A 122,569-nucleotide genomic window follows, 5' to 3' on the forward strand; every position below is an offset into this window, starting at 1 on the left:
TTAGGGTGTTTTTAACCAGAAAGCCCTGAGTTCCAAGAACACAGCAGCTGCGAAGGACCATCCAAGTAGAGTACAAAAGTACCACAACATGCCTGCGTCCACAGCTTTGTCCTTGGGAACATCCCTAATTCCTGGCTGATTTGCCTTTCTCGTCTTAGGTTTGGGGTTCAGCCTAAGGCTAGGATTTGTAAAATCAGGTAGCCCAGACCTCCAGGCACACTGGAGCTGTGAAAGGCATCCAAAAGTGAGTACAAAAGTGCCACAACATAGCTGCTGTCACGGCTTTTTCCTTGGGAAGAAGCAAAACACCAGCCTGATTTACCTTCCTAGGGTAAGTGCTAGGCTTAGGCCTAGGGCTAGGATTTTTTAAACCGGGAAGCCCTGTGCTGCAAGCACACTGCAGCTGTGAAAGGCATCCCAAGGGGAGCGCAAAAGTGCCACAACATGGCTGTCTCCACAGCTTTTTCCTTGGGATAATTCCTAATCCCAGGCTGATTTAAATGACCACTGTTAGGGTTAGGGTTAGGGTTACGCCTAGGTGTAGAGCTTTTTAAACCAGCAAGCTCTGGGCTCCAGGCACACGGCAGCTGCGAAAGGCATCCCAAGGGGAGTACAAAAGTGCAACAACATGGCAGCTTTCACAGCTTTTTCCTTGGCACCATCCCTATACCTAGGCTGATTTATCTGGCTAGGGTTAGGGTTAGGGTTCAGCCTAGGGCTAGGATTTTTTTAACCAGGAAGCCCAGAGTTCCACGCTTACTGCAGCTGCCAAAGGCATCCCAGGGGGAGCGCAAAAGTGACACAACATGGCTGCTTTCACGGCTTTTTCCTTGGGAAGAAGCATAACACCAGGCTGATTTACCTTCCTAGAGTAAGTGCTAGGCTTAGGCCTAGGGCTAGGATTTTTAATATGAGGAAGCCCTGTGCTGCAAGCACACTTCAGCTGTGAAAGGCATCCCAAGGGGAGTGCAAAAGTGACACAACTTGGCTGCCTCTGCTGCTATTTCCATGAGACCATCCCGAACCATAGGCTGATTTTCTTCCTAGGGTTAGGGTTAGAGTTACGCCTCGGGTTAGGGTTATTTTACCCAGAAAGCCCTGAGTTCCAAGAACACAGCAGCTGCAAAGGACTTCCCAAGAAGAGCGCAAAAGTACCACAACATGCCTGCCTCCACAGCTTTTTCCTTGGGGACATCCCTAATTCCTGGCTGATTTGCCTTTCTCGTCTTAGTGTTGGGGTTCAGCCTAGCGCTAGGATTTTTAAAATCAGGTTGCGCAAACCTCCAGGCACACTGGAGCTGTGAAAGGCATCCAAAAGTGAGTACACAAGTGCCACAACATGGCTGCTTTCATGGCTTTTTCCTTGGGAGGAAGCATAACACCAGGCTGATTTACCTTCCCAGGGTAAGTGCTAGGCTTAGGCCTAGGGCTAGGATTTTTTAAACCAGGAAGCCCTGTGCTCCAAGCACACTGCAACTGTGAAAGGCATCCCAAGGGGAGCGCAAAAGTGCCACAACATGGCTGTCTCCACAGCGTTTCCTTGGGATAATTCCTAATCCCAGGCTGATTTAAATTACCAGTGTTAGGGTTAGGGTTAGGGTTACGCCTACGGTTAGGGTTTTTTAACCAGAAAGCCCTGAGTTCCAAGAACACAGCAGCTGCGAAGGACTTCCCAAGAAGAGCGCAAAAGTACCACAACATCCTGCCTCCAGCGCTTTTTCCTTGGGACCATCATGGACCCTAGGCTGATTTACTTGCCTCCAGTTGTAGCAATGGTCACGCCAAGGGATAGGGTTTTTAAATCAGTAAACCCTGAGCTCCAGACCCAGTGCAGCTGCGAAAGGCTTCCCAAGGGCAGCCAAAAATTGCCTCAACATGCTCCCTCCAGTGCTTTTTTCCTTGGGAACATCCCTATACCTCGGCTGATTTATCTGCCTAGGGTTAGGGTTCAGCCTAGGGATAGGATTTTTTCAAACAGGAAGCCCTGAGTTTCAGGAGCACTGCAGCTGCCAAAGGCATCCCAAGGGAAAAGCAAATGTGCCACAACTTGGCTGTGTCCAGAGCTTTTTCCTTGGGACCATCCCGAAACGAAGGTTGATCTAGAAGCCTCCAGTTATGCCGAAAGTCATGGTTTTTTAAACCAGGAAGCCCTGTGCTCCAAGCACACTGCAGCTGTGAAAGGCATCCCAAGGGGAGCGCAAAAGTGCCACAACATGGCTGTCTCCACAGCTTTTTCCTTGGGATAATTCGTAAACCCAGGCTGATTTAAATGACCAGTGTTAGGGTTAGGGTTAGAGTTACGCCTAGGTGTAAAGCGTTTAAACCAGCAAGCTCTGAGCTCCAGGCACACGGCAGATGCGAAAGGCATCCGAAGGGGAGTACAAAAGTGCCACAACATGCCTACGTCCACAGCTTTTTCCTTGGGGACATCCCTAATTCCTGACTGATTTGCCTTTCTCGTCTTAGTGTTGGGGTTAGGCCTAGGGCTAGGATTTGTAAAATCAGGTAGCCGAGACCTCCAGGCACACTGGAGCTGTGAAAGGCATCCAAAAGTGAGTACAAAAGTGCCACAACATAGCTGCTGTCACGGCTTTTTCCTTGGGAAGAAGCAAAACACCAGCCTGATTTACCTTCCTAGGGTAAGTGCTAGGCTTAGGCCTAGGGCTAGGATTTTTTAAACCGGGAAGCCCTGTGCTGCAAGCACACTGCAGCTGTGAAAGGCATCCCAAGGGGAGCGCAAAAGTGCCACAACATGGCTGTCTCCACAGCTTTTTCCTTGGGATAATTCCTAAACCCAGGCTGATTTAAATGACCAGTGTTAGGGTTAGGGTTACGCCTAGGTGTAGAGCTTTTTAAACCAGCAAGCTCTGAGCTCCAGGCACACGGCAGCTGCCAAAGGCATCCCAAGGGGAGTACAAAAGTGCAACAACATGGCTGCTTTCACAGCTTTTTCCTTGGCACCATCCCTATACCTAGGCTGATTTATCTGCCTAGGGTTAGGGTTAGGGTTCAGCCTAGGGCTAGGATTTTTTAACCAGGAAGCCCTGAGTTCCAGGCTTACTGCAGCTGACAAAGGCATCCCAAAGGGAGCGCAGAAGTGCCACAACATGGCTGCTTTCACGGCTTTTTCCTTAGGAAGAACCCTAATACCCGGCTGATTTACCTTCCTAGGGTTACTGTTAGGCTTAGTCTTAGGACTTTGAAAACCAGGAAGCCCTGTGCTCCAGGCACACTGCAGCTGTTCAAGGCATCCCAAGGGGAGTGCAAAAGGGACACAACTTGGCTGCCTCTGCTGCTATTTCCATGAGACCATCCCGAGCCATAGGCTGATTTTCTTCCTAGGGTTAGGGTTAGAGTTACGCCTTGGATTAGGGTTAGGTTAATCAGAAAGCCCTGAGTTCCAAGAACACAGCAGCTGCAAAGGACTACCCAAGAAGAGCGCAAAAGTACCACAACATGCCTGCCTCCACAGCTTTTTCCTTGGGGACATCCCTAATTCCTGGCTGATTTGCCTTTCTCGTCTTAGGGTTGGGGTTCAGCCTAGCGCTAGGATTTTTAAAATCAGGTTGCGCAAACCTCCAGGCACACTGGAGCTGTGAAAGGCATCCAAAAGTGAGTACAGAAGTTCCACAACATGGCTGCTTTCACGGCTTTTTCCTTGGGAGGAAGCATAACACGAGGCTGATTTACCTTCCCAGGGTAAGTGCTAGGCTTAGGCCTAGGGCTAGGATTTTTTAAACCAGGAAGCCCTGTGCTCCAAGCACACTGCAGCTGTGAAAGGCATCCCAAGGGGAGCCCAAAAGTGCCACAACATGGCTGTCTCCACAGCTTTTTCCTTGGGATAATTCCTAAACCCAGGCTGATTTAAATGACCAGTGTTAGGGTTAGGGTTACGCCTAGGTGTAGAGCTTTTTAAACCAGCAAGCTCTGAGCTCCAGGCACACGGCAGCTGCCAAAGGCATCCCAAGGGGAGTACAAAAGTGCAACAACATGGCTGCTTTCACAGCTTTTTCCTTGGCACCATCCCTATACCTAGGCTGATTTATCTGCCTAGGGTTAGGGTTAGGGTTCAGCCTAGGGCTAGGATTTTTTAACCAGGAAGCCCTGTGCTCCAAGCACACTGCAGCTGTGAAAGGCATCCCAAGGGGAGCGCAAAAGTGCCACAACATGGCTGTTTCCACAGCTTTTTCCTTGGGATAATTCTTAATCCCAGGCTGATTTAAATGACCAGTGTTAGGGTTAGGGTTAGAGTTACGCCTAGGTGTAAAGCGTTTAAACCAGCAAGCTCTGAGCTCCAGGCACACGGCAGATGCGAAAGGCATCCGAAGGGGAGTACAAAAGTGCCACAACATGCCTACGTCCACAGCTTTTTCCTTGGGGACATCCCTAATTCCTGACTGATTTGCCTTTCTCGTCTTAGTGTTGGGGTTAGGCCTAGGGCTAGGATTTGTAAAATCAGGTAGCCGAGACCTCCAGGCACACTGAAGTTGTGAAAGGCATCCAAAAGTCAGTACAAAAGTGCCACAACATGGCTGCTTTCACGGCTTTTTCCTTTGGAAGAAACATAACACCAGGCTGATTTACCTTCCTGGGGTAAGTGCTAGGCTTAGGCCTAGGGCTCGGATTTTTAAACCTAGGAAGCCCTGTGCTCCAGGCACACTGCAGCTGTTCAAGGCATCCCAAGGAGAGTGCAAAAGTGACACAACCTGGCTGCCTCTGCTGCTATTTCCATGAGACCATCCCGAACCATAGGCTGATTTTCCTTCCTAGGGTTAGGGTTGGAGTTAGGCGTAGGGTTAGGGTGTTTTTAACCAGAAAGCCCTGAGTTCCAAGAACACAGCAGCTGCGAAGGACCATCCAAGTAGAGTACAAAAGTACCACAACATGCCTGCGTCCACAGCTTTGTCCTTGGGAACATCCCTAATTCCTGGCTGATTTGCCTTTCTCGTCTTAGGTTTGGGGTTCAGCCTAAGGCTAGGATTTGTAAAATCAGGTAGCCCAGACCTCCAGGCACACTGGAGCTGTGAAAGGCATCCAAAAGTGAGTACAAAAGTGCCACAACATAGCTGCTGTCACGGCTTTTTCCTTGGGAAGAAGCAAAACACCAGCCTGATTTACCTTCCTAGGGTAAGTGCTAGGCTTAGGCCTAGGGCTAGGATTTTTTAAACCGGGAAGCCCTGTGCTGCAAGCACACTGCAGCTGTGAAAGGCATCCCAAGGGGAGCGCAAAAGTGCCACAACATGGCTGTCTCCACAGCTTTTTCCTTGGGATAATTCCTAATCCCAGGCTGATTTAAATGACCACTGTTAGGGTTAGGGTTAGGGTTACGCCTAGGTGTAGAGCTTTTTAAACCAGCAAGCTCTGGGCTCCAGGCACACGGCAGCTGCGAAAGGCATCCCAAGGGGAGTACAAAAGTGCAACAACATGGCAGCTTTCACAGCTTTTTCCTTGGCACCATCCCTATACCTAGGCTGATTTATCTGGCTAGGGTTAGGGTTAGGGTTCAGCCTAGGGCTAGGATTTTTTTAACCAGGAAGCCCAGAGTTCCACGCTTACTGCAGCTGCCAAAGGCATCCCAGGGGGAGCGCAAAAGTGACACAACATGGCTGCTTTCACGGCTTTTTCCTTGGGAAGAAGCATAACACCAGGCTGATTTACCTTCCTAGAGTAAGTGCTAGGCTTAGGCCTAGGGCTAGGATTTTTAATATGAGGAAGCCCTGTGCTGCAAGCACACTTCAGCTGTGAAAGGCATCCCAAGGGGAGTGCAAAAGTGACACAACTTGGCTGCCTCTGCTGCTATTTCCATGAGACCATCCCGAACCATAGGCTGATTTTCTTCCTAGGGTTAGGGTTAGAGTTACGCCTCGGGTTAGGGTTATTTTACCCAGAAAGCCCTGAGTTCCAAGAACACAGCAGCTGCAAAGGACTTCCCAAGAAGAGCGCAAAAGTAGCACAACATGCCTGCCTCCACAGCTTTTTCCTTGGGGACATCCCTAATTCCTGGCTGATTTGCCTTTCTCGTCTTAGTGTTGGGGTTCAGCCTAGCGCTAGGATTTTTAAAATCAGGTTGCGCAAACCTCCAGGCACACTGGAGCTGTGAAAGGCATCCAAAAGTGAGTACACAAGTGCCACAACATGGCTGCTTTCATGGCTTTTTCCTTGGGAGGAAGCATAACACCAGGCTGATTTACCTTCCCAGGGTAAGTGCTAGGCTTAGGCCTAGGGCTAGGATTTTTTAAACCAGGAAGCCCTGTGCTCCAAGCACACTGCAACTGTGAAAGGCATCCCAAGGGGAGCGCAAAAGTGCCACAACATGGCTGTCTCCACAGCGTTTCCTTGGGATAATTCCTAATCCCAGGCTGATTTAAATTACCAGTGTTAGGGTTAGGGTTAGGGTTACGCCTACGGTTAGGGTTTTTTAACCAGAAAGCCCTGAGTTCCAAGAACACAGCAGCTGCGAAGGACTTCCCAAGAAGAGCGCAAAAGTACCACAACATCCTGCCTCCAGCGCTTTTTCCTTGGGACCATCATGGACCCTAGGCTGATTTACTTGCCTCCAGTTGTAGCAATGGTCACGCCAAGGGATAGGGTTTTTAAATCAGTAAACCCTGAGCTCCAGACCCAGTGCAGCTGCGAAAGGCTTCCCAAGGGCAGCCAAAAATTGCCTCAACATGCTCCCTCCAGTGCTTTTTTCCTTGGGAACATCCCTATACCTCGGCTGATTTATCTGCCTAGGGTTAGGGTTCAGCCTAGGGATAGGATTTTTTCAAACAGGAAGCCCTGAGTTTCAGGAGCACTGCAGCTGCCAAAGGCATCCCAAGGGAAAAGCAAATGTGCCACAACTTGGCTGTGTCCAGAGCTTTTTCCTTGGGACCATCCCGAAACGAAGGTTGATCTAGAAGCCTCCAGTTATGCCGAAAGTCATGGTTTTTTAACCAGGAAGCCCTGTGCTCCAAGCACACTGCAGCTGTGAAAGGCATCCCAAGGGGAGCGCAAAAGTGCCACAACATGGCTGTCTCCACAGCTTTTTCCTTGGGATAATTCCTAAACCCAGGCTGATTTAAATGACCAGTGTTAGGGTTAGGGTTAGGGTTACGCCTAGGTGTAGAGCTTTTTAAACCAGCAAGCTCTGAGCTCCAGGCACACGGCAGCTGCGAAAGGCATCCCAAGGGGAGTACAAAAGTGCAATAACATGGCAGCTTTCACAGCTTTTTCCTTGGCACCATCCCTATACCTAGGATGATTTATCTGCCTAGGGTTAGGTTTAGGGTTCAGCCTAGGGCTAGGATTTTTTTAACCAGGAAGCCCTGAGTTCCAGGCTTACTGCAGCTGCCAAAGGCATCCAAAGGGAGCGCAGAAGTGCCACAACATGGCTACTTTCACGGCTTTTTCCTCAGGAAGAACCCTAATACCCGGCTGATTTACCTTCCTAGGGTTACTGTTAGGCTTAGGCTTAGGACTTTGAAAACCAGGAAGCCCTGTGCTCCAGGCACACTGCAGCTGTTCAAGGCATCCCAAGGGGAGTGCAAAAGTGCCACAACATGGCTGTTTCCACAGCTTTTTCCTTGGGATAATTCTTAATCCCAGGCTGATTTAAATGACCAGTGTTAGGGTTAGGGTTAGAGTTACGCCTAGGTGTAAAGCGTTTAAACCAGCAAGCTCTGAGCTCCAGGCACACGGCAGATGCGAAAGGCATCCGAAGGGGAGTACAAAAGTGCCACAACATGCCTACGTCCACAGCTTTTTCCTTGGGGACATCCCTAATTCCTGACTGATTTGCCTTTCTCGTCTTAGTGTTGGGGTTAGGCCTAGGGCTAGGATTTGTAAAATCAGGTAGCCGAGACCTCCAGGCACACTGGAGCTGTGAAAGGCATCCAAAAGTGAGTACAAAAGTGCCACAACATAGCTGCTGTCACGGCTTTTTCCTTGGGAAGAAGCAAAACACCAGCCTGATTTACCTTCCTAGGGTAAGTGCTAGGCTTAGGCCTAGGGCTAGGATTTTTTAAACCGGGAAGCCCTGTGCTGCAAGCACACTGCAGCTGTGAAAGGCATCCCAAGGGGAGCGCAAAAGTGCCACAACATGGCTGTCTCCACAGCTTTTTCCTTGGGATAATTCCTAAACCCAGGCTGATTTAAATGACCAGTGTTAGGGTTAGGGTTACGCCTAGGTGTAGAGCTTTTTAAACCAGCAAGCTCTGAGCTCCAGGCACACGGCAGCTGCCAAAGGCATCCCAAGGGGAGTACAAAAGTGCAACAACATGGCTGCTTTCACAGCTTTTTCCTTGGCACCATCCCTATACCTAGGCTGATTTATCTGCCTAGGGTTAGGGTTAGGGTTCAGCCTAGGGCTAGGATTTTTTAACCAGGAAGCCCTGAGTTCCAGGCTTACTGCAGCTGACAAAGGCATCCCAAAGGGAGCGCAGAAGTGCCACAACATGGCTGCTTTCACGGCTTTTTCCTTAGGAAGAACCCTAATACCCGGCTGATTTACCTTCCTAGGGTTACTGTTAGGCTTAGTCTTAGGACTTTGAAAACCAGGAAGCCCTGTGCTCCAGGCACACTGCAGCTGTTCAAGGCATCCCAAGGGGAGTGCAAAAGGGACACAACTTGGCTGCCTCTGCTGCTATTTCCATGAGACCATCCCGAGCCATAGGCTGATTTTCTTCCTAGGGTTAGGGTTAGAGTTACGCCTTGGATTAGGGTTAGGTTAATCAGAAAGCCCTGAGTTCCAAGAACACAGCAGCTGCAAAGGACTACCCAAGAAGAGCGCAAAAGTACCACAACATGCCTGCCTCCACAGCTTTTTCCTTGGGGACATCCCTAATTCCTGGCTGATTTGCCTTTCTCGTCTTAGGGTTGGGGTTCAGCCTAGCGCTAGGATTTTTAAAATCAGGTTGCGCAAACCTCCAGGCACACTGGAGCTGTGAAAGGCATCCAAAAGTGAGTACAGAAGTTCCACAACATGGCTGCTTTCACGGCTTTTTCCTTGGGAGGAAGCATAACACGAGGCTGATTTACCTTCCCAGGGTAAGTGCTAGGCTTAGGCCTAGGGCTAGGATTTTTTAAACCAGGAAGCCCTGTGCTCCAAGCACACTGCAGCTGTGAAAGGCATCCCAAGGGGAGCCCAAAAGTGCCACAACATGGCTGTCTCCACAGCTTTTTCCTTGGGATAATTCCTAAACCCAGGCTGATTTAAATGACCAGTGTTAGGGTTAGGGTTACGCCTAGGTGTAGAGCTTTTTAAACCAGCAAGCTCTGAGCTCCAGGCACACGGCAGCTGCCAAAGGCATCCCAAGGGGAGTACAAAAGTGCAACAACATGGCTGCTTTCACAGCTTTTTCCTTGGCACCATCCCTATACCTAGGCTGATTTATCTGCCTAGGGTTAGGGTTAGGGTTCAGCCTAGGGCTAGGATTTTTTAACCAGGAAGCCCTGTGCTCCAAGCACACTGCAGCTGTGAAAGGCATCCCAAGGGGAGCGCAAAAGTGCCACAACATGGCTGTTTCCACAGCTTTTTCCTTGGGATAATTCTTAATCCCAGGCTGATTTAAATGACCAGTGTTAGGGTTAGGGTTAGAGTTACGCCTAGGTGTAAAGCGTTTAAACCAGCAAGCTCTGAGCTCCAGGCACACGGCAGATGCGAAAGGCATCCGAAGGGGAGTACAAAAGTGCCACAACATGCCTACGTCCACAGCTTTTTCCTTGGGGACATCCCTAATTCCTGACTGATTTGCCTTTCTCGTCTTAGTGTTGGGGTTAGGCCTAGGGCTAGGATTTGTAAAATCAGGTAGCCGAGACCTCCAGGCACACTGAAGTTGTGAAAGGCATCCAAAAGTGAGTACAAAAGTGCCACAACATGGCTGCTTTCACGGCTTTTTCCTTTGGAAGAAACATAACACCAGGCTGATTTACCTTCCTGGGGTAAGTGCTAGGCTTAGGCCTAGGGCTCGGATTTTTAAACCTAGGAAGCCCTGTGCTCCAGGCACACTGCAGCTGTTCAAGGCATCCCAAGGAGAGTGCAAAAGTGACACAACCTGGCTGCCTCTGCTGCTATTTCCATGAGACCATCCCGAACCATAGGCTGATTTTCCTTCCTAGGGTTAGGGTTGGAGTTAGGCGTAGGGTTAGGGTGTTTTTAACCAGAAAGCCCTGAGTTCCAAGAACACAGCAGCTGCGAAGGACCATCCAAGTAGAGTACAAAAGTACCACAACATGCCTGCGTCCACAGCTTTGTCCTTGGGAACATCCCTAATTCCTGGCTGATTTGCCTTTCTCGTCTTAGGTTTGGGGTTCAGCCTAAGGCTAGGATTTGTAAAATCAGGTAGCCCAGACCTCCAGGCACACTGGAGCTGTGAAAGGCATCCAAAAGTGAGTACAAAAGTGCCACAACATAGCTGCTGTCACGGCTTTTTCCTTGGGAAGAAGCAAAACACCAGCCTGATTTACCTTCCTAGGGTAAGTGCTAGGCTTAGGCCTAGGGCTAGGATTTTTTAAACCGGGAAGCCCTGTGCTGCAAGCACACTGCAGCTGTGAAAGGCATCCCAAGGGGAGCGCAAAAGTGCCACAACATGGCTGTCTCCACAGCTTTTTCCTTGGGATAATTCCTAATCCCAGGCTGATTTAAATGACCACTGTTAGGGTTAGGGTTAGGGTTACGCCTAGGTGTAGAGCTTTTTAAACCAGCAAGCTCTGGGCTCCAGGCACACGGCAGCTGCGAAAGGCATCCCAAGGGGAGTACAAAAGTGCAACAACATGGCAGCTTTCACAGCTTTTTCCTTGGCACCATCCCTATACCTAGGCTGATTTATCTGGCTAGGGTTAGGGTTAGGGTTCAGCCTAGGGCTAGGATTTTTTTAACCAGGAAGCCCAGAGTTCCACGCTTACTGCAGCTGCCAAAGGCATCCCAGGGGGAGCGCAAAAGTGACACAACATGGCTGCTTTCACGGCTTTTTCCTTGGGAAGAAGCATAACACCAGGCTGATTTACCTTCCTAGAGTAAGTGCTAGGCTTAGGCCTAGGGCTAGGATTTTTAATATGAGGAAGCCCTGTGCTGCAAGCACACTTCAGCTGTGAAAGGCATCCCAAGGGGAGTGCAAAAGTGACACAACTTGGCTGCCTCTGCTGCTATTTCCATGAGACCATCCCGAACCATAGGCTGATTTTCTTCCTAGGGTTAGGGTTAGAGTTACGCCTCGGGTTAGGGTTATTTTACCCAGAAAGCCCTGAGTTCCAAGAACACAGCAGCTGCAAAGGACTTCCCAAGAAGAGCGCAAAAGTACCACAACATGCCTGCCTCCACAGCTTTTTCCTTGGGGACATCCCTAATTCCTGGCTGATTTGCCTTTCTCGTCTTAGTGTTGGGGTTCAGCCTAGCGCTAGGATTTTTAAAATCAGGTTGCGCAAACCTCCAGGCACACTGGAGCTGTGAAAGGCATCCAAAAGTGAGTACACAAGTGCCACAACATGGCTGCTTTCATGGCTTTTTCCTTGGGAGGAAGCATAACACCAGGCTGATTTACCTTCCCAGGGTAAGTGCTAGGCTTAGGCCTAGGGCTAGGATTTTTTAAACCAGGAAGCCCTGTGCTCCAAGCACACTGCAACTGTGAAAGGCATCCCAAGGGGAGCGCAAAAGTGCCACAACATGGCTGTCTCCACAGCGTTTCCTTGGGATAATTCCTAATCCCAGGCTGATTTAAATTACCAGTGTTAGGGTTAGGGTTAGGGTTACGCCTACGGTTAGGGTTTTTTAACCAGAAAGCCCTGAGTTCCAAGAACACAGCAGCTGCGAAGGACTTCCCAAGAAGAGCGCAAAAGTACCACAACATCCTGCCTCCAGCGCTTTTTCCTTGGGACCATCATGGACCCTAGGCTGATTTACTTGCCTCCAGTTGTAGCAATGGTCACGCCAAGGGATAGGGTTTTTAAATCAGTAAACCCTGAGCTCCAGACCCAGTGCAGCTGCGAAAGGCTTCCCAAGGGCAGCCAAAAATTGCCTCAACATGCTCCCTCCAGTGCTTTTTTCCTTGGGAACATCCCTATACCTCGGCTGATTTATCTGCCTAGGGTTAGGGTTCAGCCTAGGGATAGGATTTTTTCAAACAGGAAGCCCTGAGTTTCAGGAGCACTGCAGCTGCCAAAGGCATCCCAAGGGAAAAGCAAATGTGCCACAACTTGGCTGTGTCCAGAGCTTTTTCCTTGGGACCATCCCGAAACGAAGGTTGATCTAGAAGCCTCCAGTTATGCCGAAAGTCATGGTTTTTTAACCAGGAAGCCCTGTGCTCCAAGCACACTGCAGCTGTGAAAGGCATCCCAAGGGGAGCGCAAAAGTGCCACAACATGGCTGTCTCCACAGCTTTTTCCTTGGGATAATTCCTAAACCCAGGCTGATTTAAATGACCAGTGTTAGGGTTAGGGTTAGGGTTACGCCTAGGTGTAGAGCTTTTTAAACCAGCAAGCTCTGAGCTCCAGGCACACGGCAGCTGCGAAAGGCATCCCAAGGGGAGTACAAAAGTGCAATAACATGGCAGCTTTCACAGCTTTTTCCTTGGCACCATCCCTATACCTAGGATGATTTATCTGCCTAGGGTTAGGTTTAGGGTTCAGCCTAGGGCTAGGATTTTTTTAACCAGGAAGCCCTGAGTTCCAGGCTTACTGCAGCTGCCAAAGGCATCCAAAGGGAGCGCAGAAGTGCCACAACATGGCTACTTTCACGGCTTTTTCCTCAGGAAGAACCCTAATACCCGGCTGATTTACCTTCCTAGGGTTACTGTTAGGCTTAGGCTTAGGACTTTGAAAACCAGGAAGCCCTGTGCTCCAGGCACACTGCAGCTGTTCAAGGCATCCCAAGGGGAGTGCAAAAGGGACACAACTTGGCTGCCTCTGCTGCTATTTCCATGAGACCATCCCGAACCATAGGCTGATTTTCCTTCCTAGGGTTAGGGTTAGAGTTACGCCTCGGCTTAGGGTTATTTTACCCAGAAAGCCCTGAGCTCCAAGAACACAGCCGCTGCAAAGGACTACCCAAGAAGAGCGCAAAAGTACCACAACATGCCTGCCTCCACAGCTTTTTCCTTGGGAACATCCCTAATTCCTGGCTGATTTGCCTTTCTCGTCTTAGTGTTGGGGTTCAGCCTAGCGCTAGGATTTTTAAAATCAGGTTGCGCAATCTTCCAGGCACACTGCAGCTGTTCAAGGCATCCCAAGGGGTGTGCAAATGTGACACAACTTGGCTGCCTCTGCTGCAACTTCCATGAGACCATCCCGAACCATAGGCGGATTTTCTTCCTAGGGTTAGGGTTAGAGTTACGCCTAGGCTTAGGGTTTTTTTAACCAGAAAGCCCTGAGTTCCAAGAACACAGCAGCTGCGAAGGACTACCCAAGAGGAGCGCAAAAGTGCCACAACATGGCTGCCTCTAGCGCTTTTTCCTTTGGGACATCCCTAATTCCTGGCTGATTTGCCTTTCTCGTCTTAGGCTTGGGGTTAGGCCTAGGGCTAGGATTTGTAAAATCAGGAAGCCCAGACCTCCAGGCACACTGGAGCTGTGAAAGGCATCCAAAAGTGAGTACAAAAGTGCCACAACATGGCTGCTTTCACGGCTTTTTCCTTTGGATGGAGCATAACACCAGTCTGATTTACCATCCTATGTTAAGTGCTAGGCTTAGGCCTAGGGCTAGGATTTTTTAAACCAGGAAGCCCTGTGCTCCAAGCACACTGCAGCTGTGAAAGGCATCCCAAGGGGAGCGCAAAAGTGCCACAACATGGCTGTCTCCACAGCTTTTTCCATGGGATAATTCCTAAACCCAGGCTGATTTAAATGACCAGTGTTAGGGTTAGGGTTACGCCTAGGTGTAGAGCTTTTTAAACCAGCAAGCTCTGAGCTCCAGGCACACGGCAGCTGCCAAAGGCATCCCAAGGGGAGTACAAAAGTGCAACAACATGGCTGCTTTCACAGCTTTTTCCTTGGCACCATCCCTATACCTAGGCTGATTTATCTGCCTAGGGTTAGGGTTAGGGTTCAGCCTAGGGCTAGGATTTTTTAACCAGGAAGCCCTGAGTTCCAGGCTTACTGCAGCTGCCAAAGGCATCCCAAAGGGAGCGCAGAAGTGCCACAACATGGCTGCTTTCACGGCTTTTTCCTTAGGAAGAACCCTAATACCCGGCTGATTTACCTTCCTAGGGTTACTCTTAGGCTTAGGCTTAGGACTTTGAAAACCAGGAAGCCCTGTGCTCCAGGCACACTGCAGCTGTTCAAGGCATCCCAAGGGGAGTGCAAAAGTGACACAAGTTGGCTGCCTCTGCTGCTATTTCCATGAGACCATCCCGAACCATAGGCTGATTTTCTTCCTAGGGTTGAGGTTAGAGTTACGCCTTGGATTAGGGTTAGGTTAATCAGAAAGCCCTGAGTTCCAAGAACACAGCAGCTGCAAAGGACTTCCCAAGAAGAGCGCAAAAGTGCCACAACATGCCTGCGTCCACAGCTTTTTCCTTGGGGACATCCCTAATTCCTGGCTGATTTTCCTTTCTCGTCTTAGTGTTGGGGTTAGGCCTAGGGCTAGGATTTGTAAAATCAGGAAGCCCAGACCTCCAGGCACACTGGAGCTGTGAAAGGCATCCAAAAGTGAGTACACAAGTGCCACAACATGGCTGCTTTCACGGCTTTTTCCTTAGGAAGAAGCCTTACACCAGGCTGATTTACCTTCCTAGAATAAGTGCTAGGCTTAGGCCTAGGGGTAGGATTTTTTAAACCAGGAAGCCCTGTGTGGTAGCTAGGGAAGAGGCGCTGCGGAAGATTGCAGCGATGTCACGGAAAGCCAGGACCCTCTGTTTCCCATAGATAAGACCCTTAGTTACTCATAGATAAGAAACTAACAATAGGAACGTGGCCCCACTAACAATAGGAGTGCTGCCCCACTAACTGTAAAGTCAGCAACTCTTTACTCCTTACTCATTACTTTTCCCTTCCCTACTAACCATAGATAAGGAAGACAAACCCCTTTTGACGTAGAGACCCCTAAGACTATACGACCCCATGAGAAGAAGTAATAAACGCCTTTTGACCGTCCACCACATTGGTGTCTGCGTGTGTCATTGGCCCGAACGGCCCTGGAGAGTGGGCTGTCGAGCTGTACCTCAGAACCAGGTCGCCTGCCTTGATATAGAAGGCAACAGGGATGGGATAATGGGATGATGGGAATGATGGGAACAATGGGATGGGATAATGGGATGGGATAATGGGATAAGGGTTTGGGAATGATGGGATGATGGGAACGATGGGATGGGGCCCATGGGATGGGATAAGGGGATGATGGGAACGATGGGAATGATGGGATGATGGGAACGATGGGATGGGATAATGGGATGGGATGATGGGATGGGACCCATGGGATGGGATAATGGGATGATGGGAACGATGGGATGGGATAATGGGATGGGGTGGGATGGAAATGATGGGATGATGGGATGGGATGATGGGATGGGATGATGGGATGATGGGATGATGGGAACGATGGGATGGGATAATGGGATGGGATAATGGGATAAGGGTTTGGGAATGATGGGATGATGGGAACGATGGGATGGGATAATGGGATAATGGGATGATGGGAACAGTGGGAATGATGGGAACGATGGGATGGGATAATGGGATGGGGTGGGATGGAAATGATGGGATGATGGGATGGGATGATGGGATGGGATGATGGGATGATGGGAACGATGGGATGGGATAATGGGATAAGGGTTTGGGAATGATGGGATGATGGGAACGATGGGATGGGATAATGGGATAATGGGATGATGGGAACAGTGGGAATGATGGGAACGATGGGATGGGATAATGGGATAAGGGGATGGGATAATGGGATGATGGGAACGATGGGATGGGGCCCATGGGATGGGATAATGGGATGATGGGATAATGGGATGATGGGATAATGGGATGATGGGAACAATGGGAATGAAGGGAACGATGGGATGGGATAATGGGATGATGGGAACGATGGGAACAATGGGAATGATGGGAACGATGGGATGGGGCCCAGCCTGGTCCAGGGCTCCCAGGTGATCCCAAACCCTTCAGGACCGAGTCCAATCCCAGGGTCTGAAGGAACCCAAGGGCAAGGTTGGGATTTTACCCAAATTCTGTAAATTTAACCCAAACTCAGTGAACCTCACCCAAATCCCAGAGCATTTAACCCAAATTTCATTATTTAACCCAATTTTTGTTCTCTTTAGCCCAGTTTTCAGTGGTTTAACCCAAATTTTATTAATTTTCCCCTGTTTAAGCCACAACTCCAAGCCAAGTTTAACCACTTTTTATTTTTCCACTTAAATATTCTCTTTAAATACAGCATCGTCCCGGGAAACTGCAGAAAAGCAGGAAAAATGAATAATAGTGGGGAGAAGCTTTGGATTCACTTGGTGGCATTAAACGTGGAGTTAAAATGGAAATTAAAAAACCAAAAAAATGAAATTAAAATGGAATAGAAGAAAGGAAAGAGAAAAAAAAATAAAGGAAGTTAAAAGGGAAATCAAAAAGGAAATAAATTGAATTTAAAAAAGAAAGAAGTGCAAGTAAAAATTTAATAAAGAAATAAAAAGGTAATAAAAACAGAGAAAGGAAATAAAAACAAAATTCAAAAAAATTAAAATTTAAAAGGGAAGGAAAACAGAATTAAAAATTAAAGGAGTAAAAAAAAGAAGTAGAAAAAGGGGGAATAAAAAATAAAGAAAGAGATCAAAATGAGATTAAAAGTTCTGAAGCTGCTTTGGGCACCCCGGGGGGAGGTTTGGGGGTCCCCAGGAGTTTTGGGGGGCAGTAGCACCAGCAGGGGCAGATCCATGGAAGCCAGACTGGATCAAATCCAACCAGGGGAAAAGGGGAAAACCCCCCCTGAGCCCACGGGTTTGGGAAAATGGGGGAAATGTGGAAATTCTGGGGTGAAATGGGGGAAATCTGGGAATTCTGGGGTGAAATGGGTGAAATCTGGGAATTCTGGGGTGAAACCTGGGGATTCTGGGGTGAAATGGGAGAAATCTGGGAATTCTGGAGTGAGATCTGGGAATTCTGGGGTGAAATCCAGGAATTCTGAGGGGTTTGGGGTGCAATGGGATAAATCTGGGAATTCTGGGGTGCAATAGGATAAATCCAGGATTCCATGGTTTGAGTTGAAATGGGATAAATCCAGAAATTCTGGTGTGGTTTGGGATAAATCTAGGAATTCTGAGGTTTGGGGTGCAATGGGATAAATCTGGAATTCTGAGGTTTGGGGTGCAATGGGATAAATGTGGGAATTCTGGGGGGTTTGGGGTGCAATGGGATAAATGTGGGAATTCTGGTGTGGTTTGGGGTGCAATGGGATAAATGTGGGAATTCTGGGGGGTTTTGGGGTGCAATGGGATAAATGTGGGAATTCTGGGGGTTTTGGGGTGCAACGGGATAAATCTGGAATTCTGGTGTGGTTTGGGGTGCAATGGGATAAATGTGGGAATTCTGGTGTGGTTTGGGGTGCAATGGGATAAATGTGGGAATTCTGAGGTTTGGGGTGCAATGGGATAAATGTGGGAATTCTGGGGGGTTTGGGGTGCAATGGGATAAATGTGGGAATTCTGAGGTTTGGGGTGCAATGGGATGAATGTGGGATTTCCGTGGTTTGGGGAGCCCCAGCTCGGGGGGTCCAGGGCAGGATTTGGGGTCCCCTGCCCCTCTCAGGGGATTTGGGGCCGTTCCTGTGGGATTTGGGCACCTCCATTTGGGCTCCTGGGGGGGTTTGGGGGTCACTGAGGCCTCTCCCCACCCCAAACCCCCTCTGACCCCCCTGCAGCCCCTCTGGGCTCCCCCAAACCCTTTGGAACCCCCCTGAACCCCTCAATGCCCCCTAAGTGCCCTTGAGATGTTCTGAACCCCCTCTGAGCCCCCCAAAAGAACCCCTGGGACCCCTTAAACCCCCCTGGCTATGCCAAACCCCTGAAATCTCCTCTGAAACCCTAAAAAGCCTCTCCACACCATGAAACCCCTGCCTGAACCCCTGAAACCCCCTCTGAACCCCCTTTTTAACCCCTTACAGCCCTCCTTTGAACCCCCCTCAACAACCTCAACCCCTCTGAACCCATTCAAGGCCCCTGAATTCCCTTTTAAACCCCCTTAAATCCCCTTTGAGCCCCTAAATAAACCAACTCAAACCCCATCTGAGCCCTTTTAGACTCCTCTGAACCCCCTAAAACCCTTCTTAACCCCCATTTTAAACCTCCCTTCAAAAGCCTAAAAAATCCCCTTGACGCCCTCAAACCCCACTGAACTCCCCTGAATCTCCCCTCAAATTCCTTTTAAAGCTCCTTAAACCCCTCTGAACCCCCTTGATCTCCTAAAAAACCCCTTTAACTCTCTTTATAAACGCCTTTGGATCCAACTGAACCCCCTTTAGCCCCCCTTAAACCTCTCTGAACCCCTAAATCCCATAAAAACCCCTCTAAACCCCTTTCAACACCAAAAAAACCCCTCAATGCCCCCATAACCCCTAAAAACCCCACTTTAAACCTCCCTGTACACCCCTAAAAACCCCTCTGAGCCACCTTAAACCCATTTTTAAACGCTCCTGAACCCCTAAATCCCATAAAAACCCCTCTGAACCCCTTTCAAGCCCAAAAAAAACCCCTAAATTAGCTCAAAACCCCTAAAACCCCATTTTGAACCTCCCTGAACCCCCTGTACAGCCCTAAAACCCCACTCTGAGCCCCCTTAAACCCCTTTTTAAACACTCCTGAACCCCTAAATCCCATAAAAACCCCTCTGAACCTCTTTCAACATCAAAAACCCCCTCAATGCCCCCATAACCCCTAAAAACCCCACTCTGAGCCTCCTTAAATCCCTCAAATTCCTTTTAAAGCTCCTTGAACCCCTCTGAACCCCCTGGATCTCCTAAAAAACCCCTTTAACTCTCTTTATAAACCCCTTTAGATCCAACTGAACCCCCTTTAGCCCCCCTTAAACCTCTCTGAACCCCTAAATCCCATAAAAACCCCTCTGAACCCCTTTCAACACCAAAAAAACCCCAATGCCCCCATAACCCCACTTTAAACCTCCCTGTACAGCCCTAAAAACCCCTCTGAGCCCCCTTAAACCCATTTTTAAACGCTCCTGAACCCCTAAATCCCATAAAAACCCCTCTGAACCCCTTTCAAGCCCCCAAAAAAACCCTAAATTAGCTCAAAACCCCTAAAACCCCATTTTGAACCTCCCTGAACCCCCTGTAGAGCCCTAAAACCCCACTCTGAGCCCCCTTAAACCCCCTCAAACTCCCTTTAAAGCTCCTCAAACCCCTCTGAACCCCTAAAAACCATAAAAACCCCTCTGAGCCCCTAAAACCCATGAAAACCCCTTTCAACCCCAAAAATAGCCTCAATGTCCCCATAACCCCTAAAAACCCCATTTGAACCTCCCTGAACCCCCTGTACACCCCTAAAAACCCCTCTGAGCCCCCTTAAATCCCTTTTTAAATGCTCCTGAACCCCTAAATCCCATAAAAACCCCTCTGAACCTCTTTCAAGCCCAAAAAAACCCCCTCAATGCCCTCACAACCCCTGAAACCCCACTCTGAGCCCCCTAAAACCCCCCCACGGGGCACAGGTGACCCCCAGGAGCACCAGGGGACCCCCAAAGCTGGTGAGGGGCAGAGCCCAGAGTGGGAAATCTGCTGGAGAAGCCGATGGGGAAACCAAAAATTCAGGAAAAGAATTGGGAGGGGGGGCAGCAGCTGGGTTGGGGGGTTTGGGGGTCTGGAGAGTCCAGGTGGGCACGGCCTGGGGGCACAGGGCCCACAAGGTGAGCAGGTCCAGGTGAGCAGGTCCTACAAGGTGAGCAGGTCCAGGCACACAGGTCCCACAAGGTGAGAAGGTCCTGGGAGTGCTCAGGTTAGCAGGTCCCACAAGGTGAGCAGATCCAGGTGAGCAGGTCCCACAAGGTGAGCAGATCCAGGTGAGCAGGTCCAGAGGCACAGATCCCACAAGGTGTGAGCAGGTCACGGTGAGCAGGTCCCACAAGATGAGCAGGTCCTGGGAGTGCTCAGGTGAGCAGGTCCAGGTGAGCAGGTCCCACAAGGTGAGCAGGTCCAGGCACACAGGTCCCACAAGGTGTGAGCAGGTCCAGGTGAGCAGGTCCCACAAGGTGAGGAGGTCCCGGTGAGCAGATCCAGGGACACAGATCCAGGTGAGCAGGTCCAGGGAGTGCTCAATTGAGTAAATCCAGGTGAGCAGATCCCACAACATGAGCAGGTCCAGGTGAGCAGATCCAGGTGAGCAGATCCCACAGTCTGCAGGGTCTGTGTGAGCAGATCCAGGTGAGCAGATCCAGGTGAGCAGATCCCGCAGTCTGCAGGGTCCAGGTGAGCAGATCCAGGTGAGCAGATCCTGCAGTCTGCAGGGTCCAGGTGAGCAGATCCAGGTGAGCAGATCCCGCAGTCTGCAGGCTCCAGGTGAGCAGATCCCACAGTCTGCAAGGTCCAGGTGAGCAGATCCCACAGTCTGCAGGGTCCAGGTGAGCAGATCCAGGTGAGCAGATCCCACAGTCTGCAGGGTCCAGGTGAGCAGATCCCGCAGTCTGCAGGGTCCAGGTGAGCAGATCCCACAGTCTGCAAGGTCCAGGTGAGCAGATCCAGGTGAGCAGATCCAGGTGAGCAGATCCCACAGTCTGCAGGGTCCAGGTGAGCAGAATGCAGTTTTGGGGCACAGTCCCAAGCAGGTGAGCAGATCCCAGAATCCAGGAGCGTCCAGGTGAGCCAATCCCCAGGGCAGAGCCAGCAGAGCAGGCAGCCCCACCCCACGTCCCAATTTCCCTCTCCTGCCCCTTCCCAGGTTGATCTCACCTGGCTGAGGCCATGAAAGAGGGAAAAGCCCCAGAAATGGGAAGTTTCACCCCAAGACAGATCCCAGGACGGTCTGGAGGGTGTCCCATGAATCCCAGCCCAAGGAAGGGCTGGAAGGCCCAGGTGAGTCAGGGGAATCCACACCTCGAGAACCTGAATCCATCCCAGTCTGACCAGTTTGATGCCAGGGGAGATGCCTGGAGCCAGAGGGAGCAGGAGCACCTGAGGAGGGAGTTGCAGGTGCTCTGGGAATTCAGGAACAGCAGGAGCTGCACACCTGGGCACACCTGCAGGAGCTGCACACCTGGGCACACCTTCAGGGCTCTGCTGGCACCATGGGATGGATCCTGAGGGCAGGAACAGTTCTTTGGGAAACACAGCCAGGTGAGGTCACCTGCACGGATGGATGGCTGGAGCTCACCTGGGATGGGCAGGAGCCAGCTGAGAGCTCAGGGGTCAGGCAGGTGCCACTGCATCCATGGCACACCTGGGCACACCTGCAGGGCTCTGGTCCTGCTGGAACTGCTCCAGGAGCACCTGGACACCCAGAGCCCACCTGCAGCAGGCCAGGATCACAGGTAGGGACAGGGACACTCCTGCACCCTCACATCCCAAATCTGGTCCCTGCAGGGGCAGCTCCAACCCCTCAGCAGCTGCTGGAGGCACCTCCCCGCAGGGAATGAACGTTCCAGAAGGTTCCCACAGGTACAGGTGAGCAGTTCCAGGTGATGGAGGAGCCAACGAGGAGGTGAAGTTGGTTCAACCCCCCAGAATTTCCAGGTGGGTTTGGGGACTCCAGCCTTGGGTCTCTTGTGCCAGTTCCAGGTGTTTCCCAGCTGCAGGTGAGTGGGAGCATCACCTGCACGAGGTGGCCCAGGTGAGACATTCATTAAACAAACAGCAATTAGGGAAAAATGGATTTTCCCTTAAAAACACGGAAGGTGGAGGCAGCCAGGGGGGACAGAGCTGCTGTGGGATCCAGGAGGCTCCAGCTCAGGTGAGTCCTGGCACAGGTGAGCTCTGCCAGGTGGGATGGACAACAGGAAGGATCCCAGAGGCTGCAGCTCAGGTGAGTCCTGGAGACCCCAACCAGGTGAGAGAAGGACTCCTGGCCCTGGGCCAGGTGAATCCTCTGTCCAGAGCAGCCCCCACCAATTAAATAATCAATCCATGGAATAAATAATGGAGCCACAGGGCCTGAGGCCACTCATATGGGCAGGTGGGGCTGCTCCAGGTGCTCTGGGAGGTTTTGGGGCGCTCCTTCCTTGCTCGCAGGGACAGGTGGGACCCCCAGCTCCTTCCCGGGGGGGCTGGAGGCCGGAGCCGGATGCTCCACGTGCCCGCTGCCCCCCTTGGCAGGTGCCCGTGGCTCCAGCTGGCACAAGAGCCCAGGGGCATCGGGCAGGTAGGGCTGGGAGCCCACCTGGCCCTGGGGGTAGCACAGCACAGGGGGCTCCAGCGGGAACTGCGCGGGGATGAGGAGGGCGGAGCCGAGCCCGGGGCACGGGGCAGCCTTCACCTGCCAGGCGTCATCCAGGGGCTCCCCCAGCACGCAGAGCCCGCCCCCCTCTGCCCCAGAGCCGCTTCCGGAGTCTTCCTCAGCCTTCAGCCTCTCCAGCTCCTCGGCCGTCTGCAGGTGCAGCACCGCCCGCTCGTTCTCGGCCAGGTACTCCTGGAAGTCCTGAGTCTCGGGGGGCTGGGGGGGCGGCCAGCTGGGGCCCGCAGCTCCTTCCTCCTCCTCCTCCTCGCCCTGGCGCCGGCTCTCCAGCTCCAGCTTCATCAGCGTGTGCAGGAAGTGCGTGCGCACCCGCAGCGGGTTGAACTCGATGCGCCCGGCCACGTTCCCACAGCCGTCCCGCGAGCAGCCGCAGGGGAACGAGGTGCGATCCACCTGGGGACAGGGATGGGGACAGGGACAGGTGAGAGCCTGCAGGGTCCAAATCCCACCCCAATGACGGGTGAGAGCCTGCAGGGACCCTGCCAGCCTGACCCCACCCCAAACATCCTGGTGGGGCCGCACAGGAATGACGTGCGATCCACCTGGGGACAGGGATGGGGACAGGTGAGACCCTGCAGGGTCCAAATCCCACCCCAGTGGCGGGTGAGACCCTGCAGGGACCCTGCCAGCCTGACCCCACCCCAAACATCCTGGTGGGGCTGCGTGGGAACGAGGTGCGATCCACCTGGGAACAGGGACAGGTGAGAGCCTGCAGGGACCTCCCAGACTGACCCCACCCCAAACATCCTGGTGGGGCCGCACGGGAATGACGTGCGATCCACCTGGGGACAGGACAGGGACAGGTGAGACCCTGCAGGGTCCAAATCCCACCCCAGTGATGGGTGAGATCCTGCAGGAGCCCTTCCACCCTAAATCCCATCCCAGTGATGGGTGAGACCCTGCAGGAGCCCTTCCACCCTAAATCCCACCCCAAACATCCCACGAGCAGCCGCATGGGAACGACGTGCGATCCACCTGGGGACAGGACAGGGACAGGTGAGAGCCTGCAGGGACCCTGCCAGCCTGACCCCACCCCAAACATCCCAGGAGCATGGGAGGAGCACAGGAATGACGTGCAATCCATCTGGGGACAGGGAGAGGTGAGACCCTGCAGGGTCCTAATCCCACCCCAATGATGGGTGAGACCCTGCAGGAGCCCTGCCACCCTAAATCCCACCCCAAACATCCTGGTGGGGCTTTGTCTTGGGAGCAGCCACATAGGAGCAATGTACGATCCACCTGGGGACAGGGACAGGTGAGAGCCTGCAGCGTCCAAATCCCACCCCAATGATGGGTGAGACCCTGCAGGAGCCCTCCAGGGTCCAAATCCCACCCCAAACATCATGGTGGGGTTTTATCCCAGCCAGGTGTCTCCATTGGGAGGATGTGAACAGGTGCAGGATCCCACAGGATCCCATCTGGATTGCACCCTCCATTCCCCCAGAGCCTGAATCCCACCTGGACAGCAGGAATTTGGGGTGGGGAGGAGTTGATGCATTCCAGGTATGGCCCAAACACACCTGGAGCTGCTCCTGGAGGAACCAGAGCTCTCCAGCACCTGTTGGACCCCAGGTGCCCCAGCTCACCTGGCACTGGGTGCCCTCACCTGGCTCTCCCCACTCCTCAGGAGGCACACAAGGACCACCCCAACCCCCTCCCAGGTCTAACCTGGCACTGGATGCCATCACCTGGCACACAATGACCAGCCTGACCCCCCCGTGTCTCACCTGGCACTAGATGCCCTCACCTGGCACACAATGACCACCCCAGACCCCTCCCCAGCTTCACCTGGCACTGGATACCCACCTGGCCCCCTCCCCAGCCTCAGCTGGCACTGGATGCCCGCCTGGCTGCAGGCACAGGTGCGCGGCTCGCAGGTGAGGTGGCAGTGGCACCCACACTGCTCCCGGGACTGGATGCCCTCCCCTGGCACTGGATGCCCTCCCCTGGCAGACAATGACCGGCCTGACACCTCCATGTCTCACCTGGCACTGGATGCCATCACCTGGCACACAATGACCAGCCTCACCTGGCACTGGATGCCCTCCCCTGGCACACAATGACCAGGCTGACCCCCCCATGTTTCACCTGGCACTGGATGCCCGCCTGGCCCCCTGCCCAGCCTCACCTGGCACTGGATGCCCGCCTGGCTGCAGGCGCAGGTGCGCGGCTCGCAGGTGAGGTGGCAGTGGCACCCACACTGCTCCCGGGACTGGATGCCCTCCCCTGGCACACAATGACCACCCCAGACCCCTCCCATGTCTCACCTGGCACTGGATGCCCGCCTGGCTGCAGGCGCAGGTGCGCGGCTCGCAGGTGAGGCGGCAGTGGCACCCGCACTGCTCCTGGCACTGGATGCCCTCCCCTGGCACACAATGACCACCCCAGACCCCTGCCCAGCCTCACCTGGCACTGGATGCCCGCCTGGCTGCAGGCGCAGGTGCGCGGCTCGCAGGTGAGGCGGCAGTGGCACCCGCACTGCTCCCGGGACAGGCGCAGCGCCCGCAGCTCCTGGCGCTCCTCGGCGTCGATCCTGCGCACGCCCGAGGCGCGCAGCAGCGCCCGGCGCCGCTTGGTGGGCAGCGGCTGCAGGTAGAAATAATCGCCCACCTCCACCTGCCCCACGTCCAGGTCGTCGTCAGACACGTCCGCCAGGGTCAGCCCCGCGGCCTCGGCCGACGGCACCGTCCCGTTCTGGGTCAGCTGGGAGGGAGAAGGGTTGAAAATCTGAGCGGGGTCAGCACGAAACCACCCCCAAAATTACATTAATTTACCCGTTTTCCCCTCTGTTTTCCTCCAAAATCTAAAATCCCCGTTATTACCCTGTGATTCTCCCCTGCAAATGCTCAGGATTTCCTTCTGAACTCATCCTGTCAAAACTCCCACAAAATCCCTCCCCAGTTCCTAAAAAATTTCCTAAAATTCAAAGGAAATTCATGCTGGGCAAAGCACTGCAGGATTGACAGGGCTGTGGGCACAGTGGGAGTCAGCACAAAACCATCCTCAAAATTACATTAAATTCACCTATTTTCCCCTCTATTTTACTCCAAAATTTAAAATTACCCTGTAATTCCCCCCTGCAAATACTCAGAATTCCCCTCCAGGTTCCCTCCAAACTCACCCCATCAAAACTCTCCTAAAATCCCTCCCCAGTTTCTCTAAAATTCCCCAGAATTCAAAGGAAATTCATGCTGGGCAAAGTAATAGAGGGTGACCTGGACCTGGGATAGATGGGGCTGCAGGCACAGCACAGGTCAGCACAAAATCACCCCCAAAACGACATTAAATTCACCCATTTTCCTTCTATTTCCCTACAAAATTTAAAATCATCCCATAATTTTAAATTTTCGTCCCTGCAAATGCTCAGAATTCCCCTCCAGGTTCCCTACAAAATCACCCCACCAAAACTCCCCAAAATAGAAAATTTGGTGAGTTAGAAAGGAATTAAAGCTTGGTAAACCCTGGGAAATGTTAAAGGTGGGCCCTAGGAAATGTCAGGCCTTGTGTTTGCTGGATCAGGTGAAACTGCACCTGGGTAATCAGTGTATTATAAATAATTATTAGATATAATTATTGTTTAATTGTAAGAAGAATCATGAGAAACTATGTCAGAGGTTTGAGGGGATCACAAGAAATCCATGCTTGGATGAAATCAATGTATACAACAGAATAATCTAAGTTTAATAATTAATATGTAAATTATATAATTATAGAATATAAAACATGTTCAGCTTGAAACCATGGTGGGTCAGATTTGGGTCTGTACCCCTGACACCCAGAGCTCCTCAATAAAAGTACTGCAGGCGCTGCATAATCATAATCCATAATCATAATTAATCATAATCAATCAACCTATAATGATTCTCTAATTTTGTGTTCCTGGACGCTGACAGAGGGACACATGTGGGGGTGAGGGACCACAGGGGTCACCTGGCCAGGTGTCCTTCCCTCCACCCAAACTGAGCCTTGTCCCTCCCAGGGCTTGCCCACCCAAAGGAAAAGTGATTTTTCTGTTGGGGTTTTTCAGAAAGGCACTGCCAGATTCACCCAAAACCAAAGGAAAAGCTTTGGTTTTCACCCAAAAATGGGATTTTGGGATTGATTCGGAATGGAATTCACCCTAAACCAAAGGAAAAGTGTTTTTTCTGTTGGATTTTTTTCAGAAAGGCACTGCCAGATTGACCCCAGAACCCCTGATCACCCCCAGGTGCCACCCAGGTGTTTCCCACACTGATTTTCCCCTGTACCTCCTAAGATCCCCCCAAAGTGTTTCCCACCTGGATTCCCCCCAGTTTGCCCCTCTTCCAACCTCACCCAGGCATTTTTCACTTCCCTCCCCAAGGGCTTTCCCACCTGCCCACCACCAAACCCATCCAGCTATTCCCCACCTGGATTCTGCTCTCCCTCCCCAGGTATTCTCCACCCAGACACCCTCTGTCACCCCAAATCCCCTCCAGGTGTTCTCCACCTGGGTCCCCCACTGCTGCCCCTCCACCCTCCTTCTCCAGCTAATTCCCACCTGGGTTCCCCCTCCCTCCCCAGCTATTTCCCACCTGCATTCTGCCCTCCCTCCCCAGGTATTCCCCACCTAGCTTCCCCCTCCCTCTCCAGGTATCTCCCACCTGGATTCCCCCCTCCCTTTCCATCTATTCCCCACCTGGATTCTGCCCTCCATCTCCAGGTATTCACCACCTGGATTCCCCTCCCTCTCCAGGTATCTCCCACCTAGATTCCCTTTCCCTCCCTCTCCAGCTATTTCTCACCTGTATTCCACCCTCCTTCTCCAAGTATTTCCCACCTGGATTCCCCCCTCCCTTTCCAGCTATTTCCCACCTGCATTCTGCCCTCCCTCCCCAGCTATTTCCCACCTAGCTTCCTCCTCCCTCCCCATGTATTTCCCACCTGGATTCCCTTCTCCCTTATTCCCCAGGTATTTCTCACCTGTATTCCACCTTCCCTCCCCAGGTATTCCCCACCTAGCTTCCCCCTCCCTCCCCAGGTATTCCCCACCTAGCTTCCCCCTCCCTCCCTAGGTATTTCTCACCTGGATTCCCCCCCTCCCTCCCTCCCTCTCCAGCTATTTCTCACCTGTATTCCACCCTCCTTCTCCAAGTATTCCCCACCTGGATTCCATCCCCCCCTTCCCTCTCCAGGTATTCCCCACCTGGATTCCCCCCTCCCTTTCCAGCTATTCCCCACCTGGATTCTGCCCTCCCTCCCCAGGTATTCCCCACCTGGATCCTGCCCTCCTCCTCCAGCTATTTCGAACCTGGATGCTGCCCTCCATCTCCAGGTATTCCCCACCTGGATGCTGCCCTCCATCTCCAGGTATTCCCCCAACTGGATTCTGCCTTCCCTCCCCAAGTATTCCCCACCTGGATCCCCCGCCCTCCCCATGTATTTCCCACTTGGATTCTGCCCTCCTTCTCCAAGTATTTCCCACCCGGATTCCCCTTCTCTCCCAGCTGTTCCCCACCTGAATTCCCCCTCCCTCCCCAGGGATTCCCCAGCTGCATCCCACTCTCTCCCCAAGTACTTCCCACCTGGATCCCCCTTCCTCCCTCCCCAGGTATCCCCCCCTTCCCTCCCAGTCCCTCTCACCTCTCTCCTCCTGGCGCGCAGTTTCTCCCGCCGCAGGTGCTGCCGCAGGTGCTGCCGGTGGCTCACCTGGCGCAGGTGAGCAAACTGGCTGAGGCTGTACCTGCGGGCACGGTGGTGCCGCGGGGCCATGCCCAGGGAGCTGCCCCCGGCGCTGGGCACGCAGGTGAAGCCCTGGCGGCGGGCAAAGTAATAAACGGTGACCTGGGCAAAGCGCACGCGCTTCCCACCCCGGCGCGCCCGGGAGCGCCGCAGGATGGACGGGGCTGCGGGCACAGAGGGGCCACAATGAAAACACACCCAAAATTACACAAAATTCACCCATTTCCCCTCCAACATTTAAAATTACCCCATAATACCCCAATGCAAATGCTCAAAATTCGCCTCCAGGTTCCCTACAAACTCACCCTATCAAAACTCCCTCAAAATCCCCCCCCAGCACCTCTAAAATGTCCCAAAATTCAAAGGAAATTCGTGCTGGGCAAAGTGCCACAGGATGGACAGGGCTGTGGGCACAGAGAGGGGCAGCAAAAAACCACCCCCAAAATTACACAAAATTCACCCATTTCCCTCCAACATTTAAAATTATCCCATAATACCCCAATGCAAATGGTCAGAAATCCACTCCAGGTTCCCTACAAACTCACCCCATCAAAACTCCCTCAAAATCCCTCCCCAGCACCTCTAAAATGTCCCAAAATTCAAAGGAAATTCATGCTAGGCAAAGTGCCACAGGCCGGACAGGGCTGTGGGCACAGAGAGGGGCAGCAAAAAACCACCCCCAAAATTACACAAAATTCACCCATTTTTCCTCTATTTCCCTCCAAAATTCAAAAATCCCCTTTGTTTCTTGTGGAGAGTTTAGTTCAGGCATGGCTTGAAGAAAAAGGCCATGAAGCCATGCAATTGAGAGAAAAGTAACAGGTAGCTGTGAAGCAGTTCCCAGCCTGACTTCTATAAACAATTAGACTCTTTCAGGCATCATTGTATAAGCAATAAAGTTCTCAGGCAGTCTTCTCATAACAAGTGTAACACTCTCTCTGGGAAAAGATGGCACCCTGAGAACAGATGTGGAAGTTTTGGGAACCGTTCGTATCACAGTGAGAACACTGGTTTTGTTTTGTGTAAACAATCAACGGTGTAGTAAAACAAAAGGAGTGGTTAGTTTTCTCTGTTAGCCTATCATAAACCTGTATTTCGGAATATGCATGAAGTTCGTTAACACTATTATTTAAGCTGACTGATCGATCAATAAACCGAGTTCGATGCATCAAAGGATTGGTCGTTCTCCCCTAACTTCAACAAATGGTGACCACCCGGACGTGATAGCGGACACGACAATCGCGACCACCACGGGAATTGCGAACACCACGAGAAGTGAGGACTGGTTCGAGCTCCGAAGCAGCGGGAGCGGCAAATAAGCGCGAAACCAAAGCGGAGGAAAAAAAGCCGCCGATACGCGCCGTGCCCTGGCGACCATATAGATGGGACCAGTCGATACGTGTGGCCGAAGCCTTGGAAAACGCTGCTAGGTAAAAGTGTGCACTTAAAAAGAGGTATAGAAAGGCAAGCCACATATGAACTTTCTATTACTTTTTTGCAAAAAAGGCAAATTAAGGGAATAGATTTACAGAAGGAATTGCACGGTCTTTTGGCTTATGGTCTGGAACGGGGAGTCTTTGTGAACCCCCACACGATTCACGAGTTGTCGGAGTGGCGTAAATTTGGTGATATATTATGGCAGGCTACGTTAGACGATGATAAAACTGCTAGGAAAATGGGTAAATTATGGCAGGTCATTAACACCGAACTGTTGCAGTTTCAGGCGGAAAAGAGGGCTGCCCATCAGGCTACTGCCGCTCACGATCGTAATAAAGAATACGATCGAGACAGGGAGTTTGATAAAGAGTCGGGGACCCCTCTCGGCCCCGCAATGAGGACGGTTTTATTACCAGCCTCGCCACCTCCCTCGGCAAGCCCGGCTGCGAGCCAGGTTCTGAGCCAGGCTGCGAGCCAGGCGCCAAGCCAGGCGCCGAGCCAGGCCGTGAGCCATGCGCGGAGCCAGGCTCCGGGCCAGGTTCCGAGCCAGGCTGTGAGCCCGGCTACAAGCCAGGCTCCGAGCCAAGCTCCACAGGGCGCTTTACTACCCGCCGCGCCGCTTCCAGCGCCGCTTCCACCATCTCCTTTAACAAACCAGCCCCCCCTAACGAGCCAAGCTCCGCAGGGTGCTTCGCAGGGTGCTTTATTGCCCGCTTTGCCACAGGCTATCCGTAGCACTTCTGAGTCTCCCGTATCGCTCGCATCGCAGCAGCCAGAGCCAAAAACGTGTGTTCCGTTCCCGAAAAGTAATCAGAGCCCTGGGTTGGAAAACGATCGAGCGGCGATTATTGCATGGGAAGGACGGGATGCGTGGGCAGCTCTGGCCAAAGATGCAGTGGAAAAGGGACACCAGGAGTTGATAAGCTTAGCAAGCGAACTGGCTTGTCCGGTTATTTTCACCCCTCAGGCTGGTGGAGGCATGCAAGCGACAATTAGCGCTTTAGACTGGAAGATGTTATCTCAGTTTCGAGCCACTGTTAGTCAGTTTGGCTTTAAAAGCGAACCAGCCAAGCAAATGCTCGACTATATTTTTGACACCAGTATTCTTCTTATTAATGATTGTCGTGGCATAGTCAAATTAATCTTTACCCAACATCAGCAATTGCTTTTTAACACCCATTGGCAAGCTTTAGTAAATGAGTGCGTGGCAGTACAAAGACAGCAGGGTGACCCCCTCCATGGCGTCACTGTTAATGAGCTTATGGGTCTGGGACCTTTCCTTCGCACAGAGGCACAAGCTTTAATAGGTCAGGAGAAGTGCCGGGAGGCAATGAGGTTAGTCAGACTTGGAATAGAAAGGGTAAAGGAACCAGGAGGGATACCAGTATATATGGGAATTAAGCAAGGCAGAGAGGAATCATTTGGCACTTTTATTGATAGAGCTGCGGCTGCAATTGAGAGGGCTGGAGTAGCCGAATTTATGTGCGGGGCCCTTCTCAAGCAGTGTGCGATCCAAAATTGTAATTCTGCCACTAGAAACATACTTAATACCTTAGGAGCAAATTGGACTATAGAGGAGGCATTAGAGAGGATGGCTCTTGTGCCAACCGGGCAGCAGGCTTTAGTGGTAGACGCAATTAAACAGCTAGGAGTAGGATTGCAAGAACAGGCAAAATCTTCTCAGAGTCAGGTTTTAGCCGCGCTTGCACCTCTTCAAGCGTCAGCCGCATTTGCAGCATCAAGTAAAAACAGCCGCATAAAATGTTTTCGCGGCGGAGGCTTTGGCCATACGCGCCAGGAGTGCCAGGCTACTGGAGTCTGGTGCCAGAAATGCCGTATGGATAATCATCATACAAGCGCTTGTAAGCGGAGGTCGGGAAACTTCTCCAGGAGCGCGTATTCCCGCAGCAGCCGCGCCCAGACACAAGTTGCCGCTGCAGAGATAACACCCCCCCGCGCCTTCAACCCTCCACAGCAGGGAGCCTCCAACCCTCCACAGCAGGCAGTCTCCAACCCGCCGCAGCCGGGAGTCTCCAACCCACCACAGCAGGGAGCCTCGGCATGGACCTGGCAGCCGCAGTAGACGTAACGCTGATGACTCCGCACTCGCAAAAAGTCCCTACGGGGGTTCAAGGACCTATTATTATACAAAACAAAGCGATGGGTGCGCTACTATTTGGGAGATCTTCCGCATCTATGTTAGGACTGTTTGTTTTACCTGGCGTTATTGACGCGGATTACATGGGAGAAATTATGGTCATGGTTTATACTCCTTTTCCTCCTCTCCAAATTAACAAAGGACAAAGGATTGCTCAGCTGGTACCGCTTGAGCAAATGACGAAAGGAATACAACCCATTAAAACCCAAGAGAGGAGAGACAGCGCTTTTGGTTCTACAGGAGGACTTACTTTGTTAACTTTAAATCTTACCGAGAGACCGAAGAAAAAAGTTGAGATAGAATATAACGGACAGAAAAGGTCATTTTCAGGTCTGCTGGATACTGGAGCAGATTCCAGCATTATTAGTCCTAGCTGCTGGCCTCATCACTGGCCCTTACAGCCGGCAGCCACTGCAGTATCCGGGGTAGGAGGATTTACCTTGGCAAGCCGTTCACCCCTCCTTCAAGTTCACATCGACGGCAAGCAGCTGACGGCGACTTTCTCAGTAGTGCAGTTACCACCTACTGTTCAATGCCTTATAGGCCGGGACATTATGGCTCAGCTAGGGGTTGTTCTAACAAATGAACATCCTTTGGAGTAAAAGCCATTGCTTGGACTTTCCCAATTCCCATCACCTGGGTCGATGACACCCCGGTATGGGTTAAGCAATGGCTTTTGAAAGGGGAAAGTTTGCAACACGCACATCAGCTCGTTTCAGAACAGTTTCAACAGGGACATTTGCGTTTGTCTACCAGCCCCTGGAATACTCCAATTTTTGTAATTAAAAAGAAATCAGGGAAATACAGACTGCTCCATGACTTGCGTGCTGTGAATGATCAGATGGAACCTATGGGCTCATTACAACCTGGATTACCTAACCCAGCCATGATCCCGATGGATTGGCCTTTGCTGATTATTGATCTCAAGGACTGCTTTTTTACTATCGCCCTTCACCCGCAGGATATGCGACGATTTGCCTTTCCATTACCTGCGATTAATAAAGAAGCACCCGATCAGAGGTTTCAATGGACAGTTTTCCGCAGGGCATGCGCAACAGCCCCACCTTGTGTCAGCTTTATGTCAGTGCAGCTTTGCAACCTCTCAGAAAGCAATGGCCTAATACAGTGATATATCATTACATGGATGATGTATTGTTTGCTCAGCCGATGCCTTTCACACAACAACAAGTCCAGGAAATAAGAACAACACTGGCACAATATTCTTTAGTAGTAGCTCCTGAGAAAATTCCAACAACTGCTCCTTGGAAATATCTGGGATGGTCTATGACAGAACAAATTGTTAAACCTCAAAAGCTGCAATTAAAAACAAAAATAACTACCTTAAATGAAGCTCAGAGATTCTTAGGTGATTTACAGTGGTTAAAACCGATGGTGGGAATACCTAATGAACTGCTTGATGAGCTGCGTCCACTGTTAAAAGGAACTGATCCAGCTCATCCGGTGTGCATCACTGATAAGCAACAGCAGGCCATTCAGCAAATTATGGACTGTGTTATGCATGGACATGTTCATCGAAGGGATCCAGAAGTACCCATAGATCTTACCATCTGGAAAGGCCCACAATATCTTTTGGGAGCACTTACACAATGTAAAAAAGAAACAGGGGAAACACAGATATTAGAATGGATCTCCCCCCCCCTACAGCAAAGCAAGACTCTTCTTCAAAAAATTGAAATGTTAGCGAATTTAATAAAGAAGGGCAGAGAAAGGATGTTGCAGGTAGCTGGGTCAGAACCAGCTGCCATCAAGATACCAATGAAGAAGGATACCTTGGACTGGTATTTGACTAATTCAGAGGAAATGCAGGAAGCCCTTTTGGGTGCATGCTGCCCTATTGAAACACACCAGCTTCGACCAGCGTCCATTCAATGGATAGGGGACTGGGACTGGATAACTCGTCCAAAGTGAGAGAATTCTCCTATCTCAGGTGCTATTACTGCATTTACAGACGCTGGCAGGAAATCAAGAACTGTTGCAATAACCTGGCAAGAAAAGGGAGTATGGAAGCATCATATTCTGCAAGCAGAAGCAGTGGACAGCCTACAAACCATGGAACTGTTAGCAGTGGTATGGGCAATGGTACAATTTAAGGAACCTTTGAATGTTGTTACGGACTCTCTGTATGTAGCAGGAGTTGTAGCAAGAATTGAAGATGCTTCCATAAAAGAGGTGCAAAATCAAAGACTATATGAACTACTATTGCAGCTAAAGAGAGCTACAAGATCCAGGGAACATGCTTATGCTGTAATACATATTAGAAGTCATAAATGGAAGGTTGGTTTAGGTGAAGGAAATGATAGGGCAGATAGATTGGTTACTATTACCCAAAGTACACCTCTGTCAAGTCACCAATTGGCTCGAGAAGCTCACTCAATGTTTCACCAGAATGCAAAAGGCTTAAGCAGAGAATTTAAGATAACTCTCTCAGAAGCTAAAGCCATTGTGAGGGCTTGCCCTATTTGTAGTCATCATAATGGGGGAAGTGGTTTAGGCCTAGGAGTAAATCCACGAGGCCTGCAAACAAATGAATTATGGCAAATGGACGTTACACATGTCCCTAGTTTTGGCAACCTAAAGTATGTACATGTGTCCGTTGATACTTATAGCAAATATATATGGGCAACAGCTCAGTCAGGAGAAAAAGCTATACATGTAGAAAGACATCTGTACAGTTGCTTTGCAGTGATGGGTACACCAAAAAGAATTAAAACAGATAATGGTTCTGCCTATACTAGTCATAGAATAGGGAAATTCTTTAGAAATTGGGGGATTGAACATGTTACAGGTATACCTAATTCCCCAACAGGGCAGGCCATCATTGAAAGGGCACATGGTACCTTAAAGAAGTATTTAGCCAAACAGGAAGAGGTAACTGACCCCCACTCCAGATTACTAAAAAGCTTATTTGTGATCAATCATTTGTGTGTGTTTGGTGATGTAGGGCAGCCTCCAGCAGAACTACACTATAAGCCACCAGAAACTGGTGAGCAGGAAAAAGAGGTATGGGTAAAATACCGAGATCCCAAGACAGGGCTATGGAAGGATCCTGCTAAGGTCCTGTTCTGGGGAAGGGGATATGTTTGTATTTCCACCCCTACAGGAGCATTGTGGGTACCTGCCAAGTGGACTAAACCTGTTCTTGATGCAGCGCCTGGTGGATCAACTCACGGAAGAGGACAAGGACCGTCTGGAGAAGAAGCTGTTCCTGATCCTGAGACCACTACTGCTTCAACTGAAGGGACACTCGAAGGCGATCGACAGGGCCATAACACGCCGTTGCCGGACGACCAGGGAACTGATTGACATTATTGAATCATTATCATCTTTCCATATAAAAGGACCGGCAAAAGAGAACTGCCTTGAATGTCACAGCCCAAATTGTGCCGCTTGGGTTGCACTGTGTTGTGGGGGTTGTGACAGGACCTTTTGGGTGGATCAGTTGTCACTTTTTTATTTATGGTGTAATACCTGTAATTATAGACATAACCGGGAACATAATTGGGAGTGGGCACTACGGAATGAAACAGGACTAAACACTGCCTCAGCTTTAGGTCTTTATGAGTCACATGAGCAGAAAATCTTGGCTTATTATCGGTGGGAGGTACAGTGTATTTTGAAAAGGGTTAAAGCTCAAAGTGCATCATATATTACCTCTGTAAGGTGTAGAAAACTGGTGCCTTTAACACAACATTCTGTTGTAGGGCCTATAAAAGGAGATCCCAATCAGGCATTAGACAACTGTATTAGAAGGTTACAAAGGTGTGGTCTTCAGGTCTCGGGGACAGTAAGGTTGAAAACTGGTAAGAAGAAGAAGGTCAAAGTAAAACCCGAAAAATGAGGTTTCTTTTTATTATATTACTTGGTGTAGTGGTAGCTGAAGAATTAAAGGTAACACATTTTAGTCAATCTAGAGATAATGTATGGCTAACACTTGCTAGGCAGATTAATCAGTCATCGCTTTGTCTCAGCATTGGAGGAGTTACTAACCCCTTTCGAACATGTTTGGTAGGACTTCCAGTATGGTCTCCTCAAGAATTCTGCAGTTTTATTAATAACCGTGCCTTATGTATGCGCAGTATGGTAAATATCAAATTGCCTAAAGGGTATACTGCCAGTCAAAGTGACGGCTACCGTCAATGCCTGTTAATTCAATCACTTAATATTCCTTTGCATTCTCCACCTGAGGAATTGGAGCTTTTCGGGAGTGCAAATGCTAGCATGACCAGCACTTCCGACGGTGGGTGGTTTAGCTTTGATTATTCTAATCCTCAAAGGATAAATCAACATAAACAAACATGGGCTACCCTGGATTCTGCTCTAAAGCCAAACATAGTGTCTAAACAACTCTACAATCATTGTAAAGGCTCTAGCATCATAACACCTAAGAAATTACCTACGGGTATATTTCTAATTTGCGGAGATAGAGCCTGGAATGGTATACCTGCCCAGCCTCAGGGTGGACCTTGTTATTTAGGCAAGTTATCACTATTCCACCCTAATATATCTGTGCTAATGCAATTAAGCCATAAGATAAGCAGGCAAAAGTGTAGCTTACATAATTTAGACTGTAGTCAAATAGGAGATCCATGGTTCTGGAGTAAATTTAAGCAAGTGATGGTTTCAGCTTTCCTACCATGGGGTGCTGCAAGCAAAGCATTGACTCTAGCAAAACAAATAGGGTGTTGGGCTAAGGGTGAACTGAATAAAACTTCACAGATATTAGATATGTTAACTTCAGATGTACAAAGTGTTAATCACGCTGTTCTACAAAATAGAGCTGCTATAGATTTCTTATTATTAGCACAAGGCCATGGGTGTGAAGAGTTTGAAGGGATGTGTTGCATGAACTTATCTGATCATTCTGTATCTGTTCATGCTAAGTTAAAAGAGCTACGGCTAGGTTTTAACAAACTTAAGGAAGAAGAAGGATTGGGTATTGATGAGTGGCTGAAAAGTTTCGGATTGGGACCCTGGCTAAGAAACCTTATAACATATGCTATAGGGATATTAGGGGTACTCTTATTGCTTTTACTTATATTACCTTGTTTCTGTAGCTGTACCCAAAAGATGGTTAGTAGGATGATAGAGAATACCTGGCAAACTAACCTCCTTTCTCTTAAAGAAAAAAGCGGGGGAAATGTGGAGAGTTTAGTTCAGGCATGGCTTGAAGAAAAAGGCCATGAAGCCATGCAATTGAGAGAAAAGTAACAGGTAGCTGTGAAGCAGTTCCCAGCCTGACTTCTATAAACAATTAGACTCTTTCAGGCATCATTGTATAAACAATAAAGTTCTCAGGCAGTCTTCTCATAACAAGTGTAACACTCTCTCTGGGAAAAGATGGCACCCTGAGAACAGATGTGGAAGTTTTGGGAACCGTTCGTATCACAGTGAGAACACTGGTTTTGTTTTGTGTAAACAATCAACGGTGTAGTAAAACAAAAGGTGTGGTTAGAGTTTTCTCTGTTAGCCTATCATAAACCTATATTTCGGAATATGCATGAAGTTTGTTAACACTATTATTTAAGCTGACTGATCGATCAATAAATCGAGTTCGATGCATCAAAGGATTGGTCGTTCTCCCCTCACTTCAACAGTTTCTCCTTCACTCCTCCCTGCAAATGCTCAAAATTCGCCTCCAGGTTCCCTACAAACTCACCCCATCAAAACTCCCTCAAAATCCCTCCCCAGCTCCTCTAAAATTTCCCAGAACTCAAAGGAAATTCTGGGCAAAGCACAGCAGGATGGATGGGGCAGCGGGCACAGAGAAGTCACAATGAAACCACAGCCAAAATTATACAAAATTCACCCATGTTCCCTCCGTAATTTAAAATTATCCCGTAATTCCCTCCTGCAAATGGTCAGAATTCTCCTCCAGGTTCCCCCAAAATCCTTTCTCAACTTCTCCGAAGTTTCCCAATTTTCAAAGGAAATTCAAGTGCGATGAACTACCCAAATAATTCTCCATGAATGCCCCAATCCCCCAAAGTTTCAAAAAATCCAAGAAATTCCCCCAAGCCCCCAAAAAGTAAAAAAATTCCTCTGAATTTCCCTGAAATATAAAAAAAATCTCAGGGTTGTCCCTCAAATTCTAAAGATTCATCAGAAATTAAAAAAAAAAAAAAATCACCAAATTAAAAAAAATAAAAACCCCAAATTCCCTGAAATTAAAAATCCCCAAACTCCTCAAAATTAAAAATACCCAAATCCAATTAAAAAATCCCCAAAGCCAAAACTACTATTTTGTAAAACTGAAAACCCAAAAGTTCTCCACCCAAAAATTGCTACGAGATTCCCCCACAATTCCAATACATTCCACACCATTCCCTAACACTCCCCAAAAAATCCCCCACACCACTCAAATTCCCGAAACCCATTAAAAAAAAAAAAAAACAAAAAAAAAAAAAACAGAATTCCCAAAAATAAATGAAAAATTCTCCCAGAACCCCGCCCACAGCCGGCCCCGGCTCACGGGCAGCGCTGCCGGTGCTGCCGCCGCTGTCGCAGCTGTCGCCGCTGTCGCTCGTGGCGATCTCGTCGTCCGAGGCGACCGATCCCGATCCTGATCCCGGTCCCGCATCCTCCTGTTTGCGCTTGATCGCGGCGCTCGGGACCGCGGCCATCGGGGCTCGGCTCGCATGGAGAGCCCGGCGGGAGCGGACGGGCCCGGAGCGGCCTGCGGAGAGCGGCGGGACACGGTGGGTCAGAGCCCGGGCTGATCCCCGGGTAAATCCCCCGGTCCCAGCCGGAGCTGCGGGTCCAGCCCTGGTGTTTGTGTTTCGTGAGTCCTTCTGGCTCGGGATGGGCAGGAGATGCTCGGGGTTCTCCGAGGGTTCTGCTCTGCCCATCCCGGAGAATTGCCGGGCCCACTGGAGCTCCCTCCCCGTGCCAGCCCATGAGTGGGATGTCCACACAAATTCACCCCAGCTTCTCCACACAAACATTCACCCCAGCTTCTCCACACAAACACTCACCCCAGCTTCTCCACACATTCACCCCAGCTTTTCCACACATTCACCCCAGCTTCTCCACACAAACATTCAGCCCAGCTTCTCCACACAAACATTCAGCCCAGCTTCTCCACACAAACATTCACCCCAGCTTCTCCACACAAATTCACCCCAGCTTCTCCACACAAACATTCACCCCAGCTTCTCCACACAAACACTCACCCCAGCTTCTCCACACAAACACTCACCCCAGCTTCTCCACACAAACACTCACCCCAGCTTCTCCACACAAACATTCACCCCAGCTTCTCCACACAAACATTCACCCCAGCTTCTCCACACAAACATTCACCCCAGCTTCTCCACACAAATTCACGCCAGCTTCTCCACACAAACATTCACGCCAGCTTCTCCACACAAACATTCACCCCAGCTTCTCCACACAAACATTCACCCCAGCTTCTCCACACAAACATGCACCCCAGCTTCTCCACACAAACATTCACCCCAGCTTCTCCACACACTCACCCCAGCTTCTCCACACAAACACCCCAGCTTCTCCACACAAACACCCCAGCTTCTCCACACAAACATGCACCCCAGTTTGCTCCATCCCAGCTTTTCCACCCAGGATGTCCACACAAACATTTCACCCCAGGTTCATCCATCCCAGCTTTTCCACTTGGGATTGATTTGGGATGGAATTCACTCAAAACTAAAGGAAAATTGATTTTTGTTGGTTTTTTTTTGAAGAGGCACTGCCAGATTCACCCCTGGAACATCCTGATCACCCCTAAAATCCCCTCAAGATCTCCACACAAACATTCACCTCAGCTTCAAGAATTCCTGTGTGCATTCCCATTCAGGATTGATTTGGGATGGAATTCCCCCAAAATCAAAGACAAACTGATTTTTGTTGGTTTTTTTTTTTGTAAAGGCACTGCCAGATTCACCCCTGGAACATCCTGATCACCCCCTAAAATCCGCTAAAGATCTCCACACAAATATTCCACCCAGGTTCCTCCATCCCAGCTTCTCCATTCAGGATCGATTTGGGATGGAATTCACTCCAAACCAAAGGAAAAGTGATTTTTGTTGGGTTTTTTTTTTGAAGAGGCACTGCCAGATCCACTCCTGGAACATCCTGATCACCTCCTAAAATCCCCTCAAGATCTCCATACAAACATTCACCTCAGCTTCAAGAATTCCTGTGTGCATTCCCACTCAGGATTGATTTGGGATGGAATTCCCCCAAAATCAAAGACAAACTGATTTTTGTTGGGTTTTTTTTTTTTGTAAAGGCACTGCCAGATTCACCCCTGGAACATCCTGATCACCTCCTAAAACACCCTAAAGATCTCCACACAAACATTCCACCCAAGTTCCTCTATCCCAGCTTCTCCACTTGGGATTGATTTGGGGTGGAATTCACTCAAAACCAAAGGAAAAGCTTTGGTTTTCACCCAAAAAATGGGATTTCAGGATTGATTTGGGGTGGAATTCGCCCCAAACCAAAGGAAAAGCGATTTTTGTTGGGTTTCTGTTTGGAAAGGCACTGCCAGATTCACTCAAAACCAAAGGAAAAGCTTTGGTTTTCACCCAAAAAATGGGATTTCAGGATTGATTTGGGGTGGAATTCACCCCAAACCAAAGGAAAAGCGATTTTTTTGTTGGGGTTTTTTTTCCAGATCCGCCCCTGGAACATCCTGATCACTCCTAAAATCTCCTAAAGTTCAGAAAAACCCCCGGATGCTCCAACAATTCCCAGCCCATCACAGATTGGGAATGAGCCTCTCTGGGATTTTCCTGCCCCACACCCCTTAATCCCAAAAGCCTCAAAAAAAAAAAAAAATCCCAAATAACACATGGCCATATTTGGGATTTGGGGAAATTTCCAGCTCTGGGTTGGAAAAGGGAATTTTTGGACCCGATTCCCATTGGGAAGGTTCCAGGATGAATTTGGGAGCCCTTTGGGGTTGGGTTTTGGGTGGGATTTGTCAGATCTGGATCCAGCCCTGTCCCCTCCAGAAGGGAATGTTGGGGTCCCAAAGGAAAAACAAAAATTCCCAACCCATGCACCAGTTCAGGGTGAAATTCTGGTTTTTTGGGGTTTTTTTGGGGGAGGAAAAGTGGGGAATCCTGGTGGCAGAGGGGGGAAAGAGGAAGGAAATGATCAATCCAAATCCCAGGAGGAGCAGAGGTGGAAAACATCACCCCCCCACCATTTCCAGCTGCCTAAAATTGCTGAAAATCCTCAAATTATTCCCTAAAACTGCATTTCCATAGAAAATCAGAGCTGGAGTCTGGGTGGGATCCCACCTGATGGATCTGGCAGGATGGGATTCTCATTCCTCACATAAAAACCCAAATTATTCCAAATTATCCTTTCTATGATGTAGAAAAACTCCTGGAAGGGTCAGAATGAATGAGGAAAAAAACCCAAACAAATGAAAATATTAAGGTTCCATTTTTACACATTTTTAAATTGGGAGGAATTTGAAATGAGGAAGAAAAAATGGGTTCAAAAGCTGAGGAATTGGGAAATTTTAATGATTAAACCTCATCAGAAGGAGTTAAATTAAAAATACAAATTTTTCTCATGTTCTGGAATCACTTTAGGAGCAGGGGAGGGATCAGGAGAGTTTGGGATTCCTGGAACACAGGAGCTGATCCCAGCAGGGTGGAGAAGCTGGGACCAGCAGGAATTGTCCATCCCACCTGGCCAGGTGAGCACCAAACCCTTTTACCTGCAGCCATCCCAAGAAATTGGGAATGATTTTCTGATTTTCCAATCCTCTGAGCATCCTGTGCGTGCTGGGATGGCTCCCAAATCCCCCCTGGATCAGGGGGATCCTCAAGAATTCCTGCTTGCACTCCCAAAATTATATAAAACTTCCAGTACCCATTCTTCTGCTCAGGATAACAGGATTCCCATATAAAATCCATAAAAATCCACATAAAATTCCCATAAAAATCCATATAAAATTCCCATAAAAATCCAGTGCCAAAAATGGATTCTCTGGATGGATTTGAGGGATCCAGGATATTCCAGGGTGAAATTGGGAGTGATCCATGAGCAGCTCTGGTGGAACCCACCCAGAAAGGCTCTGGGAACACCAATTAACCCAATCCAGGTGTTGTTCCAGCCAAAAATTGGGATTTTTGGGATGATCATCAGGAAGATTTGGGCAGTCTGGATCTGTAAGGAATGGGTGAAGTTTCCCAATGTTTTCCCCAAGAAATGGGTGAAGTTTCCCAATTCTTGGCCAAGAAATGGGTTTCCCAGGGATCTGAGCCCATCCCAGGTTCACTGCTGACATTCCCAGCTCTGGGTTTTGGGGATGAAATATGGGAAATTTGGGTTCCTCAGGGAAATCAGCTCCCCACAGAGCTTCCAGCATTTCTGCAAGCACCATCCCAAGGAGGATCCATTTGGGGTGAGGAAGGAAAAATGGGCTCAAATCCTGGGGGAGGAGCCACGGGAATGGGGAATTTCAGGGATTAAACTTCACCAAAAGGAGTTAAATAAATTAAAAATATTATTTTTTCCCCATGTTCTGGAATCACTTTAGGAGCAGGGAAGGGATCAGGAGAGTTTGGGATTCCTGGAGCTGATCTGGGAAACCTCCTGGCTGAAAGAGCCTGGGAAGGAGGGCCAGGTGTCCCCAGGTGTTGGGGGACAGAAAGGTGACCCCCAAAAACCCCTCCTTGGGTCCCTGTCCATCACTGGAACGGGGAGATCCAGGGGGGGTCCATCGACACCTGGATCCAGAGGCCCAGGAGGGCAAGGAGACCCCCAAAGGTGCTCCATGAGTACCTGGGGTGGATGGAAAAGGTGATCCCACAAAACTCCCTGGGGCGGCAGCCAAGGGATGGAGGTGGAGGAGAGCCCAGAACAGCTGCACACAGAGAGCAGCCCTGGACAGGTGAGGGTTGGGCAGCAGGAGCCCCTCCCAGGGTGTCTCACCTGTCCCCAGGGTCACCTGGCACCCCAAAATCGTCTTGGGGGGGGAAGGTGAGGCCTGGAGAGGAACACCAGAACAGCCCTCCCCCACCTCTGGGGACACCTGACCTGCCAGGTGTCACCTCCCCATCACCATCATCATCACCATCCTGAGGAGCCCCAACACAACCCCAGTGCCCCCGTGAGGTCCCCAAGGGCACCCTGAGCACCTCCAGTGCCCCCCCATGGTACACAGAGGGGAGGCCCCACCTGGCAGGACCCCCAAAAGCCCCTCCCCAAATGCAATGGGGGGGGCTGTAAGGATCCCCCACACCCTCTACAGGAGCCCAGCCCCTATAGGCACCCCCAGATGTTTCCAGCAGGGGCAGCCCCACATTTCATACAGCCCCCCCATTTCCCATGGATCCATGGTTATAAGGACCGCCCCTCACCCCCCATACCTTCTAGAGGCTCCCATCTCCTACAGACTCTTGTAAAAGGCCCCCCCATATCCCCTACAGCCCTCCCACATCCCCTACAAGCCCCCCAGCTGTAGGGCACCCCCTTGTCCCAACACATCCCCCATGGCTCCCCCTGCCCTACAGCCCCCCCACATCCCCTTTGCCTGCCCCCGCTGTGAAGCCCCCAGACCCCTTCACCCCCATCCCTGATAGCGCTGGAATGGCCCCCAGCCCCTACAGCCCCCCCATTCCTCAGTACACCCGAATTCCTTGGAACCCGCCCTCCCTCACAGCCCACCCAGTCCCTCACAGCTCCCGTATCCCTTGGAACCCCAAATTCCTCATAGTCCCCCATCCTCTACAGCCCCCCCCCACCCCTTGGAACCCAAAATCCCTCCCAGCCCCCTCCCCCCACCGCAATCCCCCACAGCCCCCCATCCCTCGGAACACCCCCAATGGTCGGAACCCCTCCAACCCCCACAGCCCCCCATCTCTTGGAACCCCCCTATCCCTTACAGGTCTGCATCCCTTGGAACCCCCAATCCCTCACAGCCCACCCCCCATCCCCTACAGCTCCCCAGTCCCTCACGGTCTCCCATATCCTCTGGAACCCCCAATCCATTTGAACTCCAAATCCCTCACAGCCCCCCCCATCTCTCACAGCCTCCATAACCACTGGAACCCCAAATTTCTCACAGCCCTCCATCCCCTACAGCCCTCCATCCCTTGGAATCTCAAATCCCTCACAGTCCCCATATCCCCTGGACCCCCCATCCCTCACAGCCCCCCCATCCCTCGGAACTCCCAATCCCTCCCAGCCCCCCCCCCCCCCCCCCCATCCCTCAGAGCCCTCCCCGCCCCCCGCAGGCGGGGCCGCCCCCCCACGCTCCCTCCAGCCCTGCCGCTGCCGCCGTTCCCCGCACTCACCGGTGCCCGAGGGGGGTTTTGGGGGCCGGCTGGGGGCGGGGGGCGCTGGGGGGGGGGCCCCGGGGCCGCTCCCGGAGGGGTCCGGGGCCGCTCCCGCCCCGCCGCGCGCGCCGACAACAATGGGGCCGCGGCCGCTGCGCCGCCGCTTTTATACCGCCCCGCGTCACGTGATCCCCGCGCCGCCGCTGCGCCGCCGCGAGGCACTGTGGGAAAGCGAGTTCCCTGGGGACTCCCCGCAGGGCAGCGCTGGCGCGGGGTGTGATGGGAAATGGAGTCCGGAAGTGCGGAAGATGGAGGGCTGAGGGAGATCGTGGGCTCAGGAAGGGTTTGGGGTGGAAAGGACCTCAAAGATCGTCCTGTGCCACCCCTGCCATGGCAGGGACACCTCCCTGTGCCCCAGTGTGCTGCAAACCCTGCCCAGCCTCCCTCGGGCACTGCCAGGGACGGGGCACCCACAGCTCCCAGGGAAATCCAGCCCAGGGCCTGCCCGCCCTCACAGCCAGGAATCCCTGCCCAATGTCAAAAACGACAATCACTTCTTTTTACAATTTTAAAAGTTTAATAGTAATAAAATGGTTATAAAAATAGTCATAAAATCAGGGTAATAAAAATGTGGACAATTGGGAGTAGGACAATATGAGACAATAAAAACAAAGAGTTACAGACAGTCCGGGTACCTTTTCTGGGCAAAATACGCCCAGAAAGGACCCACATTAGCAGAGAATTAACCCTTAGCAGCAACAGCCTGTTGCATACTCATACACCTCATCCATGATGCATAAATTCCATTCAAACACAGGATTGTGTCTGGGCAGTGTCAGCTTCTTCCTCTGAATCCTGATGGTCAAGGTGGGAAGAACTTGAGAAGAGAGCAATAAATTCTCTTTCTCCGAAAGATTTCAGTGTCCTGTGCTATCTCAGTGCAAGTACCTCATTCCTCTCTAAAAACATATCTTAATCAGCACAGTTTCTATCTTAACATTATGTTATAACCTAAACTCTATTTAACATACTACTTAAGAAAATGATTACAGCATCACTTTCTAACACAACACATATAATATTCATTTTAATATTTGCAAAAAGCCAATCATAAAAGACACATTTTTCACAAGAAGAAATCCAAGAGCAGAGTGGGTCACTCAGTGAGGGATGAGGAGGAAGTAGGGCCCTCCCAAGCCCAAGATCCAGGCTCTGGAAGGTTCTCTGCATCAATTCCTGTGGGTCTGGGTGGAACCCAGGATCTGGAAGTTTCTCTCTCAAGCAGTTCCCAGGGTGGATCTTAGGATCCAGCCTCTGGAAGGTTCTCTGGAGCAGTTCCCAGGATGGAGCCCAGGATCCAGGCTCTGGAAGCTTCTCTGAAGCATCTCTTTGGTTGGAGCCCAGGATCCAGGCTCTGGAAGGTTCTCTGGAGCAGTTCCCAGGATGGAGCCCAGGATCCAGGCTCTGGAAGCTTCTCTGGAGCATCTCTTTGGTTGGAGCCCAGGATCCAGGCTCTGGAAGGTTCTCTGGAGCAGTTCCCAGGATGGAGCCCAGGATCCAGGCTCTGGAAGCTTCTCTGGAGCAGTTCCGTGGGTGGAGCCCAGGTTCTGGAAGTTTCCAGAGCTCTGTCACCCTGCCCCAGCTCCCTGTCAGTGGTGCCAATGGAGGCAGCAGAGCAGACACTGCCTCAGGTGAGTCCCCAGCCCTGGCACCACGGGGACCATCCTTGTTCCTCCCCACTGACCTCGGCTGTGAAGGACACTCCAAGACCTTGGGCAGAGTCAAAAGTCTCACCCAGATTAGGAAATGTCCCCTGTCCCTCCAGCATGGGCCAGTCTCTGCTGTTGGGAGCAGCTCCAGAGAGAGGGGACACCCCAGAGTCCCCCCAGAGGTCACCTGTGGTGTCACCTGTGGTGTCACCTGTGGTGTTACCTGTGGTGTCGCCTGTGGTGTCACCTGGATGGCACAGAGAGGGCTGGAGGGACTGAGACCTTGGCTGGTGCTCACAGAAGTGTCTCAGGTGCTCAATTCCCATCTGTCAGAGGTGGGGCAGTTATCTTCTGTTCATGGGGCAGTTTTCTTTATGTCTGCCACAACGAATCGTCCCTCGAGGAGATATCTCCTGTTCATGGGCCATTAATTATTAATTATCTTCTGTTCATGGGCCACTGAGTGTCCCTGCATGGCTGATAAAATTCCATCATCCCACTGGGAGATGTGAGCACAGAAGGAGGAGCCAAACATTCCTACCTGGATACAATCTGAGATTTCAAACATTCCTACCCAGATACAATCTGAGATTTCAAACATTCCTACCCAGATACAATCTGAGATTTCAAACATTCCTACCTGGATACAATCTGAGATTTCAAACATTCCTACCCGGATACGATCTGAGGTTTCAAACATTGCTACCCAGATATAATCTGGAGGTTCTGGAACACCAGCACGGCTTCTCCACTGGATTTCCCAGAGGAGCAGCAGCTGCCTCTTCTTCCACTGGATCTTCAGAGGGAGGGATTGCACCTTTCTACAGGATCCCTGCTCCAGCAGAACCACCACTGACACTGCAGGAGGGCTGAGCCACAATTCCAATGGGACTGCCGCCAACAGCCTGACCCACAGGGTGTCAGGTTGAGTTCTGACTCTGTCAGTGTTGTTTTAGTTCACTGTGCATTGTTTATTTTATCGTTTTTTTTTTTCTTTTCCCTGTTAAAGAACTATTATTCCCTGGTCCCGTATTTTTTTTGCCTGAGAGCCCCTTAATTTAAAATTTATAGCAATTCAGAGGGATGGGGAGGGTTTACATTCTCCATTTCAGGGGAGGCTCCTGCCTTGCTTAGCAGGCACCTGTCTTTCCAAACCGAGAGAAATTAATTGGCCTTCTGATAAGATGGAGTTCTCCTCATCCTCTTTGTCCCCTTTGTCAGGGTTGCTTGGATTTCTGACACTGCTGGCTGGGGGTGACCCTGCTGTGAGGATGAGGATGAGGATGAGGATGAGGATGGGCAGCTCCAGCTGGGAGCTCTGGGCACAGCAGCCCTTTTGTGGATGGACACGCGGACAGCCAGGACTGACTGACCTCAACGCACACCGGGGACTGAAGAGATGGAGCTCCTGCTGTGTGTGAAATGTGGGTACAGCTGGAATGTGGTGGAACCTGGGCAGGGGTGGGTGGTGCAGGAAATGGGTGAGGACGAGGTTTGGGATGAGGAATGGTGTGGATGGAGCAAAATAAAGGGTAAATGCCAAGGTTTGGGATGAGGAATGGTGTGGATGGAGCAAAATAAAGGGTAAATGCAAAGTTTGGGATAAGGAATGGAATGGATGGTGTAAAATAAATGGTAAATGCCAAGGTTTGGGAGGAGGAATGGTGTGGGTGGTGTAAAGATGAGTGCAAGGTGTAGGATAAGGAATGGTATAGATGGTGTAAAATAAAGAGTAAATGCAAAGTTTAGGATAAGGAATGGTGTGGATGGAGAAAAGATGAGTGCAAGGTGTGGGAGGAGTAAAAAAAAGGGTAAATGCAAGGTTTAGGATAAGAGACGGCGTGGATCGTGTAAAGGGTGAGCACAAGGTATGGGATAAGGAATGACACGGTGCAGAATGAAGGGTAAATGCAAGGTGTGAGACAAGGGATGGTGCAGAGTAAAGGGTGAGTGCAAGGTTTGGGATAAGGAATTACATGGATGGTGTAGAATAAAGGATGAGTGCAAGGTGTGGGATAAGGAATGGTGTGAATGGTGTAAAGATGAGTGCAAGGTGTGATATAAGGGATGGTGAGGATGGTGTAAAATAAAGAGTAAATGCAAGCTGTGGGATAAGGAATGGTGTGGATGGAGTAAAGGATGAGTGCAAGGGATAAGGAATAGTGTGGGTGGTGCAGAATAAAGGGTGAGTGCAAGGTGTGAGATAAGGAATTATGTGAATGGTGCAGAATAAAGGATGAGTGCAAAGTTTGGGATAAGGAATGGTGTAGATGGTGTAAAAATGAGTGCTAGGTGTGATATAAGGGATGGTGTGGATGGTGTAGAATAAAGGGTAAATGCCAAGGTTTGGGATAAGGAATGGTGTGGATGGTACAGAATAAAGGGCGAGTGCAAGGTATGGGATAAGGAACGGTGTAGATGGAGTAAAATAAAGGGTAAATGCAAGATGTGGGATAAGGGATGGTGGGAACAGTGTAGACTAAAGGGTGAGTGCAAGGTGTGGGATAAGGAATGACATGGATGGTGTAAAGATGAGTGCAAAGTTTGGGATAAGGAATGGTGTGGATGGTGTAAAGGATGAGTCCAAGGTGTAAGATAAGGAATGATGTGGCTGGTTGTCCTAGGGTGACCTTATGATGCTTATATCCCCATTCCTGTGTTCTGTTCATGCTGGATATCATGTTCTGTGCCTTCACAGACTGGCTCTGAAGAGCGAATGGTTTGTTTTGGTTTTGCTCTCAGCCACTGCCCCACGGCTGGCAGGGCACAGAGACAGGACAGTACATGAGTGCTGCTTTTGCTTTTTGCTTTGCTCCTGCTTTGCTCTTGCTTCTGCTTTGCTCCTGCTTTGCTCTTGCTTTTTGCTTCTGCTCATTAGTTAGTTTAGCTAAGCAGTCCAAATTCTTCCTGGACTGTTTCTCCTTTCCCTTTTTTGGACCTACTCAAACCTGCTCTGGACTGGGACCTGGGAAACACCGAGAGTTTGCACCTTGCGGCTGCAGCAGCTACCCCAGCACAGGAGGCACTGATTACAGAGCGACCACCCCAGGAGAGACTTTCTGAATTTGTCATCTTTTTCAGAGTGGTGACAGAGCGGTGTCACCTGGTTGTCGCAGACATTTTTCCATAGAAATCCTTTCTTTGGGATTTGTTCATCTTCTGGGAAGCTGAGGCCCCAGAAGAAGAATGTAAACAATTGTTATTGGCTGGTGTGGAATGCAACAGGTGCAGTGGTGATTGGTCTTCTGTGAGTGTTTGGATTTGCTGACCACTCACAGAAGAGTTTTGTCCTTGCTTTCTGCTGGACACAGAACTTTGTTATTCTTTCTTTACTATGCTATTCTTAGCTTAGCAGCCTCTGCAACTTCTCTCCTTATTCTTTTTAGTGTAGTTATAATGTGTTATATATCATATATCAATAAATCCAGCCTTCTGATCATGAACTAAGATTCTTGTCCACTTCCCTCACCCTGAGACCTCATCAGGTCGCTGTAATACCTGGTATTGCTCATTTTGTGTGCTGGGGGTGCTGTGCCTGTTAAATAAAAAGGTTCTGTGTGCTGGGGGGTGTTTTACCTGTTAAATAAACAGGTTCTTTCAACTTCTCTCCAGGGAATCCTTCCCAAACTCGTTGGGGAGAGGGGCTGTGTGGGTTTGCTTGCTGGAGGGGCCCCTTTTGGAGGTTTTATCCCAAATCTGCCCTAAACCAGGGCAATGGTGCAGAATAAAGGACCAGTGCAAGGTGTGGGATGAGGAATTACATGGATAGTGTAAAGGGTGAGTGCAAGGTTTGGGATAAGGAATTATATGGATGGTGCAGAATAAAAGGTAAATGCAAGGTGTGGAACTAGGAATGGTGCAGAAAAAGGGACCAGTGCAAGGTGTAGGATAAGGAATTAAGTGGATGGTGTAAAGATGAGAACAAAGTTTGGGATAAGGAATGGTGTGGATGGTGCAGAAAAAAGGATGAGTGCAAGGTATGGGATAAGAAGTGGTGCGGACAGTGTAGAATAAAGACTAAATGCAAGGTGTGCAGAAAAATAAAATAAATGCAAGGTGCAGAAAAAATGACCAGTGCAAGGTGTGGGATAATGAGTGGTGCAGAAAAAAGGGTGAGTGCAAGGAATTATGTGGATGGAGTAAAGGATGAGTGCAAGGTTTGGGTTAAGGAATGACATGGGTGGTGCAGAACACAGAACCAGTGCAAGGTTTGGGATAAGGAATGGTGTGGTTGGAGTAAGCATGAGTGGAAGGGATAAGGAATGGTGTAGAATAAAGGATGAGTGCAAGATGTGGGATCAGAAATTACATGGGTGGTGTAAAGGGTGAGTGCAAGGTTTAGGATAAGGAATGACACAGATGGTGCAGAATAAAGGGTGAATACAAGGTGAGAGATAAGGGATGGTGCAGAGTAAAGGGTGAGTACAAGGTTTAGGGTAAGGAAAGTTGTGGATGGTGTAAAGATGAATGCAAGGTGTGGGATAAAGAATATTGTGGATGGTTTAGAATAAAGGGTGAGTGCAAGGTGAGGGATAAGGAGTTGTGTGGGTGGTGTAAAGATGAGTCAAAGTCTGGGATAAGGAATGGTGTGGGTGGTGTAAACGAGTGCAAGGTGGGGACATGGATTGGGTAAAGGGTGAGTGCAAGGTTTAGGATAAGGAATGTGGGTGGATGGAGTAAAATAAAGGATAAATGCAAGGTGTGAGATAAGGAATAACATAGATGGTGTGGAATAAAGGGCGAGTGCAAGCTGTGGGATAAGGAATTAATGTGGACAGTGTAGAATAAAGGGTAAGTGCAAGGTTTGGGATAAGAAATGACATGGATGGTGTAAAGGGCAAATGCAAGGTGTGAGATAAGGGATGGTGCAGAATAAAGGGTGAGTGCAAGCTGTGGGATAAGGAATGATGTGGATGGTGCAGAGAAAAGGATGAGTGGAAGGTTTAGGATGTGGAATGATGTGGACAGTGTGGAATAAAAGGTGAGTTCAAGGTGTGGGATAATGAATGGTCCAGAAAAAAGGGTGAGTGCAAGGTTTAGGCTAAGGAATGAAATGGATGGTGTACAATAAGGAGTGAGTGCAAGGTGTGGGATAAGGAATTATGTGGATGGAGTAAAGGGTGAGTGCAAGGTTTGTGTTAAGGAATGACGTGGATGGTGCAGAATAAAGAACCAGTGCAAGGTTTGGGATAAGGAATGGTGTGGACAGTGTAGAATAAAGAGTAAATGCAAGGTGTAGGATAAAGAATTTGGACAGCGTAGAATAAAGGGTGAGTGCAAGGTTTAGGATAAGGAATGTGGGTGGATGGAGTAAAATAAAGGATAAATGCAAGGTGTGAGATAAGGAATAACATAGATGGTGTGGAATAAAGGGCGAGTGCAAGCTGTGGGATAAGGAATTAATGTGGACAGTGTAGAATAAAGGGTAAGTGCAAGGTTTGGGATAAGAAATGACATGGATTGTGTAAAGGGCAAATGCAAGGTGTGAGATAAGGGATGGTGCAGAATAGAGGGTGAGTGCAAGCTGTGGGATAAGGAATGATGTGGATTGACTGCAGTAAGGGGTGGGGAACGCCCTGGTTGTGGCCAGGACAGGGTTAATTTCTGCTGGGACCCTCAGGCTCTTCTGTACCTTTTTTACCAATTTTGCTGTTCTGTTTGTTTAAATTCTTCTTCCCTCCACTGATCACTGCTGCCTTTGTGCCCTCAGCTGGGGTTGGAGTCTGGGGGCAGAACTGAGAACACACCTGGGAGTCACTGACCGAGGAAAGGGAATCGAAGGATCCGAGGAAAGGGAATTGAAGGGTCAAAAGGGGAATTGAAGGATCCACGGAAGGGGAATCGAAGGATCCAAGGAAAAGGGAATTGAAGGGTCAAAAGGGGAATCGAAGGATCCAAGGAAAGGGAATTGAAGGATCCAAGGAAAGGGAATTGAAGGATCAAAAGGGGAATTGAAGGATCCACGGAAGGGGAATCGAAGGATCCGAGGAAAGGGAATTGAAGGGTCAAAAGGGGAATCGAAGGATCCAAGGAAAGGGAATTGAAGGATCCAAGGAAAGGGAATTGAAGGATCAAAAGGGGAATTGAAGGATCCAAGGAAAGGGAATTGAAGGATCGAAGGAAAGGGGAATTAAAGGATCCAAGGAAGGGGAATCAAAAGATCCAAGGAAAAGGGAATTAAAGGATCCAAGGAAAGGGGAATCGAAGGATCCAAGGAAAGGGAATCGAAGAATCCAAGGAAAGGGAATTAAAGGATCAAAAGGGGAATTGAAGGATCCAAGGAAAAGGAATTGAAGGATCCAAGGAAAAGGAATTGAAGGATCAAAAGGGGAATTGAAGGATCCAAGGAAAGGGAAATTAAAGGATCAAAAGGGGAATTGAAGGATCCAAGGAAGGGGAATTGAAGGATCCAAGGAAAGGGAATTAAAGGATCAAAAGGGGAATTAAAGGATCCAAGGAAAGGGAATTGAAGGATCCAAGGAAAGGGAATTGAAGGATCCAAGGAAAGGGGAATTAAAGGATCCAAGGAAAGGGAATTAAAGGCTCAAAAAGGGAATTGAAGGATCCAAGGAAAGGGAATTGAAGGATCAAAGGAAGGGGAATTGAAGGATCAAAAGGGGAATTGAAGGGTCCAACGAAAGGGGAATTAAGGGATCCAAGGAAAGGGAATTAAAGGCTCAAAAAGGGAATTGAAGGGTCCAAGGAAAGGGAATTAAAGGATCAAACACCCCCTGTGTCCCCCCCCTCACCTTTTCCAGGTGCAATCCCAGGTACAACCTGCAAATGAGGGCGCTCCCCCCACTCCAGGTGTGTCCCACCTGAGCCAGGACCAACCTTGGGGTGCTCCAGCCCTGACACCCCCTGGGCATGGGGGGCTTGGGGATGAATTTGGGGTAATTTGAGGTGATTTGGGGTAATTTGGGGATGAACTGGGGGTAATTTTGGGGGACTTGGAGATGAATTTGGGGTAATCTGGGGGGATCTGGGAATGAATCTGAGGTGATTTGGGGTAATTTCGGGATGAATTTGAGGTGATTTAGGGATGAATTTGAGATGATTTGGGGCAGTTTGGGAATGAATTTGAGATTATTTGGGGTGATCCGTTTGGGATGATTTTTGGGTAATTTTGGGTGGTGAGGGGGTAATTTAGAGGAAAGATTCAGGGATATTTCAAGGTGATTGCGGGACCATCCTGAGGTGATCTGGGAGGTTTTGGGGTGGTTTGGGAGTGATTTTAGGGATTACTTGGGGGTGGCTTTGAGTGATTTTTGTGTGGTCTTGGGGGATTTTTGGAGGTGATTTTGGGGTAGTTTGGGGCTGATTTTGGGGATTATTTGGGGGTGGTTTTGGGGTGATTTTGGGGGATTTCTTAGGTGCGGTTTTGAGCGATTTTTGTGTGATCTGGCAGATTTTTGGAGGTGATTTTGGGGTGGTTTGGGGGTGATTCTGGGATGGTTTGGGGCTGATTTTGGGTATTTCCTGGGGGTGGTTTTGAGTGATTTTTGTGTAGTCCTGGGGATGGTTTTGGGGAGATGTTTGGGGTGATTCTGGGGGTGCTGCTCAGTCCTGGGGTGGTGCTGCCCCCCTGCACTGTCAGACTGTCCCAGATGTCACCTGAGCCAGCACCTGCCACACCTGGATCCCGCCCCGGCTTTATTTAATCAAATCCTTGGCTTTTATTGTCTTTTTTTCCTGTTTTTGTTTACCTGAAACACCTGATGGGCTGAGCTGAGCTGGTATCACCTGGAGCATCCAGGTCTGAGGGACCTGGGGAATCACCTCCCACCCCTGGGCACATCCCTCACCTGGACACCTGCCCAGAGCCGCTTCAATCACTGCACACGTTCCGCAGAAAGAGCCAAATCTTTGCTTTTCTCCCCAAAAACACCCAGCAATGCCCCCTGCCCTCCCGCCCCCCCCCAGCTATCCCTTTATCCTCCAATTTTCCATAATTAAATCCGGAATTCTTGATGACCTCACGAGATCGCACCTGCACCCACCTGGAGGCAACACCTGTGCCAGGTGGGAACACACCTGGTGCCCCAGAGCTGCAGCAGGGGAGCAGCAGCTTGTCCGTGCCAGGAGGCACCTGTGGGCAGGGCTGCTAGGTCACCACACCTGGGGGATCTCCAGGTGTTCTCTGTGAGGGGGGTGGCCAGGTGACCACACCTGGGGGGATCTCCAGGTGTTCCCTGTGAGGGTAGTGGCCAGGTGACCACACCTGGGGGGATCTCCAGGTGTTCCTTTTGAGGGTAGTGGCCAGGTGACCACACCTGGGGGATCTCCAGGTGTTCTCTGTGAGGGGGGTGGCCAGGTAAGCACACCTGGGGGGATCTCCAGGTGTTCCTTTTGAGGGTAGTGGCCAGGTGACCACACCTGGGGGGTCTCCAGGTGGTCCCTGTGAGGGGAGTGGCCAGGTGAGCACACCTGGGGGGTCTCCAGGTGTTCCCTGTGAGGGGAGTGGCCAGGTCACCACACCTGGGGGCTTTCCAGGTGTTCCCTGCGAGGGGCGTGGCCAGGTGACCACACCTGGGGTTTCTCCAGAAGGTTTTCAGGTGTTCTTTTCGAGGAGAGTGGCAAGGTAACAACATCTGAGGGGGGTCCCCAAAGGGTTTCCAGGTGTTCCCTGTGAGGGGAGTGGCCAGGTGACCACACCTGGGGGCTCTCCAGGCGTTCATTGAGAGGGGGGTTGGACAGGTGACCACACCTGGGGGGGTGTCCAGAGGCTTTCCAGGTGTTCTTTTTGAGGGAGGGGTGGCCAGGTGAGCACACCTGGGGGCTCTCCAGGTGTTCCTTTTGGGGATGGTGGCCAGGTAAGCACACCTGGGGGGGTGCCCAGAGGCTTTCCAGGTGTTCTTTTTGAGGGAGGGGTGGCCAGGTGAGCACACCTGGGGGCTCTCCAGGTGTTCCTTTGGAGGGTGGTGGCCAGGTGAGCACACCTGGGGGCTCTCTAGGTGTTCCTTTGGAGGGTGGTGGCCAGGTGAGCACACCTGGGGGCTCTCCAGGTGTTCCTTTGGAGGGTGGTGGGCCAGATGACCACACCTGGGGGCTCTCCAGAAGGTGTCCAGGAGTTCATTGCGAGGGGGGATGGCCAGGTGAGCACACCTGGGGTTCCCAAATCTCTGCTGTGTCCTCGTGAAGGGTGTCCAGGTGGGTGGAGGGTGTCCAGGTGTGCTGAGAGGCCGCAGGTGCTCCTCACCTGTCCCTCACCTGCCCCTATTTCAGGATGATGTGGTAGCTGTCGTTGGTCTCGGCTGCAAGGGAAGCCCAGGACAGGTGAGGGGAGCTGGGAGGGGCCAGGGGTGGCACACAGGTGTGTGAGGAGTCACACCTGTGCCTCGGGTGTGGCCCAGCAGAGCCCAGGTACTCACACACCTTTCAGGGTGTCCAGGACGAAGCAGGATTCATCCTGGAAGTTCTGGATCATCTGGAACAAACCCCAGACAGCTCCGATTTAGGGCTTTTTGGGGAAAAATCGGGTTCCAAAGGGCGGGAGGTGCCCAGGTGGGAGCTCAGGTGGGAGCTCGGGAAGCACCAGCCAGGAACATTTCATTGACTGGGGCCCTTCCCAGCACCTGCACAGGTGATGCTGCCCCCAGGTGTGCCCTGGGGCAGGTGGGGATTACCTGGGGCAGGGGGGCGTTACCTGGGCAGGTGAGGTTACCTGGTCGCTGACCAGCACGTGGATGCCCGTGGGGCCCTGTTTGTAGATGTGCTGGATGTGCTGGGCGGGCACCCGGAACAGCTGTGCCAGCTTCTCTGCCAGCTCGGCCGCCGTCAGCTCCTCCAGGTACACGGCGTGGTACACTGCGGGCACAGGGCACGCGCCAGGTGAGCCCAGGTGTGCCAGCACAGCTACACCTGCCAGGTGTGCCACCATGGCCTCCAGGTACACGGCGTGGTACACTGCGGGCACAGGGCACCCGCCAGGTGAGCCCAGGTGTGCCAGCATGGCACAGCTACATCTGACAGGTGTGCCCAGGTGTGCCAGCACAGCACAGCCACATCTGATAGCTGTGCCAGCTCCTCCAGGTACACAGCGTGGTACACTGCGGGCACAGGGCACCCAGCAGGTGAGCCCAGGTGTGCCAGCATGGCACAGCTACACCTGCCAGGTGTGCCAGCACAGCCACACCTGGGCTGGGCACAGCTGCACTCAGAACAGGCACCTGTCTGTCACCGTGTCCTGCCTGGCACAGTGACCTCCCTGGCACTGTGACCTGTTTGTCACCTGTGTCCTGTCACCTGTGTCCTGCCTGGCACCCCTGTCCTCTCTGTCACCCAGAACAGCTGTGCCAGCTCCTCCAGGTACATGGTGTGGCACACTGCGGGCACGGAACACCTGACAGCACAGCCACACCTGCCCAGGTGTGCCACCATGGCCACCTGGGCTGGGCACTGCTGTGCTCCTAACAGGGACCTGCCTGGCACCGTGTCCTGCCCATTACCCGTGTCCTGTCACCCATGCCCTGTCTGTCACCTGTGACACACCTGGCACCGTGTCCTGTCACCCCTGTCGTCCCGTCTGTCACCTGTGACCTGGCACTGTGTCCTCTCACCCATGCCCTGTCTGTCACCTGTGTCCTGCCTGGCACCATGCCCTGTCTGTCACCCGTGTCCTGTCTGTCAGCATGTCCTGTGTGGCACTGTGTCCTGTCTGTCACCCCTGTCCTGTCACCGTGCCCTGTCACCGTGTCCTGTGTGGCACTGTGTCCTGTTTGTCACCAATCTCCTGTCTGTCACCCCTGTCCTGTCACCGTGCCCTGTCACCGTGCCCTGTGTGGCATTTCCACCCCTGTCCCCACAAACCTCCCAGTGTCCCTGAGCAGCAGCACCTGCACTGTTCAGGTGGGTTTGTGCCCAGCAGGACAGGAATTCCCCCACGTCCCCAGGTGTGCTCTCTACCCTCCCCAGGTGAGTTCCACCCCCCCAGGTGAGCTCCCACCCCCCAGGTGAGCCCCCACCCCCCCAGGTGAGCTCCCACCCCCCCAGGTGAGCTCCCACCCCCCAGGTGAGTTCCACCCCCCAGGTGAGTTCCACCCCCGCAGGTGAGCCCCCACCCCCCCAGGTGAGTTCCACCCCCGCAGGTGAGCCCCCAGCCCCCCAGGTGAGTTCCACGCCCCCAGGTGAGCCCCCACCCCCCAGGTGAGTTCCACCCCCGCAGGTGAGCCCCCTGCCCCCCAGGTGAGCCCCCAGCCCCCAGGTGAGCCCCCAGCCCCCAGGTGAGTTCCACCCCCGCAGGTGAGCCCCCTGCCCCCCAGGTGAGCCCCCTGCCCCCCAGGTGAGCCCCCAGCCCCCCCAGGTGAGCCCCCTGCCCCCCTCACCAAAGAAGGTGCCGCTGCCTCCGTCGCCGTCCTCGTGCTCGTGCTGGGGCTCCCTCACCTGCTGCGACTCCTGGCACACGTAGATGGTCAGGCGGGGCCGCACCATCCTGGGACAGGTGAGGGTCACCTGGGGCTGCCCCTGCCTGCCCTGCCCTCCCCTGACAGGTGTCCCCAGGGGGAGCTGGGGGAGCCCATCCCAACCCCTGGGCTGTGCCCACCTGAGCCCCAGGTGTGCCCTGGAGCAGCTGGGTGAGCCCATCTCAACCCCTGTGAGCTCCCACCTGAGCTCCAGGCGTCCCCTCACTCACCCTGGTCAGCCTTCCCTGGAATTGCCACCTGAGGCACCTGAGATGCTCCTCAGCCATTGCCACCTGGAGAAGCTCCCTGTCCCTGGCAGGTACCTGAGGATGCTCCTCTGGAATTCCCACCTGGCAATTCCCACCCTAACCCTGTCCCTGGCAGGTACCTGAGGATGCTTCCCTGGAATTCCCACCTGGACACTCTGTCCCTGTCAGGTACTTGTTGATGCTTCCCTGGAATTCCCACCTGGAGGGGCTCCCCTGTCCCTGGCAGGTACCTGAGGACGCTTCCCTGGAATTCCCACCTGGACACTCTGTCAAGTATCTAATGATGCTCCTCAGACATTCCCACCTGGAGAAGCTCCCTGTCCCTGCCACGTGTCTGATGGTGCTTCCCTGGAATTCCCACCTGGAGGGGGTCCCCTGTCCTTGTCAGGTACCTGAGATGCTCCTCAGAGATTCACACCTGGACACTGTGTCTCTGTCAGGTACCTGAGGATGCTCCTCTGGAATTCCCACCTGAGAATTCCCACCCTAACGCCTGTCCCTGGCAGGTACCAGAGGATGCTTCCCTGGAATTTCCACCTGGACACTCTGTCTCTGTCAGGTACCTGAGATGCTCCTCAGACATTCACACCTGGACACTCTGTCTCTGTCAGGTACCTGAGGATGCTCCTCTGGAATTCCCACCCTAACGCCTGTCCCTGGCAGGTACCTGATGATGCTTCCCTGGAATTTCCACCTGGACACTCTGGTCCTGTCAGGTACCTGAGATGCTCCTCAGCCACTCCCACCTGGACACTCAGTCCCTGTCAAGTATCTGATGATGCTCCTCAGCCATTTCCACCTGGAGGAGCTCCCCTGTCCCCATCAGGTGTCTGAGGATGCTCCTCTGGAATTCCCACCTGCAGGTGTCCCCCTGTCCCTGGCAGGTACCTGAGATGCTCCTTGGCCATTCCCACCTGAGCCCTCTGTCCCTCACATCCTCCCAAATGCTCCAGGTGTGTCCAACCCCTGATTTTTAGGGCAAGGTGTGAGGAACACCCAGCCCCTTTGGGAACCTTCTGGGCAGGTGCCAGGTGGAGACAGCACCTGGAGCAGCAGGAGCTCCTGGCCTGGGGCTCCAGTCCTGGAGTCTCAAACTCAAAGAACCCCTAATTCCCAATTTGTAATTCCCAATTTGTAATTCCCAATCCCTAATTCCCAATTCCTAATTCCTAATTCCCAATTCCCAATCCTTAATCCCTAATTCCCAATTCCCAATCCCTAATTCCTAACTCCCAATTCCTAATCTCCAGTTCTCAATTTCCAATCCCTAATCCCCAATTCCTAATCCATAATTTCCAATCCCCAATTCCCAATTCCTAATTCCCAATTCCCAATCCTTAATCCCTAATTCCCAATTCCCAATCCCTAATTCCTAACTCTCAATTCCTAATCTCCAGTTCTCAATTTCCAATCCCTAATCCCCAATTCCTAATCCATAATTTCCAATCCCCAATTCCCAATTCCTAATCCCTAATTCCCAATCCCCAATTCCTCTTTCCAACCTGGACTTCCATCCCCAAAGTTCCTCTAAATTCCTGACTCGGATGGGAAAAGCCTGGGCCAAGTGAATCCCAGCTCCCTCAAGTGACTCCTGACCCCCCTCAAGGTGTGTCCCAGCCTCCCCCAGGTGTGTCCCACCCCCCCAGGTGACCCCAACCACCCCCCCAGGTCAATCCTGGCCCCCCAGGTGTGTCCCAGGCCCCTCAGGTGAGCCCCACCTGCCCTTGAGGGCGTTGAAGAGCCGGATGCCGTCAGCGGGGCCACAGATCTGGATCACATCTTCCCGTGTCAGCTTCAGCAGGTCTGCCCCTGGGAAAGCCCCAAATCCACCCAGAGTCACCCCAAAATTCACCCAGGTTCATCCCAAATTCACCCCAAATTCATCTCAAATTCACCTGAGTTGCTCTAGATTCACGCCAAAATTCACCCCCAAATTCATCCCAGATTCACCCCCAAATTCATCCCAGATTCACCCCCAAATTCACCTGATTCACCCCAGTCACTCCAGATTCACCCCAAATTGACCCTAAATTTACCCAAACTTCACCCCAAAATTCACCCCAGATTCACCAAAAATTCAACCCCAAATTCACCTCAAAATTCACTCCAGATTCACCCTAAAATTCACCCCAAATTCATCCCAAAATTCACCCTAGATTCACCCCCCAAATTCACCCCAAAATTCATCCCAAATTCACTCCAGATTCACCCCAAATTCACCCCAGAGTTGCCCTAGATTCACCCCCAAATTCACCCAGATTCACACCAAAATTCACCCCAAATTCACCCCAAAATTCACCCCAAATTCACCCCAAAATTCATCCCAAATTCACTCCAAACTCACCCCAAATTCAGACAGATTCACCTCATATGTGCCCTAAATTCACCCCAAATGGTGACAGGGGGTGACCCCGCCCAGGTGAGAGGGGGGGACCCAGCCCAGGTGAGGTGACCCTGTCCAGCTGAGGTAACCCAGCCCAGGTGAGGGAAGGTGACCCTGCCCAGGCGAGGGAAGGTGACCCGGCCCAGGTGAGGGAAGGTGACCCGGCCCAGGTGAGGGCAGAACTCACCTGAGAAGTTCCTGAAGAGCCGTGAGAAGGTGGAGAAGCGGTTGCGGTGCAGCCACTGCTGAGCCTCCTGCGGGCTCCAGGTGGGCAGCAGCGTCTGGGGGGACACAGGTGCTGCCAGGTGACCTGCCTGGCCAGCCAGGGGCACAGGTGCTGCCAGGTGAGCCCAGCGTGGGCCAGCACAGGTGGGAATGAACCCCTGGACAGGTGGGACCTGGGACCTGGAAATGTCTCCAGGTGATGTGGAAGTGTTACCACAAAACCCACCTGTCCCTCACCTGCGTGTGGAACAGAGCCCACCTGTGCCTCACTTGGATATAGGACATAGGTGAGCTCAGGTGGGCTCAGGGTGGGCCAGCACAGGTGGGAATTGAAACCCTGGGCAGGTGGGACTGGAAATGTCTCCAGGTGATGTGGAAGTGTTCCCACAGAGCCCACCTGTCCCTCACCTGGATGTAGGACACAGGTGAGCCCTGGTGGGCCAGCACAGGTGGGAAATGAACCCCTGGGAAGGTGGGAGGAGGTGATGACCTCAGAGGTGACTTGGAAATGTCTCCAGGTGATGTGGAAGTGTTTGTGCTGAGGCACAGGTGAGCTCAGGGTGGGCCAGCACAGGTGGGAATTCCCCCCCAGGTCTCCCAGGTGTGTGCAGGTGACCCCAAGTGTCCCCTGTGGGACCCCCAGGTGTACCTGGGCAGGTACCTGGGCAGGTACTTACGTCAGCCAGGGGCGCGGGGGGGTCGGGCTGGTGGCTCGGGGACCCGCTGCTGGGGACAGAGGGACAGAGGGACACAGTCACTGGGACACTGGGACAGAGGGACACGGGGCACTGGGGACACTGTGATGGCACTGGTGTCACTGGGGTGGCACAGGGGTGTAGTGGGATGGCACTGGGCTTACTGGGATGACGGTGAGATGACAATGGGGTCACTGGGATGACACTAGGGTGGCACTGGTGCCATCCCCCCGGTCTGACCCACCCCCCGACTCCCAGCGCTCCCAGTTCCAGCACTCCCAGTCCCAATTCCCAGTACTCCCAATTCCCAGTACTCCCAATTCCCAGTGCTCCCAGTCCAGTACTCCCAATTCCCAGTACTCCCAGTCCAGTACTCCCAATTCCCAGTGCTCCCAGTCCAGTACTCCCAGTCCAGTACTCCCAATTCCCAGCACTCCCAATTCCCAGCACTCCCAGTCCCAATTCCCAGTGCTCCCAATTCCCAGTACTCCCAATTCCCAGTGCTCCCAATTCCCAGTACTCCCAGTCCAGTAACCCCAATTCCCAGTACTCCCAATTCCCAGTACTCCCAGTTCAGTACTCCCAATTCCCAGTGCTCCCAATTCCCAGTACTCCCAGTCCAGTACTCCCAATTCCCAGTACTCCCAATTCCCAGTGCTCCCAGTCCAGTACTCCCAATTCCCAGTACTCCCAGTCCAGTACTCCCAATTCCCAGTGCTCCCAGTCCAGTACTCCCAGCACTCCCAGTGCTCCCAGTCTGGCACCCCCAGCACTCCCAGTATTCCCAGTTCCAGCACTCCCAGTATGCCCAGTGCCACTCACCCGTCCCCGATGGAGAAGCTGCTGTGGGAGCTGTTGAAGCCGGGCGAGGGCGCGTTGGGCACGTAGGTGACCTCGGGCCAGGGCGAGCACTGCGGGCATGGCAGGTGAGCTCAGGGGCACCTGAGCTGCACCTGCACACCTGAGCACACCTGAGCACACCTGAGCACACCCAGGCTGCACCTGCACACACCTACACTGCACACACACACACACCTGGGCTGCACCTGCACACATCTACACTGCACACACACACCTGAGCTGCACCTGCACACCTGAGCACACCTGAGCACACCTGCACTGCACACACCTGAGCACACCTGAGCACACCTGCACTGCACACACCTGAGCACACCTGAGCACACCTGAGCACACCCAGGCTGCACCTGCACACACCTACACTGCACACACACACCTGAGCTGCACCTGCACACCTGAGCACACCTGAGCACACCTGAGCACACCTGCACTGCACACACCTGAGCACACCTGAGCACACCTGCACTGCACACACCTGAGCACACCCGGGCTGCACCTGCACACCTGAGCACACCCGGGCTGCACCTGCACACATCTACACTGCACACACACACCTGAGCTGCACCTGCACACCTGAGCACACCTGAGCACACCTGCACTGCACACACCTGTGCACACCTGAACACACCCGGGCTGCACCTGCACACATCTACACTGCACACACACACACACCTGGGCTGCACCTGCACACATCTGAGCACACCTGGCCTGCCCCTGCACACACACACCTGAACACACCTGGATTTCACACCTGAACACACCCGGGCTGCACCTGCGTTGCACACACACACACCTGGAGCCATGCACACACCTGGGCTGCACCTGAACACACCCGGGCTGCACCTGCACACCTGAGCACACCTGGGACTGCACCTGCACACATCTACACTGCACACACACACCTGAACACACCTGGAACTGCACCTGCACTGCACACACACACCTGAACACACCTGGGACTGCACCTGCACTGCACACGCACACCTGAACACACCCGGGCTGCACCTGCACACCTGAGCACACCTGGAACTGCACCTGCACACATCTACACTGCACACACACATCTGAGCACACCTGGGACTGCACCTGCACTGCACACACACACCTGAACACACCTGGGCTGCACCAGCACACCTGGACACACCTGGGCTGCACCTGCACGCAGCTGGGACTGTATCTGCACACAGCTGCAACGCACACACACATCTGCACACACCTGGGACTGCACACACCTGGGCTGCACCTGCACACCTGAGCACACCTGGGCTGCCCCTGCACTGCACACACACACCTGAACACACCTGGATTTCACACCTGAACACACCTGGGACTGTTCCTGCATTGTACACACACACCTGAAGCCATACACACACCTGGGCTGCACCTGCACACCTGAACACACCTGGGCTGCACACACACACATCTGCACTGCCCACACACACCTGAACACACCTGGGCTGTACCTGCATGCACCTGGACACACCTGGGCTGCATTTGCACACACCTGCAATGCACGCACATACCTGAACACACCTGGAACCACGCACACACCTGGGCTGCACCTGCACACACCTAGAACCATGCACACACCTTTGACTGTACCTGCACGCACCTGGTCTACACCCACACATACCTGGGCTGCAACTGCACACACCTGGGACTGTACCTGCACGCACCTGGTCTACACCCACACATACCTGGGCTGCACCTGCACACACCTGGGACTGTAAATGCACACACCTGCACTGCACACAGAGACCCACACACACCTGGTACCATACCTGCACACACCTGGGACTGCACCTGCACACACCTGCACTGCACACACTAATCTGCACACACCTGGGACTGTAGAGACTGTACCTGCACACAGCTGGACACACCTGCCCTGCACACACACACCTGCATACACCTGGAACCATGCACATATCTGGCCCTACACACACCTGGGACTGCACCTGCTCACAGCTGCACTGCACACACACACCCACACACAACTGGGCTGTACCTGCACACACCTGGGACTGCATCTGCACTACACACACACCTGCACACACCTGGTCTGCACCTGCATACACCTGAACACTCCTGGTCTACACCTGCACTCACCTGGGCTGCACCTGCACACAGCTGCAATGCACACACACATCTGCACGCACCTGGCCTTGCACACACCTTCAACCCCACACACCTGGCCTTGCCCTACACACACCTGGACCCACACATACATCCAACCTCACACACCTGGGCCTGCACACACCTGGCCCTATAAACACCTGGAACTCCACCTGCACACAGCTTCAATGCACACACACATCTGCACGCACCTGGGCCTGCACACACCTGCGGCCCCACACATTTGGCTTTGCCCTGCACACACCTGGGCCCACAAATACATCCAACCTCACACACCTGGGCCTGCACACACCTGGCCCTGCACACACCTGCCCAGCTCAGGTCAGTAATGTCCCCAGAGCCCTTCTGCAGGTACAGAGCACCTCCTCTGCCCCAGTTCTGCCTGGCAGGTACAAACACCTTGAGCTGCGGTCTGGCAGCAGCCCAGCCCTGCTGCCTGCAGCCAGGTGAGGCAGGTGGGCAGGTGAGCTCACCTCGGTCAGGATGGTGGTCTCGTATGAGGGCTGGTACTTCTCCTTCTCGTGTGGCGTTCGCTTCTCCATCTTCTCCCGGTCCGTCTTCTGCTTCCGGTCCGCTCCTTTGGGCTGCCCAGGGACAGGTGTGACAGGTGTGGGGACACCCACAGGTGTGGGGACACCCACAGTGGCATAGGTGTGGGGACACCCACAGGCGTGGGGACACCCACAGTGGCATAGGTGTGGGGACACCCACAGGTGTGGGGACACCCACAGTGGCATAGGTGTGGGGACACACACAGGTGTGTGGGACACCCACAGTTGGCATAGGTGTGGGGACGCCCGCAGGTGTGGGGATATCCACAGGTGGCACAGGTGTGGGGGACACACACAGGTGACTCAGATGTGGGCACATCCACAGGTGTGCGGACACCCACAGGTGGCACAGGTGTGGGGACATCCATACAGGTGGTACAGGTGGCACAGGAGTGGGGACACCCACAGGTGGCACAGGTGTGCGGACACTCATAGGTAGCACAGGTGGGTGTGTGTGACACCCACAGGTGGCACAGGTGTGGGGACACCCACAGGTGTGGGGGACACCCACAGGTAGCATAGGTGTGTGCGACACACACAGGTGGCACAGGTGACTCAGGTGGCACAGGTGACTCAGCTCTCCTGGTGCTCGGCACAGGGAAAAGGAGTTTGGGGAGAAACCTGTCCTGAGGGCCTCTGCAGGGATAGGGGTGTGACCACCTGGAGACACCTGGAACCACCTGTAACCACCTGAATACACCTGTAACCATCTGGAGACACCTGTAACCACTTGAATATACCTGCAACACCTGAAATACACTTGTAACCACCTGGAGACAGCTGTAACCACCTGAAGATGCCTGAAGACACCTATAACCACTTGAAATCCCCTGTAACCACCTAGAGACACCTGTAACCACCTGGAGACGCCTGTAACCATCTGAACACACCTGTAATCACATGAACACACCTGTAACTCCCTGAATACACCTGTAACCACCTGAATACACCTGTAATCACCTGGAGATACCTGTAACCACCTGGAGATACCTGTAACCACCTGAATACACCTGTAACCGTCCACAGACACCTGTGACCACCTGAATACAGCTGTAACCACCTGAATGCACCGGTAACCACTCTGCACACACCTGTAACCACCTGAATCCACCTGTAACTACCCGAACACACCTGTAGCCACATTGTACACACCTATAACTCCGAGTACATCTGTAACCTCTCTGCAGACACCTGTAACCACCTGAACACACCTGTAACTCAAATCCCGTGGGAAGCACGGATGTGGAACCTCCACAGGTATCCAGGTGTTCCCCTTGGCAGACTCCTGCAGAAATCCCCTTAAACTCACCTCTACCTGCACTCACAGGTGATGGAATCTGTCCCAGGTGGAGCAGGGGAGGGCAGAGCAGGACCCCAAACCCCACTGACCCCTCAGGTGAACAGGTGTGAAAAGAGGAGCCAAGGTGAGATTCTGGGGGTGCTGCAGGTGGGGTGGAGTCACAGGCACCCTAAGGTGTGACCTGAGTGGGAACGACCCCTCCCTGCACCTGCACCACCTGTACCACCTGCTCCACCTGCACCCTGCATCACCTACACCACCTACACCACCTGCATCAGCTGCATCACCTGCTCCATCTACACCACCTGCATCACCTACATCACCTGCATCATCTACACTACCTATACCACGTGAGCCACCTGCATCACCTGCACCACTTGCACCCTCTGCAGCACGTACATCACCTGCACCACCTGCTCCACCTACACCTACTGCACCACCTGCATCACCTGCACCACTGACACCACCCGCACCACCTAAACACCTGCACCACCTACACCACCTGCACCACCTAAACACCTGCACCACCTACACCACCTGTACCACCTGCACCACCTGCAGCATCTGCACCACCTATACCACCTGCACGACTGACACCACCTGCACCCTGCACCACCTGCACCACCTGCACCACCTACATCACCTAAACACCTGCACCACCTGCACTAGCTACACCACCTGAATACCTGCATCACCTGCACCACCTGAATACCTGCACCACCTACACCACCTGCACCACCTGTGCCACCTGCACCACCTCTGCTATCTGCACCACCCGCACCTCCTACACCACCTCCATGACCTGCATCACCTGCACCACCTACACCACCTACACCACCTGCATCACCAGCACCACCTGCACCTGCACCACCTGCACCACCTACATCACCTGCACCACCTGTACCCTGCACCACCGGTACCCTGCACCACCTGCTGGGGCTGTTACTCCTACAGGCGGGATTTTTCAGAGGCACCAGTACAAAGCAGGACAGAGCCCAGGTGGGCCCAGGTGGGCGCTCAGGTACCTTGAACACCTTGATCTGGCAGCTGGCGGAGTGCAGGTGCTCGGTGTACTCGCCGCTCTCATTCTCGCGGAAGGTGTCGATCTGCACGCGGAAGGGAACGCCCTTCTCACCGCCGTGCTTGCGCAGCGTGAACTCCGTGCTGATGCAGTGCACCTGCAGACAGGTGAGCCTCCTGTGGGGCAGCCAGCCAGGGACAGGGCCCGGCTGGGCCTCACCTGGGTGTGGGACAGATCCCTCACCTGGCTGTGAGATAGAGCCCACTGTGCCTCACCTGGGTGTGGACAGAACCCACCTGTCCCTCACCTGGGTATGAGGCACTGCCCATCTGTGCCCCACCTGGATGTGAGCCAGTGCCCCACCTGTCCCTTAACTGGATGTGGGACAGAGCCCACCTGTGTCTCACCTGGATGTGAGGCACTGACCACTTGTCCCTCACCTGGATGTGAGGCAGTGCCCAGCTGTGCCTCACCTGGATGCAGGACAGAGCCCACCTGTCCCTTACCCTAATGTAGGACAGAGCCCACCTGGATGTGAGGCAGTGCCCACCTGTCCTCACCTGGATGCAGGACAGACCACACTGTGCCTCACCTGGATAAGGGACAGAGCCCACCTGTGCCCCACCTGGGTGTGGGACAGAGCCCACCTGCCCCCCACCTGGATGCAGGACAGACCCTACCTGTCCTCACCTGGATGCAGGACAGAGCCCACCTGTCCTCACCTGGATGCAGGACAGACCCTACCTGTCCTCACCTGGATCCGGAACAGAGCCCACCTGTGCTCACCTGGATGCAGGACAGACCCTACCTGTCCTCACCTGGATCCGGAACAGAGCCCACCTGTGCTCACCTGGATGAAGACCGAGGTCCTCTTGGAGGGGTCCCACAGGAACTCCACGGTGTTGAGCTGGGTCGGGTTCGCGCGGGGGTCGATGATGCCCACGGACATCGGGATATCTGCAGGGGAGGGGGGCACAGGTGAGGCCCACCTGGGACCTCCCAGCTGCCCCAGCCAGGTGAGACTCACCTATGTCCAGGATCCTGTCGCCAGGTCTGTTCCACCTCCAGCCCTCCAGCTGCTGGTGCTCCGTGTACTGCAGCCGCCGGTCGTGGAAAACCACCCGGAAGATGCTCTGGGGACGGGGAAACATCACCTGGGGCTGCCCTGACACACCTGGCCAGGTGTGCAGCCCCTCCCTGTACCAGAAAGGGGCAAAGGGAACCACCCTCCTCCCCCAGCTCCCAGCCCCACTCAGCTGCAGGGCTCTGGAGGGCACCTGGCTGGCACGGGCACACCTGGCCCAGGTACCCCTGGCATGAGCACACCTGGCCCAGGGGTACCTGAGCTCTCTGCTCACCTTGACCAGCTTCCCGTTGATCTCGGGCAGCTCCCCGAGTTTCCTGTTGTCCAACATCCGGATCTCATAGGATTGACCTGGGGGCAGGAGGGCACCTGAGGGTTTCTGTCACCTGTACCTGTCACCTGAGCTCCTCCCTCATTTGGGGTCCCACCAACCCAGACCTTCCAGATGTACCTGAAAGCAGCAGGTACACCTGAACCTGTAACTGCCATCCTGCAGAGCTACCCATCACTGACCTGTACAGATACACCTTACACACACAGATACACCTTGCACACACCTGTAACCACCTTACACACACCTGTACAGATACACCTTACACACACAGATACACCTTGCACACACCTGTAACCACCTTACACACACCTGTACAGATACACCTTACACACATACACCTTGCACACACCTGTAACCACCCTGCACACACCTGTACAGACACACCTTACACACATACACTTTGCACACACCTGTAACCACCTTACACACACCTGTACAGATACACCTTACACACACAGATACACCTTGCACACACCTGTAACCACCTTACACACACCTGTACAGATACACCTTACACACATACACCTTGCACACACCTGTAACCACCCTGCACACACCTGTACAGACACACCTTACACACACAGACACACCTTACACACACCTTACACACATCTGTAATCCTCTGCACACACCTATACAGATACACCTTACACACACCTGTATCCAGCCTGCACACACACCTGTAGACATACCTGTACAGACATACTTTACATACACCTGTAGCCACGTTGTACACCTGCATCCGCCCTACACACACGTGTACAAATACACCTTACACACCCAGATACACCTTACACACACCTGTATCCACCCTGCACACACCTATACAAATACACCTCACTCAATCACACCTGCAGTCCTCTGCACCTGTACAGGTGTACACAGATACACCTTACACCTGTATGCACCCTGCACACACCTGTACAGATACGCCTTACACACACCTGTAATCCTCTACACATACCTGTACAGATACGCCTTACACACACCTGTAATCCTCTGCACATACCTGTACAGATACGCCTTACACACACCTGTAATCCTCTGCACATACCTGTACAGATACGCCTTACACACATCTGCATATCCTCTGCACACACCTGTACAGATACACCTTACACACACCTGTAATCCTCTGCACATACCTGTACAGATACACCTTACACACATCTGCATATCCTCTGCACACACCTGTACAGATACACCTGTACAGATACACCTTACACACACCTGTAATCCTCTGCACATACCTGTACAGATACGCCTTACACACATCTGCATATCCTCTGCACACACCTGTACAGATACACCTTACACACACCTGTAATCCTCTGCACATACCTGTACAGATACACCTTACTCACACTTGTAACCACCCTGCACACACTTGTACAAATACATCTTCCACACAGAAATACACCTTACACACACCTGTACAGATACACCTTAACACACACAGATACACCTTACACACACCTGTAATCCTCTGCACACACTTGTACAGACATACCTTACATACACCTGCATCCTCCCTACACACAGCTGTACAGATATACTTTACACACACCTGTATCCACTCTGAACACACCTGAATAGATACACCTTACACACACCTGTAACCACCCTGTACACACCTGTACAGATACACCTTACTCACACTTGTAACCACCCTGCACACACTTGTACAAATACATCTTCCACACAGAGATACACCTTACACACACCTGTACAGATACACCTTAACACACACAGATATACCTTACACACACCTGTAACCACCCTGCACACACCTACACAGATACACTTTACACATATCTGTAACCACCTTGTACACCTGTAACCACATTGCACACACCTGTAATCCTCTGTACACGCCTGTACAGTTACCTTACACACACCTGTATCCATCCTGCACACACCTCTGCACACACCTGCACAGATACACCTTACACACACCTGTATCCACTCTGAACACACTTGTACAGATACACTTTACACACACCTGTACACCTTACATACACCTGTAAGCACCCTGCACACACCTGTACAGACACACCTTACAAACAGATACATCTTACACACACCTGTAACCACCTTACACACACCTGTATAGATACACCTTACACACACAGATACACCTTACACACACCTGTAACCATCCTGCATACACTTGTAACCACCCTACACACACCTGTACAGATACACCTTACACACACCCTGCCTCCACCCTGCACACCTGTGCACACCCCTGTTTCCACTCTCCAGTCGCCCGCCTCCAACCTGCTGAACCCCCCAGGTGACTCCTGCTCCACCTGTGCCGAGCACAGCCAGGTGCAGGCACTGCCCCCTCCCATCTCCCAACAGCAACACCCCAAAACTCAGCAACTCCCGGGGGGAAACAACACCACAACACCACCTTCCACAGCAGAACCCCCACCCATCCAGGCACCTGTGCAGGACAGGTGAGGCTCACCTTGGTTGAGGTAGGTGAGGGTCTCGTCGTGCAGCTTGACGGCGGGCGAGGTGGCGGCGCACAGCACGTACTGGAAGGGCAGCAGCTTGTCCTGGCTCTCGGGGGGCAGGCTGGACTCCTCCTGCTTGAAGATGGGCAGGGCCAGGACGTCGCTGTGGACAGGGGAGAGTCACCTGAGACAGGTGAGCTGGGGGGGCAGGGATTCCTTCAGTCCAACCTTGGTACCTGGAGGATGAGCCCCACCAGGAACCTGGCTCTGTCCCCAGACCCTGCCTGAGCTCAGGGCTCCAGGTGTGTCCTGAACATTTGGCCTCAGGGAAATACACCTGTGGCCATCTGAATACACCTGTCAGCATGGGAGAGAGTCACCTGAGACAGGTGAGCTGGGGGGGTCATGGATGCCTTCAATCCAACCTTGGCCTTGGTAACTGGAGGAAGAGCCCCCCTTGGCTGTGCCTCTGAACCCTGCCTGGCCTCAGAGGCTCACCTGAGCCACACCTGACACCTGTGGCCATCTGAATACACCTGTCAGCATAGGGGAGAGTCACCTGAGACAGGTGAGCTGGGAGGGGGGTGATTCCTTCAATCCAACCTGGGCCTTGATACTTGGAGGAAGAGCCCCACCAGGAACCTGGCTCTCCCTCTGGATGCTGCCTGAGCCTAGGGCTCCAGGTGTGTCCTGAACATCTGGCCTCAGGGGCTCACCTGTGGCACACCTGTCACCTGTGGCCATCTGATTACACCTGTGAGCACCCAGGTACACCTGTGAGCACTGCTGATCCTGATTCCCATCACTACAACCACAATTCCTGCTCTAACTCCAGCCCTGCTCCTTCCCTGCTCCAACCACAGCTCCAGCCCAATGGCATCCTGAATCCAACCTGAATCCATCCCAATGGCATCCCAAATCCATCCTGAATCTATCCTAACTGCATCCTGAATTCATCTCTACTGCATCCGGAATTCATCCCAAATTCATCCCGAATCCATCCTGAATCCATCCCTACTGCACCCCAAATCCATCCAAAACCCATCCCAAATCCATCCTTAATCCATCCTGAATCTGTCCATCCTGAATTCATCTCTACTGCATCCCGAATTCATCCCAAATCCATCCTGAATCCATCCCTACTGCACCCCAAATCCATCCCAATGGCATCCCAAATCCATCCTGAATCTATCCTAACTGCATCCCGAATTCATCTCTACTGCATCCGTAATTCATCCCAAATTCATCCCGAATCCATCCCAACTGCAACCCAAATCCATCCCAGCTCCATCCCAAACCCATCCCAACTGCACCCCAAATCCATCCTGAATCCATCCCAATGGCATCCCAAATCTATCCTGAATTCATCTCTACTGCATCCGTAATTCATCCCAAATTCATCCCGAATCCATCCCAGCTCCATCCCAAATCCATCTCAATGGCATCCCAGCTCCATCCCTATTGCATCCCAAATTCATCCTGAATCAATTCTTACTGCATCCCAAATCCCTCCCAATGGCATCCCAAGTCCATCCCTACTGCATCCCAAACCCATCCCAAATCCATCCCGAATCCATCCTGAATCCATCCCAAACCCATCCCAACTGCATCCCAAATCCATCCCAAACCCATCCCAAATCCGTCCTGAATCCATCCCAAATCCATCCCAACTGCATCCCAAATCCATCCCAAACCCATCCCAAATCCATCCTGAATCCATCCCAAATCCATCCCAAACCCATCCCAACTGCATCCGAAATCCATCCCAAATCCATCCCGAATCTATCCTGAATCCATCCCAAATCCATCCCAAATCCATCCCAAATCCAACCAAAATCCATCCCAAACCCATCCTGAATCCATCCTGAATCCATCCCGAATCCATCCCAAACCCATCCCAACTGCATCCCAAATCCATCCCAAACCCATCCTAAATCCATCCTGAATCCATCCCAAATCCATCCCAAACCCATCCCAACTGCATCCCAAATCCAACCTAAATCCATCCCGAATCCATCCCAAACCCATCCCGAATCTATCCTGAATCCATCCCAAATCCATCCCAAACCCATCCCGAATCTATCCTGAATCCATCCCAAATCCATCCCGAATCCATCCCAAATCCAACCGAAATCCATCCCAAACCCATCCCAGTCCCAAACACAGCTCCGTGCATTACTTCAGCCATAATTGCAATTACAACTCCAACCCAACTCCAACCCAACTCCATCCCAACTCCATCCCAGCTCCACCCCAATTCCATCCCAGCCCCAACCCCAACTCCACCCCTACTCCAACCCAACTCCATCTCAAACTCATCCCAACTCCATCCCAGCTCCATCCCAGCTACATCCTACTCCATCCCAACTCCATCTCTACTCCTTCCCTACTCCTTCCCAACTCCTTCCCTACTCCATCCCAGCTCCAACCCCAATTCCATCTCTACTCCATCCCTACTCCACCCCACACCTCCATTTCCCCCTTGGTGCCCCAACTTTGCACAGTTCAGGGTTCCCGTGTCCCTGGCACCCACTGCCATGCTGGGGACCCCCTGAGGTTCTGGGGACCCCTGGGGATTTTGGGGCTTCCCTTGGGGATTTTGGGGACCCTTGGACATTTCAGGGTTTCCCTTGGGGATTTTGGGGATCCATGGATATTTTGGGGTTTCCCTTGGGGATCCATGGAGATTTTGAGGTTTCCCTGAAGGATTTTGGGGATTCACAGAGATCTTGGGGACTCCCCCCGAGATTTTAGGGTTTCCCTTGGGGACCCATGGAGATTTTGAGGCTTCCCTTCGGGATTCTGGGGACCCATGGAGATTTTGGGATTTTCCTTGGGGATTCTGGGGACCCATGGAGATTTTGGGGTTTCCCTTGGGGATTCGTGAAGATTTTGGAGTTTCCCTTGGGGCTTCTGAGGATCCATGGAGATTCTGGGGACCCCCAGAGATTTTGGGATTTTCCTTGGGGGTTCTGGGGACCCATGGATATTCTGGGGTTACCCTTGGGGATCCATGGAGATTTTGGGGTTTCCCTTGGGGACCCATGGAGATTTTGGGGTTTCCCTTGGGGATTTTGGGGATCCATGATTTTGGGGTGCCTCTGGACATTCCAGGGTCCCCTCCCTCTTCGGGCACCGCTGCTGAGGTGACACCTCCCACCTCCAGCTCCTTTTGGGGCCCCCCACTCCCCGCACGGCTCCTGCCTTTCCCGGGATCTTTTGGGGTGCCCTGTTTTGGGGTGCCCTGTGGGTTTTGGGGTCCCTGTACCTCATGCTGTAGGCGCCAGCACCCAGCTCCTGCCCGATGCCCGAGAGGCTGGCGTCGAAATCCTGCACCAGCCCCGACTCGATCACCTCGTCCGCCAGCGGCAGCTTCAGCGCCCACGCCATGGCCCCGGCACCCCGAAACGGTCACCGGGTCACCCCCAAAAACGGGGGGTCCTCAGGGTCACCCCAAAAACGGGGGTGAGGCAGGGGGTACTCAGAAATGGGGGTGTCTCGGGGATACGGCAAAAGCGGGGTTTGGGGCACTCCCAAATGTGGGGGTTGCAGGGGTCACCCCCAAAATCAGGGGTCACCCCCAAAACCAGCGGGTCTTGGGGTCACCTCCAAACTGATGGGGCTCAGGGTCACCCCAAAACGGAGTCTTCAGTGTCACCCCAAAAATGGGGTTCCTCAGAGTCACACCCAAGCCAGGGGCTCCTCAGGGCACCCCAACACCTCCCCCTGATTTCTGGGGGTACCAAAGCCCCCCCAAACCTCTTGAGGACCCTCTCCTGCAGTGATTAATTTGGGGACCCCCAAACCCTGCTAGCTCAGGCGAATGAACCCCAGAACCCAGCAACACCCCCCCCTCAAAGGGAACACCTCGGGGGCACCCCAAAAACCCCTGAGAGGTGACACCCCCGGGGGGCCCCGAGTTCTACAGAGCAACCCCAAAGGCTGCACCCACGGGGACCCCAAAATCTTGCACTCCCTTCTAAGGGCTGCGATCAAGGGGACCCCAAAATCCTGCACTGCTCTGCACCCAAGGGAACCCCCCAAAATTCTGCACTCCCTTCTAGGGGCTGCACCCCCAGGGACCCCCCAAAATCCTGCACTGCCCTGCAGGGGCTGCACTCAAAGGGACCCCCCAAAATCCTGCACTCCCCTCTAAGGGCAGGGATCCCAAAATTCTGCACTGCCCTTCACTCAAGGGGACCCCAAAATCCTGCACCGCCCTCAAGGGGCTGCACCCGTGGGGACCCCAAAATCCTGCACTCCGCTGCACCCAAGGGGACCCCAAAATCCTGCCCTGCCCTGCAGCGGCTGCACCCAAGGGGACCCCAAAATTCTGCACTGCCTTGCACCCAAGGTGATCCCCAAAATCCTGCACTCCCCTCCAAGAACTGCACCCAAGGGGACCCCAAAATCCTGCACTGCCCTACAGGGGCTGCACCCAATGGGACCCCAAAATCCTGCACTCCCCTCTAAGGGCTCCCCACTCCCCAATGGGACCCCACTCTGCACTCCCCTCACGGGGACCCCAAAGTCCTGCACTGCCCTGAGGGGCTGCACCCACGGGGACCCCCCCAGTCGAGGCCAGGACCCCCCAATCTGCGTCGGGACCCCCCAAACCGGGCCCGGACCCCCCAAACCGGGACGGGACCCCCAGTCCGGGCCGGGACCCCCCAATTTTCGCCGGGACCCCCCAAGCCGGGCCCGCCCCCCCGCTCCGGGTCGGGACCCCCCAGACGACACCGGGACCCCTCCCCAATCCGACCGGGACCCCCTAGTCCAGTCCGGGCCCGCCCCCCCCCGCTCCGGGCCGGGACCCCCGAACGCGCCGCTCCGCCAAGATGGAGGCGGCGGCCCCACCCCCCGCCGCTGGGAGGGCGGCCCCGCCTCTTCGGCCCGCTCAGCCAATGGGAATAGGTCTTGCCGCGTGACGGGCGGCGACAATAACCAATAGAGAGCTGCGCGCCGGGCAGACCGCTCGGGGATTGGCTGGGGGGCGTGGCCGCGGCGGCGTGCGGCGCTGGGCTCTGTGAGGCGCTGGGCTGTGCGCGGCGCCTCCCGCGGGACCGCGGGTTCGATTCCCGCTGCCGCCGCTGCCCGGCCGCGGACGGGGGGCGAGGAGGAGGAAGGGACCCACCCCCCCCCGGCCCCCCAAATCCTGAAAAAAGGGGAAAGGAAAAGAAAAAAGAAAAATACTGTTTATTTCACACCACTACATCAAGTGCATCAGTCTGCCGCGGCCCCAGCGGGCGCCCCCGTGTCCCCCCCAATCGCTCAGGGCAGGGGGAGCTGAGGAGGGGGCGCTGCCTCTGCTTTGGGGTTCACGCCCCCCAAACCCGGCGGAGATGTCCCCAAAATCCACCCACGGGACGTCCCCAAGGTGGGGGATCACCCCCAGAAGCCCCTCACGAGGCGGGGGACCCGCAATGTGGGGGTGACATAAATTTGGGGTCACCCCCGGTGAGCCGTGACATCGCCTCAGAAACACAGGGAAAAGGGCAAAACCCAGGAAAATGGAAATCGCTGATTGTGGGTGGGTGGGTGACACTCGGGGTGGGGTCTGTCACCATATGTGTCACAGGGGGGGTCGTGTGTGAGAGGAGGGACCAGGGGGCACACACAGGCACAGGTGGGCACAGGTACAGGCACGGGACAGAGGGACAAGTCCATGGCCAAAGGGACAAAATCTGTGGCCAAAGGGACAGATCCAGTGGCCAAAGGGACAAATCCATGGCCAAAGGGACAAAATCTGTGGCCAAAAGGAAAAATCCAGTGGCCAAAGTGCTGATGGCTGGAGATCAGGGGGCTGTGACTGGTGGGACACCCAGAGGGATTCCCAGTGCTCCCAGTTCAGGGTGCTGAGGGCACAGGGGGGTGGGCACAGGTACAGGCACAGGTACAGGCACAGGGCTAGAGGGACACAGGGGTGGCCAAAGGGACAAAACCAGTGACCAAAGGGACAAAACCAGCGGCCGAAGGGCTGATGGCAGGTGGTCAGGGGGGACTGTGACTGGGAACTGGGATGCTCCCAGTGCTCCCAGTTCAGAGCTTGTGGAAGACATTGAATGTTGGACACAGGTCTGGGCTGGTGGACACAAGTGAGGGCCTGGATACAGGTATAGGTGTGGTGGACACAGGTCTGGGTGTGGTGGACACAGATACAGGCATGGTGGACACAGGTATGGGCATGGTGGCAGAGGGACAGGTGTGGTGACAGAACCAGGTGGCAGAGGGACGGAACAGTGCCCAAAGTGCTGCTGGCAGGAGCCTGGGAGGACACAGGGGCGCTCCCAGCGCTCCCAGTTTAGGGCATGTGGGAGTCTCTGAGGGGCAGAGTGGGGTTGAACACAAGCACAGGTGTGCTGGACACAGGTACAGGTGTGGTAGACACAGCTACAGGCATGGTAGACATGGGTACAGGTGTGGTGGACACAGGTATGGGCATGGTGGACACAGGTAAGGACCTGGGCACAGCTGCAGGTGTGCTGGACAGGGGTACAGGCATGGTTGACACAGGCACAGGTGTGGTGATGGAACCAGGTGACACAGGTAGAGGTGTGGTGATGGAACAGGTGACACAGGTACAGGTGCGGTGACGGAACCAGGTGACACAGGGACAGGTGTGTTGATGGAACAGGTGACACAGGTACAGGTGTGGTGATGGAATAGGTGACACAGGGACAGGTGCGGTGACGGAACCAGGTGACACAGGGACAGGTGTGTTGATGGAACAGGTGACACAGGTACAGGTGTGTTGATGGAATAGGTGACACAGGGACAGGTGCGGTGATGGAACCAGGTGGCAGAGGGACAGAGCAGTGCCCAAAGTGCTGCTGGCAGGAGCCGGGGCGGACCCGTGGGCGCTCCCAGCTCGGGGCACTGGTATTTACTGAGGGGCAGAGTGGGGATGGGCACAGATACCGTCATGGTGGACAGAGGTACAGATGTGGTGACAGAACCAGGCGGCAGAGGGACAGGTGCAGTGACAGAACCAGGTGGCAGAGGGACAGAGCAGTGCCCAAAGTGCTGTGGCAGGAGCCGGGGCGGACCCGCGGGCTCTCCCAGCGCTCCCAGCCCGGCGCCCCGGGCGCTGCTGCACCCGGTCCGGTCCGGTCCGGTCCCGGTGTCGGTGTCGGCGGGGCAGAGCCGGGCCGGGCGCGGCCCTCAGGGCACATGGAACACGTTCAGCTTGCTGGTGTTCTTGAGCGTCTGGCGGCGGTTGCAGAACCACACCCGCACCACCTCCCGCTCGTAGCGCAGCTCCTGCGCGATGCGCGTGATCTCCGCGCCCGTGGGCAGCGCGTTGCGCTCGAAGTGCGCGTTGAGCGCCTCCAGCGCCTGCGGCGTGAACGAGGTGCGGCGCTTGCGCTTCTTGCCCGGCTCGCCGCCCACGAACTCCAGCAGGTGCTGCTGCCCCTCGCGCTGCCGCTGCTCCGCCTCCCGCAGCCACTTCTCCAGCACCGGCTTCAGCTTCTGCGCGCTCTTGGGCGTGATGTCCAGCTTCTCGAACCTGGGGACACAGAAGGGACACTCAGGGGACACAGAGTGATGTCCAGCTTCTCGAACCTGGGGACAGAGAGGGGACACTCAGGGGACACAGAGTGATGTCCAGCTTCTCGAACCTGGGGACACAGAGGGGACACTCAGGGGACACAGAGTGATGTCCAGCTTCTCGAACCTAAGGGGACAGGGGGTTGACACTCAGGGGACACACAGGGGACACTCAGGGGACATTCAGGGGACACTGTGATGTCCAGCTTCTTGAACCTGCAGGGACATGGGGACCTTCAGGGGGGACACAGGAGACACTTGAGCGTGATGTCCAGCTTCTCGAACCTAAGGGGACATGGGGACATTCAGGGGACACTCAGCATGATGTCCAGCTTCTCAAACCTGGGGGGGACAGGGGGACACACAGGGGGGACACAGAGTGATGTCCAGCTTCTCGAACCTGGGGTCACAGGGGGGACACAGGGGACATGGGGAGACTCAGGGGACACTCAGCGTGATGTCCAGCTTCTCGAACCTGAGGACACAGGGGACACGCAGGGGACACTTGGGGGGGTGCCCAGCTTCTTGAATCTGTGGGGACAGGGGACATGCAAGGGACACTCAAGGGGACATGCAAGGGACACTCAAGGGGACACTCAAGGGGGATGTCCAGCTTCTTGAACCTGGGGACACAGGGGACATTCAGGGGACACTTAGGGGACACTCAGGGACATTCAGAGGGGATGTCCAGCTTCTCAAACCTGGGGACAGGGGGACATGGGGGACACTCAGGGGGAACATTCAGGGGACACTCAACATGATGTCCAGCTTCTCAAATCTAGGGACACAGGGGACACTCAGAGGGGACACAGGAGACAGGGGGGACACAGGGGACATTCAGGGGGGACACTGGGCAGGGATATCTTGGGGCTGATGTCCACCTTGTCAAACCTGAGGGGATGTGGAGGCCACAGGAGACCCTCAGGGATGGGGACAAGGGGACAGCAGGCTGGGACTGGGGGTGACAGTGAGGGGGGAGCAACACCCAGCACCCTCCTTGGCCCATTCCTTCCTTTTCTAACCTTCCTCCTTGTTCCATTCCCTTCCTTTTCTAACCTTCCTCCTTGTTCCATTCCCTTCCTTTTCTCTCACTTTCCTCCTCTGACCCATTTTCCCTTTTTTCACTTTCCTCCTTTGCCCATTTCCTTATTTTTTTTACTCTCAGTTTCCTTTATTTTCTCAGTTTCCTTCTCTGTCCAATTTTCCTCCTCTGTCCCATTTTCCCTTTGCCCATTTTCCTCCTTTGCCTCATTTCCTTCCTTTTCTCACTTTCCTCCTTTTCCCGTTTTCCTCCTTTGCCCATTTTCCTTTTGCTCCAGTTCCCCTCCCTTTCCCAATTTTCCTTTTCCCTTCTTTCCCCATTCTCAGCTTTTCCTCCTTTCCCAGACTTTTCCTTCTTCTCTCCAATTTCCTCCTGTTTTCCTCCCTTTCTCCACCTCTCCCTTCCCCCAATTTTCCATCTTTTCCCCTTTCCTCCTCCTGTCCCTGGGCCTGCCCCCTGTCACTGTCCTGTCCCCTCACCTGCAGCTGGCCCTGTCCTAGCCCTGTCCCCCCAGGTGCCATCACCTGTCTCCCAGGTGACATTATCTGCAGATGGCCCTGTCCCTGTCCCCCCAGGTGACATTATCTGCAAATGGCCCTGTCCCTGTCCCTGTTCCCATCCCCTCAGGTACCATTACCTGCAGATGACCCCCCATTACCTGTCCCTGTCCCCCCAGGTGCCATTACCTGCAGATGGCCCTGTCCCTGTCTCTGTCCCCATCCACTCAGGTGACATTACCTGTCCCTGTCCCTGTCCCCTCAGGTGCCATTACCTGTCCCCTCAGGTGACAATACCTGACCCTGTCCCCCAGGTGCCATTACCTGTCCCTGTCCCCCAAGTGACAATACCTGCAGATGGCCCTGTCCCTGTCCCCCCAGGTGCCAATACCTGCAGATGGCCCCTCAGGTGACATTACCTGTCCCTGTCCCCCAGGTGCCATTACCTGTCCCTGTCCCTGTCCCCAGGTGCCATTACCTGTCCCCTCAGGTGACAATACCTGTCTCCTCAGGTAACAATACCTGTCCCTGTCCCCCAGGTGCCATTACCTGTCCCTCAGGTGACAATACCTGCAGATGGCCCTGTCCCTGTCCCCCCAGGTGCCATTACCTGCAGATGGCCCTGTCCCTGTCCCCATCCCCTCAGGTGCCATTACCTGTCCCTGTCCCTGCCCCTGTCCCTGTCCCCCAGGTGCCAATACCTGCAGATGGCCCTGTCCCTGTCCCTGTCCCTGTCCCCTCAGGTGACAATATCTGCAGATGGCCCTGTCCCTGTCCCTGTCCCTGTCCCCAGGTGCCATTACCTGTCCCCTCAGGTGACAATACCTGCAGATGGCCCTGTCCCTGTCCCTGTCCCTGTCCCTGTCCCCAGGTGCCATTACCTGTCCCCTCAGGTGACAATACCTGCAGATGGCCCTGTCCCTGTCCCTGTCCCTGTCCCCAGGTGCCATTACCTGTCCCCTCAGGTGACAATACCTGCAGATGGCAGACTGGCTGTAGGCGGGGCCCTCGGTGGCCGTCAGCGCCTGCCCCACCTGGGTCTGGGTCAGCCCCAGCGAGAGGCGCCGCAGTTTGAAGTTCTTGGCGAATTCCCGGATTTCCTCCAGGTTGATCCCGTCCTCCTCCGCGCTGGGCGGGGCGGGGGGCTCTGGGGGGCACGGGGGGGTGAGCCTCGGGCCGGGGACCCCAGAGCCCGCTGTGCCCAGGGACCCCAGAGCCTGCAGTGCCCCCATATCCCAGAGCCCACTGTGCGCAGAGCCTGCTGCGCTCAGGGGAACTGGCCCAGGGACCCCAGAACCTGCTGTGCCCCAGACCCCAGACCTGCTGTGCCCAGAGCCTGCAGTGCCCAGGGACCCAGAGCCCACTGTGCCCAGGGACCCCAGAACCTGCTGAGCCCAGAGCCTGCAGTGCCCAGGGACCCAGAGCCCACTAAGCCCGGGGGAACCAGACCCGGCTGTGCCCAGGAGAACCTGCCCAGGGACCCAGAGCCCACTGTGCCCAGGGACCCCAGAACCTGCTGTGCCCAGAGCCTGCAGTGCCCAGGGACCCAGAGCCCACTGTGACCCCAGATCCCAGAGCCTGCAGTGCCCTGGAACCCAGAGCCTGCAGTGCCCCCATATCCCAGAGCCCACTGTGCCCAGGGGAACATGCCCAGGGGACCCCAGAGCCTGCAGTGCCCTGGAACCCAGAGCCTGCAGTGCCCCCATATCCCAGAGCCCACTGTGCCCAGGGGAACATGCCCAGGGGACCCCAGAGCCTGCAGTGTCCTGGAACCCAGAGCCTTCAGTGCCCAGGAACCCAGAGCCTGCAGTGCCCCCAGACTCCAGAACCGGCTTTGCCCAGAGCCCAGACCTGCTGTGCCCAGGGACCTCAGAATCTGCTGGGCCCAGGGACCCAGAGCCTGCTGTGCCCAGGGGAACCTGCCCAGGGACCCCAGAACCTGCTGTGCCCCAGACCCCAGAACCCCTGTGCCCAGGAACCCCAGACCTGCTGTGCCCCAGACCCCAGAGCCTGCAGTGCCCAGGGACCTCAGTCCCTGTTATCCCTTTTCCCCTGGACCCCAGACCCAGCGCTTCCTCCTCCCGGTGGTTCCCTGACTCTGGTAATCCCAAAGACCCCAGGCCCTGTTATCTCTCCTCCCAGTTCCCCTTATTCCTCTGCCCAGTGAGCCCAGACCCTCATTACCCCTTTCCCCAGGGACTTCAGACCCCATAACCCCTCTTCCCAGGGACCCCAGACCCCATTATCGCTTTTTCCCACAGTCCCTCTTATCTGTGCCCAGGGATCCCACACTTTGTTATTCTCCTCCCAGGGATCCCAGACTGACATCTCTCTTCCCAACCCTTTCCAGGGGAAAGTCCCTGTAATTGCCAGGGGATCCCAGTCCCTGTTATCCCTCTTCCCAGTTCCCCTTATTTCTCTGCCCAGGAATCCCAGACCCCATTATCCCTTTTTCCCACTTATCTCCTCCCCCAGCTCTTCTTATCTCCTCCCACACTTCGTTATTCTCTTCCCAGGGATCCCACACTCTGATCTCTCTCTTCCCAAAACTGTCCAGACCCCACTGTCGCCAGGGGACCCCAGACCCCATTATCCTCCTCCCAGGGACCCCACACCCCATTATCCCTTTTTCCCACAGTCCATCTTATCTCTTCCCAGGGATCCCACACCCTGACCTTCCCAACACTTTCCAGACCCCACTGTTACCAGGGCACCTCAGATCTCATTAATCCCTCTCCCCACGCAATCCCAGTTCTTGCCATGCCCCTTCCCACCGTCCCCCCTGAGCCCACCCCCCCGTGCCAGCTGTGCCAGCCCCTGCCACCCCCCTCCCAGTCCCTCCAGTGCTCCCAGTGCCCCCAGTGCTCCCAGTACTCCCAATGCTCCCAGTGCCCTCAGTCCCGCCAGTGTCCCCAGTCCCCGCAGTGCTCCCAGTGCTCCCAGTGCTCCCAGTGCTCCCAGTGCCCCCAGCACTCACAGGCCACCAGTGCTCCCAGTGCTCCCAGTGCTCCCAGTGCTCCCAGTGCTCCCAGTCCCCCCAGTCCCCCCAGTGCTCCCAGTGCCCCCAGTGCCCCCAGTGCCTCCAGTTCTCCCAGTTCCCCCAGTGCCCCCAGCGCTCGCATTGCTCCCAGTGCCCCCAGTGCCCCCAGTCCCCCCAGTGCCTCCAGTTCTCCCAGTCCCTCCAGTGCCCCCCGTCGCCCCAGTGCCCCCAGTGCCCCCAGTGCTCCCAGTGCTCCCAGTGCTCCCAGTGCTCCCCAGTGCTCCCAGTCCCCCCAGTCCCTCCAGTCCCCCCAGTGCCCCCAGCGCCCCCAGTGCCTCCAGTTCCCCCCAGTGCCCCCAGTCCCCCCAGTTCCCCCAGTGCCCCCAGCGCCCCAGCACTCACTGGCCACCAGCTGGCTCACGGTCGGGGTCTCGGAGCCCGGGCCGGGCCCCGGCGATGGCGGCACCGACACCTTGGGCACGGCCGGGGGGCTCGGCCCCACCCCCGCGGGGGCCGGCTGGATGGGCTGGACCTGGGGGGACCCAGGGGTGACATGGAGGGGACTGAGGATCACCTGAGGGGACCAGGGGTGACATAGGGGGGACCGGAGGTTACCTGGGGGGACCGAGGGTGACATGGGGGGACCTGGGGGAGACCAGGGGGGAAGCTGGACGTGGGGGGACACGGGGGTGACATGGGGGGACTTGGAGGGACCCAGGGATGACCTGGGGGCCTGGGGGGGGGGGAAATCCAGGAGTGACTTGTGGGGTAACCTGGGGGGTGACCCTGACTCGGGGGGCTCGGGGTGACTTGGGGGGGCTCAAGGGGTCTCGGGGCGACTCGGGGGGTCTCGGGGGAGGGTCAAGGTGACTTGGGGGGCTCAGACGGTCTCAGGGTGACTTGGGGAGGTCTTGAGGTGACTCGAGGGGCTCGGGGGGCTCAGGGTGTCTTGGGGGGCTCAGGATGACTCGTGGCGTCTCGGGGTAACTCAGGGTGACTCAGGGTGACTCAGGGTGACTCGGGGTGACTCGGGGGTCTCGGGGATGACTGGGGGGGGCTCAGGGGGTCTCAAGGTGTCTCGGGGGGCTCAGGGGCTCTGGGGGTGCGGCCTCACCTCGCTCTTGATGGGGGGCTGCTCAGCGGGGCCGTTTTTCTTGCCGGGGGCGGGCGCCGGGGGGGCGGCGGCCAGGGCTGTCCCCGTGGCCAGCGTGGCGCCCAGCGTGGCGATCACCTGGCCCTGCGCGTTCAGCAGCAGCTGCGGGGTCACCGCTGTCACCTGCAGGCTGGGCGGGGCCGGCGCGGGGGCGGCCGCGGCCACCCCGGGGGGGGGCCACGACCCACGGCAGGATCCCGATCACCTGGGGGGGGACACAGCAATGGGGGACCCCAAACACCCACCCCGAGGGCCCCACGGCAGGGTCCCGATCACCTGGGGGGGGACACAGCGATGGGGGACCCCAAACACCCACCCCGAGGGGGGTACGGGACCCACGGCAGGGTCCCGATCACCTGGGGGGGGACACAGCAATGGGGGACCCCAAACACCCACCCCGAGGGCCCCACGGCAGGATCCCGATCACCTGAGGGGGACACAGCAATGGGGGACCCCAAACACCCACCCCGAGGGTCCCACGGCAGGGTCCCGATCACCTGGGGGGGGACATAGCGATGGGGGACCCCTAACACCCACCCCGGGGGTCCCACGGCAAGGTCCCGATCACCTGGGGGGGGGGGACACAGCGATGGGGGACCCCAAACACCCACCCCGAGGGCCCCACGGTAGGGTCCCGATCACCTGATGGGGACACAGCGATGGGGGACCCCAAACACCCACCCCGGGGGTCCCACGGCAAGGTCCCGATCACCTGGGGGGGACACAGCGATGGGGGACCCCAAACACCCACCCCGAGGGTCCCACGGCAAGGTCCCGATCACATGGGGGGGGGACACAGTGATGGGGGACCCCACAAACCGGCCCTGAGGGGGGACACGGCCCCGGGAGCAGCCGGGACCCCCGCCCCAGGTGTCACCGCCCCGGGGGGGGCACGGACAGGTGAGCCCGCGTACCTGGCCCTGGGCGGTGCTCAGCAGCTGCCCCGGGATCCCCTGCACGCTGGGCAGGGGGGTGGCGATCACGGGGGGGGGCGCTGAGGGACCCCAGGATCTGCGGCTGCGCCCCCAGAGCCGCCGTGAGCTGCGGGATGGAAACGGGGTCAGAGCGGGGCCGGGGGGCACCGGGACCCCCGGGGGAGGTACCGCCCTCCCAGTGGCCGCTGGGGTCCCTGGGGGTCCCTAAATCCATAAATCCATAAATCCATCTGCTGGGAGCTGCCCAAAGCAGAGCTGCAGCTTCTTGGGGTGGGGAAACTGAGGCTGGGATTGAGTTCAGGGAAACTGAGGCAGGGGTTGTGTTCTGGGGAAACTGAGGCTGGGATTGAGTTCAGGGAAACTGAGGCAGGGGTTGTGTTCTGGGGAAACTGAGGCTGGGATTGAGTTCAGGGAAACTGAGGCAGGGGTTGTGTTCTGGGGAAACTGAGGCTGGAATCCTGCACTGGGGAAACTGAGGCTGGGGTTGAGTTCAGGGAAACTGAGGCAGGGGTTGTGTTCTGGGGAAACTGAGGCTGGAATCCTGCACTGGGGAAACTGAGGCTGGGGTTGAGTTCAGGGAAACTGAGGCAGGGGTTGTGTTCTGGGGAAACTGAGGCCGGGATTGAGTTCAGGGAAACTGAGGCTGGGATTGAGTTTGGGGAAACTGAGGCAGGGGTCTGGGGAAACTGAAGCTGGAATCCTGCACTGGGGAAACTGAGGCAGGGATTGTGTCTGGGGAAACTGAGGCTGGGATTGAGTTTGGGGAAACTGAGGCAGGGATCCTGCCCAGGGAAACTGAGTCCAGAATCCTGCCTTGGGGAAACTGAGGCAGGGATTGAGTTCAGGGAAACTGAGGCAGGGATCTTGCACGTAAAATCAGGCTGGAATCCGGCTTGGGGAAACTGAGGCTGAGATCTCGTTCTAGGACAGGGGGACTGGAATCCTGCACTGGGGAAACTGAGGCTGGGATCCTGTTCTGGGGAAACTGAGGCAGGGATCTCGTTCTGGGGAAACTGAGGCAGGGATCCCATTCTGGGCCTCAGGGCTGGGATCCTGCCTGGGGAAACTGAGGCAGGGATCGTGTTTTGAGGAATCTGAGGCAGGGATCCTGCTTGGGGAAACTGAGGCTGGGATCCCACCTGGGATCTTATAATGGGGAAACTGAGGCAAGGATTCTCTCCAGGGACACTGAGACAGGGATCCTGCACAGGGAAACTGAGGCAGGGATCTCGTTCTGGGCCCGGGGCTGGGATCCTGCCTGGGGAAACTGAGGCAGGGATCGTGTTCTGGGGAAACTGAGACCAGAACCCTGCTTGGGGAAACTGAGGCAGGGATCTCGTTCTGGGGAAACAGAGGCAGGGATCCTGCACAGGGAAACTGAGGCAGGGATCTCGTTCTGGGCCCGGGGATGGAATCCTGCTTGGGGAAACTGAGGCAGGGATCCCACCTGGGAAACTGAGGCAGGGATCCTGCACAGGGAAACTGAGGCAGGGATCCCACCTGGGAAACTGAGGCAGGGATCCTGTTCTGGGGAAACTGAGGCAGGGATCTTGCCTGTAAAACCAGGCTGGGATTGTGCACAGGGAAACTGAACATTGCCTGGGAAACTGAGGCAGGGATCCTGTTCTGGGACACAGGGGGTGGAATCCTGCCTGGGGAAACTGAGGCAGGGATCCTGTTCTGGGGAAACTGAGACCAGAATCCTGCTTGGGGAAACTGAGGCAGGGTTCCTGCACAGGGAAACTGAGGCTGGGATCTCATTCTTGGAAATGGGGGCTGGGATCCTGCCTGGGGAAACTGAGGCAGGGATCTTGCACATAAAATCAGGGTGGGATTGTGTTCAGGGAAACTGAACATTGCCTGGGGAAACTGAGGCAGAGATCCTGCACAGGGAAACTGAGGCTGGGATCCTCTCCAGGGACACTGAGGTCACAATCTGCCGTGTGGAAACAGAGTGGGATCCTGCCTGGGGAAACTGAGGCTGGGATCCTACACTGGGACACGGGGGCTGGATTCCTCGCTAGGGAAACTGAGGCAGGGATCTCGTTCTGGGGAAACTGAGGCAGGGATCCTGTTCTGGGGAAACTGAGGCAGGGATCCCGTTCTGGGCCCCGGGGCTGGGATCCTGCCCGGGGAAACTGAGGCACGGCCCCGCCACTCCCGGCCCGGGCCGGGCTCGCTCCTTACAATGCCGGGGTTAAAGGCCAGTCCGGCGATCTGGGGCTGCACGGCCACCGGGGGCTCCTTTGGGGGGGTGGGCGCCGGGGGGGGCTGGGGCAGCAGCGGGGGCTGCCCCGGGGGCGGGCGCGGCGCCGGCACCGCGGGCACGGCCGGGACGGCGGGGCTGAGCACGGCGGCGGCTGCGGAGAGACGGAGACACCGTCAGTGATGGCACCGGCACCGCCACACAACGCGCCCGTGCCCCCGCCCAGCCCCCCGGGTGTCCCCTCCCTCCCGCGGGTGTCACCTGCACCCGGGGCTGCTGCCCGAAACGGCCCCGACACACCTGGCACAGGTGCAGGGTCACTAAAGCCACCCAGAGATGGGGTCGATCCCTCCCCGCCCACACCTGGAGGTGTTCACACTGGTGTGGCGGGGGAAGGGGGCACACCTGGAACCTCAGACCTGGACCTGGAGCCCCAAATCTGCACCTGAAACCCCAAATGTGCACCTGGAGCCTCACCTGAAGCCTCAAATCTGCCCCTGGAATCCCAAATCTGCACCTGGAGCCAAAAATCTGCACCTGGAGCACCAAATCTGCACCTGGAGCCAAAAATCTGCACCTGGTGCCACACCTGGAGCACCAAATCTGCACCTGGAGCCCCAAATCTGCACCTGAAACCCCAAATCTGCACCTGGAGCCTCACCTGAAGCCTCAAATCTGCCCCTGGAATCCCAAATCTGCACCTGGAGCCAAAAATCTGCACCTGGTGCCACACCTGGAGCACCAAATCTGCACCTGGAGCCCCAAATCTGCACCTGAAACCCCAAATCTGCACCTGGAGCCTCACCTGAAGCCTCAAATCTGCCCCTGGAATCCCAAATCTGCACCTGGAGCCAAAAATCTGCGCCTGGTGCCACACCTGGAGCACCAAATCTGCACCTGGAGCCTCAAAACTGCACCTAGAGCCCAAAATCTGCACCTGGAGCCTCAAATCTGCACCTGGAACCCCAATTCTGCACCTCGAGCTTCAAATCTGCACCTAGTGCCACACCTGGAGCCCCAAATCATCCAGATGCTCATTGCCACTCCCTGTGGGATTCACATTCTCGAGCCCAAATCTGCACCTGGAGCCCAAATCTGCATCTGGAACTACACCTGGAGCCCCACTTGGAGACCCAAATCTGCACCTGAAGCCCCAAATCTGCACCTGGAGCCCCAAATCTGCACATGGAGCCCCAAATCGGTACCTGGAACTACACCTGGAGTCCGAAATCTGCACCTGGAGCCCCTAATCTGCATCTGGAGCCACATCTGGAGCCCCAAAGCTGCAGCTGGAGCCCCAAATCGGTACCTGGAGCCAAAAATCTGCACCTGGAGCCTCAAATATGCACCTGGAGCTACACCTGGAGCCCCATATCTGCACCCGGAGCCACAAATCTGCACCTGGAACTACACCTGGAACCCCAAATCTTCACCTGCAGCTCCAAGTCTGCACCTGGAGCCAAAAATCTGCACCTGGAGCCAAAAATCTGCACCTGGAGCCACAACTGGAGCCCCAAATCTGCACCCGGAACCCTAAATCTGCATCTGGAGCTGCACCTGGAGCCCCAAATCTGCACCTGGAGCCACAGCTGGAGTCTCAAAGAGCTACACCTTCGGGTTTCAAATCCCCAAGTCCAAGCCCATTCAGCTCCTGCAGCCACACCTGAAACCCCAAATCTACAGCAGGTGCCACAGGTGGAGCCTCAAACCTACACTTCCATACTCAAATCCCCCAAGCCCATTGGACTCCTGCAGCCACACCTGGAGCTCCAAAATTACAGCAGGTGCTACAGCTGGAGTCTGAAAGCTACACCTTGATACTGAAATCTCCCAAATCCAAGCCCACTGGGCTCCTGAAGCTGCAGGCGCACCTGGAGCCCCAAATCTACAGCAGGTGTCACACCTGGAGCCCCAAATCTACAGCAGGTGTCACACCTGGAGCCCCAAATCTACACCAGGTTCCACACCTGGAGCCCCAAATCTACAGCAGGTGTCACACCTGGAGTGTCCAATCTACTTGGATCTCACCTGTTGCAAGCACGTGTCATACCTGGAGCCCTAAACCAGGTACCACACCTGGAGCCCCAAATCTGCACCAGGTGCCACATGTGGAACCCCAAATCTACACCAGGTGCCACACCTGCAGCCTCAGAGCTACACCTTCGGTACTCAAATCCCCCAAGTCCAAGCCCATTGGGCTCCTGAAGCTGCATCTGGAGCCCCAAATCTACACCAGGCATCACATCTGGAAATCTACACCAGGTGCCACACCTGGAGCACCAAATCTACAGCAGGTGCCACAGGTGGAGTCCTAAATCCCCAACAGGTGTCACATCTGGAGCCTCAGAGCTACACCTTCGATACTCAAATCCCTCAAGTCCAAGCCCATTGGGCTCCTGAAACCGCAGCTGCATCTGGAGCCCCAAATCTGCACCAGGTGCCACATCTGGAGCCCCAGATCTACACCAGGTGTCACTTCTAGAGCCCTAAATCTACACCTGGTGCCACAGGTGGAGCCTCAAAGCTACACCTTGATACTCAAATCCCCCAAATTTCAAAGCCCTCCTGCGGCCACACCTGGAGCCCCAAATCTACACCAGGTGTGACACCTGGAGCCTCAAATCTAGATTAGGGGCCACATCTGGAAATTCAGTCCAGGGGCCACACATGGAGCCTCAAATCTACACCAGGTGTCACTTCCAGAGCCCCATATCTACACTAGATGCCACACCTGGAGCCCCAGATCTGCACCAGGTACCTCATATGGAACCCCAAATCTATAAGGCGCCACATCTGGAGCCTCAAAGCTACACCTTGATACTCAAATCCCCCAAGCCCATTGGGTTCCTGAAGCTGCAGCAGCACCTGGAGCCCCAAATCTGCACCAGGTGCCACATCTGGAGCCTCAAAACTACACCAGGAGCCACATCTGGAGCCCTAAATCTGCATCACGTGCCACACCTGGAGCCCCAAATCTAGACCAGGTGCTACACCTGGAGCCTGAAAGCTACAGCTTCCATACTCAAATTCCCCAAGCCCATTGGGCTCCTGCAGCCACACCAGGAGCCCCAAATCTACCTGGACTTCTACTGTTGCAAAAGCTTGTGCCACAGGTGAAACCCCAAATCTACACCAGGAGCCTCAAACCTGGTGAGATTTGCACCTCCTGCAACCACACCCGGAGCCCCAAATCTACATTAGGTGTCATACCTGGAGCCCTAAACCAGGTACCACACCTGGAGCCCCAAATCTGCACCAGGTGCCACATCTGGAGCCTCAAAGCTGCACCAGGTGCCACAGGTGGAGCCTCAAAGCTGCACCTTCGATACTCAAATCCCCAAGTCCAAGCCCATTCAGCTACCACAGCCACACCTGGAGCCCCAAAACTACCTGGACCTCATCTGTTGTAAGCACGTGCCACACCTGGAGCCCCAAATCTATACCAGGTGTCACACCTGGAACCCCAAAGCTACACCAGGTGCCACAGGTGGAGCCCCAAAATATACACCAGGTGCCACCCCTGGAGCCAGCCCCAAATCTCCATCAGGTGCCACACCTGGAGTCTTGAAGCTACACCAGGTGTCACTTCTGGAGCCCCAAGTCTGCACCAGGTGCCACACCTGGAGCCTCAAAGCTACATCTTTGGTACTGAAATCCCCCAAGTCCAAACCCATTCAGCTCCTGCAGCCACACCTGGAGCCTGAAATCTACACCAGGTGCCACACCTGGAGTCCCAAATCTAAACGAGGTGCCACATCTGGAGCCCCAAATCTAAACCAGGGGCCACACCTGGAGCCTGAAAGCTGCACCTTTTATACTCAAATCCAAGCCCATTTCAGAGCTCTCCTGTAGCCATACCTGGAGCTTCAAATCTACACGAGGTGCTACACCTGGAGGCCCAAATCTACAACAAGTGGAGCCTCAAAGCTACACCTTGATACTCAAATCCACCAAGTCCAAGCCCATTGGGCTTCTCCAGCCACACCTGCAGCCCCAAATCTACCTGGACCTCACCTGTTGCTTCCAGACCTGATGCCCCAAATCTACAGCACGTGCCACAGGTGGAGCCTCAAAGCTACACCAGGTGTCACTTCTGGAGCCCCAAATCTTCACCTTTTATACTCAAATCCCCCAAATTCAAGCCCATTTCAGAGCCCTCCTGCAGCCACACCTGGAGCCCCAAATCTCCACCAAGTGCCACAGGTGGAGCCCCAAATGTACACCAGGGACCACATGTGGAAATATACTCCAGAGGCCACACCTGCAACCCCAAATCTACACCAGGTGCCACAGGTGGACCCTCAAAGCTACGCCTTCCATACTCAAATTTCCCAAGCCCATTGGCTTCTGCAGCCACACCTGGAGCCCCAAATCTCCATCAGGTGCCACATGTGGAGTCCTAAATCTCCAACAGGTGCCACACCTGGAAATCTACACCAGATGCCACACCTGGAGCCTCAAAACTACTCCTTATTTGATACCCAAATCCCCCAAATTCAAGCCCATTTCAGAGCCCTCCTGGAGCCACACCTAGAGCCCCAAATCTACACCAGGTGTCGCATGTGGAAATCTACACCAGGTGCCTCACCTGGAGCCCCAAAGCTGCACCTTGATACTCAAATCCCCCAAGTCCAAGCCCATTTGGCTCCTGCAGCTACACCTGGAGCCCCAAATCTACAGCTCAATACTCAAATCTCCCAAGCCCATTGGGCTCCGGCAGCCACACCTGGAGCCCCAACTCTTCCCATTCTCCTCTCAGATCCCGGTAGCACCTGGAGCCCCAACTCTTCCCGTTCTCCTCTCAGATCCCGGTAGCACCTGGAGCCCCAACTCTTCCCGTTCTCCTCTCAGATCCCGGTAGCACCTGGAGCCCCAACTCTTCCCGTTCTCCTCTCAGATCCCCGGTAGCACCTGGAGCCCCAACTCTTCCCGTTCTCTGTCAGATCCCGGTAGCACCTGGAGCCCCAACTCTTCCCGTTCTCTGTCAGATCCCCGGTAGCACCTGGAGCCCCAACTCTTCCCGTTCTCTGTCAGATCCCGGTAGCACCTGGAGCCCCAACTCTTCCCGTTCTCCTCTCAGATCCCGGTAGCACCTGGAGCCCCAACTCTTCCTGTTCTCTGTCAGATCCCCGGTAGCACCTGGAGCCCCAACTCTTCCCGTTCTCTGTCAGATCCCGGTAGCACCTGGAGCCCCAACTCTTCCCGTTCTCCTCTCAGATCCCGGTAGCACCTGGAGCCCCAACTCTTCCCGTTCTCTGTCAGATCCCCGGTAGCACCTGGAGCCCCAACTCTTCCCGTTCTCCTCTCAGATCCCGGTAGCACCTGGAGCCCCAACTCTTCCCGTTCTCTGTCAGATCCCGGTGCCGCTGCCGCGGCCCGGCCGCTCCGGGCGGGGTTACCTGTGAGATTGGCTACGGGCGGTTTGAAAATCGCCCCCGCAGGTGCCGCCGGCGTCAGTCCCGGGAGCGCGGCGAGCGTTGCTGTGGGAATTGTCACCAGGGCCAGCGCCTGCTGGCCTGTCACCTGACCTGCAATACTGATGGGGATAAGAAGAGGTTGAGTAACTGTCCCTGCCGGAACCATTACTCCTGTCACACCTGTGGCTAAGCTTTCCTGAGCCAACACCTGCGGAGATAAATGAGATTTGAAAGAGAAACACAAATCAACGCCCTGCTCAGCATCAGGGAAACCCCCGCGGGGACCCCCCGCCCCGCCTGGGACACCCCTCGGGGGAGGGGGAAAAGGGGGAACCCCCAGGGAATCCCTCTGGGGGGGGCAAAGGGGAAATCCCCGGGGAATCCCTCTGGGGGGGGGGGCAAAGGGGGAGCCCCCCTGTACTGGGAATCCCTCGGGTAACTGGGGGGCTCCCTGGTGAATGTCTGGGGCGGGGGAAGCAAAGGGGGAGCCCCCCTGAACTGGGAACCCCTCTCCGTGGGGAGCTCTGTGAACTGGGGGGCACTGGGGGGGCTGTGAAGCCTCTCTGGAGGGGATTAAGGGGTCCCCCCATTACTGCTGACCCCGCTGTGTGGGGATGAGGGGCAGAGAGGAGATCCCCTTCACCTCGGGGTCCCCCCTACCCCTGAACCCCTTCTCCATAGGGACACAAGGGGCACCCGGAGCTTCCCTTCTTCCCCAGTTCTGCGCAGGGGGACAAAAGGGGTCCCCCTTACCTGGCCACCCCCTGCCTGCGGCCACCTCCCCCGGGGTCCCCCATGCCCCCCAGCCCCGGGGGACAGTTACCTGTGGCGTGGCCTGCACGGCCAGGTGTGTCACGCCGGGCTGGCTCGGGGCGGGGCTCGAGGCCACCGGGGCGGGCGACGCTGCTTTGGCTTTACCTGGGGGAGAACGGGGGGGGGGGGGTCAGGGGGAGACACCCAAACTCTGCACGGCCTCCCCCAGGTGTGCTCAGGTGCGCTCAGAGCCCGGGGAGGGGACGCAGGAGGGGCAGGGATCCGGACCAGCCCCGGTGTGACCAGGGAGGTGACAGCCACCAACAGCCGGGGGTGGCATCCTCCCTCGGCAGGAGAGAGGATGGGACAGGGGACAGGAGACAGGGGACAGGAGACAGGGACAGGTGATGGGGACCAGGGCGGTGACAGCCACCAACAGCCGGGGGTGGCATCCTCCCTCGGCAGGAGAGAGGATGGGACAGGGGACAGGTGACAGGGGACAGGAGACAGGGACAGGAGACAGGGACAGGTGACGGGGGGCAGGTGACAGGGGACACGGACAGGGGACAGGGGTGTGTCCTGCCGGATTTGGGGCGCTGGCCAGCAAGCAGCGAGGAATAAAGCGGGATCTCCCCAAAACGAGAGCTGACGGGGGGAGGACCCACAGCAGGAGCGCGGAGCAGCCCAGGTGACACAAACCAGACACAGCCTTGGCTCCAGGGAGGGACCCGGGAACGATCCCGGGAATGGGAGAGCCGGGGAGCACCGGGAACGATCCCGGCAGGGAAACACCCAGGGGGAACCGGGAACGATCCCGGGAGGGAGAGACCAGGGAGGCACCAGGAATGATCCCGGGAGTGGGAAACCCGGGGGAACCGCACGGAACGATGCCGGGAACGAGAGACCCAGCGGGAACCGGGAACGATCCTGGGAGGGAGAGATCCGGGAGGGAACGATCCCGGGAAGGAGAGACATGGGGGACACAGGGAATGATCCAGGGAAGGAGAGACCCAGGGAACTGCTGGGAACGATCCCGGGAATGGGTGACCCGGGAGACATCGGGAATGATCCCGGAAAGGAGAGACCCGGGGGGAACGATCCAGGGGAGACCCGGGGAACTGCCGGGAACGATCCCGGGAATGGGAGACCAGGGGAGCACCGGGAACGATCCCAGGACGGAGAGACCTGGGGGAACCGTGGGGAACGATCCGGGAGCGAGAGAGAGCCGGGGGGAACGATCCAGGGAAGGAGAGACTCGGGGAACTGCCGGGAACGATCCTGAGAGGGAGAGACCCGGGGGAAGCGCCGGGAACGATCGCGGGGGGAACGGGAGACCCGAGAGGCACAAGGAATGATCCCGGGAGGGAGAGACCCAGGGGAAACTGCAACGATCCCGGGAATGGGAGACCCGGGGAACCGCACGGAACGATGCTGGGAACGAGAGACCCAGAGGGAACCGGGAACGATCGCGGGAAGGAGAGAGCTGGGGGGCACCGGGAATAATCCCGGGACAGAGAGACCCGGGGAACGATCCAGGGGAGACCCAGGGAACTGCCGGGAACGATCCCGGGATGGGAAAGACACGGGGGCCACCGGGAATGATCCTGGGAGGGAGAGAGCCGGGGAACGGCCGGGAATGATCTCGGGAATGGGAGACCCGAGTGAGGCATAAACTTTAAGGAATTTAGAGATTTTAGAGGAGCTAGGATTTCAGTTAGAGATAAGCTTTATTGGAGTTAATTAAAATAAATGGGCAGGCCTTGATGAAGTTAAGAGTTAACTAATAATTGATTGCTTGTCAGCACGATGTTGGGTTAGCTGGGTTTATAATGAAGAATATAGAAACTGATAAATAGATTTTAGGAACATAAGACAATTGTAGGCCTCCTCTGCTCTGAAACCAATTGAAGATGGGGAGTGGGAGTTCTACCAAAGGTTCATTTGTCACATTTGCATTGAAAAGGTAGAAAGGTCAGAATGAGGAAGACTTCATTTACTTCCTTATTTTGGGACCTTTCCCCATGAAAGGGACCCCATTTCAAGGAACAAACCGCGCATGCCTAATGGCTTTTGGACTAATTACCATGGGAAACAGGGAATGGGATGTACCAAAGTTATGAATATGCATTTGTATTTTGGGTATTCAATACTTGTATAGATAAAAGGACTCTGTGATCACCTGTAAATTGCAGTGTGTATTTGGGAGTTATCTCACAACAAACATCCACTTTCTAACTCTAAACTGTCAGAGAGTTTTTGGATATTGGTACCAGATCAATATCCATAATGGAAATGGGATGTTCCAAAGTTATGAAATATGCATTTGTATTTTGGGTATTCAGTACTTGTATTGAATTGATATCTATGGATATCAAAATCCATAGGTTTTGGATATCAAAAGCCATAGATCAATATCCATACTGGGAATGGGATGTACCCAAGTTATGAATATGTATTTGTGTTTTGGGTGTTCAATACTTGTATTGATAAAAGGACTCTGTGATCACCTGTAAATTGCAGTGTGTATTTGGGAGCTATCCCACAATAAACATTCACTTTCTAACTCTAAACTGTTGGAGTTTTTGTCCCTCACGGTTGGATATCGGCACTAGATCAATATCCATGTTGGAAATGAGATGTACCAAAGTTATGAATATGCATTTGTATTTTGGGTATTCAATACTTGTATTGAATTGATATCTATGGATATCTATTACAGCACCTGAGTGGGTCGCAGCTGGTGAGAGAGAGGCGGTGAATCTTGTTTCTTGAATCAGAAGGCTGATTTATTAAGATATTATATATAATACATTAGGACTATGCTAATAGAATATAGAGAGAGGTTTGCAGAGCAGCTAGGCTGGGCTAAGAATAGATAGAAAGAATCTATAACAAAGTTGTGTCCAAGGACTGAGTCCCTGGCTTACACTTTGTGATTGGCCCTTAATTATAAACAAAGAAAATGAGCCAATCAAGGTGCGTCCCATTACATTCCACAGCAGCTGATAATAATTGTTTACCTTGTCTTCCGAGGCCTCTGGCCTCCAGAAGACACAGAAATCCGAAAGAAAGGATTTCTGTGAAGAAATGTCTGCGACAGATATCAAAATCCAGTGATCAATATCCATATTGGGAATGGGATGTACCAAAGTTATGAATAAGTATTTGCATTTTGGGTACTTCATGCTTGTATAGATAAAAGGACTCTGTGATCACCTGTAAATTGCAGTGTGTATTTGGGAGTTATCTCACAACAAACATCCACTTTCTAACTCTAAACTGTCAGAGAGTTTTTGGATATTGGTACTAGATCAATATCCATAATGGGAATGGGATGTTCCAAAGTTATGAAATATGCATTTGTATTTTGGGTATTCAATACTTGTATTGAATTGATATCTATGGATATCAAAATCCATAGATTTTGGATATCAAAAGCCATAGATCAATATCCATACTGGGAATAGGATGTACCCAAGTTATGAATATGTATTTGTGTTTTGGGTGTTCAATACTTGTACAGATAAAAGGACTCTGTAATCACCTGTAAATTGCAGTGTGTATTTGGGAGTTAATCCTACTATAAACATCCACTTTGTAACTTTGAACTGTTAAGAGTTTTTGTCCGTCACAGTTGGATTTCGGTACTAGATCAATATCCATATTTTAAATAAATCATGGGGAACTGCTGGGAACGATCTCGGGAAGGGAAGGGAAGGGAAGGGAAGGGAAGGGAAGGGAAGGGAAGGGAAGGGAAGGGAAGGGAAGGGAAGGGAAGGGAAGGGAAGGGAAGGGAAGGGAAGGGAAGGGAAGGGAAGGGAAGGGAAGGGAAGGGAAGGGAAGGGAAGGGAAGGGAAGGGAAGGGAAGGGAAGGGAAGGGAAGGGTTTCTCACCTGCCGCCTCCCCGCCGGACGAGCTCGGGGTGCTGGCGGGAGCGTCCTCCACACCTGGGGGGCCCCCCTGTGCCGGGGACCCCCCCGCTCCCTCCCCGGCTGTTTTGGGGTCCCCATCCACCCCCACCTCCAGCACCCGGATGGTCTCGTGGCTGGACATGACAATAACCTGGAAATGAACCCCAAAATTAGCTCCGGGTGCGTCACCCTGGCCGCGCCCCCCAGGGCCCCCCCGTCTCCCTGGTTTTGGGGTGCAGAGCCCACCTGAACCCCGCGGGATCGAGGAACGGTGGGGGAGCCCCAGCCCCCAACAGCTCGGAGCTTTGCTGTCAGCGCCCCAACTCCAGGGGCACCCCCGGCTGGCACCTCAGGCGGGTGAAACGCTGCCAGCGGCACCCCCAAACTCACAGCACCCCCACAGCTAAAGCACGCCCTTACCTGCAGCACCCCCAAAGCTACAGCAAAGCCCCCACAGCAGCAGTACCCCCCAAACAGAACCAGCAGCCCCAAACCAGAACCAGCACCCCAAAACAGAACCGGCACCCTCAAACCTAAAGCCTCCCGATACCTACAGCAAAACCTCCACAGCTGCAGCACCCCCAAACAGAATCAGCACCCCCAAACAGAACCAGCACCCCCTGAACAGAACCGGCACCCCCAAACGTAAAGCATCCCAAACCTACAGCAAAACCTCCACAGCTGCAGCACCCCAAAGCAGAACCAGCGCCCCCAAAACAGAGCCGACACCACGAAACAGCACTGGCATCTCCAACCAGAACCAGCACCCCCAAACAGAACCGGCACCCCCAAACAGAACTAGCACCCCCGAACAGAATGAGCACCCCAAACAGAATGAGCACCTCCAAACGGAGCCGGCACCCCAAACCTAAAGCACCCCCAAACAGACCAGCACGCCCTGAAGAGAACGAGCACCCCGATACCTACAGCAAAACCTCCACAGCTGCAGCACCCCCAAAACAGAACTGGGACCCCCAAACAGAACCAACAACCCCGGAACAGAGCCAGCACTCCCAAACCCACAGCACCTCCGAACAGAGCCAGCACCCCCAAACAGAACCAGCACCCCCTGAGCAGAACAAGCACCCCCAAACCGAGCCAGCACCCCCAAACAGAACCAGCACCCCCTGAACAGAACCGGCACCCCCAAAACAGAACCAGGACCCTCAAATCTAAAGCACTCCGATACCTACAGCAAAACCTTCACAGCTGCAGCACCCCCTGAACAGAACCAGCACCCTCAAACAGAACCGGCACCCCCAAACAGAGCTGGCACCCCCAAACCTACAGCAAAACCCCCACAGTTGCAGCACCCCCTCGAACAGAACCAGCACCCCCAAACAGAATTGGCACCCCCTGAACAGAGCCGGCACCCCCAAACAGAACCAGAACCTCCTGAACAGAGCCATCACCCCAAACCTAAACCTCCCCAAACCCAGCGAGCTCCTGCCGCACACCCGCAGCCCCCCGTGCCGGGGCTCCCCCCGTACCTGCAGGAGCGTGGCGGGGACAGGAACGTACACGATGAGGGACCCGAGCCCCTCGGCCATGGCCGGGAGCGGGCCGGGAGCGCCCGGGCTCCGAGCCGAGAGCAGCGGCCCGGGCGGGAGGGACCGAGCTCCTTATCCCGCCCGGCAGAGCCGATATCAGCGGGACCGGCCCCGCACGGCGGCAACAGCGCCACACACACACCCCGGGGGCTGGGACGGTGCCGGTCCCGAAGGACATTCCCAGGCCCAGGGACATGCCCAGACCAAAAGGACATTCCCAATCTCTGGGACATTCCCAGTCCCAGGGGCATTCCCAGTCCCAAAGGACATTCTCAGTCCCAGGGACATTGCCAGTCCAAAGGACATTCCCAATCCCAAAGGACATTCCCAGTCTCAGGGACGTCCCCAGTCCCCACTGGCCCAGACCCTCATTTGGAGTGGGGGGTCCCAGCAGGGCCAGAACCAGCAGAGACCCCAAAGTGCCCCCAGAGTAATTTCTGAGCCCTCCCCAAGTGTTAAAACATTCCTTCCTTCCTTCCTTCCTTCCTTCCTTCCTTCCTTCCTTCCTTCCTTCCTTCCTTCCTTCCTTCCTTCCTTCCTTCCTTCCTTCCTTCCTTCCTTCCTTCCTTCCTTCCATTATAAATACATTTTATAATATCAGCTTTATACACATTTTAAGATGAACACTGTATGTATAATATTAAAGTTTTATATTAATATAATATAATTACATTAATATATTAGTATAATATTAACCTTTTTCTGTTGTTAACTAAACTTAAACATAGCAGTGAAATAGCTGATACAGTTATTGTGAAAAATGCATATTTTATGATTGCCCCTTAGCAAATATTAAAATAAATACTGTATGTTATGTTAGAAAGTCAAGCTGTATTAATCTCTTTTAAGTAGTGCAGTAAATACAGTTTTTAACCTATAGCATAATATTAAAATAAAAACTATGTGATGTAAGAGACTTTTTGCAACAAGCTCAAGGAATGGATAAGATAATCAAGGAATTTTTCACATTGTCCTATCTGGATAGAGATAACAGCACAGACACTGAGATCCCCAAGAAGAATTACTGCTCCTTATCAGGACAGCTCAGACTGCGAGGAACCAAGGCTGATTTACAAGATGGGGGGAGCTAAAATGGAACAGAAGCTTCGGGAAACTTCAGAAACTGTGGTGTGAAAGGAATGTTTGAATCATGCACGAGATCCGTGAATATGCAATAGGTTATTGCTTTTAAGGGTTAATCCTTTGGTAGCAAGAGGTGCTTTGGGGCACAGTGCAAAGCACCCGGACATCCGCAATTCTTTGCTTTTTATTGTCTTTTATTGTCATAACTTTGATTGTCCAAATTGTTATTGTCCTAATTTTTATTACTGTTTTCATTACTAAACTCATTAAACTTCTAAAACTCATTCATTAAACTTCTAAAATTTTAACACAAGTGGCCAGTGATGGTCCCTCAGATGTGGTCAGTGAGGGTCCCTTGGATGTGGTCAGTGGTCAGTGAGGGTCTCTCAGATGTGGTCAGTGGTCAGTGAGGGTCCCAGATGGGGTCAGTGGTCAGTGAGGGTCCCTTGGATGTGGTCAGTGTTCAGTGAGGGTCCCTCAGATGGGGTGCAGTGGTCAGTAGTCATTGGTCAGTGAGGTCAGGGAGGGTCCCTCAGATGTGGTCAGAGGTCAGAGGTCAGTGGTCAGCACTGGCGTTGGGGTCTCTGGTGTCCCCCAGGTCTCTGTGGGGTCTCCTCTGGCACCAAGCCCAGCTGACCCTCAGGGAGGTGACAGTGACCCAGGGTGGGGACTGAGGGTGGCACCCGAGGGTCACTCAGGGCTCACTGAGGGTGGCACCCCGAGGGTCACTGTCTCCAAGGGTCACTCAGTGCTCACTGTCCCCTGAGGGTGGCACCCCGAGGGTCACTCAGTGCTGTCCCCTCATTGGCGGGGACACCCTGAGGGTCACTCAGGGCTCACTGTCCCCAAGGGTCACTCAGTGCTCACTGTCCCCTCACTGAGGGTGGCACCCCGAAAGTCACCCAGTGCTCACAGAGGGTGGCACCCCAAGGGTCACTCAGTGCTCACTGTCCCCAAGGGTCACTCAGTGCTCACTGTCCCCGAGGGTCACTCAGGGCCCACTGTCCCCGAGGGTCACTCAGTGCTGTCCCTTCACTGAGGGTGGCACCCTCAGGGTCACACAGTGGTCACTGTCACCCAGGGTCACTCAGAGGTTACTGTCCCCTCACTGAGAGTGGCAGCTGGGGGTCACCCCGAGGGTCAATGTCCCCAAGGGTCACTCAGTGCTCACTGTCCCCTGACTGAGGATGGCACCCGAGGGTCACTCAGTGCTCACTGTCCCCTCATTGAGGGTGGCACCCGAGGGTCACCCAGTGCTCCCCGAGGGTCACTCACTGTCCCTGTCCCTGTCACCAAATGTCACTTTCCCCTCTGGCTCTGACCATTCCTGACCCCCCCCCCCCCCCCGGGTTTTGGGGCTCCAATTCCTGCAGGACAGAGCTGGCACAGTGGGGCAGTGCTGGGGTGGGGCAGCACAAAATGAGGGAAATTCAGAATTCCTGGAGGGAAAGGACGAGATTCCCACAGCTCCTTGGGCACTGCGGGGTCGCCCCCTCCCAGCCCCACCAGTCTGACCAGTTCTGAGTGGGGAGGGCACTGGTTTGCAGGGAAGGCTCCCGGGTTACCCCAGGATTTGGGGTGGCCCCTCCACCAATGCCAGAATTTCACCCCACAGCTGCCAGAATAGAAAATGAGCTGGGAATTCAATCAACCCTCAGCTGATTTTTCCTTTTCCTGCTCTTTGATAACCTGGGCTGAATTTTCCCTTTTCTAGGACCTGATTGAGCTGTGTGGGACCAATGAGACTTTTAACTGTCCCCAAAAACACTGCCTTTATTATCAATTTAACAATTTTAGTAATTTTTATTGTGAGCAGCTTGTTGGGCAACTAAATATTGCTGGGATAATCTAAAGTAGATTATTTCATGTGCTGTCAGTTTGGTTTTTTTTTTTTTTTTTTTTTTTTTTTTGCTAAGTTGATTTTATCTTTTTTTACTGGAAAAAAAAAGAACGGTGTGGGAAAAGCTTTTATTTTTCTCTTAGGTTAAATGTACATTTATCTTATGTATAAATTTATCTCAACTAATTAAAAATCAGGGAACTGAACCAAATTAAGCCTGGGAGTTGGTACATTAATGAATATTATTATAATATCAGTTTTGCCTTGGAAGGCTTTAGATTTGGGATGATTTTTCTGAGTTTTTCAGAGTTATGGACAAGGGAATGAAATGACCTTGGAAAAACACAAGGAAATGTCCCCAGGGCCCATCCCAGACAGGACTGCAGAGGGAACAGGGATCAAACACAAGGAAATTTCTTCTCTGTTCCCACCTGGGAGGAATGAGGGATTTGTGTTTCCAAACCAGCTCTGGGTCTGCTGGGGGATAAAACTTGGGGATGAAAGAAACCATGGGGAGGATTCCACTGATGGATGAATGGAAAAAAATAAACTTTTACAAATAAACTTTGGGTTTGCTGATAAATGGAAATTAGACGTTGAAATAAAATGTCTGATAAATGAAATTGGAATATTGAGAGATGAAAAAGAAACAATGGGGAAGAAAACCCCCTAAATTCCATAAGAATTAAAAATTAAAAGGGCAGGGTTGTACATTAGAGAGGAATCTTTGGGATCAGGAGTTCTGGGGAGTCTGAACCTCTCAAGTACCTCAGAAATGGGGAAAAATCCCTAAATTCCATAAGAATTAAAAATTAAAGGGCAGAGTTATACATTAGAGGGGAATCTTTGGTATTTTGGGGAGTCTGTACCTCTAAAGTATCCCAGAAATGGGGAAAAAATCCCCTCATTTCCCTAAGAATTAAAAATTAAAGGGCAAGCTTATACATTAGAGGGGAATCTTTGGTATTTTGGGGAGTCTGTACCTCTCAAGTACCTCAGAAATGGGGAAAAAGAGGGAAATTGGGATAAAAAGGAGGCTGCAACCTCCAAAAATCCCAGGGAATGCCCCATGGCCTGTGCCTTTGTTGGAATAAAGCAAAAGGATTCCTCTGTCTCCTCTTTGGACACAACCTCTGGCGTTTATAGATTATTTTTCCCGAACCACTCACAAACCTGCACTGGAAATGATAAAACTTTCCTAACAACTGTCCTAATTAATTGTTTTAATTAAGTTTCCCAGCAGTGCAGCAAGGTTTATCACTAAATGGGATTTTGGGAACCCAGTTTGGGGGAAGCGGCCGAGCCTTGGAGCTGTGCTGGAAAACCTCGATGGTTTTCAACAAACAAAGCCTGGGACAGGGAGATGTTTTTGCTGGGATTGGAGGCGAGGAATGCAGGATTTATGGAGCACAAGGACATTCTGCAGAGCCCAGAGATAAAGGAGAGACACAGGCAGCCCACAGCTGTGCTGGAACCCTCCCTGGCTGGGAAAAAGGCAGGAAAGAGACTGAAAATGGGAATGAAACAGCACGAGAAAAGAAATCAATAATCAATAGAGGATGAACTGCTAATTAATGACAATTCTGTAATTTTTAGCCAATGGGCATGAATTTTTTTTTTGTTGGCTAAAATGTAGGAACAGTGAAAAGTTTTGGAAGTGTGTGGTGACAGAGCAAGCTGAAGAAGTTTAAAATTAAAAAGGATTCCACTGATTGATGAATGGAAAAAAAGAGATTTGCTTTCACAAATAAACTTCAGGCTTGCTGATTAATGAAACTGGGTATTGAAAGATAAAAAAAAAAAAAAACAATGGGGAAAACCCCTAAATTACCAATGTTCCAAGGAGGGACCCCAGGCTCTCAGTTTTCCTGTTTTGGGGCTCAGGGTGAGTGGGAATTGCCATTGCTCCCTGGTTTGTGGTTTTAGAGGTTCCTGCAGCTCTGGGGCATCTCCCATCCTCTTCCCTCCCTCCTCTCCTTCCTCCTCCTCTCCCCTGGTGAAAATCAGCCCCACCCAGCGTTATAGACACACACTGTAATAATGGCATTTTGCAAATATTCAAACGGATTTTATGTGTGGAATGTTGAAATAACTTTTCTATAAAGATGTAGTTTCTGTTTCTGCTGCTAATTAAGCTCAGTGAAATATCTGATAAAGATGCATACTATAATATTGGCTTTCTGCAAATATTGAAATGGATTGTTTATGTGTGGTGTTAAAGCAACTTTGTTATATAGTTTGTGTTTCTGTTGCTAATTAAGGTCAGCGCAATAGCTGATATAGATACACACTACAATTTTGGCTTTTTGCAAATATTAAAATGCATTGTATATGTGTTAAAGTAACTTTGTTGTAAAGATATAGTTTGTATTTCTGGTGTTAATTAAGCTCAGTGAAATAGCTGATATCGATACATATAATATTGGCATTTTGCAAATATTGAAACGGATTCTCTATGTGTGGTGTTAAAGTAAATTTGTTATATAGTTTGTATTTGTTAATTGAGTGCAATAGCTGATATAGATACACATTATAATTTGGCTTTTGCAAATATTAAATGAATTTTATATGTGGCTGTGCAGTTTTTGGAGTCTCTCTTATAGTAACTCTGTTATAAAGATATAATTTGTATTTGTTAATTAAGCTCAGTGAAATAGCTGATATAGACACACAATATTATATTGGCTTTTTGCAAATATTAAATGGATTTTATATGTGGAAAGTTAAAATAACTTTGTTATAAAGATATAATTTTTATTTCTGTTATTATTAAGCTTAGACGTAGTAGTGCAAAGGCTGATATCAGTGTGCTTGTGTTAAATGCCTGTTTGGATGGGATAACACCCAATGCACACAGGATGAGCACACCTGTACAGAAGGACACACAATGAGCACACCTGTACACACAGGGACACACAATGAGCACACCTGTACACGTGAGGACACACAATGAGCACACCTGTGCACATGGGGACACACAATGAGCACACCTGTGCACGTGAGGACACACAATGAGCACACCTGTACACACAATGAGCACACCTGTGCACACGGGGACACACAATGAGCACACCTGTGCACACGAGGACACACAATGAGCACACCTGTACACGTGAGGACACACAATGAGCACACCTGTACACACAGGGACACACAATGAGCACACCTGTACACACAATGAGCACACCTGTGCACATGGGGACACACAATGAGCACACTTGTACATGTGAGGACACACAATGAGCACACCTGTGCACACAGGGACACACAATGAGCACACCTGTGCACACAATGAGCACACCTGTACACACAGGGACACACAATGAGCACACCTGTACACACAATGAGCACACTTGTACACAAGGACACACAATGAGCACACCTGTGCACACAGGGACACACAATGAGCACACCTGTACACACAGGGACACACAATGAGCACACCTGTACACACAATGAGCACACTTGTACACAAGGACACACAATGAGCACACCTGTGCACACGAGGACACACAATGAGCACACCTGTACACATGGGGACAAACAATGAGCACACCTGTACACACAGGGACACACAATGAGCACACCTGTACACATGGGGACAAACAATGAGCACACCTGTACACACAATGAGCACACCTGTGCAGATCTGCCAACCACCAGCACTGTGAAAAGTGCATATTGGATGGCTCTACATAGATATTTGTATATTTGTATATTTGTATATACTGCATGCATTATGTTGTATTGATTAGTGGCGCTGTATTAGCACTTTAATAGGACGGCAAATGCAATTTTGTAGTTGAAATGTCACTTCTGTAGCTAAAACATAAACTGTGTATGTAGGATATTTTTTTTAAGAAAAGAATGAGGTACTCCCACTGAGATAGCAGCCACAGGACACCTGAATCCTTCAGAGAAAGAGAATTTATTGCCCCATTACCAGGAGAAATGAACTTCTTCCTGCCTCGCTCAGCCCTGAAGAGCCGTCAGGATTCAGAGAAAGCAGCTGGCACTGCCCAGACAGAATCCTGTGTTTGGATGGAATTTATGCACCACGGATGAGGTGTATGAATATGCAACGGGCTGTTGCTTTACGGGTTAATCCTTTGTTAACGTGGCTCCTTTTTGGGCTTATTTTGCCCAGAAAAGGTACCCGGACTGTCCATAACTCTTTGTTTCTATTGTCTCATATCACACATGTCAGTGTCCTAACCCAAATTGTCCAAATTTTTATTACTCTAATTATATCGCTATTTTTATAACCATTTTATTATCACTAAACTTTTAAAATTTTAAAAACAAGCGATTGGCGTTTTTCACAGAGCTCACTCCTGAAGGCAGCGAGGGCCGGGCCCAAAATTGGAGGTGACAAAGAGAAGGAGCCAAAACCAAGCCAAGAAACAGCCGGATCTAAAAGGCGACCCCGAGGAGGGGCCATGCAAAATAGGTCATGGATATGCAAAGTAGTTTATGAATATGCATACAAAGATATGAATATGCAAAGAATGATGTAAGGGAAAAGGTATTTAAGGGGTGTCCCTGAAGATAACAGCGCGGGCTTGGCTGATGCCATAACAACCTCCGCTCCGCGGCCCTTATCTCCTATCGTCCTTCATTAAACTTTTTACATTTTATCAGGAGAGTGAATGTGCTTTTCACATGAACTTTGCTCTATGGTCCTTGTCTCCTATTGTCTCCTATTGTCCTTTACTGAACTTTTTACACGCTCACAGGACACTGACCGTGGATTTTACATAACCTTTGCTCTGCTCTCTTTGTCTCCTATTGTTTTTTATTAAACTTTTTTACATTTTCACAGGACAGTGAATGCGTTTTTCACACCACCTTTGCTCTGTGGTTCTTTTTCTCCTATGGTCCTCTATAAAACTTTTAAATTTTCACATGAAAGTGACTGTATTTCTCACACCTTTGCTCTATGGTCCTTGTCTCCTGTTGTCTCCTATTGCCCTTTACTAAACTTTTTAAACGTTCACAGGACGCTGAAGGTGTTTTTCACGTAACTTTTGATCTGTGCTCCTTGTCTACTACTGTCCTTTATAAAACTTTAAAATTTTCACATGAGAGTGGCTGCGTTTTTCCACCTCTGCTCTATAGTCCTTGTCTCCTATCATCCTTTACTAAACTTTTTACACGTTCACAAGAGAGTGACCGTGTTTTTCACATAACCTTCGCTCTGTTCTCTTTGTGCCCTATTGTTCTTTATTAAACTTTTTACACTTTCACAGGACAACGAACCTGTTTTTCACACCACCTTTGCTCTGTGGTCCTTGTCTCCCATTGTCCTTTATTAAACTGGGGATTAATTAATGATTTATTAAACCTGGCTGTTCCACCTGAGCCTGTATGAACCCATCGAGCTGGTACCCCAAAACCTGCAGCACCCCAAACATGCAGCCCCCCCCAAACCTGCAGCCCCCAAAACCTCCAGCACCCCAAACCTGCAGCACCCCCAAACCTGCAGCCCCCAAAACCTGCAGCACCCCCAAACCTGCAGCACCCCCAAACCTGCAGCCCCCAAAACCTGCAGCACCCCCAAACCTGCAGCACCCCAAAACCTGCAGCCCCCAAAACCTCCAGCACCCCAAACCTGCAGCACCCCCAAACCTGCAGCCCCCCAAAACCTGCAGCACCCCCAAACCTGCAGCACCCCAAACCTGCAGCCCCCAAAACCTGCAGCCCCCAAAACCTGCAGCACCCCAAAACACAGCGGGTATCCCCCCACCTGCATCACCCTCACACCCACAGCACCCCAAAACGGTACCCCACATCTGCAGAGTGTTCCCTCCAGCCCCATGGGCGGGGTGCAGGGCCAGGTGAGCCCCCCAAATCTCCTGCAGGTGTTCCAGCCCATCCCAGGGCACACAGGGAGGGGGGGTCACACCCACAGCCGGTTTTGGGGTCCCAGCCCTGGCCTGGTTTGGGGGGGGGGACCCAACCCCGGCCGGTTTTGGGGTCCCAGCCATGGCCAGTTTTGGGATCCCATCTCCAGCCCCGTTTTGGGGTGGGGGTCCTACCCCCCTGGCCGGTTTTTGGGTCCCCCTCCCCGGCCTGGTTTTGGGGTGGGTGCCCCTCTCCAGCCCGGTTTTGGGGTCCCACCCCCAGCCCGATTTCAGGGTCCCACCAATGGCCACTTTTGGGGTCCCATCTCCAGCCCAGTTTTGGGGTGCTGGTCCCAGTCCAGGCGTGGTTTTGGGGTGCCCCTCTCCAGCCCTGTTTTGGGGTCCCACCCCAGCTCGGTTTTGAGGTCCCCCTCCCCGGCCTGGTTTTGGGGTGCGTGTCCCAATCCAGGCCCGGTTTGGGGTCCCATCCCCGGCCGGTTTTGGGGTCCCACCTCTGACACAGTTTTGGGGTCTTGCCCTCCAGCCCAGTTCTGGGGTGGGGGTCCCAGTCCAGGCCTGGTTTTGGGGTCTCACCCCTCAGCCCGGTTTTGGGGTCCCCCTCCCCAGCTCGGTTTTGGGGTTCCAGCCCCATTTTAGGGTCCCAGCCCGGGCCAGTTTTGGGGTTCCAGCCCTTTTTGAGGTCCCACCCCATCCCGGTTTTGGGGTCCTAGCCCGTTTTGGGGTCCCAGCTCATTTTGGGGTCCCAGCCCCGTTTTGGGGTCCCAGCCTGGTTTTGGCTCCCAGCCCAGTTTTGGGGTTCCAGCCCCATTTTGGGGTTCCAGCCCATTTTGGGCTCCCAGCCCCGTTTTGGGGTTCCAGCCCCATTTTGGGGTTCCAGCCCCATTTTGGGGTCCCAGCCCGTTTTGGGGTCCCAGCCCGTTTTGGGGTCCCAGCTCATTTTGGGGTCCCAGCCCCATTTTGGGGTCCCAGCCCAGCCCCGTTTTGGGGTCCCAGCCCGTTTTGGGGTCCCAGCTCATTTTGGGGTCTCAGCCCATTTTGGGGTCCCAGCTCATTTTGGGGTCCCAGCCCGGTTTTGGGCTCCCAGCCCCGTTTTGGGGTCCCAGCCCGTTTTGGGGTCCCAGCCCAGCCCCGTTTTGGGGTCCCAGCCCCATTTTGGGGTCCCAGCCCCGTTTTGGGGTTCCAGCCCATTTTGGGGTCCCAGCCCCATTTTGGGGTCCCAGCCCCGTTTTGGGGTTCCAGCCCATTTTGAGGTCCCAGCTCATTTTGGGGTCCCAGCCCCGTTTTGGGGTCCCAGCTCATTTTGGGGTCCCAGCCCGTTTTGGGGTCCCAGCCCCGTTTTGGGGTCCCAGCCCCATTTTGGGGTCCCAGCCCGTTTTGGGGTCCCAGCCCCATTTTGGGGTCCCAGCCCCGTTTTGGGGTTCCAGCTCATTTTGGGGTCCCAGCCCCATTTTGGGCTCCCAGCCCGGTTTTGGGCTCCCAGCCCCGTTTTGGGGTCCCAGCTCATTTTGGGGTTCCAGCTCCATTTTGGGGTCCCAGCCCGTTTTGGGGTCCCAGCCCAGCCCCGTTTTGGGGTCCCAGCCCGTTTTGGGGTCCCAGCTCATTTTGGGGTCCCAGCCCCATTTTGGGGTCCCAGCCCCGTTTTGGGGTCCCAGCCCGTTTTGGGGTCCCAGCCCAGCCCCGTTTTGGGGTCCCAGCCCGTTTTGGGGTCCCAGCTCATTTTGGGGTCCCAGCCCGTTTTGGGCTCCCAGCCCGTTTTGGGGTCCGTACCTGCTCGTTGACCGTCAGCAGGGCCTCCTGGGGCTGCCCCGGGCACGGCTCCATGGTGGCCTGGCACGGGTGGGGAGGGTCACACCTGCCACATGCTGCACGAGGGGACAACGAGGGGCTGTCACCAACCTGGGGGTCCCCGGGGGGATTTGGGGTTCTGGGGTTCACCTGCCCCACAGAGCTGCCAGGTGGGGAGGGTCACACCTGCCACATGCTGCACGAGGGGACAACGAGGGGCTGTCACCAACCTGGGGGTCCCCGGGGGGATTTGGGGTTCTGGGATTCCTCTCACCCCCTCTGAAACCCTAAAAACCCGGGACGGGCCAGGTGAAATCACCTCTCTGGAGCCCACAGAGGTCCCCAAATCTCCAGGTGACACCTGGCTGTCCCCCCAAGCCCATGGTGGACCCTGAGGGGACTCAAACTGTTGGGGACACTTCTTCAGCAGGTGACAGGGAGGGTCATGGGGTGGGTGGGCTCTGGATTCACCCCCAGGTGGGTTCACCTGCCCCACAGAGCTGCCAGGATCGGGGGGAACACCCCGAAGTCCTGGGGCAGCTTCTTCCTCCTCCCGAGGCTGGAAAAGGTGGGGAGAGGTGGAAAAGGTGGGAGAAGGTGGCAAAGCTGCTCCTCGCTGCCCCAGGTGGGCCCATCCCCTCCTCTGCCCCCACTCCTGTCGGACAGGGAAGGGAAAAGGGAAAAGGGGGAATGGGAGGGGGAAGGAAGGGAATCCCACGGATTTTGGGGGTCCCAGGTACTCACCCACTGCTCGTTCTGGGGTGAGGGACCCTCCCTCTGCACACGGGGCTGGATGGCGCTCCTGCCCCCCGTCCTGGGCTGGGGGCGCCTGGGGACTCCCAGGTTTCAGGGTTCCCAGGTTTCAGGGTTCCCGAGGTTTTGGGGTTCCCAGGTTTCAGGGTTCCCAGGTTTTGGAGCTCCCAGGTTTTAGGGTTCCCGAGGTTTTGGGGTTCCCGAGGTTTCAGAGCTCCCGGGATTTCAGGGTTCCCGAGGTTTTGGGGTTCCCGAGGTTTCAGAGCTCCCGGGATTTCAGGGTTCCCGAGGTTTTGGGGTTCCCGAGGTTTCAGGGCTCCCAGGGTTTCAGGGCTCCGGCTTTCTGCTGTCCTGGCTGCAGCTCTCAGGAAATCTGGGTTCTGGCTCTCTGGGTTTTGGGGTCTCTGCGCTCCGACTTTCCAGGATTTGGGGTCTCTGGGCTCTGGGTTTTAGGGTCTCTGGGCTCCAGCTCTCTGGGTTTTGGGGTCTCCAGGCCCTGGCTCTCCGGTTTTGGGGTCTCTGGCTCTCTGGGTTTTAGGGTCTGTGGGCTCTGGCTCTCTGGTTTTGGGGTGTCTGTTCTCCGGCTCCTCAGGATTTGGGGTCTCTGGTTCTCCGGTTTTTGGGGTCTCTGGGCTCTGGCTCTTGGGGTCTCTGGGCTCAAACTCTGCAGGATTTGGGGTCTCTGGGCTCTGGCTCTGCAGGATTTGGGGTCTCTGGGCTCCAGCTCTCTGGGTTTTGGGGTCTCTGGGCTCCAGCTCTCTGGGTTTTGGGGTCTCTGGGCTCCGGCTGTGCAGGTTTTGGGGTCTTTGTGCTCTGGCTCTCTGGTTTTGGGGTCTCTGGGCTCCGGTTCTGTAGGATTTGGGGTCTCTAGGTTCCGGCTCTCAGGGTTTCAGGGTCTGTGGGCTCCGGCTTTCTGTTTTTGGGATCTCCAGGCTCCGGCTCTGCAGAATTCGGGGTCTCCAGGCTCCGGCTCTGCAGAATTCGGGGTCTCCAGGCTCCGGCTCTCTGGGTTTTGGGGTCTCTGGGCTCTGGTTCTCTGGGTTTCGGGGTCTCTGGGCTCCGGTTTTTGGGGTCTCTGGGCTCCGTTTTTTGGGGTCTCTGGGCTCCGGCTCTCTGGGGTTCTGCCCCTCCTGGTTTTTTGGCTCCTCCGAGTTTTGGGGTGCCTGGCTTTGGCCTGGAGGGACACAAAACATTGGAGATGTTCCCGTGCCGAGCTCTGGCTGCTCCCGTGCTCCCCAAAAACCGGGGAGCCCCAGGAGCCCCCGTAAAGATCCCCCCAAAAAAAGAGGAGTTTGGGAAAGGTGACTCAGGAGAAACAGAAAAGTTTCAAGGAGAAATCCTTGGATTTCTCTCTGCTGCTGCTGCTGCTGCTGGGAGGAGACACAAATAACCCGGGAGAGAAGACTAATTAACGAGCCAATTAATCAGACATTGGTGATTCCAGGCTGGATGCAGGTGGGCATCCAGCTCCAGATCCTTTCCCCATCACACATCCCGATTTTCACACTTTTTGGGGCATTTTTTGGCATTTAATGTGACAAATCATTTATGCAGATGGTGGTGAGGGCAGGCAGGGAGGAGCAGCCACGGAGCAACAGATGGAGGGAAGGCATAAAATGCATAAAATATCAGTAAAAAAATTTAAAAATAAAGAAAGAGGGGAAAAAAGGTGAGAGAAGGATATTTAGGATGCTCCCAGTCTCCATGTGGATTTAATTTCCATGTTAATTAGGTGTTGATGAGGCAGAGAAGGGTCCAAAAGTTGGACCCATCATTATTAAATTTTGGGTGTAATCTTCTTCTTCTTCTTCTTCTTCTTCTTCTAATTATCATTATCATTATCATTATCATTACTATCATTATCATTATCATTACTATCATTATTATCATTATTATTATTATCATTATTATGTTTTGGTGTTCAATAATAACAATAACAATGATAATAACTATAATAATTAAAATAATAAAAAATAGCAACAAACTCAAAACATGATAATGATGATAATAATAAAAATAAAAATAAAAAACCAAAATAATAATACAACCAAAACATGATAATGATGATAATAATAATAGCAAAACAAAACATAATAATGATAATAACAATAACAATAATGAAATAATGTAAACCCAAAACATTATAATGATTATTATAATGATGATAATGATGCTAATGATGATAATGATAATAATAGTAAAACAAAACATAATAGTGAAAATAAATAAATAATAATAATGGAATAATAAACCCAAAACATAATAATTATAATGATAATAATAAAATAAAAAAAACCCCAAATAATAATAAACACAAACATAATAATACTAATATTAATAATAATAATAAAAAATAGTGAATAATAATATAGTGAATAATAAGAATAAAACTAAAAGAGGGGGCAGGATCCCGACCCCAAAAGGAAGCTGCAGCATTTCTGGAGCCCCTGGCAGCGGGAGCAGCCTGCAGTGCTGTCACTGTGATATTTTATGAAAATCCTTTCGCTGGGATTTTCTCCTGAGAAACCTCAGAAAAGAAATGTAAACAAGAATTATCCGATTGCTTGGAATGTGGTCTGGAGATGGTTTAGCAACAGGTGAATCTTTGATTGGTCCCATGTGAATTGTTTTTATTTGATGACCAATCATGATCCAGCTATGTCGAGGCTCTGAGTAGTCGCAAGTTTTTATTATTCATTCTTTTAAAGCCTTCTGATGTCTCCTTTCTCTTTCTTTTAATATATTTATTATTTTATTGTATATATATATGATTTATATAGCATATATTATTTATTACCATCATATATTATTTATCATTCATTATTAATTATATATCATATATTATTTATATAATATATAATATATTATTTATATATAATATATTATTTATTACAATATTATATTATATTATATTATATTATATTATATTATATTATATTATATTATATTATATTATATTACATTATATTATATTATATTACATTATATTACATTATATTACATTATATTACATATCATACAATATTTATATAATATATAATATATTATTTATATATAACATATTATTTATTATTTAATGATATATATTTAATATAATACATATAACAAAATAATAAATCAGCCTCCTGAAACATGTAGTGAAGATTCTCATCCCTCCCCTGGTCCTGGGGCACCCCAAACACAACCCCACAGTGGCACCCCAGAGTTTCCATTCCCAGGATTGCCATCCCTGCCAAGCCAGGGCAGAGTTTGGTGCCCCCAAACAGAACCTGGAGGGCGATGCCAGGGCCTGAGTGCCCCCGAGGGCACGGGACAGCCTGGGGGGCAGCACAGGGGTGGGGGCATGAGAACCCCTGGGCCTGCAACCCATGGGATCAATGGGATCAATGGGATCAATGGGATCAATGGGATGGGATCAATGGGATCAATGGGATCAATGGGATCAATGGGATCAATGGGATCAATGGGATCAATGGGATGGGATCAATGGGATCAATGGGATCAATGGGATCAATGGGATGGGATCAATGGGATGGGATCAATGGGATCGATGGGATCAATGGAATGGGATCAGTGGGATGGGATCAATGGGATTGATGGGATCAATGGGATCAATGGGATCAATGGGATCAATGGGATCAACAGGATCAATGGGATTGATGGGATCAATGGGATTGGGTCAATATGATCAATAAGATCAATGGGATCAAGGGGATTCGATCAACAGGATCAGCAGGATCAATGGGATCAGTGGAATCAATGGGATGGGATGGGATGGGATGGGATGGGATGGGATGGGATGGGATGGGATGGGATCAATGGGATCAATGGGATGGGATGGGATCAATGGGATTGATGGGAAAGGATGAATGGAATGTGATGGGATCAATCGGACAACAAGTGATCAATGGGATCAATGAGATGGGATGGGATCAATAGGATAAACAGGATCAATGGGGTGGGATCAGTGGGATCAACGGGATCGGTGGGATTGATGGGATGGGATCAATGGATGGGATCAATGGGATCAATGGAATCAATGGGATCGATGGGATGGGATCAATGGGATTTGATCAATGGGATCAATGAGATGGGATCAATGGGATGGGATCAATGAGACAGGATCAATAGGATCAATGGGATCGATAGGATAGATGAGATGGGATGGGATGGGATTGATGGGATGCTATCAACAGGATCAACAGGATGAATTGGATGGGATAAATGGGATGAAATGGGATCAATGGGATCAATGGGATGGGATCAATAAGATCAACAGGATCCATGGGATAGCATCAATAGGATCAATGGGATGGGGCTGGATCAATGGGATGCTATCAATGGGATCAACAGGATCAATGTAATCAGTGGGATGGGATGAACGGGATCAGTGGGATCAATGGGATCAATGGGATCAATGGGATGGGATGAGGGGTCAGTGCTGTGCCCCACTGTCCCTTTGGGGGGCTTGTGTGGGGTGCAGGGGTTGAAGCACAAGAGTCACCCTGGGATGGCCACGGATGGAGGGGCTGAGGACAGGTGGGACAGGTTTGGGGGGGCACAGGACAACCCAGCCCCACCCCTTCACCCCCAAAGTGAGGACCCCCATGGCCCCCATCCCTGTGCAGCTCCCAGGGAAGGTTCCCCCACCCCAAAACCACCAAAGGAGGGGCTCAGGGTGGCTGTGGGGCAATGCCCCCTCTATGGGGTGCTCAGTCCCCCCCCACTGTTCTGCAGCACCCCAAAATGTCCTTGGACCCCCCCATACTTCGGTACCCCCTGTTATTCCCCTGCCTTGCCTTTCCCCCCCAAATCCCCTCTGGGGTTCCCATCAGGACCCCAATAACGTCCTGCCCCCCTCTGCCCTGTTTCTCTTCTCCTGTACCCCAAAACTCAGCCCCGAACTCCTCTTGCTCCCCCCAGCTGGGCATTCACACCCCCTTCCCTGTCCCGGGGGTCTCCAGCCCCCTCCTCTCAATTTCCCTGACCCCCCCCCAATTCCGGGGTGACCCTCACTAACCCAAAGCCCCCCTAAATCCTCACCACCTCCCTCTGCCCCCACTCGGAGCCTTCGTGTCCCCCCGTTCTCCCCAATTCCCCCCCAGACCCCTCCAAGCCTCTCTCACTCCCAAACTGCCTTTGCCCCCCAAATCCCGGGGGCCCCTCCCCGGGCAGGACCCCAAAACTGTCCCCAACCCCTCACCCCGTTTGAGGCGTCCCAGATTGGGGATCCGGGGTTTGAGGGGTCCTCTCCTGCCCCCCCCGATCCCCCTTCCCTGCCCCGGGGCTCTCCAGCCCCTCCTCCCCTTCCTGAACCCCAAAACTGAGGGGAGTCCCCAGGGACCCCCCTCACCCCCCATTTCTGTGCCCCCCAACACGTGGTGTCCCCCCACTTTCCCCCACGAACCCAGCGCCCCCTCCAAACCCCACAGCCCCCCCCCAATCTGTCTTGCCCCCCCAAATCCCCCTTGGATCCCCCCACAATGTCCTGCCCCCCTCAGTGCTGCTTCTCCTCTCCAACACCCCAAAATCCACCCCAGCCCCCCAAATCCCTCATGCCCCTCTCAGGGCGGTCACCTCCGTTCCGTGCCCCCCAGTTTCTGCATTACCCCCGTTCACGGACCCCCCCCCCCCAAATTCCGGGGTGCCCCCAGGGACCCCAATTGTGCGAGGTGCACCCCGCTCCCACCTGCCCCCACTCGGAGACTTCGTGTCCCCCCGTTCTCCCCAATTCCCCCCAAGCCTCTCTCACCCCCAAACCGCCTTTGCCCCCCAAATCCCGGTGGTCCCTCCCAGGCCAGGTCCCCAAAACTGTCCCCAAACCCGCCCTGTGTCCCCAAATCCTCCTGTCCCCCCGGACATCCCCCCTTTCCCTGCCCCGGGGCTCTCCAGCCCCCCTTTCCTGCCCCCCCAATTCCGGGGTTCCCCCAGGGGTGTCCCCTAATCCGGGGTCCCCCCCGGCACCCCCCGATCCCCCCCAGTCCCCACCGTGCCCCCCCCCAGTTCCTGCGCGTCTCTCCCCAGTTCCTCCCAGTTCTCCCAGTTCCCCTCCCGGCCCCCCCGCCCCGCTCCGAGCCCCTCTGCCCCCCCAATCTCCCCTGACCCCCTTTCCCCCCCAAATCCTGCTGCCCCCCCCCCCGCCGTCCCCCCGTTTTCCGCCGTTTTCTCCCGTTCCCCGCCCCCCCCAGCGCTCTTTATCATAAATATATAAATTATGCTAATTACGCCATTGCATATTCACCGCGCCGGGCCCGCCGCCCCCCGCCCGCCCCGGCCCCGCACTCACCGAGCCGGGGGTCGGGGGTCCGGGGGAGCCCCGGGGGGGTCGGGGGGGTCCCGGCGCTCTCGCCGCTCCCGCGATCGCCGCGGCGGCCACGGAGGCGGCGGCACAAAGGGGCGGGGGGCGGCGGCGGCCCCGGCAGCGCGGAACCGGCGGCGGGCCCCGGGGGGCGCTCACGGGGGGCTCGCTGCCCACGGGGGCGGTCACGGGGGGCTCGGTGCCGCCCGGGGGGTCCCGCCGGGGGAGCGGCGGCGCTGCCCGGGGTTCCGGGGCTGCTGCGTCATGAACATAATTTATGCGCAGGCCGCTGCCGCAGGCGCCGTGCCCGCCGCCGCCGCTGGGGGCGCTGCGAGCGACGGCCGGGAGCGCCGGGAGCGGCGGGAGAGGGACGGGGACGGGGACAGGGGAGAGGGACACGGGACAGGGACACGGGAGAGGGACACGGGACAGCGACACGGGACAGGGACAGGGACAGGGACAGGGACAGGGACAGGGACAGGGACAGGGACAGGGACACGGGACAGGGACAGGGACAGGGACAGGGACAGGGACAGGGACAGGGACACGGGACAGGGACAGGGACAGGGACAGGGACAGGGACAGGGAAGAGGGACAGGGACAGGGACAGGGACAGGGACAGGGACACGGGACAGGGACAGGGACAGGGACAGACACACGGGACAGGGACAGGGACAGGGACACGGGAGAGGGACACGGGACCCGGGACAGACACACGGAACCCGGGACAGGGACCCGGGACAGGGACCCGGGACAGGGACACGGGACACGGGACACGGGACAGGGACCCCGGGACAGGGACCCTCGAGACCTCCGGGACAGGGACCACGGGAGAGGGACCCGGGACAGAGACTGGGAGAGGGACCCCTGAGAGCCCCGGGACAGGGACCCCGAGAGAGGGACCAGAGACATGGACCCGGGACAGAGACCCCTGAGACTCCGAGACAGAGACCCCTGAGACCCCCGGGGCAGGGACCCGGGACAGGGAGTGCCGTCGCACAGAGCCCGGGAGCCCCGGAACCACCGGGAGCACCGGGAGAGAGACACGGGACAGGGACCCCCGAGACCCCCGGGCGAGGAATCTGGGACGGGGACCCTGGGACAGAGACCCCGGGAGAGGGACCCGGGAGAGGAGCCCGGGACAGAGACTGGGAGAGGGACCCCAGAGACCCCCGGGACAGGGACCCCGGGATAGAGACCCCAGAGACTCCCGGATCAGAGACCCCCGGGACAGGGACGCTGTGACCACTGGGAGACTCCCGAGTCCATCCAGAGACCCCCACTGGGATAGAGATCCCATGACCCCAGAGATCCTCGGCACAGAGACCATTCAGAGACCCCCTCACAATGGGATAGAGACCCCCGAGACCCTCCCTGGACACCCTCTGGACACCCCCGAGCCAGACGCCCCCAGAGAGACCCCAGAGCTGGAGACCCCTCCGGGAACCCCTAAAATCCAGAGGCTGCCGAGATGTCCCCGGGCCCAAAGACCCCCCCGAACCAGCGATAACCCCCCCACCACAACAGAGGGACACCCCAGAGCCCCCCCGGGGTCTGAGGCATCAGGGACACCCCCAGAACCAGAAACCCTGAAACAGAGACCCCCGAGCTGCAGAGGCCTCCTCAGCCCTGGAACCCCAAAACCCAGAGACCCTCCCCAGCACCAGAACCACCTCCAGCCCCAAGACCCCCAAATCAGAGGTTCCCAGCTCAGAAACCCCCAAACCCAGCCCCGAAGTGCCAGGACCCCCAAAACCCTGAATCGCTAATCCACGACCCCCAAACCTCAGACCTCGAAGTGCCAAGACCCCCCAGACCCTGGATCCTCAATCCACGACCCCCAAACCCCAGATCCCCAATCCAGGACCCCCAAAACCCCAAATCCCTAATCCAGGATTTCCCAAACCCCAGACCCTGAAGTGCCCCAATCCAGGATCATCCAAACCCCAGATCGCCAATTCCAGACCCCCCCAAACCCCGTATCCCCAATTCCAGATCCCCCAAAACCCCAGACTCAGAGTGCCAGGACCCCCCAAACCCCAGATCCCCAATCTAGGACCGCCCAAGCCCCAGACTGCCAATTCCAGACTTCCCAAAACCCTGGATTCCCAATCAATGACCTTCCACACCCCAAATTCCCAGTCCAGGATCCCCCAAAACCCCAAACCCCAAAGTGCAAGAACCCCCCCAGACCCTGTATCCCCAATCTGAGACTCCCCCCAAAACCATAGCCTCGAAGTGCCAGGATCCCCCAAACCCCAAATCCCCAAAACCCCAGATCTCAAATCCAGGACCCCCAAAACCCCTGAACCCCCAATCTCGGAGCCCCCCAAACCCCAGACCCTGAAGTGCCAGGACCCCCAAAACCCCGAATCCCCAATCCAGGACCCCCCCAAACCCATGACCCCGAAGTGCCAGGACCCCTCAAATCCCAGACCGCCAATTCCAGACCCCCCCAAACCCCGTATCCCCAATCCCGGAGCCCCCCAAACCCCACACCCCGGAGTGCCAGGACCCCCCAAAATCCCAGATCCCCCATTCAGGACCCCCCCAACAGCCAGATCGCCAATTCCAGACCCCCCCCAACCCCAAATCCCCAATCCAGGACCCCCAAAACCCCGGACCGCCAATTCCAGACCCCTCAAAACCCCAGACCCGAAGTGCCAGGACCCTCAAACCCCCTATCCCCAATCCTGGGCCCCAAAAACCCCAAATCTCCAATCCTGAAGCCCCCAAACCCCAGATCCCGAATCCAGGACCTCCCAAATGCCGGACCCTGAAGTGCCAGGAGCCCCCAAACCCCGGATCCCCAATCCAGGACCCCCACAAAACCTCAGACCTCCAATTCCAGACCCCCCCAAACCCCAGATCCCCAATCCAGGACCCCCCAAAACCCCAAATCCCCAATCCAGGACCTCCCCAAACCCCAAATCCCCAATCCAGGACCCCCCTAAACCCCAGATCCCCAATCCAGGACCCCCCAAACCCCAGATCCCCAATTCCAGACCCCTCCAAACCCCAAATCCCCAATCCAGGACCCCCCAAAACCCCGAATCCCCAATCCAGGACCCCCCAAAACCCCAAATCCCCAATCCAGGACCTCCCCAAACCTCAGACCCAGAGTGCCGAGACCCCTCAAAGCCCGGATCCCCAAACACCAGATCCCAAATCCAGGACCCCCAAAAGCCCTGAACCCCCAATCTCGGAGCCCCCCAAACCCCACACTCCGGAGTGCCAGGACCCCCCAAACCCCAAATCCACAATCCACAATCCCCCCAAAACCCTGGATCCGCAATTCCAGACCCCTCCCAAACCCCGAACCCCCAATCCAGAACCCCCCAAACCCCAAATCCCCAATTCCAGACCCCCCAAAACCCCAAACCCCAAAGTGCCAGAACCCCCCCAGACCCTGTATCCCCAATCCAGGACCCCCAAACCCCAAATCCCCAATTCCAGACCCCCCAAAACCCCAAACCCCAAAGTGCCAGAACCCCCCCAGACCCTGGATCCCCAATCCAGGACCCCCCAAACCCCAAATCCCCAATTCCAGAGCCCCCAAAACCCCTGAACCCCCAATCTCGGAGCCCCCCAGGCCCCCCCAGACGAGAGGGGACAAAGGGGACACGACCCAACGTTAATGACCCCAGAGCCAGCCCGACCCCTCCTCATGAATATCATTAATATTCATTAATATTCTAATTAGCCCAGGTGCACCTGTTATTGGCGGCCGCGGCCCCGTTCTGTGGGGCTCATTTGCATACGCGCTGCCGTGATTATGAATATTTAATCCGAATCGTTAAATACCTACAGCTAGTTAAATGCCGGCCTCATTTGCATACATTTGCATAGCGCGAATGGTTTTTGCGTACGGGGAGAGGAAAACAGCTCGGGTGGGGGGGCGGATTTTAATTAACAAAGACTCAGAGGGGGGGATTGGGGATTGGGGGGGATGGAGGGAGGGGCGCCCCTAAATGGGTCTGGGGTCCCTAAACGGGTTTGGGGGGCTGGGGAGGGGAGTAGAGGGGTTGCTAAATAGGTCTGGGGGTCTTTAAATGGGTCTGGGGTCCCTAAATGCATCTGGGGTCCCTAAGCTGGGTCTGGGGGTCCCTAAAATGGGCCTGGGGTCTCTAAATAGGTTTGGGGGACTGCAGAGGGGGGGAGATGGGTCTCTAAATGGGTCTGGGGGTCCCTAAAAGGGTCTGGGGGTACCTAAATAAGTTTGGGGGTCCCTAAATTTGGTCTGGGGTTCCTAATTGGGTCTGGGGGACTGGGAGGAGGGGGAGAGGGGTCCCTAAATGGGTCTGGGGGCCATAAATGTGTCTGGGGTTCTTAAACAAGTGTGAGGGTCCTTAAATGGGTCTGAAGGTCCCTAAATGGGTCTGGGGGTCCCTAAGCTGGGTCTGGGGTCCCCAGGCGGGGTCTGAGCGCAGCTCGGGGTCCCCCGGCCGCCCCCTCCCCCTTTAACCATAAATCCGATTTTTTTTCCATTTCTGCGCCTTCTGAGGGCGAGGAACATTTCCCCTCATGAATTATTCATGAGCACACCCCACGGCCAGCAGGCTCATTTGCATATTCATGCCGCAGCTGCTGCATTATTCATGAGCCGGAGGAAAAGGCGAGATTCGAGTCCTGACAGTGGGGGCGGAATAAGGGGAGAAAAAAATCCCCCAAAAATGGGAATTTGGGACTTATAGGGGCATTTCACAACCTAAGGCGGCTCTTAATCATACAGAGATCTATTAATTATTTATATATATTAATATGATGATGATGATGATAATAATAACAATGATAATAATAATCATGATAATAATGATTAAAAAATATAGGTGTGATACACATTATATACGTTTTTGTACTATATTTTCTCTTATTTTATCAGGATTTAATTAATATTTTAATATATTTTACTATTATGCTATGTGTTGTGCATTTATATAAAAAATTATTGCCATATATTAATATTACACTACATATAATATATAACACATAACACATAACATATAACATATAACATATAATATATAATATATAATATATAATATATAATATATAATATATAATATATAATATATAATATATAATATATAATATATAATATATAATATATTATACATTATACATTATATATTATATATTATATATTATATATAATATATTATATATTATATATAATATATTATATATTATATATTATATATTATGTATAATGTATAACATATAACATATAACATATACATATAATATATAATATATAATATATCATATATCATATATCATATATCATATATCATATATCATATATCATATATCATATATAATATATCATATATCATATATCATATATTATATAATATATTATATATTATATATTATATATTACATATTATATATTATATATATTAAATTTAAAAATGTATAGAATGTATAGAATATATATTTCTATGCACAAATATATAATATATACATAATACATAGTCAATAAATTATACTAACTAAATTATATAAATATATCTCATATATATTTATATTGTGTAATATATATATATTTATATATATATTTGAGAATTTGGGAATTTGAGACTTTCGAGGGCATTTCACAACCTAAGGGAGCTCTTTAATCATGCAGAGATTTAGGGATTATTTATAGATATTATCATTATTAATAATATTAATATCAATAATAATAATAATAATTATTATAATTATAATAATAATTATAATTATTATAATAATATTGTATTTATATAGGTGTGATACACATAATATATATTTTTGTACTATATGTTCTCTTACTTTATCAGGATTTAATGAATATTTTAATATATAGTACTATTATGCCATATATTGGGCATTTATATAAATAGTTATTGGCATATATTAATATTACACTATAGATACGTATATATTTATATATTTACATATTATATATTTGTTTTATTTATTGTATTTTTATTTATTTATTATATACTTATAATTTATATAGTATATATTTAAATATATATTTATATATAATAGATTTATTTTTATTTATTATATTTTAGTTTATTTATTATATTTTCATTTATATTTTATATAGGATATAAATATATATTATCTTTTATACATTTAAATATGTGTTCATACATTTAAATATATAAATATAAAATAAATATAAAAGAAGTATAAAATATAAAACTATATTATATCTTTTGTATTATATATTATATATAATTATATATGCATATATTCATATATTACAAAGTAATATATTTATATATTAATGCATATTTATTATTTTGTACTAATATATTATTACAATAATTTATATAATGTTTTATTCATTAATCCTTATTAATATTTCTTTATATATTGTAGAAATAAATTGTATTTCTAAATGTGGGAAACTATTGTATTAATATTTTTAATGTAATTTACTATATTTATATATTGTTCTAGTATGTATTACATACCTCTAAAGGTTTCATATGTATTTTAGAAATACTTTAAAAATATTTATTTTAACTGCAATTTATAATAAATTCTAATGCTATGTTACATTCTTTACATTAAATTCTCATTAAATTTTTATCCTTAACAATGCTCAAATATA

At 53.1% G+C, this 122,569-nt stretch overlaps 3 protein-coding genes and 1 long non-coding RNA gene across 6 annotated transcripts; 1 reads left to right on the forward strand and 3 right to left on the reverse strand.

Moving 5' to 3' along the window:
- Nucleotides 1–19,534: 19,534 nt before the first annotated feature.
- LOC131094559 (uncharacterized) lies at nt 19,535–20,167 on the forward strand. Its single transcript, XR_009115685.1, has 3 exons — nt 19,535–19,917; nt 19,950–20,104; nt 20,139–20,167. It is a non-coding gene; the product is annotated as an uncharacterized LOC131094559 (long non-coding RNA).
- A 1,079-nt stretch (nt 20,168–21,246) lies between these two features.
- CSRNP2 (cysteine and serine rich nuclear protein 2) lies at nt 21,247–43,972 on the reverse strand. Its single transcript, XM_058042213.1, has 5 exons — nt 43,952–43,972; nt 38,143–38,346; nt 27,959–28,221; nt 24,764–25,060; nt 21,247–22,750 (listed from the first exon to the last, which is right to left on the reverse strand). Exons 2-5 carry the CDS (start codon nt 38,291–38,293, stop codon nt 22,067–22,069), a joined length of 1,395 nt encoding a protein of 464 aa, XP_057898196.1. The 5' UTR covers nt 38,294–38,346; nt 43,952–43,972; the 3' UTR covers nt 21,247–22,066.
- Nucleotides 43,973–54,802: 10,830 nt separating this feature from the next.
- On the reverse strand, nt 54,803–74,942 carry TFCP2 (transcription factor CP2). Of its 3 annotated transcripts, none has more exons than XM_058042038.1 (16): nt 74,872–74,942; nt 73,631–74,838; nt 70,374–70,525; nt 67,841–67,917; nt 67,510–67,615; nt 67,333–67,439; nt 66,487–66,639; nt 64,084–64,194; nt 61,439–61,527; nt 60,599–60,644; nt 59,884–59,977; nt 59,032–59,122; nt 56,967–57,073; nt 55,307–55,449; nt 55,018–55,069; nt 54,803–54,896 (listed from the first exon to the last, which is right to left on the reverse strand). In XM_058042038.1, exons 2-16 carry the CDS (start codon nt 73,750–73,752, stop codon nt 54,859–54,861), a joined length of 1,488 nt encoding a protein of 495 aa, XP_057898021.1. In that variant the 5' UTR covers nt 73,753–74,838; nt 74,872–74,942; the 3' UTR covers nt 54,803–54,858. The 3 variants fall into 3 exon arrangements, with proteins under 3 accessions (XP_057898021.1, XP_057898019.1, XP_057898020.1); XM_058042036.1 differs by having other exon boundaries at nt 60,599–60,647; XM_058042037.1 differs by having other exon boundaries at nt 60,599–60,647; nt 73,631–74,750; nt 74,872–74,940.
- A 2,401-nt stretch (nt 74,943–77,343) lies between these two features.
- On the reverse strand, nt 77,344–109,736 carry POU6F1 (POU class 6 homeobox 1). Its single transcript, XM_058042033.1, is given in 13 exon segments — nt 77,344–77,869; nt 80,425–80,596; nt 82,832–82,961; nt 83,544–83,753; nt 83,755–83,787; nt 84,497–84,571; nt 84,573–84,623; nt 86,705–86,877; nt 92,123–92,348; nt 92,964–93,058; nt 96,787–96,955; nt 108,909–109,003; nt 109,671–109,736. Coding segments are annotated over 12 exon segments (1,734 nt in total). The 5' UTR covers nt 108,963–109,003; nt 109,671–109,736; the 3' UTR covers nt 77,344–77,523.
- Between the last annotated feature and the right edge of the window lie 12,833 nt (nt 109,737–122,569).

Source organism: Melospiza georgiana, chromosome 29 (assembly GCF_028018845.1).
Source record: "Melospiza georgiana isolate bMelGeo1 chromosome 29, bMelGeo1.pri, whole genome shotgun sequence".
Classification (NCBI taxonomy): Eukaryota; Metazoa; Chordata; class Aves; order Passeriformes; family Passerellidae; genus Melospiza; species Melospiza georgiana.

Coding starts and splice junctions, on each gene's coding strand:
- CSRNP2 (XM_058042213.1), bottom strand. CDS start 38,293: ATGGCCGCGGTCCCGAGCGCCGCGATCAAGCGCAAACAGGAGGATGCG. Junction 28,222..38,142: donor CAGCACCGGCAGCGCTGCCC/GTGAGCCGGGGC, acceptor CTGTGCCCGCAG/CCCCGTCCATCCTGCGGCGC. Junction 25,061..27,958: donor TGCGCGCCAGGAGGAGAGAG/GTGAGAGGGACT, acceptor TCTCCCTCCCAG/CTGACCCAGAACGGGACGGT.
- TFCP2 (XM_058042036.1), bottom strand. CDS start 73,752: ATGGCGTGGGCGCTGAAGCTGCCGCTGGCGGACGAGGTGATCGAGTCG. Junction 67,918..70,373: donor CCTCACCTACCTCAACCAAG/GTGAGCCTCACC, acceptor TCCTGCCCCCAG/GTCAATCCTATGAGATCCGG. Junction 57,074..59,031: donor TTCAACGCCCTCAAGGGCAG/GTGGGGCTCACC, acceptor CACCTGTCCCAG/GATGGTGCGGCCCCGCCTGA.